This window comes from Hevea brasiliensis, chromosome 3 (assembly GCF_030052815.1).
Source record: "Hevea brasiliensis isolate MT/VB/25A 57/8 chromosome 3, ASM3005281v1, whole genome shotgun sequence".
NCBI lineage: Eukaryota > Viridiplantae > Streptophyta > Magnoliopsida > Malpighiales > Euphorbiaceae > Hevea > Hevea brasiliensis.
The window spans coordinates 4,831,791-4,975,969 of NC_079495.1; the positions used below are offsets into that span (position 1 = coordinate 4,831,791).

The following is a 144,179-nucleotide window of genomic DNA, read 5'->3' on the forward strand; positions in this document are numbered from 1 at the left end:
ACCCCCTATGAGCTATGGAAAGGAAGGAAACCAAATATCTCATATTTCAAAGCATTTGGTTGTAAGTGCTATATTTTAAATAACAAGAAGGATAACTTAAAGAAATTTGATGCTAAATCCGATGAAGGAATCTTTCTTGGGTATTCAACAAAGAGTAAAGCCTATAGAGTGTTCAATAGAAGAACTTTGGTTATTGAGGAAACTATTCATGTTTTGTTTGATGAGACTAACCCTTCTATTAGAAGGAAAAATGCTTGTGATGATAATAATGAGCAGATTTTTGGAAAAGAAAATTTAATATCAAGTCAAGAAATGGAACAAGTTGATGACAAAGATGAGGAAACTCAAGGAGAAACTACAATAGATGTCCATGATGCCAATGAAGATCAAATTAATGAAGAAATGCCAAATTTGGAAGAATTACAAGTAAATGAGCCCCAACATGAAGATTTACCTAAAGAATGGAGATTTCATAGAAATCATCCCCAAGAAGACATTATTGATGATCCATCTCAGAGGATGATGACTAGAGCACAATTAAGAAGATATTTTGATAATGTTGCTTTTGTTTCACAAATTGAACCTAAATGTTTTGAAGATGCTCAAAATAATGAAAGTTGGATTCTTGCCATACAAGAAGAACTAAATCAATTTGAGAGAAATAAAGTTTGGAATTTAGTGCCTAAACTAAAAGATCATTCAATTATTGGAACTAAATGGGTTTTTAGAAACAAAATGGATGAAAAAGGCAATGTTGTTAGAAACAAAGCTAGACTAGTGGCTCAAGGCTACAACCAAGAGGAACGGATTGATTTTGATGAAACCTTTGCTCCGGTTGCTAGAATTGAAGCTATTAGAATGTTGTGTGCCTTTGCATGTTTCAAGGATTTTATGCTTTATCAAATGGATGTCAAGAGTGCATTTTTAAATGGTTATATTGATGAGGAAGTGTATGTTGCACAACCTCCAGGCTTTGAAAATCATGAGCATCCAAATCATGTTTATAAACTTACTAAAGCTTTATATGGTTTAAAGCAAGCTCCTAGAGCATGGTATGAAAGGCTTAGTAAATTCCTTTTACAAAATGATTTTCAAAGAGGCAAAGTGGATACAACACTTTTTGTTAAGAAGCATCATAATGATATGCTCATTGTGAAAATTTATATTGATGATATAATTTTTGGTGCTACTAACGAATCTCTTTGCAAGAAATTTTCTAAGATTATGCAGAATGAATTTGAAATGAGCATGATGGGTGAGCTCACATTCTTCCTTGGACTTCAAATTAAGCAAATGAATGATGGCATTTTCATAAATCAATCAAAGTACATCAAGGATATGCTAAAGAAATTTAAAATGGAAGATTTGAAGAGCATGGGCACTCCTATGAGTTCAACAATCAAAATTGACAATGATGAAAAAGGTAAAGAAGTGGATACAAAGCTTTATAGAGGTATGATTGGCTCTCTTTTGTACCTTACTGCATCTAGACCAGACATACACTTTAGTATTTGCTTGTGTGCAAGATTTCAATCATGTCCAAAAGAATCTCATCTAAGTGCAGTTAAAAGGATTTTTAGATATCTCATTGGCTCACAATCAATTGGTTTATGGTATCCAAAGTGTGAATCATTTAATCTTGTTGGCTATAGTGACTCTGATTTTGCTGGAAGTAGACTGGATAGAAAAAGTACTTCAGGTACTTGTCAATTTCTTGGTCTTGCACTAGTTTCTTGGCACAGTAAGAAATATATAGCTGCTGGTAGTTGTGTTGCTCAAATCTTATGGATGAAACAATAATTGGAAGATTTTGGTCTAAAATATAATCTTGTCCCAATTAGGTGTGACAACACTAGTGCCATAAACTTGGTCAAAAATCCAGTCCAACATTCAAGAACTAAACACATTAAGATCAGACATCATTTTATTAGAGATCATGTTCAAAATGGAAATATCAAAATCGAGTTTGTTGCCTCTGAAAATCAACTTGCTGACATTTTTACAAAACCTCTTAATGAAGAAACATTTTGCAGAATTAGAAGGAAAATTGGTATGTGTGAACTAGTTGTTTGAAATTTAATTCATAATTAAATATGTGAGTGATCTGCTGTGATATAGGTTTGCTAAGAAATCTTTAAAGAATATTAGCTAACTTGTTTGTGTACTCGTGAAATTAGTTTACTAAGTTGTATGCTAATATTGCGTGACTAAAATTAGTTTGCTATATCTTGTACTGTTCAAATTTCAAACTGAAAGGTGATTGCTCTTGAAATTTTTCTGCATGTACAGCAATGCATTTATCTTTTCACATTTGATATCACATTCTCAGTGCTGTGTCAGATATGTAGAAATGTTTATGTGTGCATATAGGGACAGATAAACTTGTTTGAAATATAGAATAAAATAAAATAAAAAGTAAGAAAACTGGTTCAGTTGAAAGTACAATGACACTGAAAAGCGCGGGACTCAAGAGGACTTAAACCCTCTGCCACACGAAACCCCCACGCTTTCTCTCTCTCTCCTCTGTATCGATTGCCGACACCTCCCAAAACACATCCATTCTCTCTTTTTCCAGCAAAACACACCCTAACCCACCAAATATCTCAACTCTCCTTTCCTCGTCCACTCTTCTCTCACCAAAATGCCCATATCAGATTTCATTTTGTTTTAATGGCTCGCACCAAACGAAAGTCCCCTGTTGCTGCGACTGCTTCGTCTTCCTCATCAGCATCCGACGATGTTCCTGTCGCGGCATTGCGAAAGAAAATGAAAGGAAAGCAAAACGTACCTGCATCGAAGTCAGCAAGTGAGTCTTCAAATCCATCCAAGGGTGTCGAATCCCCTATACCGACGCCAGAAAAGAAAAAGAAGGGACAGAAGCAAGGGCTAGATACGCAACGAAAAATGCATACCGTAAAATCTTCGGGTTCAGTGGATAAAGCACTGTTGGATTGAAAATTCATCAAATGGGAGAACTTTAATCAGGTAAACTTTCAATTCAAAGAGCTTTTTGAGTTTCAAGGTTGGTTGGATGTGTGTGAATGTGCAAATGAGTATTACCCTAGCCTTGTTCAAGAGTTTTATAGAACCATGAGAACTGTTAATGATGAGGACAGATTTGAAGTAATTTTGAATAACAGTACGTATGATGTTTCTGTTGAACTGATAGCCACGGCTTTGAAATTGCCCAATGATGGAAATAAAATTTTCGCACATAAGGATGTTGCTAGGGTGGTAGGATTCAATTTGGTTGAGTTTGAAAATGAGGTGTTCCCTGTTAACACTGCCAAAAATGAAAAGTCCACTAGCACAAAAGCACTACAACATATCAAAATCATTCACAGTATGGTGAACTACATTTTCTGTCCTAAATCTGGTAGCTATGGTTATTTGAGTCACTTGGACATGTGTATTATGTGGCACATTGTGCACAAAGTTAGAATGAATTTGGCTTATTTAATCTTCAAGAACATGTGCAAAGCTTATGGGATTGGAAAATTGCCTTATGCACATCTGTTGACTGCTGTGTTTAAAGAGCTACATGTAAATGTTTCTAAGGAAAGCTCTAGAACTGATTTAATAGTGCTTAGGGAAATACATTCAGACACTGATGGGAGAAAGAAAAGATTTGAAAAGGGTGGTTCCTCCTCTGCTAAGGTTGATTCTGAATCTGCTAGTGAATTTTTGAGTGAAATTCAAGGGATAAAAGCTACTGTTAATGAACAATTTAGTTCAACAAATCAGTCCCTTGACATTCTCAGAAAATTTGTAGATGTGGTTGACTATAAAGTGAGTCACCTGCTCAATCAAAATGAGGAGTTAAAAAGGCTGATTATGGATCTTCAGCAGGCCAAGGACACTGGTGTTCCAACTAAAGTTGAGGCTGGTACCCAAGTTTCTGCTGATAAGGGTGAAAGCAATAAGGTTGGTGAGTCTCATGATGCTATGGCACATGAAAGTGATCAAGTTGCTGAACCTGAGCTTGAACCTGTAGTAGAAGCACCTGTTGAGCATGCTACTGAACAGGTGATTGAACCTGAAATTGGCCTCACAGCTGATGTCCCTACTGAGCATGAAATTGAAAAGGTTGTAGAACCTGAAAGGGAGATGCCTATTGAACCTCCACCTGCACCACCAGTTGAGACTGCTGTTGTTCCTACGCAGCACCAGGAAACTTCTTTAAAAGATCACCAAGCTAGTGCTCAAACTCACTATTCGCACTGCTGCCTCGCAAAGAAAGAAAGGTAAGAAAAGGTACAAGTCCACCGTGTCAAATCCATACCAGACCCTCGCTGCTGATCTTAAACCACCTTCTGAAGAAGATGAGCCCGAGAAAGTTGATCAAGTGGCTGACCAAGCACCTCAGCCCCCTGTTATTAAACTCCCTAGGAAGAAAATGGTGCCTTCAAAATCCACTCGCAGGAGTAAAAGACTTAAATAGCATCTCATCTGGATTTTTAGTTTACTATCTGCATATTTAGTTTCCTAGTCTGTTTGCTACTATTGGTTTTTAGTTTGCTACTGTCTACCTTACTGCGTTTACTTTGGGCTAACATGATTCTTTTTGGATTATTTTCTCCTGTTTCCTTTTTGATTGATGACAAAAAGGGGGAGAATGGATATGGATATGTGAATATGTGTTCATGTGAATATGTGTTCATAATTGTGTTGATGAACATGGAAATATGGAAATGTGTTGATATACTTGTGAAGTGTGATGATATGTGAATATGTGTTGATACTTGTGTTGATGGAAATGTGTTTATACTGGTGTTTATACTTGTGAATTGTGAATATGCTTTATAGCATAAATTCAGGGGGAGCTTATAATAGATTTCTTGGAAATTATGAGCATATATTTAGGGGGAGCATTTTCGGTATACTATACTTGAATTTACATACTCACATAAACTTTCACACACCTTTATTTTTTATTGTTGATTCAGTTGAGTTTTGTCATCATCAAAAAGGGGGAGATTGTTGACCCCGTGTAGCTCAAAATGAGCATTGATTTTGATGATAACAAAACTCAAAGGGAATCTATCTAACCCAACTTAAAAGTGATGTGTAGATTCTTTGTCTTATTAATTCTTGAAGTTGCAAGGATACTCAAAGGCATTTCAAGACAAATTCAAAATGAGAAAAGGACAAGACTATGGAAGCCAAGACTCAAAGAAAAGGTATGAAAGGCATAGTATTAAGGAGTGAGTCTTAGGTCTTTTATGAAAAGGATAGATGAGAATTTAGTCATATGGAGCTCAAAGATGAAATTTTATTTTCTGATTACTTTTTCTCATCATGACCTTGGATACTACCATTGAAATATTTTTAAGGTCTAAATCATTTGACATTGCAAGTTGAGATATGCAGCTGTTGACTTAGTTTGCTAACTGGTTTGCTAAATTTTTTAGTTTGCTAATGAGTTTGCTAAAAACGTTAGTTTACTAACCAGTTTACTGACTGCTCCTAAAATTTCATTAGTTTGCTAATTTATCAGAGCTGCTCAACTTCGCACAAAAGGACAAAATAACGGCTATTTGGCAGTGTATATAACGTTCCAAAAGTGTTTCAAACGGTCTAAAATAATTTGGGACTATAAATACACATTCTTTACTTCATTTACACTTGATGAAAGCCTACATTTGAACTCCAACATTGATTTTTCATTTATTGCTTTCATTCAAGAGCTTTAAAGATTTTGAGCTTCCATTGGCAAATCAACTCATCTCTTCTTTATAGTTTGATTTGTATTGAGTAAGAGTGAGTGTTACAATGTTGAATTGCATTTAAGAGAGGTTGTACAAGCACCTATTGAAGCTTGAGAGAGAAAGTGCTTGTGATAGCACTTGTGAAGGTTTCAAACTACCTTGGTAAAAGCTTGGTGTTGAAAAGTTGTAAAGGGCTTTTGGTCTCTTGCCTTCAAAAGAGCAAATAGTGGAGAGAAGACTCAAAGAGGGTTCTTTGAGAGAGTGGATGTAGGCTAGTTAAGCCGAACCACTATAAAAATCGTTGTATTTGATATCTCTAACCTTGACCTCCTTATTTTTATGCAATTTAAATTTTTCTTGCTATACATGATATTGAATGTTGCTTGAATAGATTGAGTTGATAAATTTGTGGACATATTGAGTGATTTGAGAAATTAGTTATTCATTGTATGATGCATGCTTTGTTAGTTATTGTCATATACATTGATTGAGGCTTGAATTGCAACTTAGGAACACATTGTTGAAGCACATATTACTTTCATTTTATATAGATAAGCACCTAGTTGAACAAAGCCGCAATTTTTCATTAGGCTACAAGCAAGGGCCGAAAAATTGTTAAAGTCCAATTCACCCCCCTCTTGAACTATTTTGGGACAACAAATGTTTGACTATTTATTATTTGTGATAATAAGATATATTTTTGAATTTTTTTATAAAATTAATATTTTTATTTTTAATAATTATATATATGATATATTTTGGGCAGAAGCAAAATGAACCATAGCCCAATTACATAAATAGTGAAGTGGAACTCAAAAGATGGGCTTTGCCTTTACTTCAGAAGAGGTCCATAAACCAAAAAAAAAAAAAAAAAATCCTACCCATCATTCTCTCAAGTAGCCTGTAAACTTTATTTTGTTTTTCCTTTCTTTTTAATCTGTGTCCCCTCGTCCTCAATTTCTCTGCTTTATTCTCTGCTTTGCCTTCGTCGCCTCGCCAGTCTTTTCCTAGATTCTCCACCCCTGACCCCTCTCTCTCTCTCTCTTCAATCAGATCTCAACTAACGCCTTCGGGGAAATTGCTGTGAACCACCCATGACGCTTGGCTCAGGAGGATCTAGTGTCGTGGGTGAGTCCCTTGATCGTATACCAACATACCCTTTTTGGGTTTTTCTTATCCTGACTCTGATCTTCTGCTTTTTGTTTGTTATGTCGTATAATCTGCTCATGGGTTTTATTCTTTTTTGTTTTGTCCGTTTGATGTTTATCTGCTGTGGGTGGGTTTTCATTTTTGTGATTTGGGGTTGTGGCTTTTTGTTGGCTTCTGTAATGAGATATACCTGGAGATTTTCCTATTTTGAAGTATTTGATGGTTTCTGTTTTGTGCTTTTTGGGAGATTATTAAGTTTGCGAAAAATCTGATTTTTTTTGCCTAATTTTTAGATCAATTATGTGCAATTTAACTTGTGTTCCTGCTGCTTTCATCTGATGGATTTTATGTAATGGAGCTGTTTTAGATTATCGAGTGATGAAAACTCTATTTGATTCTATTTCTCTGCTTTTTGGTAAATAACTTGATATCATTAACCACTTCAACCAAACTCTGGTCAGGCTTTGTTCTGTGATGGTTATAAACTATAAATTGATAGCTCCCTTGAAATTGTGAATATTTTGGGTCATCAAGTTGTGTTGTGGGTGCTGTTAAATTTCTTTTCATTTCTTTTAACATGTATTATGGAAAATAACTTCAACCTATTTAATGGCAAGGTGAATTCATTGGATATAGGAGTATTACTATTTAGCAGCTGCTTGATCCCTCCTGATATATGATATTCGAATGAAATAACTTGGAATTGGATATTTTTTGTTTTGTTGAGTGGAAAATCTTCTTTATCCATGCACGTGCATGTACTGCTGTGGTGCGCATGATGTGTATGTACCATTCTTGGAGGAAAGTTTGTGGCATCCTAGTTACTGACTTATTATATTAATAGGACATACTTATTTATAATGCACAACGGACATCAGTGTTTTTTATTTATGTATGTTTGTAGTAAATGTTATTGCTTAAATTTAAAAGTTATAGGTTTTTGCTTCTGTTCCATTAGTTTTAAGTCTGAATGATGGATCAGTTTATTTTATTTTATTTATTCATTTATTTATTTTAAGGATAGAATCAGAAATTAATTTGAAGTTACCTGTTGGACTCAATTTTGAAGTTGACAAAAGTTCAAGGCTATCTAATTGAATTGAATTTTTGGTTATATAGTCTTGTAGCTATTTTTCCTAATATAAAATGGTATATGGATAGATGATGAAACAACAGAATTACACATAGAAGATAAACATATTGCAAAATATTTTGCTAGAAATGATCAGAAGCAGCTATTGCTGGTTGTATTCAGACCAGTTAAGTAAATGCATTAAGGTTGATATACTAAGTTCTCTGAGTTTACTGCTATGAACACTTTTTTTTTTAATAAATTGGGGAAATAATGATTGCTAAGGTGAAAATTTATTTGATCGCAAGATTCCTAAAAAGTTGAAAGGGAAATTTTACCGTACAGTCATGTGACCGGCTATGTTATATGGTAGTGAATGTGGGGTACTAAATGAGTCGTATGTGTCTAAAATAAGAGTTGCGGAGATGAGAATGTTAAGGTGGATGAGTGGCCATACTAGACTAGATAAAGTCCGTAATGAGAGTATTAGAGAAAAGGTAGGAGTGGTGCCAATTGAGGATAAGTTGAGAGAAGGGAGATTGAGGTGGTTTTGTCATGTGAAGCGCAGATATATGAAGTCTCCAATTAGACAAGTAGAGTACATTAGATTAGAGGATAGAAAGAAAAGAAGGGGTAGACCTAAACTGACTTAGAGGATAGTAGTATAAAATGACTTAGAAGCATTATACATTTCCGAGGGTTTAATCCAAAATCGTTTAGAGTGGAGAAAGAGAATCCATATAGCCGATCCCAAATTTTTGGGATAAAGGTTTAGTTTAGTTGAGTTGAGTAGAATGATTGCTAAAGTGAATTTTAGCATCCCAAGCAGCTATATGTCAAGGACGGTTGGGATGTGCAGACATTCATTTGTTAAAAGTTCTGTGTGTTAGTTCTGTTCACATATAAATCAGGGGGTGCTTTAATATTGCAGAATGAGTACAGTATAGTTGATTTATTAAATAAGGGAGTTTGTATTGTCTTTCAGAAGAATTTTCATGGTTAAACAACTATGTGGAGAATGAATTGGTTTGGTACTTGCAGTCTATTTGGGATTTTCTGTTGATTAATATTGCAGAATCATGTGTGACACTAACTGATTGAGCTTCTGAGCAGTGCCTCGGAACTTCAGATTGCTGGAGGAACTTGAACGTGGTGAAAAAGGTATTGGGGATGGAACTGTAAGCTATGGAATGGATGATGGAGATGACATCTACATGCGATCCTGGACTGGCACAATCATTGGTCCTCACAATGTGATTACTCTTTCTCTCTCTCTTTCTCTTCTCATGTGTCAGTGTATGTATGTGTGCCTGTGTGTGTAATAGTTATTGCCAAACATTTCCAGCAGGTGAACCATTGTGTTCATGCATGTACATATACACATTCTATCTATTTCAATTTATCATTGGATTTGATTAATTGTGAATTTGCAGTGGCTTATGGCCAAAGAAAGCAAAAAAATGTGCCATCTGGATTGCTGTTATGTATTTAACTTGTACTTACCCCTAAGGTTCTGAATTTTAGATGGTGTCAGAATTACTATGGATAGGGTTTCAACCTGTCTATTCAGTGAAACTTATGTTATTTCAACTTTTCTCACTTCTTTTTTCAATTTTTATTAATAGCAATTGGCCTGTAGGTACAGGCTGTCCTTTATTTTCCCTTTTTTAAAAAAAAAAAAATTCTTAATAAGTTATCCTATTTCTTATGGCTACTGTTGTAAGAAGTTATGAAGTCCCTTGTGATCATTTTGCTTCATTCCTTTGTAAATTTACATACTTAAAAGGTGGATTTGCAACCAATGGTGATCATTAGAGTATACTAGTAAATTACGTAGTTTAAAGTGATTCAGATCACTTTGTGTATTCAAAATTCAGTTCTTTATCTTTTAAATCCAAGGAACATATAAATCTCTTCTTCATTATGTTGGGTTCAAAAACTCTAATTTTGTTGGTGACTTTGTGTAAATCATACTGCAGAATGATTGAATGAAAAGTTTTGCCCTTTGCGTCTTGTGTTTGGGATTCTTACATATTTTAAAGGTTTACAAGTTCAACAGTTTCCCTCTTTTTCATGTCAGACTGTACATGAAGGTCGAATTTATCAGTTGAAGCTGTTCTGTGATAAAGATTATCCTGAGAAGCCACCAAGTGTTCGATTTCATTCACGGATCAACATGACTTGCGTTAACCATGAAACTGGAGTGGTATGGTTATGTTGAAGAACTTCAATTATGTTTTATATCACAATTCTATCCAACTTTATTATATTGAGTTGTGGACAATGATAGATGTACTTTATTGTGTTTCCTTGATTCTTCTTTTCTCTGATGGACAGAAGTGCTGCTTTTGTTAGTTACAGCAACACTCACTGGAGGATCTTGTACTGTTGCCTTTTATGTAGCACTACTGTTCTTCTATCATGGGAGATTTAACCTGTTTGGCTGCTTTATTGATTTGTGATTGAACTGGAGTGGAACTAAATAAGAAATTGTAGTGTCCATTGCTGTTGAGTTTTATATAGACTGCTGTTGTTATGATTATGGGGGGTACATTCTATTTGGCTGTACCTGTATTGAACAGGAGGGTACCTTTATAAAAATTTGAGAATGTCCATAGTTAACTTGTTATCATATGTTTGCTGCAGGTGGAATCAAAAAAGTTTGGACTTCTTGCAAATTGGCAGCGGGAGTACACTATGGAGGATATATTGACACAGCTGAAGAAGGAGATGGCTGCCCCGCATAACCGGAAGCTAGTCCAACCTCCTGAGGGTACCTACTTCTAGCTTTCAAGGTCATATAGGTATATATATCATATTGCTTATGCAATATATAGTTTGTACTCTCGTGTTGAGCTGGTGAAGTTTGGAACATACAGGGGAATGCCCTAAAAAGACTCTCCAGTTATCTCTCCATGGCTTCATTATCATTTTGCTGTCTACTCGTATGAAAACTCTGTTCAGTGGATGCTGTTTGATTAATGGGATTTATCTGTGTCAAATATTAAAAATACCCGTGAGGTAGTATTTTCAGTTCTTGCTTTGTGCACGTCAAATTTGTTCGACTAGTCTCTTATTTGGTTGTTTTCTGTATGCCTCTGGCTATTGAAGAAGCAGCCGCAGAGTGGTACTATTGTTTTATTCTTGCTTGAATCTTTTATCAGTCTCTTTCCTATAATTTAAACAGTTCTGATATCTGGAAAGGGTCCCTCTCCTCCCTCTTCTTGCAGTGTTATTCAGGGAGTTTTTTTTTTTAATAATATTTGTCAACACTCAACATCTAAAAGAGAAGAATTCTAATGGGTTTGTAATTGGTCGAAGGTTAACTAACTTATTGAATGGATCAAGCGCAATTAATTTTAGTCTTCTTTTTTCATGGACTCATGCCTCTATTCTCAAACAATTGCGAAGGCACTTGGATAATGGCGAAGGTGAGGTACATGTGGGATGTGGCAGTTCTTCCGTCGAAAGAAAACAATGAAATTTCACTTTTCAAGGTTTTTAGCCCCACCCGCTCTACTTTTTGCCAAGTGATTTCTAACAAATTCATTCGTTAATGCTATCACACGTCACTCAAGTCTCTATATCTCATCCAACATGACTTTTATCTAATGGAAATGGTAAAATTGAGACCTTAAAGTTGATACCACAACTACTTTTTATTTTGGTTAATCAATGTGAGATCAAAAGGTCAATATCATCCAAACTCATTAACAAACAATTTTGAAATAATTCCACTAACTTCCCACCATGAATTGCAAATTTGCAACCATTTGAAGCACTTTATCTTTTAATAATTAGATTTGTTAGTTGGGAGTGCAATGAATGGTGCTCATATTTTTCACTTGGAAATACAAGAAATTATTCATTTAAATACATCAATCCAAGTGTAATTGGTCAACCAATCATCATCATAACACATATTAATATTTAATAATGATATATAAGTACTAATTTAAAACTATTGTTTTTCGTTGTTTAATTATTTTAGATATTATGTCTGTATCAATATTTAAAACTTATAAATCCTTCATCTTAAGGCTTTCCCTTTCTCTTATTAACTTATTATATTTCTATGGTGAAACATTTAATATTTATGTTAAACGAAGGTAGACGTACACATAGGTTTAGAGAACTTTTTCATTTTATATTTGAGTACTACATGTATTATCTAACAGATGTAGTCATTATTAATTTTATCTATAATCGTGTTATGATACGTTAATCTTAATATTCATATTTATATCATACTCATTTTGTGAGTATATTTGTAATACCCCTATATGCATAGCCTGATACATTTTACTGTTACGGTAACCGGTGTCGGTCTGGATAATTAAGGAGGATAGAACCACATCTAAGACACCTAGATAAGCATTGAATGTAAATAATTAGTTATTGCCAGATAGGTAACTATAAATAAGAAAACAGAACATAAAAACTTAAATGAGCCGGGAGTCACAGCGATGGGTGACCTTCCCAGAAAGTGACTGCGAAGACCATCGTAACTGCGAAGACCATCGTAACCCAAATTTTGAACCGAAAAATATGACACAGCAGTCCTTAGGACTATTGCGAACACAGTGGAAAAGAGAAAATCACAGAAAAGAATTGTTAAGCAGGTCAAATAATTAGATCAGAGATCCGGAAGAAATATCGAATAACTTACAAACCGGATCAAACCAGCGAGGGGTAATTTGGTCAATTCACCCCTATAGCTGACTCATGACCTAACTATCCAATAAAATCGGAGAAACTAAAAATTTTGGAATCGAGAATTAAATTAAAGAACTATTAAAAAATTTAAGAAAAAGAAAAAGAATAAAACTTTGAGTTATGACATCATGTGGATGACATCACACATGATGTTAAAATTCATTTTATTTTTCCCACCAATTTTGACTAAGTCAAAAATCATTATTAAAGACATAAAAATACAAAAATTAAAAAGAAAAAAAAACAATTTCTTCTCCTCCTTCAAGCTTTGGCCGAAACCTCCATCCCTCTCCTCCATTGAAACACCTCCATGAAAGCTTGGCTTCAAGCTTACTTCTTCACTTATTTAACCCTAATTTCTCAAATTTCCCCATAAAAGCTTGCTATCTTCACTTGAGAAGGTGATTTGAAGAAGAAAAGAAAAGGAAAAAGGGAGTGAAGTGAAAAATTGAAGTTCAAAGTGAAGGTAGGCAATTTAATTTGAAATTTTAGTTTGATGCACATGTATTAAGTTGATTTAACTTAGATTTTCACTTAAATTTAAAACAAAACAATTGTTGGGGGAGTAATTAGAAATTCGGCCAGCTTATGTGAGGGTTTCAATTGAATGAATATATTTTAATTTCATTAGATATTAAATTTATGCAATTAGGGTTCTTGAGCATGTGAAAAATGGGAAAAAAATTAGGGAATTGGTCAATTGATGCAATTGACCTTATACGAGTTGAGAAATGGTCAATTGGGACCATTTGTGGTGTATGTGAATTGGTAGAACCAAATTGCAATTCGGATTGGTTAGTATTCATATTCTAGCAGCTTGACCTAGGTTACTTTCAAGGATCAAAACTGAAAATTTACCAATCCAATTGGTGGGAGGCCTATTAGGAATGAAAACAAACACATAATGACACATTTTTTATTTAGGAAACATGCCCAAAAAATGACCATAACATAGTGAACAATTAGGTTAAACTCGGGTATAGTGCAGTGCCACTGTACCAAAATGACCAAATGAGGCCATAACTTGGGTCATACAGGTCCAAATTACTTGATTTTTGTGGCATTTGAAAGGTATGACATAGCACTACAACTTTCATGAAAAACACTAACTCAAATTCTGTCCATAACCCAGTTATTTTGCCACCCAAAATGAATAGTCCAAAACTGCCAGAACCAAATTAGGTGCCTAGAAATCTGGGTTAAACCAATCCGGCCAGCCATGTTCAAATACCCATATCTTAGGCTACAAAACTCCAAATGAAGTGATTCAAAAAGGAAAGTAAATTTAAGACAATAAGGAACAAGTTTTATACAGAATACTTTGCCGAATTCCCACAGCAATATGATCAATAGAACAGTACAAAACAGGATATTAAATCTAGAAATTTTGAAATTGTACCTAAGAGACCTAAAATTTGAAGAAACAATCAAAACCAACAAATTAGGCACCCAAAATGTGGTATGTGAGTGTAATTGAATTTTCCATATAAGTATAAAAAGTCAATATTTTGACTTGAATAGTACCATAAATAGTAACCCCGAAATGAAAATCTCCAAGAACGTTAGTTTAAGCATGTTATGGCTAGAATTGAGCATATATAAATTAATTATTGGATTTATTGTGAGATAAGATACAGAAACACTGTCAATTGTGTATTTCAGCTGAAAAAGACCTAGAAGGGCTAAGAGACTGAGTCAAGGCCTAGAGGCGACTCATATCAGGTCTGTGCACAGTAATTTTTGTTTAAATATATGATTCTTGAAAATTTAATTTTGAGTTAATTATGAATTGTGTTGCTAGTTGTGATTGTGAATATGACTTTGGAAATTGATCAGATTTCTCACAAATTATTTGAATAAATTGTTTTGAATTGATTTTGTGTCACACTCAGCATGACAGTACCACATTATTCGTCCTCCATTTATGGGGTTAAGATCGATTATTTTTCTCCCTCTCTAGCTTACTAGTTGAGATTGAGATCGAATGAGTACTCATTAGCTAGCTAGCCACCTCCCACATTGATTTCGATTAGTGAGGTTGTAGATTGCTTTGTCATGGTGTACAACACGGTATTGATCGAAAATTTTGTGATATGGCTTAAGTTGTGTATGAATTGGCAACACTGTATTTATTAAATTGTTTAACCAAAACTGAGCTATAATGAGCTTTGAAAAATTTGGAAATGTGATTATGAGATTTTTAAATTGTGAATTGTTCATAAATATTTTATATTATGCATTTTATATTTTATTGTGCACCACTGAGTATTTTTATACTCAGCGATAGATACTTTTGCTGTCGTAGACAGAGGCAAGGAAAAAGCAGCAGAGTGAGTTGTTGATTGTGAGGACTACCCAGAGACTTTTGTACGGGTATTTGATTATACCCTTGTAATTTCTTGATATAAATAATTTTGTAGTCATATGTACTTTTGTAACTGAGCAGTTGTACAGTTAATATATAATATTATTGTCTTTTGGATTTTTATGTCTGCAAATCTAACTACAAATGTAAATTTCTTATTTTGAATGCATTGTGCATAGCTTAATTTGAACTATTTGAGATAAAATTTTATTTTGAATTGTCATGACCCAACCTATGGGCCGGACCGGTACTAGAACCTGGGCTAGCCTAAAGCCCCCAAGGCCCATAGTAAGCCTAACTATTTCTCAACCCAACTCTAAGGCCCATTTGGGCTCAATTTCAAGAATTCAACCGGACAAAGTCCGGCCATAAAATGGACCTTTTAAGGGAGATTTTTTGACTCACTCGACCTATAAACACAATATATCATCAATTGGGGAGCTCAGCTCACCCTCCACATACCCATAACAACATAAAGTCAAATGAAAGCTCAGCTCCCTCATCCAGTCCAACATACATGCATATAATAAGTTTACAGGTCCAACATGGCAAATTATATTACAGATCCAAATCAAATAAATATTTCTAACACATGTGAAAAATTCTAGGAGTTTACAGAATTACACAAACATAAATAAACGACCTACGAAGAAGAAAAGTAGGTTAACCACAATAATAATCCTCCTGTAGCCTGAAAAAATAATGAACAAGAATGAGCATTCGACTCAGAGAGTAAATTATCAATTTTAACCATAATCTCTATAGCTATCTAAATCTAATGTACCCTATAGAGTGAAATGCAACATCCTCAATATTTTTGCATCATAACAACAAAAAGATAATTTGGAGTACTCACACACCCCATAAGGTCAAACAGTACATATATGGGAGCTGATCCCCTATACAGCCCTCTTAATTCAACTTGTGCCAGCGAAGAACTCAAGCCGGACTTTCGCTTAATAAACCAAATCGGGGTCCCAGCGAAGAACTCAGGCCGTGTCTACCCCGAAGGACTGGGTCCTAGTGAAGATCTCAAACCGTGCCTACCTGTCCTGTCCATAACCAACACCATACCACACTCACAATGCTCTAAATTACCACAACAATATCCATGGCACTTTAACAGTTGTGAATGCAACATAAAATATGTCTAGAGTTTAACTATATAAATACATATTTATAAGTGATGCATGGGCATACTTGAATATATAATAATATCGAAATTACAATTAAAATTAATATTTTACTCACAGACTCAACCGAAGTCACTGTGGCGGCTGGGTGGAGGAGGAAGGCTGTCTCGACTTACCTGACAATTTTATTACAATCATTTAATAAATTTGACTCAATACAAACTAAGAAAAAGACCAAAGATGTCTTAAGTCGTGCCGAAAATCCGGCAGAATCTCCCCTATACCTAAGACCTACCCAACCTGCAAAAGGGCTTAAAACACACTTCTATATCCACAAACCATACACCCACAACTCAATCATATCACACAGTCCCTCCTGGGCCCATCCAAACAGTCATCAATCATAATATGTAAAATTTCAGTTTAGTCCTTATAATTGTCCCTTTTTGCAAAAACTACCCAAATAAGCTCTAAAAATTCTAAAACTTTGCCCTACGGTCCTTAGCAATATTACTAAGGTAAGGGAAAAAGAATCATAATTTTATGAGCTACCATGAATATTTTATGGATTTTTAATCCCATTCAAGCACTAGAAAATTAAGAAAAAGTGAGGTTCGGGTTTACTTATGCCGATTCTGATCTCGGAAATGCACTCGGGACGTCTGACAATAGTGGAGTAGCTGAAATCTCGATCCAATTCCAAGACTTTTTCGATAGCCGGTTTGTCTGGCCGGAAATTCACAGACCTAGGCAACCGTCGAATTTCCGCGAATTGAAGGTACCTACATGAAACCCACAACACGGGGGTTAGTATATAATTTTTACGAAATTTTCTAAACTCATTTAACGCTCGAAAAAATACTACGAAGTTTCATGGGACCTACTAAAAAACGATGTCGAAAAATTTCGAAATTTATATTGCCCGAAGCTCTCGACGAGTGGAGCGCTCTAGTACTCTCAGTTTTCTCGTGGGGTTCACGGTTTGCCAGAAATCTAGCCCAAAAGTCGAAATGGGCCTTAGAGTTGGGTTGAGAAATAGTTAGGTTTACTACGGGCCTCGGGGGCTTTAGGCTGACCCAGGTCCTAGTGCCGGTCCGGCCTATAGGTTAGGTCGTGGCATGAATTGTGGAGAAGGATGAGAATTCTGTTGATTTGAGTTTTGGTGGTTGAATTGGTGAAGTATATTATTATTGGGAGTGTTTTTCTACAGGTAAAATTTTTTATTTTTTTCAATTATTGCTAGCACTCTGCCGAAATTTTTCCAGAATTTACAGAAAAATAAAATGGACAACAATTTTAACTAGCTTTTAATCTTCAATTAAATATTTTTAGTTCCTACCAAAAATGCTCACTACTTCCAAAAAGTAAGAAAATGGTTTCAAAATCCCTTGTAGTGTACTTAATGAGTTATCGGTAGATGAAGTTCAGTAGTTCATTAGGTATTCTACGGGATCATGTTATGTCTTACAGAGGGGTAAGGTGTGACATGTTTTAGTGGTATCAGAGCCTGATTTTGAAATGAATTTTGATTGTGCATGTGCATATTTCCTTTGATAAGTACAACTGCTCAAGTGTCCTAAATTGATACATATGACATATTTACATCATGAATATGCACTAATGGAGGTCAACCTCTTTGTGTTTGATCTCAGAAAGTAGAAATTTCTGAAAACGGAATGGAAGAGGGAGATCATTTCGTAGAGCAATCTGTTGAGGTTGAGGCCTAAGGGAAAGCCCCAGCACTCTAGAATGTGAGTGGGTCAGCCACTCCAGCTCCTCCTCAAGCACAGCAGATGGCTACATTTTTTTAACAAATGATGAGAAATGTGCCACCATAAGCTTAGATGCAAGCACCTGCAGCACAACCACAGCCCCTGGCTCGCTAATATGAAAAATTAATGAAATTTGGGGCTACTGAGTTCAAGGGCACCGTGGACCCACTGGAAGCAGAACAGTGGCTAGAACGGATGGAAAGGGTATTCAGAAAGCTGCAATGTGCTGAGAAATTAAAATTTGAACACTCAGTATCTCTTCTGCAAGGTGATGCGTATGAATGGTGGAAGACCATCCCCCATAGCCTGGTTGAGCCACCTATTCTTACATGGGCAGATTTCTTGAGGGAGTTCAGACAGAAATAGGTCCCCGATGCCTATGTTGACATGAAAGTGCAAGAATTTTTGAATCTGAAGCAAGGGGACAAGACCATAGCAGAATATGATCGGGACTTCTCAAGGCTAGGCCACTATGCTGGAAGCTTGGTCTCCACCCCAGAGACAGATGCAAGAGGTTTGAGGTCAGGTTAAGGCCTACATTGAGAATACAAGTAGTGGGGTTCCGACACCATAATTTTTCTGAGTTGATATCATAAGCCTTGGAATGTGAAGGGATTGAAATGGAAGGGTCAGTGAAGAAGAATACCCAAGAGAAAGAGAAAACCGAGAAAGCTACTGGCCAATCTACTGAGAGCAGTTTTGGGAAGCAGAAACAATCTAGGAGATTTGGCTCTCACAGTTCTAGTAGAGGCAGATTCTCTGGTCAAAGACCACCTCGGTCTGGTCAGCAGACCCAGCAGGCACCTCAGGGAGCTTTATCAGTCCGGTAGTGTGAGACCTATAGTTGAACACATGGTGGGGTGTGTTTCAAGGCCACTGGTGCATGTTTTAACTATGGAGGGCCCGGACATTTCGCCAAAAATTGTACTAGTCCATGTTGATCTGGACCTTCTGCCACATCTGAGGGATCAGCCCAAGCCTCTACTCCAAGAGGGTCACAGCCATCTAGTAGAGGTAGAGGCAGAGGTAGGCGTAGCACCCCAGGAAGTCAAAGCACTGTTAATCAGCCAGAACCCAGTGGCACACCAGCCAGAGTGTATACAATGCATCAGCAGGAGGAGGCTGAAACATCAGATGTAGTAGCTGGTGTTTTCTCTATCCTTGACCAAAATGTATATGTGCTATTTGATCCTGGCTCCACACATTTATATGTCAGTACTAGTGTGATTTGTTCTACTACTGTTTTGTGTATAAGAATGGACTATGATGTGCTAGTAACTAGTCCATTAGGCCAAGAGATCAGGGTAAATAGAATATATAGGGATTGTCCTTTGGTGATCCAAGGACACACTTTTCTGTCCGACCTGATTGAAATGTCCTTCAGAGATTTTGATATCATCTTGGGCATGGATTGGTTAGCCAGGCATCACGCTATGATTGATTGTAGGCTGAAGATAGTCACTTTTGGTCTTCCTCAGTATGGTGATGTAGTAATACACAGGGAGAGACAATTATTGCCATCAAACATCATTTCAGCTACACTGGCCAAAAAGATGATCAGAAAAGGGTGTGAAGCATACTTGGCACATGTGATGGACACCCGAGTGGGGAGTCCAGTGTTAAGGGACATCCCTACTGTATGTGATTATCCAGACGTGTTTCCTAATGAGTTGCCAGGATTGCCTCCGAAGAGAGAGGTGCAGTTTGAAATTGATGTTATGCCTGGTGTGGACCCAATCTCTATAACTCCATATAGAATGGCACCAGCAGAACTGAAAGAATTGAAAGTGCAGTTGCAAGAGCTGCTTGACAAAGGCTTTATCCACCCTAGTGTGTCAACTTGGGGAGCACCAGTGTTATTTGTTAAGAAGAAAGATGGTACTCTCCGCTTATGTATTGACTACCGGCAGTTGAATAAGGTAACAATAAAGAATAGATATCCATTACCCCGCATTGATGATTTGTTTGATCAGTTGAGGGGTGCAGTTGTGTTCTCCAAAATTAACCTGAGATCGGGTTATTATCAGCTGAAGGTACAAGAGCAGAGTATCCCTAAAACTGCCTTTAGAACCCGCTACGGCTATTATGAGTTCCTGGTCATGCTATTCGGGTTAACAAATGCTCTTGCTACTTTTATGGATCTGATGAACACTATCTTCAGACCATACCTCGACCAGTTTGTAGTGGTGTTTATTGATGACATCTTGGTTTATTCGAGGAGTGCAGAGGAGCATGATAGACATCTGCTCATTGTACTGCAGACTTTGTGGGAGAAACAGCTATATGCAAAATTGTCAAAGTATGAATTTGGGCTGAAGGAAATATCCTTCTTGGGGCATATAGTATCAGCAGAAGGCATCAAGGTAGATTCTAGTAAGATAAAAGCTGTCCTTAATTGGAAACCACCCAGGAATGTCACAGAAATTCGCAGTTTTCTGAGTTTAGCGGGATACTACTGCCGATTTGTGAAGGGTTTCTCTATGTTGGCATCTCCATTGACTAAGCTGCTTCGGAAAGATATAAAATTTTAATGGACGGATAAATGCCAACAGAGTTTTGATGCATTGAAGAAATGTTTGACTAAAGCTCCAGTCCTTACTTTACCTATCTCGGGTAAAGAATACACAGTTTACAGTGATGCTTCTCACAATGGGGTAGGCTGTGTACTGATACAAGATCAAAATGTCATTGCATATGCATCACGCCAGCTGAAACTGCATGAGAGAAATTATCTGACACCTGACTTAGAGCTAGCAGCTATTGTGCTCGCTCTTAAGATCTGGAGACATTATTTGTATGGAGATAAGTGTTATATCTACACAGATCATAAGAGTTTGAAGTATCTGAGCACTCAGAAAGAGTTGAATTTGAGATAGAGGAAATTGTTAGAATTGATTAAGGACTATGATTGTCTGATAGACTATCAGCCAGGAAAGGCAAATGTTGTGGTCGACGCCTTAAGTCGTAAGACTATAGTAAGTCTATAGGTTTCTCCTTTGTCTATGGTACATGAGTTAAGAGCATTGCATGCCAGTTTAGAGATTAATGATGAGGGGCAGACAGCTGTTGCATTGCATGTACAACCAGTGTTGATTGATCAGATCAGAATGGTTGCTCAGAATGACCAAAAATATTAGAAGCTATTAGAAGAAGTCAGACAGGGCAAGAAACTAGAATTCTTAGTGAGAGATGACGGCTTACTGCTACACCAGGGCAGGATGTGCATTCCTATGATGTTGATTTAAGGCAGATCATTATGAAGGAAGCACATGAGTCTCTTTTTGCTATGCACCCTGGTGGTACTAAAATGTATAGAGGGCTGAAAGAACACTACCGGTGGATGGGTATGAAAAGAGATGTAGCAGAATTTGTTTCCAAATGCCTAACTTGTCAACAAGTGAAGGCAGAGCATCAAGTACCAGCAGGTTTGTTACATCCACTACCAATATCAGAATGGAAATAGGAGAGAATAATTATAGATTTTGTGATGGGACTTCCGAGGACACAGAAGAGTCATGATGTGGTATGGGTGATAGTTGACAGACTGACAAAGTCTGCTCACTTTCTGCCTGTCCAGATGGACTACAGTTTAGAAAGATTGGCCAAGTTGTACATTAATGAGATAGTAAGACTGCATGGAGTGCTAGTATCCATTCTATCTGACAAAGATCTTAGGTTCACTTCTAAATTCTGGGGTAGTCTTCAGAGAGCCTTAAGAACTAGACTGAACTTCAGCATGGCATTCCACCCACAGACAAATGGCAAGTCTGAGAGGGTAATTCAGATCTTGGAGGACATGTTACGGGCTTGTGCGATTGAGTTTGAGGGCAGTTGGGACACACACTTGCCTCTGATTGAGTTTACTTATAACAACAGCTACTAATCAAGCATTGGGATGCCTCCATATAAAGCTCTGTATGGCAGAAAATGTAGAACTCCATTGTGTTGGGATGAAGTGGGCGAAAGAAAGATGATTGGGCCAGAAATTATTCAGCAGACTGAAGAGAAAATCAGATTAATTAGAGATCGACTCAAAGCTGCATCATACCGTCAGAAGTCCTATATTGATCTGAAGAGAAGGGATATTGAGTATACAGTGGGCGAGAAAGTATTCCTCATGGTTTCCCCTTGGAAGAAAATCATGAGATTTGGCAGAAAAGGGAAACTAAGTTCTCGTTTCATCGGGCCCTATGAGGTTTTGGAAAAAGTGGGTCCTTTGGCATACCATTTGGCATTACCTCTAGAGTTAGAGAAGATACATAATGTCTTCCATGTATCGATGTTAAGGAGGTACAGATCTGACCCATCTCATGTGTTACCAATGGTAGAAATTGAAGTGAATCCAGATCTCACATATGAGGAAGAACCTATAGAGATTCTGGCTTATAAGGTGAAGCAGCTACGGAACAAGCAGATACCATTGGTTAAGGTGCTGTGGAACCATCATTCAGGCCAGGAGGCTACTTGGGAACGAGAGGAGGACATGAGGAGACAACACCCACAGCTGTTCAGAGACTAATGCCAGGTAAAATTTCGAGACAAAATTTATTTTAAGGAGGGGGGGGGGAGAATTGTAACACCCTTATATGCATAGCCTGGTACATTTTACTGTTACACTGACCGGTGTCAATCCGGACAATTAAGGAGATTAGAACCACATCTAAGACCCCTAGATAAGCCTTTAATGCAAATAATTAATGATTGCCAGATAGGTAAGTATAAATAAGAAAAATAGAACATAAAAAATTAAATGAGCTGGAAGTGACTGCGAAGGCCATCGTAACCCAAATTTTGAACCGAAAAATGTGACGCTGCTGTCCTTATAACTATTGCGAATACAGGGGGAAAGAAAAAATCATAGAAAAGAATTGTTAAGCAGGTCAAATAATTAGGTCAGGGATCTGAAAGAAATATCGAATAACTTGCAAACCGGATCGAACCAGCGAGGGGCAATTTGATAAATTCACCCTTAGAGCTGACTCTTGACCTAATTGTCCAATCAAATCGGAGAAATGAAAATTTCAGAATCAAAAATTAAATTAAAGAACTATTAAAAAATTTAAGAAAAAGAAAAAGAATAAAACTTTGAGTTATGACATTATGTGGATGACATCACACATGATGTTAAAATTCATTTTATTTTTCCCACCAATTTTGACCAAGTCAAAAATCATTTTAAAGACATAAAAATACAAAAATTAAAAAGAGAAAAACCCATTTCTTCTCCTCCTTCAAGCTTTGGCCGAAACCTCCAGCCCTCTCCTTCATTGAAACACCTCCATGAAAGCTTGGCTGCAAGCTTACTTCTTCACTTATTTAACCCTAATTTCCCAAATTTCCCCCATAAAGCTTGCTATCTTCACTTGAGAAGGTGATTTGAAGAAGAAAAGAAAAGGAAAATGTCACACCTTACCCCTCTGTAAGGCATAACATGATCCCGTAAAATACCTAATGAACTATTGAACTTCACATACCGATAATTCATTAAGTACACTACAAGGGATTTTAAAACTATTTTCTTGCATTTTGGAAGTGGTGAGCATTTTGGTAGGAATTAAAATCATTTATTCAAAACTTATAAACTAGTAAAAATTTTGTCCATTTTAAATTTTACCGCAAATTTTATAAAAATTTTGACAGAGTTCTGTCTGTATTTTGAGAAAACAGTTTTTCAAATACCTGTGAAAAACACTTTCAATATTTTTACACAACTCCCAACCACCAAATAATTTAAGAGTCAACTCAATTTAGTCCACTTCAAAAATATTTCTACAATCCAATCAAAGTTTATCATCTCAAAATATTTAATAACTTCATTCACATTGCATAAGGTATGAAATTCACAAACTACAAATGTTAATTTACAAAAAGAAGTTCCAAAAATAATATTATTACAATTTATTATACAACTGCTCACTTTACATTGATACTTATGATATTACAGTATTTACATCAAAATAACTACAAGGGTATAAAACAATAACCGTATAAAAGTGTTCAAGAGTTCTTGTCAATCCCGCAGCTCACTCTGCTGCTCTCTCTTTGCTCTTATCTGCGACAGCAAAATAAGCTATCGCTGAGTATAAAAATGCTCAGTGGTGCACAATAAAAATTTAAAATATAATACATGAATCATTCATTATCAAATCACAATTTAAATATTTCTCAATCACATTTCACAGGTTACTAAAATTCATAATAACACAATTTGGTCAAATAGTTCAATAAACACAGTGTTGCCAAATCATACACAACTTAAGCCATGATACAAAATTTTTTATCAATGCCGTGTTGTAGACCACGACAAAGCAATCTACAACCCCACTAATCGAAATCAATGAGGGAGGTGGCTAGCTAGCTAATGAGTACTCATCCGATCTCGACCTCAACTGGTAAGCCAGAGAGGGAGGAAATGAACGATCTCAACCCCATAAATGGAGGAGGAATAATGTGATACTGTCATACTAAGTGTGAGCACAAAATCAGTTCAAAACAACTTATTCAAATAATTTATGAGAAATCTGGTCAATTTTCAAAGTCATATTCACAATCATAAATGGCAACACAATTCATAATTAACTAAAAAAAAATCAAATTTTCAGGAATCATATATTTAAATAAAAATTACTGTGCACAGACCTGACGTGAGTCGCCTCTAGGCCTTGACTCAATCTCTCAGAGCTTCCAAGTCTTTTTCAGTTGAAACACATAGTTTCACAGTGTTTCAGTACCATAACTTAACATAAATCCAAAAATAAATTTAACTTCACTTTTACCTAGCTCTAACGTGCTAAATTCGACGTTCTCGAAATTTTTGTGTTTCGGGTTACTATTCACTACACTATTCAAGTTAAATTGTTGACTTTCTAAGGCTTAATAGGTATGGGAACTCTAACTTCACCCACATACCATATTTTGGTCACCAAACTTATTAGTTTTGGTCATTTTCTCAACACTTAAGTCTTTTAGGCAAAATTATCAATTTTCAGTTTTTAGTGTATCGGTTGCACTGTTCCATTGGTCATTTTACTGTTGGAATTTGGCAAAACTTCCTTCATAGAAAATGTTCCCTATTATCTTAAGTTTATTCTCTTTATTGAATCACACCAATTGGAGTTTTGTAGCTCAAGTTATATGCAAATTACGTTTATTGTTCATGCTGTAGAATTTTGTTTTCGTAGATTATTGATTCCAAATTCATTCAGCAATTTGATCAAGTTAGGTCCATAATTTGGTCTAATTTTCTTCATATGAAATGTTTTACTATGCTTTAGGTTTCCATCGGTTCAAGAATCACCTAAATCGGAGTTTTCTAGAGAGAGTTATAGCCATTGAAACTTTACTGTTCATATGGTAATCTACAGTTCTGCAGGTTCAGGTTACCAACTTTGCTCAGTAATTTGATTGGATTAATGGTATAATTTGGGTTGGTGTTCTTCATGAAAGTTTTGGATCTATATCTCATCTAACAACTGGTAAAATTTTAGGTCATTTTGACTTGCCTAGCTAGAGTTATGACCAAATGAACAAATACTATTCATTTGGTCAGTTTGTGCAGGGTAGCCTGTAATTTTTCAATTTTAGTCAATTTGTTCACTAGGTTTTAGTCACTTTTTGGGCATGCTTCCTAAATGAAAATTGTGTCATTTAGTGCCTATTTTCATCCCCAATTAGTCCCATATCCATTGGACTTGTAAAATTTCATTTTTGGTCCCTCAAAATTGACTTTTGGTCATGGTGCATACCCAATCCGAATTTGGCTTTGATTCAAACACTTCTAACACACTTAATTAGGTCACAAATGGCCATTTCTTTCCTTAAACTATGTTAAAGACATCATTTAGCACTTCTTCACATTTTTGGTCTCTAAACCCTAATGTCCAAAACCCTAATTTCCATGTTAAGCTCATTTCATGCAATTAAACTATATAAACCTCAACTACACCTTCAATCAAGCTTGCCTACCCTTTTAATTGTATCAAAATCCATCAATTTCAAGTTACCTTTAAGCTGGCTGAATTTCATTATATTCCTAAATATGTTGTTTTTATTTTATTTTCATCAATACTAGTTCATTTCAAGTGCAAATTCATGAATATAAAGAGAATTGAGAGGATTCTTGACTAACCTTTCAGGAAGTATTCCCAAAGCTTCAATTATTCCACTTTCTTCCCTCCTATTCTTCTTTAATCTTCTTTTCTAGGGTAACTTAGAAGCTTTTTAGGGTTTAGGGTTGAAATTTGTGGGGAAGAACTAAGTTTTTCAAGCTTTAAAAGCTTGTTAATGGAGGAACCTTGGGAGATAAAAGTGAGAGAGAGATGAGGGCGTTTTTTGAAGAAAAAGAAATGATTTTATTTCTTTTTTTTATGAATTTTTAAGTCTTATGGAAGACCAAAAGTGTAAATAAATAAATTAATTAATTATATTCTTTATGGCATCATGCATGAGGTCATGCATGATATCATCACCTTTTGACTTTTCCATTTTCCATTTTCTTTTTTTTTTTTATTTTTCTATTAGTTCTTTAATTTAATTCTCGATTCCGAAATTTTCTTTTCTCCGATTTTATTTGACAGTTAGGTCAGGAGTCAGCTCTCGGGGTCAATTGACCAAATTGCCCTCGTCAGTTCATCCCGGTTTGCAAATAATTCAGTATTTCTTCCGACTCCCTGATCTAATTATTTGACTGGCTTAACAGTTCTTTTCGTGATTTTCTCTTTTCCACTGTGTTCATAAGGGTCCTAAGGACCGCGGCGTCACATTTTACGATTCGAAATTTGAGTTTAAAACAACTTCGCAGTCGTTCCCGAGAAGGTCACCCATCGCTGTGACTCTCGGCTCGTTTAACCTCTTATGTTCTGTTTTTCTTGTTTATACTTAACTAATTGGACATTACTAATTATTTGTGTTTATGGTTTATCTAGTTGTCTTAAGTATGGTTCTAATCCCCTTAATTGTCCGGACCGACTCCGGTCACCGGAACAGTGAAATATACTGGGTTATGCAAATAGGGGTGTTACAGAAAAAGGGAGTGAAATGAAAAATTGAAGTTCAAAGTGAAGGTAAGCAATTTAATTTGAAATTTTAGTTTGATGCACATGTATTAAGTTGATTTAACTTAGATTTTCACTTAAATTTAAAATAAAACAATTGTTGGGGGAGTAATTAGAAATTCGGCCAGCTTATATGAGGGTTTGAATTGAATGAATTCGGTGCAATTGAATTGCTAATTTAGGTGAATTAGAGGTGTAAACAATGAATATATATTTTGATTTCATTAGATATTAAATTTAGGTAATTAGGGTTCTTAAGCATGTGAAAAATGGGAAAAAAATTAGGGAATTGGTCAATTGATGCAATTGACCTTATATGACTTGAGAAATGGTCAATTGGGACCATTTGTGGTGTATGTGAATTGGTAGAACCAAATTGCAATTCGGATTGGTTAGTATTCATATTCTGGCAGCTTGACCTAGGTTACTTTCAAGGATCAAAACTGAAAATTTACCAATCCAATTGGTAGGAGGCCAATTGAAAATGAAAACAGACACATAATGACACATTTTTCATTTAAGAATCATGCCCAGAAAATGACCATAACATAGTGAACAATTAAGTTAAACTCGGGTGTAGTGCAGTGCCACTGTACCAAAATAACTAAATGAACAATACATTTGGCCATAACTTGGGCTATACAGGTCCAAATGACCTGAGTTTTGTGGCATTGGAAAGGTATAACATAGCACTACAACTTTTATTGAGAACACTAGCCCAAATTCTGTCCATAACCCAGTTATTTTGCCACCCAAAGTTAATGGTCCAAAACTGCCAGAACCAAATTAGGTGCCCATAAATCTGGGTTAAACCAATCCGGCCAGCCATGTTCAAATGGCCATATCTTGGGCTACAAAACTCTAAATGGAGTGATTCAAAAAGTGAAGTAAAATTAAGACAATAAGGAACAAGTTTTATGAAGAATACTTTGCCAAATTCCCACAGCAACATAATCAATAGAACAATACAAAATAGGACATTAAATTTGAAAATTTTGAAATTGTACCTAAGAGACCTAAAATTTGAAGAAACAATCAAAACCAACAAATTAGACACCCAAAATGTGGTATATGAGTGTAATTGGATTTTTCATACCTATTAAGTATAAGAAAGTCAATATTTTGACTTGAATAGTAACCCCAAAATGAAAATATCCAAGAACGTTAGTTTAAGCGTGTTATGGCCAGAATTGAGCATATATAAATTAATTATTAGATTTATTGTGAGATAAGATACTGAAACACTGTCAATTGTGTATTTCAGTTGAAAAAGACCCGAAAGGGCTAAGAGACTGAGTTAAGGGCTAGAGGTGACTCATATCAAGTCTATGCACAGTAATTTTTGTTTAAATATATGATTTTTGAAAATTTGATTTTGAGTTAATTATGAATTGTGTTGCTATTTATGATTGTGAATATAACTTTAGAAATTGACCAGATTTCTCACAAATTATTTGAATAAATTATTTTGAATTGATTTTGTGTTCACACTTAGCATGACAGTACCACATTATTCCTCCTCCATTTACGGGGTTGAGATCGATTATTTTCCTCCCTCTCTGGCTTACCAATTGAGGTCGAGATCGGATGAGTGCTCATTAGCTAGCTAGCCACCTCCCTCATTGATTTCGATTAGTGAGGTTGTAGATTGTTTTGTCATAGTGTACAACACGACATTGATAGAAAATTTTGTGTCATGACTTAAGTTGTGTATAAATTGACAACACTGTGTTTATTAAATTGTTTGACCAATACTGTGCTATAATGAGCTTTGAAAAATTTGGAAATGTGATTGTGAGATTTTTAAATTGTGAATTATTCATAAATGTTTTATATTACACATTTTACATTTTATTGTGCACCACTGAGTATTTTTATACTCAACGATAGCTTCTTTTGCTGTCGCAAATAGAGACAAGGAAAAAGCAGTAGAGTGAGCTGCTGATTGTGGCGACTACCCAGATATTTTTGTATGGGTATTTAATTATACCCTTGTAATTTATTGATGTAAATAATTTTGTAGTCATATGTACTTTTGTAACTGAGCAGTTGTACAGTTAATATATAATATTATTATCTTTTGGATTTTATGTTTACAAATCTAAATGCAAATGTAAATTTCTTATTTTGAATGCATTGTGCATAGCTTAATTTGAACTATTTAAGATAAAATTTTATTTTGAATTATGGAAAAGAATGAGAATTATATTGATTTGAGTTTTGGTGGTTGAATTGGTGAAGTGTATTATTATTGAGAGTGTTATTCTACAGGTAAAATTTTTGGTTTTTCTCAATTACTGTTGGCACTTTGCCGAAATTTTTTCAGAATTTGCTAAAAAATAAAATGGACAACAATTTGAACTAGCTTTTAATCTTCAATTAAATATTTTTAGTTCCTACAAAAAATGCTCATCACTCCCAAAAAGTAAGAAAATTGTTTCAAAATCTCTTGTAGCATACTTAATGAGTTATTGGTAGGTGAAGTTTGGTAGTTCATTAGGTATTCTACGAAATCATGTTATGCCTTACAGAGGGGTAATGTGTGACAATATTATACTTAAATGGTTAATATTCACTCTTGTATAATATATAGGTAACGTTAAATATAAATTAATCATATGGTTATAAATTTATATATATTTTAAAAAATACTAAGTATAATTATAGTGACATCATTATATAATTTGTTCATTAATATATATTACACATATTTTTATATGATAAGTATTGTATACTAATAATTAATTAATTAATTAATAAGAAGTTAAAGTAAAATGTTTATTTGTAACAAGCTAAATAAGTTAAAGGTAACCCTCCATCAATTAAATTTGAAAACTGAAAAGTTAAATAATAATTTATAATAAATGAAATGAAATGAAATTAAAGCAAATCAATTTAATTTAATAAATAAAATTAAATAAAAAATAAATTAAATCAGTTTAATTTAATTTAAAACTCATATTGAATTAGAATTCATCTTGAGTTAAACAAGCCAGCCATCCATTGGCATTACCGTCATTTCAAATAAAAAATATTAAAAATTTGAATTTTGTTTAAAAAATATTAAAAATATGAAAAAAATAAAATCTTCGCTCAGCTTGGCTGTACGTTGCGCTCTTCAAACTTGTACCCTGCGCTTGCCTTCTTTCGAAGAACCGTCTTTCTTCATTCAAAGAACCTCGCACGTCGCTTCTTCCCTCTCCTTCATCGTGTCTCTATATGATCGTCTTTTCTCTTCAACAAATTATCAATCAAAATCCAAAATCAAAACCCTTGCGATCTCAGCCTCTATAAGCGAATTCGAAAAAACCGATCTGGAACTATGTCTAACGCCGGTAAAGCCCCGCCGTCACCAACACAGTCGACGAGGAGGCCGGTAGAGGTGCGATCGGTTTGGGCTGATAATCTTGAATCCGAATTCAAGTTGATCCGATCCATAATCGACAGATAACCGCTGATCGCAATGGATACGGAGTTTCCTGGCATTGTGGTCCGGCCCGCGGCCGATGATCCGTATAACCGGTACCGTGATCCGAAAGCGCACTATCTGAACTTGAAAGCCAACGTCGATATGTTGAATTTGATCCAAGTTGGCCTCACAATTGCAGACCACGAAGGTAATCTGCCGGATCTTGGCACGAATAGTTGCTATATTTGGGAATTTAATTTCCGCGATTTTGATGTGTTGCGTGACGCTCATGCGCACGATTCGGTTGAAATGTTAAGAAGTCAAGGCATAGATTTCGAGAAGAATCGGCAGTGCGGTATCGAGTTGGTGAAATTCGCTGAATTAATGATGTCGTCGGGACTCGTCTTGAACGATTCAGTGAGTTGGGTATCATTTCACGGCGCTTACGATTTCGGTTACTTAGTCAAGTGCTTAACTCAGCGAGTCCTACCGGTGGAATTAACACAGTTTCTTGACGCAGTGAGGTTGTTTTTCGGAGCTAGGGTTTATGATGTCAAGCATTTGAATCGGTTTTGCAATTTGTATGGCGGGTTGGACCGGGTTGGGAAGGCACTGGGTGCAAAGCGGGTTATAGGGAAGAAGCACCAAGCCGGGTCGGATAGCTTGTTGACGCTGCACGCGTTTCAGAAGATTAGAGAGAATCAATTCAAGGATAAGAAATTAGACAAGTACGCCAATGTTTTGTATGGTTTAGAGGTGTTTACATGAATTTGTTTGGCTGTTGATTGATTGTAAATTTATCTTCTTTCTATCTTAGAAAGTGGGTTCTTCTACATTCGGTGTTTAACAAATATTAATATTAATTGTTGATTAAATTCTTTTGAGTTAAATATATATTTTCTCGTTTTGCTTTGAACTCTTTGAAAAAGTTTAATGATGTGCTTTAATTGAAGAAAGCATGTGCTCCCTTTTCACATTAGGTTCTGCCTTTGCACATAAACATTTGGGTGATTATTGTGGGAATAATTAACTTGGTAGTTCAAAGAATCTGATTCAGTGTTTGTATATGGTAGAACTATTGAAAAAGTTAGGATTAAGGAATAGAGGTGGATTTATCATGTGAAGTGTAAATAGTCTTAGATATGGACTATGCTATATGAATCTTTGTTTCTTGATTTAGTTTTTGAACTCTTTGAAAAGTTTAATGATGTGCTTTAATTGAAGAATGCATGTGCTCCCTTTTCACATTAGGTTCTGCCTTTGCACATAAACATTTGGGTGATTATTGTGGGAATAATTAACTTGGTAGTTCAAAGAATCTGATTCAGTGTTTGTATATGGTAGAACTATTGAAAAAGTTAGGATTAAGGAATAGAGGTGGATTTATCATGTGAAGTGTAAATAGTCTTAGATATGGACCATGCTATGTGAATCTTTGTTTCTTGATTTAGTTTTTCAATAATCTATGTTGGCTCTTAAATCTTGGAAGTCCATATTGTTTAGAATAGGAACTGACATAGTCAGTCTGTCTTTGTATGTAGCAATTGAATTGCCATCAGCAGATTGCTTTGAATTTCTGTAAATCATTCTGTTTGCCTGTTGTCATTTAGGATCCTGATAGAGTTAGGAACAGATTGTAAATGAAAACAAGAACAGAGAGAAATCTGTATTGATTCAGAATAGCCAACCAGCCTCAGTGCATTCAATATTCAAGCAACACAATCTTTACTATCCTATCTCTCTTCCAAATCTTCAATACAGAATTGAAATGAGAAAATAACAAGGAACTAAAGAAGATAAGACAACAAGATAAGAATGGTTGACAAGCAACCCCCAGGAACCCAATTCCCGTGCTAGCAAGGCTAGCCCCAGCTTATAGCTGCAATTCAACAAAATGATTTCTAGATGCTCTCTTCGTTCTTCTCTTCTTTATTTATAGACTCTCCCCTGCTTCTGTTTGCACATATCACATGTGATTCTGTTACAGTAGCTGGCACCTTTGCATTTCTCTCTTCCTGACCATTGTGCCCACAAAACTTTAGCTGATCTTCTAGAGAATTCTGCCTCAATTCCAGAACCTTGGGCTTGGGCCACTTCCTTTCATCTATCCCTATCAGATTCAGATATCTCTGTGTACTCAATGTAATTTGTCCAACGTTTAATCTTGACTTGGTTTGGGTTAGTCATATGAATCCTTTTCCTCCATTCCAATTGGGTTGGGCTACATATGCGGAAATTTCTACAGCTAGTAAATTTCACGGCTTTATCTCATGTCATCCTAAATCTACCCTTTATTTTCTTCACTCCTACAACTGCTAACATTCCTAGCCTTGTGTACATGTGCATTTGGAGGGCTTTCTGTAAACATTTGATAAGGCTACTTCTGATAATAGAGAAAAAAAAAAAACTTTTGCCTACATTGCAAGTAGACAATTGTCAACACTAACACCGAATATGCTGAGGAGTATGTAATAAATCAAACACTATACTCAGTCAATGGGTGTGCTTCTAATTTCTAAAGTATGGTTATGAGAAACTAATGCTGTTTCTTTTGAGAAAAGAAAAGAAACGAAAAAGAAGTTCTTGTTAGGGGTTTGGGAAACCCTAACAGAGAAGAAATACGGTGGAAGAAGAATAGAAGAGAGAAAGATACTAGAATAGAGAGATAGAGAGAGAAAAGAGAAAGAAATTGTATTTCTTGATAGTTCTTTGATGAGAATTACAAGGTAACTTCTAAGATTTTATAGCTCTAGCTCTTGTAACTGCCTAATTCCTTAATTGTGACTATAACAATCTCTAGTAATATTTGTTACAACAGAATTACTAACTACCATTGCTTTTCCCACTCATAATCTCTTCAAGAACATCTAGAAACAGCTATACTCATCTAAATTACTTCCTATCTTTATTCGTATACTTCTTTCTATAGTATGTAACAATACTCCCTTCTAGAGCACTTGCTTGTCCCCAAGAAAGTGAACAATCTGGAAATTGAGCAGTGATGAAACTTTTATCTTCCCAAGTAGCATCCTCAAGTAGAAGATTAACTCATTTAATGAGGCCTTGCTCAACCTATTGATCCCCTCTCAAAACAACTCTGGTTTGCAACGCCTCTTCAGGAGCAACAACCAACTTATCTTCATGGTACTGAGGCAGCTCTCTAACAGGAGTAACACTATCTCCCAATTTCTTTTTGAGCATAGAAACATGGAAGACAGGATAGATAGATGAAGATGCAGGTAAGGCCAACTTTTAAGCTACCTTTCCCACCTTTGCTTTTACTTCAAAAGGACCATAATACCTAGTAGATAGCTTAAGAGATTGTCTCACAGCCACTTAAGCTTGCCTATAAGGCTGAAGCTTCAAATAAACCCAATCCCCTATTGCAAATTATCTCTCTGTTCTATTCTTGCCTGCCTGCTGGCTCATTCTATTATGAGTTATCTGCAAATTCTCCTTAAGAAGATGGTTGAGGTGTTGTCTGTCTTGAAGAAATTGGTCCACAGCTACCGCAGATGATTCTTCAGCAAATCCAGAGGGAAAAAGTGGTGGCACATAACCATAAAATGCCTCAAATGGGGACATCTTAATGGCACTATGAAAGGAGGAATTGTGCCACCATTTTGCTAATGATAACCAACTAGCCCAAGTAGATAGCTATAAATGGACCAGGCACCTCAAATATCCTTCTAAACGTTGATTCACCCTCTCATTTTGACCATCCGACTGAGGGTGATAAACTGAACTAAAAGCAAGATTCACTCCCATTTTCTTGAATAATTCTTGACAAAAATTACTAGTAAAAATTCTGTCCCTACCCGAAACAGTAATTTGAGGAACTCCATGTAACTTGAAAACATTATCCAAGAAAAGTTGAGCTATTGTTGCAACCCATAGGTAAAGACATGCAGATTTGGTAAATCTACACACCACAAGCAAAATGACATCCTTGCCTTTTGACTTGGGAAGTCCCTCAATAAAATCCATAGAAATCTGCTGCCATGCTTAAGAAGGGATGGCTAATGGTTGTAACAACCTTGGATAAACACAATATTCTGCTTTACACCTTGCACAAGTCTCACATTTCCTCACCCATTTCATCACATCTTGCAACATTCCATTCCAGAAAAAATACCTTATGAGCTTCATATTGGTGGCATGAACACCTGAATGACCATAGGAGAGTCATGATATGATTGCATAAAACAACTTTTAAAGTAGTAGAATAGCCCACATAAATTCTGTCTTTGTAATACAGAATTCCACTTTTCAATTGATAACCAGGAATAACATTACCGTCCAAAGAAAGTTGTTGAATCAATCCACTAACCTTCCCATCTCCATGATAACTCTGTCACCACATTTTGCGTCCAAACAGGTAATGCTACTGAATGCGTAACAGTACAATAATGCCTTGAATACTCATCCTCAGGCTTCCTTGATAATGCATCTATCACTTTATTTTCAATGCCCTTCCAATACAAAATTTTATAGTCAAAACCAAACAACTTAGAAATACCCTTTTGCTGCAAATTAGTGTGAAACCTTTGCTTTAGAAGGTACTTAATACTCTCATGGTCAGTTTTAATGAAAAATTGACCTTGCTCAAGGTAATGTATCCACTTCCCGACACCAAAAGTAATGGCCAAAAGTTCCTTGTCATAAACTGATAAGGCTCGACTTCTAGGGCCAAATGCTTTAGAAATATGAGCTATTGAATGCCCTTGCTGTTGTAAAATAGCCCCCATACCCTAATTGCTGTCATCTATCTCAATGATAAATGGTTTAGTAAAGCCCGGTGAGGCAAGGACTGGTGCTTCAGACATGAGATTCCTCACTGTATCAAAAGCCTACTGGGCTGCCTCGCTCCACTGAAAATTATCTTTCCTCAAAAGGCCAGTTAAAGGCGTGCATATTATACCATAGTATTTGACAATCTTCCTCTAGTATCTTGTCAAGCCAAGCAAACTCCTAAGATCTTTAACTGAAACTAGAGCTGGCCAATTAACCATGGCAGCAACATTTTTGGGATCAGTAGCTACACCTTGCCCTGAAATAATATGCCTAAGATACTCTACTTCAGTCTCCCCAAATAAACATTTAGATCTCTTTGCATAAAGTTGCAGCTGTAAAACTTTAAAAACTTTCAAAATACTGTAAATAAGACTGGATATCCTTACCATACACCAAGATGTCATCAAAGAAAACCAAAATAAACTTTCTTAAGAAAGATATGATTCATCAATGCCTGAAATATGGCAGGAGCATTGGTGAGCCTAAATGGCATTACCTTAAACTCAAAGTGCCCATGGTGAGTTCTAAAAGCAGTCTTTGGAATGTCCTGTGGCAACATCCTGATTTGGTGGTAATAAGCCCTCAAATCTATCTTGGAAAAAATTCTGGCCCCATTTAATTCATCCAACAGATCTTAGATAATGGGGAAAAGGAATTTGTCTTTCACAGTTGATAATTAAGCCTCCTGTAATCTATACAAAACCTCCATGTCTCATCTTTCTTTTTGATAAAAAGAACAGGAACAGAGTATGGATTAGTGCTAGGTTGAATTATTGAAGATTGAATCATATCATCTACTAACTTTTCAATCTCAGCCTTTTGGTAATATGGATGCATGTATGGCCTTATATTGACTGGTTGGGCAGTATAAATGGAGTGGCATGATTGTGAGTTTTGAATGGAGGCAATCCTTGAGGTTCCTCAAAAATACTGTTATACTGTTGTAACAGCTGCTGCAACCCTTTGTCATTCTCAGGACCAGAAGATACAGCATTTAAACAAGTTTCGGACAAGTTGGAACTCATAATGCAAAATAGAGGAGTTTGAAAATCCAACCCTTTTCTTTTAAAATATTCTCAGATTGCCATAATCCAGACTATAAGGATCCCTCGCCAATTCCTTTCAACGACATTGTACTTCCATTCCTTGTAATAGGAACTTCAGAAGTCTCAAAATAAAAAAAAAAAAAAACAGGATTATGATTTCTCAACCAATCCACCCCTAGAATCATATCAAATCCCCCATAGCTCCAAAATTCTAAAATCAAATGCAAACTCCACTTCCTGCATTTTCCATTTAAAATTATGGCTCATGTGTTCACAACTCAATTTTCTACCATCAGCCTCTGTAACAGCTGTAGAATGAATCTTCACTAAATTTTAATTTCAAGTCCAAAGCCACTCTTTTATCAAGGAAACTAGTAGTGCTACCACTATCAATTAATACCACCAGCTGCCTATTTTTATGAGTCCCCAGCATCCTTATTGTATCTATACAATGACTCCCTTCCAAAGCATGCACAGACAAGGTTGTGTCTTCCATAATCCCCATTTCTTCCAAATCAGCCTTCACATCATGCCACTTTTCATCCCCGAACTCATCTTCCTTACCTTCTAAGCTTCCACATATATTACATTTAAGGACTTGGGTTTACATTGATGTCCAGGGAAATACTTCTCCCCACACCTAAAACAAGGTGTAGATAAATTTCTAGGAGCTGCAGTACCATTATTTTCAGTTTTGGGTGCTGAAGATGAGGCTGTTGTTTGGTTAGAAGAAATGCTGCTGCCTGCAGGTTGTGTTTTAACAGTCGTGCTTGGATTAAGTTTGGAATTCTGATTAGAATTGGGTGGTCTTGGAGCGCACTGATAAGATTGATTTGGTTTCGAGTGCTAGAATGGAGAATTTGATGGGTTAGGAGTGGTAGAATTACTGCTGAAATTCTTGAAGGGTTTGGAAAAATTGGTACTGCCTTTAGGTTTCTTACTACTTTCCAATAGTTGCTCCTGTGACCTAGTAATATCGACAGCTTGAGATAAAGAAACAGTTTTCATCATCCTTACCATAAAACCCGAGAGAAAATATGATTCTGTTAAATCAGGCAGCAATCTTTCCATCTTCAAACTCATCTTGATATTCATCCACAGTTCCTTCTTGCCTTGTTTTCATGAATTCCTCCGCTATATCCTCCAATTCCGCAATTCTCACCATCTCCTGACCGACAACAGCCGATCTAGTCATATTGCGATCCTCAAGAAGCAATTAGCCCAATGGTTTCTCGGATGCAATGCTCCGATACCAAATGTTTGGGTTTGGGAAACCCTAACGGAGAAGAAATAGGGTAGAAGAAGAATAGAAGAGAGAAAGATAATAGAATGAAGAAATAGAGAGAGAAAAGAGAAAGAAATTGTATTTCTTGATAATTCTTGGATGAGAATTACAAGGTAACTGCTGAGATTTTATAGCTCTAGCTGCTGTAACTGCCTAATTCCTTGGCTGTCACTATAACAATCTCTAGCAATATCAGTTACAACAGAATTACGAACTGCTATGGCTTTTCCCGCTCATAACCTCTTCTAGAACATCTAGAAATAGCTATACTCATCTACATTGCTTCCTATCTTTATTCCTATACTTCTTTCTATAGTATGTAACAGTTTTTGCATCATTTTCAATGCCAATTTTGGTCTTTCAAGACTCTGCACTATAACTATTCTGGAACCACACCTTGGTTAAGTTGGAGTGCTTAATAGAAAGAGGGGGAGACAGTAGAAGTGAAGTCCCCAGTAAATGTCCTAGTATCAGCTTTGTAGAATGATTTCCAGGCTTGTTTCCTTGCCATACTGAGATTTTGAACAGGACGCATTTGGATTGTTGCATGTTGCAGGAAAGAATAACATAACTTAGACGATTTTTTTTGAACTTTGAAAATTGAGTTGCCATTTCTGGCTGGACTGTTGCTTTTAATTAGTAACCATAATTGTTTAATACTTTTGAGTTGAAATCTGATTTGCCAATGTCTATAATCCAATATATCTGTGTCTCCTATGTTAATTGAAGTCTCAACTATTGTTATGGTGGCTGGTTGCTCCCAACATCAAAGTCCTTGGTTTAGTATTATCTTATATGTTTTACCAGCAATTTCATGCGACCTTTGAGCTCCTCAAAAAAATATTCTGGTTTTTGCTGAAGGTTAAAAGAGGTAAAAGTCTTTTTATCCAGTATTTGATTGTTAAAACTAACGATACAATCATAAAAATTTGTGTTCTATTCCTTTTGCTCATTAAAATGGACCACTTTCTTTTGAGCTGGGTCAGAATAATATTTTCACGTTATCATAGCTGTAAAAATTCCTTTTGGAATTTCATTGGCACTTCACATGAACCTGATTGAAATTTCATAGGGCTTGAGGGGTGTGCTTTACTTTGGGATTAAGGCTTGGTTGTTGTTGTTATTGTTGTTTGAGGGTTGTGCTCTAGTGCATCTCAGAAAGACATGGACTCAGTTCTCAAAGGACAGAAGTGTTGATGGTTCACAATTTATTGATGGATGATTCTTCATAGAAGTGCTTTCTTATGGCTGATTCAATGGGAAGGTTTATTGGTTCTTTACTTTCTGAATTTATTATCTGAGATCAAACATCTGCTGTGTGTCTGTTTTTTCTTTCTTTTTTTTTTGGGGTGGGGGGGAGCTGGGTTTGGGGTGAGAGGATTATGAGAATTTTGGGCTAAATTTCACCCACCATCCTTGAACTTTAGTGGTTATTTCGGTAATGTCCTTAAACATCAATTTATATCACAAAAATTCTCGAACTTTCATTTGTCACTACATAAAGGCCCTAAGGCCATTTTCTGATGAAATCTCAGGTGAGATGCTAACGTGTACGTGCGGGATTTTTAACCAAAAAGAATGTTTCTCTCTCTTCCAGCTAGGTACAACCCCCTCTTCGCTCTTCCATATCACCTTACTAGGAACTCTGCAACATGAGGTTCACTTTATCACTTCTAATTTCCATTGCTTTGCAAGCTAATATGAAGGAATGAGAGCAGATTCCTCATCAGCAGAAGGTCTAGAGCTACACTTGGAAAACCCAAAACAAGAACACTCCATGCTTCTCAATTTTAGTAGCAGATTAAGTAAAATCCCACACCCAAAACCAATGCAGCGCTAGACCCAGTTAACGAAACAGCAACACAAATTAACATCACAAAAGATTGCTCTTTTGTGTTCATGTCTTTAGATGCCATAGCCAACTCAATGCCTGCAAACAACAAGAGCACTCCAAGAATTCCTAGTGGGAGTTGATTCAAAATCTTCATAAAAGAGTTTTCAAACCCCAATCCAATCGCTAACTTCCTTATCCCCAGAAAAACCACTGACGCACCACTCCTGGCTCCAAACCTGTATTGCCCTGCTAACCCACCTGCTCCATGGCATACAGGCATGGCCCCAGACCAGCAACCCGCCAAATTCACCACTCCAAAACTAACAGAAACTGTATTGCCCTGCTAACCCACCTGCTCCATGGCATACAGGCATGGCCCCAGACCGGCAACCCGCCAAATTCACCACTCCAAAACTAACAGAAACTTTTGTCGCTGACAATTCGTGATCTGGGAACAAATCAGTGGATAGTTTACACAGTGCAATTGCAGAATTCAATATGGACAATGAAATTTGTAGGATTGCCCCTCTCAAGAAATCAATTTTCCAATCTTCCCATGTAATTTTCAGCAGCTGGATTCTTGATAGACCAAATTTCAGATCATTAATGATGGAATGATCACGAATGAAACATAACACCAACCCAAATAAGAACACTATAAGAACAGAAGGAATTGCTGACAAAACCCATAACCTTTTTACTTACTCGTTGCTAAGAGCAGCTCAACTAATTGTTATCATTGTCGTCGATTGTGTGATTATCACCACTGAAGCCGTTGGTGAGAATTAGAAACAGAAGAGCAGAAATAGCAAGAATGAGACCGTCAAGACCAAGCCAAGACCGAGGAGTGGTACATTTGGAATTGACAAAATCTTGATTGTATCGAACGTACTTGATAGTGGAGAAGGTGAAAAAAATCCCTAGGAGAGCTAAATGCTGCAGACAACAGGGAGAGGGATGAAGCAGTAGAAGAAGGATATGAGACTTATGGCACCGAGTATAAGGAGGGTGGTGGCAGTGGTGGCACCTGCAGTGGCGATCTGGGCGGTGTTGAGATGGGGGAGCTCGGAAGCGGTAGAGAGAGAAACCTTTTTTTTTGTTATATATTCAGCTTAGCACGTATGCGTTAGCATCTCGCTTGAGATTTCATCGTAAAACGGCCTTAGGGACATTATGTTGTGATAAATTAAAGTTTAAGGATTTTTTTTACACAAATTGAAGTTTAAAGATATTACTGAAATAACCATTAAAGTTCAAGGATGATGGGTAAAATTTAGCCGAGAATTTTGTTGTGTTCCTTGCTGTTTGTCCAACTTTATCACGATCTTTGGTTTTAAATGAAGTGTTCATTTTGATTACAGCAGAAAGGTAACTAATTGAATGTCTTTTCTGTTGGTTAAAGGTTTAATTAAGATATTGGTGTTAGAAGCTTCTATGATTTTATTTCATGGCTGTGCAGGTTGAAGTTGCGCTTGCATGCACTTGCATGCACCTGCATGAATTGTGCAAAAGCTCGGATCATTATTATTTAGTTGTATTCTTCTGTTCCTTGGAGCAATTTTTTATTCATTTTTTTAGTGATTTATTCTGTTCACTGATTTTATTCAATGGCACAAATTTCTTTTGTTTTTGTTGTCCTGAAAATAATAATTTCATGCTCACTTTTGTTTTCGTTTTTGTTGTCCTGAAAAATATGATTTGTTTGGATTGAAGAGTTTGTATGTGCACTTTTGATATTGAAGTGCATAAACATTTTGGTTTTTTAAATAAATGAAATAATTGAAGAACTTTATTCTCACTCTCTCTGATGCCTCTCAGTTCCTCACCCTCACGCCGTTTACCTGCCTTAGAGGGCCTCCAATTTTCTGACAAAGCAAGACCAGGCCATGAAATTAAGGGGGACCATGATCCCACCAGGCAGTGAAGGCAACAACTGGTTAACCTCTACTCGCTAATCTCATCGTCACCATTGATTTCACCCCTTGCAACCTTGCTTGTATGTCGCTTACCTCCTCTTGCAGTACTGCAATTGACCTTGCAGTTGCAATTACAGCCTCACCTCCTTTCAGCTCTACTTGTCGTCACCATCTCTCATTCTGGTTGACTTTTCTGGACAGTTTGTTTGTTGGTTGTGTTTATTTTCATTTCCTCAACCTATAATTTCAGCTTTTTTTTTTCAATAATTTGTCTTTTAATTTTAATTTTTTTTAAGAGTTGAATGGATTTGGGTTTTTCAAGATTTTGATTTTACTGATTATGATAAGGATTAAATAAGATAGAATGATCTTCTTAATTTTATTGTTGTTTGCATCTTAATGAAATGATCCAGAAAAAATGTTGGTTGTGTTTGCATGCTGTTGTTGCTTGCCATTTGGTTGTATTTGGATTGCATATTGAGAGAAGCCTCCTGAATTAAAGTATCGGATCCAAACAAATTGAAATAATCTATTTTGTTCTGTTTCTTATCTAAATTGGTTTCGATCAGTTCCTATATTTCTCTAATTCATTTATATAATTTTTTCTGTTCGGCTCAATTACATAATTGAACTGATTGATTCCACAACCCTACTTCAAAGACAGGATAGGGTATTACTGTCAATTTTGCTCATTATCCAGTTCTATCCATAGATACTATATATAAAGGGGTAAATTATAGAACTTCTTTGTCATTATGTAAAATTTACATTTATATCCTTTTTAAAGTGAATTAAATAGTCTTTCAATCTTGCGAAAATAGACAACTTGATCCTTCTATTACATTTTAGTTATTTTAGTTCCTCACCTTTTAGATAAATAACATTTTAGCCTCTCACTTTTTAGATGAAACATCATTTTAGTCCCTCATCTTTTCACTTTTAGGAATTAAAAAGCTGTTTCATTTGAAAATTCAAGGACAGAAATGTTGCTCAAAGTAAAAGTTTTGGTACCAAAATATATTGTATTTTGATGAAGAGATTAAAGTCTGTTGAACTTTAAAAGTTAAGGACCATCTAATTCATTTTTTTAAAAAAGAAAGTATGCAAGTGTAAATTTTGCCAAATATTAGGGAGCTTTTTATGTTTACCCATATAAACTAGGAGAAATAGATTGTCTTGTGCTACATACACTAAACACAGGATGAAACGACTGTTTGTCTTGTCTTGTATTATTTCTTTTCCCAGTTTCCAATCTCTTGCACCAAATGTAGTTTTAGGAATGCTCAGATCTCGGCACGGTGCATACTACACATTCAAGGCTACTCTTGGGACAGAGTACTTGCATATCTAAATTGTGGGTATGAAGATTTCAGTTTTGACATCAAATATGCGTACCTAGTAATGTACGCACACACACAATTTAAGGTAGTACTGTTTGTCTGTTTAGAAGTTTTATCCCTCATCCATGGATGCATAGCAAAAGAGGGACAATTTTGTGGTACTCTACATGTTTGGAATTCCTTATTACAGTCCTGGGACTGCCAAAAATAATACTGTGGTTTAAGCTGCCAGAGGGTTGCTGCCTATTACTGATATCTACCAATAACTTCCATTTATTAGATAAGTATGGTTCTTGCTTCTATGGTCTTCCCAAACAACAGAAAGAAAAGGAAAAGAAAAAGAGAAGTGTATGAGAAGTGAGTAATGAAATTTGAAAGGAAAAGAAAAGAAAAAAAAGAAAGCCAAAATTATGGTTGGCTTACTTCTGAAACCATGATAGGGAAGCTACTTTGTTGAAAGCAATGATAATGCCATAGTTCTTTTCAGAATTAGGAAGCTTATATACAGCAAAGATAAAAAAAAATATGGTTTGATACAGAGACCAATTTTAATGGTATTTTGTAGCAACCTTGAGTGCACCCATATGATGCAAGAATAAAATCACCATAGTGATTAAACCTTTTTCTGCATAGGAGGAAGATTGAATTATAAACAGGATATGCTTTCTGCTGATTATATGATGGGGAAAATTTTCAACTTTAATAAGCCTCCCAGCTGATACAAAACAGTGGTAATTTATTACCCTGAGAATAAATCCAATGTGCAGATGTACTACATATTGAACATGCTCAAGTCTTATAGATTATGTTACAGGTGATTGCTCAGATCATATTCATCAAAGGTTGGGATTTGTGAGCAGGGGAAGGATTGATGAGGACAATCCATCACAACTTGACCAAAATGAAAGTAGAGTATTTCTGCATGTTATTTCTTATGGAAGGAGCAGACACCATGGTCCCCTTAAACATGGAGCAAGTGATAAGGTCCCCCACCTCATCTTAATATATAGAAGACAATAATCTATGTAGACTATAGACCACATTGTTCCCCTTTCAAAAAATAGGAGCTTAATTATTTTTTACTCTGTAGTTTTAGTTTACAACCTTATTTAATAATGTATTCTATTAGAAAAAGTAGCTGCTGATTGGTTTAGAGTTGTTCTCATTTCATGCTAGTTGCTGTTCTTGACCGCATCACATATGGATGTTTTCCTCTTTGTCACCAAGTTTTCTCACTATTTCCCTGTATGTCATTTTAGACATTTGTCTCAGTCTCTATATATCGCCTACGATTTCTATGTGTTTAGCCTTTGTTCTTGTGCATTTGCTGGTATATGATGCACATGCCCAAACTATCTCAATGTCCATTTTCTTACTTTTCTTGTTTTCAGAAACTTAAAATTTTGGGTTCAAATCCTGTAGGAAAATGATGTTTAATTTTGCAGATAAAAAAGGTTAATCTTTGAGTATGTAGCTCAAGCATTACTATCCTTGATGTCAAAAAAAAAAAGAAAGAAGAAGAAAAAGCAGACGATTAGGACTGTAGGAGCCAAAGAAAATCATTTGAAATGAAAACTTGCGCTTGCCTTTATTGGGTTGCCGTGTGCTTGCCTAAAATTTTGAATGTGACCGGCTGTTGCGGCTACCGAGAATATCCGCATGGATTTTTCTTAAAAATAGACCATAAAAGGGACCACCTAGGAGATCATTCAATCCATGTATTCTATTCGCTGGAGATTTAAGTTGGAGGAAAAATAAAGGCCCTATCAGGTGGAGAAGACAATGTCTGTCGTAACTCAGGGACCATTTACGGTTCCTTTAGTTTTGCAAGGTGAGCAGAGATGCGTGTCATTTTGAGTAGAACTTTATACAAGATACTGATTTGCACTCAACCTTATTTTCTTGGATTCTGTTCCCTAATGTTGTTAAACTGTTATCCAGTTTCTTGCTTGCTGTGCAGTTTGAGCTTGTAAAGGTTATTTCCTAGATAGTGCTCTTACGGGCTATGGTGAGTGAAAAGATCCTGACATAGGCTGTGGCTCCCTGGTAACTTCAGCTTGGAGGTTTGGCTTATGCCTGCTACCTGTTTCAGATTTTATAGCTCTTAACACGTTGCATTGGCCGTTGAAATCTTTTTCTATTTATTTTTCCTTTTGGGCCCCTTTTTAAATCTATTTCAATATTTCTCCATTGCTTTTGGTTGGACTACAGAACAACGATCAGATTTTCACCTTCCATAAACCATCTCTAATGATTAGTCTATGTATCAAACTGCTGTGAAATATGAAACTCCTTTTATATAGTTGGTCAGGGATTGAATTCTTGATCCTGTTTGCTCCTGATAAGGTAGGCACCTACCCTCCAAGTTACTAATCTAACAGCAATGCATTGACTGATTCTTTTTCTTTTCTTTTTTAATTGGCAGATTTCATATAACATGCTGAAATTCACATCTCTTGTATCTTTTACTTCAGTTAAATGGGGAGAAAAAAGAAGTGGTCTGTCACTGGTGGGTCAAAATCTAGGCAATTTTGTGCGCTAGCTTAGCAGACATATGGTCCAATTAGCTGCAAAATCTGGTAATTGGTGGGCCTTCACTAAGGAATCCATTTTAATTGCTTGGCCACTGGTTGTGCTATGTAGGTTCATATTTTTTGGCTAGGCTGCACATCAGACAAGAGCTGAGATGAGAGATAATGGAGAAATTAAATATAATGGGAGATTTGGGACCTCTATATGGGGTCCTCCATTAAGTTGTCATATATTTACAGTTGCTTTTGCACTTCACAGATTCCATTGCCTTAATTCAATTGAACAAAAATTGCTTCATCAGTTGCTGAAAGTGACATCAGAATCATCTTGTTCCATTACGAGTTTGCTAGCAATTTTAGTGACCATAATTAGCTAGCTCTTACAAAACCATGCGTGAATTCATGAACTACAGAACAACATTCTGAGAGATAAGAAGTGGGGCAGGCTGCAATTATTCTTCATTATGTAGGGTTGGTTGCCAGTGTGCTTTGAAACCCTAAAGCAAATTTTATGAGATTTTGAACTTCAAAGACTGTACAGACGGTTTATAAATTTTAGATAGCGCATAGGAAAGGACCACTACTACTCAAATACCGTGGTCCCTTGATAAGTAATAATACATAGTTAACTTTGATTTAAACAATAATCAAAATGCCTTTACCATTTGCTAATTAAGTGAATTCCTTGTGTAACATTCTAATAATTAATCACAGTTATGATTAATTATTGAGATCCAAACACATAATGAAAAGAAAAGTGTCTTAATTATTTAGTGATCAAGTACTTGATTATATGTTTTCATTTCAAGTACATAAGCAAACCATTGGGCTTAGTAATTAAAGCTCACACTAATTAATCCATGAACTAGGGAAGAAAACAAAGATTAGGCTGTCTCTCTCAAGTCTCAATCTACCCTCTGGATTGCATATGGAGGCATGTGATGCAGAGTTCATCCTTAAAGTACTTGCACATGTTTTTGATCTTCATATGCCCCATATACTTTTAATGTTTTTGTTTTATTTTGAATTTTACCCTTCCTTTTGGCTCCAAAGTTAAATTAATTAATGTGTACTTCGTTCTAATTGATTCTACTTCATTATTGTTGTCCACATAAATTTTACATATATAATCCAAGTCGGTTTAACGTAAGGGTGAATTCACACTATATCTCATGAATTAGTCATGTTTTCATTTAATAAGTAGAGTCTGAAAAGGACCTTACTTTATATATTCAATTATAAAATAAATGCACAAAAAAAAAATAATCCTATATATATAGCTAGCAATAGTATTTAATGGGACTTACTATTGAAAGTACATTAACTTAGGCAGTATTTTTTTCTTGTTCTTATTGATGGCCATTGAGGGTCACATGCATCATTAAACACAATTTTAATTACAATAAATATTGAATTTAATTAATAGTATTATTTCAACATCATTAGATATTTAATTTTAATTATCTATGAGCTTACCACATGATCTTTATCTAAGGGAAAAAAAAAATCTTCATTTCATGTATAAGTTGAAGTGTGAAAGCCACGGATTAATTATTTAAATAATGTGAATTTAAAAATATTTTATTAAAATAATATAAAATTTAAACTATTTATTAAAATAATATAGTGTCATAAAAATTGTCAATTGAAAAAATGATTTTATGCATATTTATCTAAACAAGAAATCACCAATTAAAATAATATTTTCTTAATTTTTATCGGTACGAACAGAGTAAAATTACTCTCAAAATTGTCAATCAAATTGACAGTTTTATGTGTTATTTCATCACCCTGCATATGTTATCACATCAACTAATTATGTCAATTTTTACACTAAAAACGATATTCTATTTGACGATTTCAAGAGCAAATTGTAATTATCTAACGGTGCATTGGAGAAGAAATATCGTAGGAATGCGAGAATTTATTCCCTCTACTAACACATGAGTTTTTTTGGCCCTTGGTTGTTGCTGGCTTCAAAAGGCAAAAACAAGTCTTCAAAATTGAAGACTTTCCATTTCTCAAGCAATTTCTTTTTATTTTTTTATTTGTATTCAGCAATTTCTTTTTTTGTATTCAACATAATTTTTTATATATATTATATACAATATTTTTAAGTTGTGTTCCCACTTAGATTTTCATATTAGGAAGTAAAAATATTATAATTAAGGTACATGTTCAACTTTAATGTAAAATATTATTGTGATAATTGATATAATATATTTATTTAATATTTTAATTATGATAATTTATTAATATGCGTATCAAATTCTATGGTAAATTTAGTATTATGTATTTAAACTATTGTAATTAGTTAAAATTTAAATTAGTTATGTTTATATGATGTGAAATATTGTGATTTTACTTTTTATGCTATTAAGATTGTGATAATTGGAAAAAATAAAATGAACATGCTCTTGCTAATTCGTTGATGTAGTGTATAAATTTTTATAATATATATGATAACTAATTAATTTTAGTGATAAAAATGTCAATTTTTTAAAAAATTTACAAAAATAAAAATTAGAAAGATGCGAAATTAACATTTTTATTAATATATATTGTGCATGTAAAGCTTTCATATATATATATATATATATATATATATATATATATATATATATAATTTTATTAATATAAAGATTTGAAAATTAGTGTCATGCATGCAAAATTTTGATAAATTTTTTAAAATATATATAAAATTTAATTTAATAAATTTAACATTTCATTTTAATTACTGGAACATAAAAATTATAAATATAAAATTTAATTAAAATTTATGTGCTATGTTTATTAAATTTAAATTTACGTTGAAGGTTTAATGTGCCATTGAGAATAAATTTACTACATATCACGTATTCTAAAATTCTGACAAATTCTAATGCATACTTAAGAAAAACACCAATTGAAATGACATTTTCATAAGTAATTTGACGTATTCTAAAAATATTAATTTAATTAATAATTTTGTGTATACCTGACGATATATTGACACTCTGACACACTGACTTACTAACTTCGTCAAGAAAATTAATTGATTTTATTAGTGAAATTACTTGTTAAATTAGTAATTTTTTAGTTATTAATTAACTATTAAAATTACTTTTTTAATTATCGTTTTTATAAATACATATTATATTCGTAAATAGTTTTATATTTATATTATTTTAGTAAAGGATTTTTAAAAATGCATTATTTAAATAACTAACCCAAAAGCAATTGGGTTTGACTACGGTCAGCAATAGGGCTAGATGTTGTGGTTCCTGCAGTTAATGGCTAATTGAGAATTAGTCATTGCCAAAAAAAAAATTGAGAATTAGTCTTGGAATAATTAGTAGTTTACACATTCACAGTGAATTTGGATTTAAATAAGAAAAATTTTTATTTGTTAATAATTTTTTTTAAGAAATTATATTTTAAATATTATTAAAAAATTAATTTAGAAAACATTTGATTATTTTAAAATTTTTATAATTAAAATTTATTAAATTTAATTTTAAATTAATTTTATTATTTTTTAATTAATATATTTAAAAAATATATTTTCTTAATAATAATTCTAATAACAATGCCATGTAATATTCATCGATGACCTCAACTGAATCTACATTTACTCATCATTTAATGGACACAGCAGAAGCAACAAAGCCCTCAAAACCCCACCACCACTGCCGAATTCTGTCTCTCCCTCTCTCTAAAATCTAACAGCTTTCTCTGACTTGCCCATTAATGCCTACATAAAGAAAATCTAAAATTTCACATTTCTTTACCTTGGAAAATCATTTGAACCATCCTTTCATGTCCTTAGAGAGGGTAGAGACACCAAAAATCAAAGCACATGGGCAAGAAAATGAAGCTTCCTTTTCTCTCCAAGATTAACGCAGACTCATCAAGTTCTTCATCATCATGGCCTTGGCCTGTTTATTGTCAACAACCCAAAACCCTCTCTTTCAGAACCAGCGAAAACATGTTCAAGACCCTTAACTCTGCTTACATAGATGTGGGGGACACACCTGCTCAGTCTTGGTTCACCAACTCTTCTGAGTCTGCAAGTTTCTCCACAGCATCTGATGAGTCAGCTGGAGCTGATGAGCCCTCCTTAGAGACAGTGATTCAAGGTTTAAGGTCAGAGAGGCTGTTCTTTGAGCCTGGGGAGACTAGCTCAATCTTGGAAGAAGCCAAGGCAGGAGGTGGTGAGCTTCCATTTAAAGAGAGTGTGGTTTTGTCGATGGACTCCCAAGACCCTTATGTGGATTTCAAGAAATCGATGGAGGAAATGGTGGAGGCTCATGGTTTAAAAGAAAGGGAAGGTCTTGAAGAGTTGCTTTGCTGCTATTTGAAAGTGAATGCAAATAGCAATCATGGGTATATTATTGGTGCTTTTGTAGATTTGTTGGCAGGTCTTAGTTTTGCTTCTTCTACTAGTAGTGATTCTTGCTCTTTCTACACTTCTTCTTTTTCCGATGATTCTCCTTCAACTCCTTGCTTATCTTCATTAATCAGAAGCCGATGAGGAGGAGATTCATGTAAGTCCCGGCTGTTTATCTTTATTAGAAGCTCATATAATGAGATTATTAAAGAAAATTAAACTAAAGATGATAAGCATCATCTTAGATTGTTAATTTCTTTCTTTCTTATTCTTTTGCTGTCTCATTAATTTACAGATAAAATATAATCAGTAGCTGCAGATATGATATAGAGTAAAATCTTTTTCATGAACCTTGAATGAGATTGATCGATTTTTTTATCCTTTATAATATTGGAAAACTTGAAAGAAATTAATAAGCCTAGTAGCCGATTAATTTAAATTTAATTTTTTTTTATATTATATGAGTAAGATAATAATATAGAGAAATTCTTAATTTCTTATAGGTAAAATTAGTCTACGAATTAAAAATAAATATGTAATCATATTTAATTTTTAGCTTTCATTTTTATGTTTATAAATAAAAAAATAATGTAAAATAAGTTAATTAATATAATTTATAAATAACGTAATATATATCCTCTCTCTTAAAAAATAGAAATCTATCTGGATTTGGTATTCAAGCTATCAAACTGTCATTGTTGCTATATGTAGGAAATTTCCTCTTCACCTTAAAAAGGCAGTCATTATCTTTTAGTGTTTTTCTTTTTTTTTTTTAATTATCTTTTAGTATTTAAATGAGACAAAAGAATCATTTTCATGATTTTATTATTTAAAAAATAAATAAATTTAGAGTGAACAAAAGCTTTCATAGTATAAAAATGAGTTTAATAATTATTAAAATTAAGTATTTATATTTAAATTTATATATTTTTATATATTTTTTAATTAATTTTATATATATTTCGATATAAATATTTATGTTTAAATAAATTATTTTATATTTGTACATTATTAAAAAAAATTCATGGCACCCTAAATTTTTAAAACGTCTTATTACACACCTCTACTTCAATAAAAGGGAATTAAGATATTCTTAAAATTCTCACATTAATTAATATATTAATTGGAGATGGTAATGGGTAGGATATCCACTAAAATTACCCTATACAAATCTGAATTCGATTAATATTATCAAAATTCCAATCTATTTTAAACCTGATTAAAATTTATTTCAATTATCCAAACTCGCTCTAAACTCAATTATTATTACTCGAAAAAACTTAAATCCATTTAATTTTATATTTTTTAATTAATATTTTACATAAAAATTATTTTGATTAATAATTTATATTTTAAAAATTTAATAATTTTATTAAATATTTCAATTTCATTTTACATAAAATAAAATTTATAAATATTATTATAAAAAATATATATTTTATATTTAATTAAATATTTATATAAATGAGTTCAAAAAATAAATACTTAACATGTAAAATACGAATATATTATGTGTATTATTTTTTAAATTCAAATCCCTCCCAAACCCGAATATATAATATCCAAATTAATCCTATTAAAATTCAATCAAATTAAATACACATAAAAATCTGATTCGTTGTCATCCTTAATTTCAATCACACTAAAGTAATAACCTATTGACTAAAGGTATTTTAATTTCAATCTAAGTTAAGTTATATACATTAATTGAAGTGTGTTACGTAATATTTTTAAAGTTCAACACATCACAAATTTTTTTTAATAAAATTTAAAAAATAAATTTATATATTTAATTAATATTTATTTTAATAATTAGTAAATTCATTCCTATTCTGGCAAAAGCTAATATTAGCTAACTTAATAAAAGTGGCAGAGAATACATCTGAACCCATGCAAAACAAATCAGAGAGATGCACGTGTAATCTGTGTGATGGGAGTAAAATCAGACCATTGAAAAGGGCACTGACCAAATGGGACAGATCAGGGCCGTTGAATTTAAAATAGACTGTCATCATCAGTTGATCGGTACAATTCCAGCACAGAATTTTGGAGTGGTCCAAACACACACATATATATATATATATATATATATATATATATATATATATATATATATATATATATTAATATGGCAAAATTTATTTTGAATGATCATATTCATTTTTTTTAAATTGTAGTGTGGGATTAGAGAAAGATAATCATTAATATAAAATTACAAATAATAATAATAATAATAATAATAATAATAGAGAGAAATATAATAATTTACTATTATAATCTTATTTTGAAAAGTTTTAACAAATTAAAAGAAAATATAAATAGGAGAAAACTAAACACAATCGGCTTAAATAATTTTAATAACAATTTTGAGCTCAACAATTAAATAATAATAATAATAATTTTCTACACTATGCATACAAGATAACTTTTGTTCCACTTTATTCAAACATTTAAATTATTATATTTTTCATAATTTACAACATATAATAGATATAAATAAAAGTGTTGTGAAATTAATTATTAGGCATTTATAATTAATTAAATTGTGTGAAATTAAGCATACTTGTTAGGTTTATATATTAATCTACTAACTGAACCATAATCAATAAAATTTAAATCGATTTGCAAAACCGTACTATAAATTAGCAATCTTAATTTTGGATAATGATGCTTGATTATATATAATTAATCACAATATAATGTATAATTATATAAAAACTAAATCTCTATATCTCAACTGTCATTATTCGAGGTTTATAGCTAACTAATAAGCTTTAATCTTGAATCTTTGAGCTAAAGATTCTTGTCACAGAGGCGAAGCTTCTAAACCTTGTGCCGCGGCCTCTTTTTAAACCCTAAGTTTCACAATAATCAACGCAGGGGTAATACTACGTAATTAAATAGTTGATATTAAGTAATTATTTATTAATTAATTAGTATTTTTTTTTTTAAATTTCAATGTTAATTGTAATAACTATAATCAACATGTCGGAAATCACGGATTCGTAATTGTAAATCAAAAAACATATAGTCTCTGCTTTAGAAATTGGGCCAAAATTAGTTAATCTAATCTCCATCATCAAAATAATCTAAGTGATTTTAGTTTGCATCATTTTATAAAACCCTTAATTTTTAAAAATAATTTTAAATAAAACTCATAATATATTTATTATTTTTATGTGGCATGAATTTTAAATATATTTTTAAAAATTTAAATTATAATTTGACATGAAAATTTCATATTATTGAAATAAAAAATAAAGTATACATATAGGGAAAAGTAGTGTTTACTCCGCAGGCTTTTAATTGTCAAAACTTTGGAAGATACGTATTTTTTAGAAGAAAACAACTGATGGATGAGATGATGACCAATTGAAGACATTATCATTTTCCAAGAAAATTAAATTTTCCAGAAAATTTGTGACAAAACATTATAGAAGTTGGTGTCTGTCCATTTCATTTTAATATGTACATTAATTATTTATTTTTTTTTTTGGCATGATACAATGAAGATTTTTTTTGTTTACTAAATGATTTAAAAAATTCAAACTTTTATAAGTTTTTCAATTTTAACAAAATTTTTTAATTTTATTAATTTAATTTTAAATTTTCACATTAATTTTAATTTTAACAATTAACTTAATTAGATAATTTAATTAATAGAAATAGTTTAAATATTGCCAATATTATTAATATTAGTCCATCATTATAATTTTTTTTTTATCATTTTAGTGATTATTTTAAAAAATAAATAAAAATATTTTTTTATTGAAAACATTTAATTTATAATTAGATTTATTTTGGTTATATTATTTATTAATATTTTATATTTAAACATTTGAATTTTTTCATTTGTTAGATCTTAAATGCAAGATAAAATGAGAGAGAAAAAAATTAAAATTAAAATAATAATAATATTATTATTATATATATATTATTCAATTGTTATATTTTTTTTACTAATAGGAAGTTTGGTAAAATTAATGAAAATATTAAAATTATTGAATAAATTAATAAAATTAAATTGATTAGATAAAATTAACAATATATAAATAAATATATTTAAATAATTTGTCAATTGATAAGTTTAATTATTTTTTATTAAATTTATTACTAAAATTAAAAATAGTATGAAAATTTTATGATTAAATTAATAAAATTAAAATATCTAAAATTGGTAATTCACATAAAAATTTTAATTTTTTAATCATTTAATTTTTTTCTTTTAAGGAAAACAACCTAACAGCAGAAAATTGAACAAACGAAGCAGCTGGCAGGGATGAAAGAAATATCAAGAAGGCTAAAAGGCGATTGAGCAGCCTCATTCAACAATCCTTTAAGGAGATTTGGTGGGGTTAACCACTACTGTTGTTGCACACTCTTCTTATTAAAGACTCCATAAATATTATCCATCAGTCCCCTGTCAAACTAATAATTATGATCCTTCATCATAATAAATTTATTCTGATATGATTTAAATTTTGGGTTAGGGATTGCAATAAGATATGGATTGGGTTGAGGATCGCTTCCCTTTTCTTCATCCTGCAGAGAATCAAGATCGAGATGGAAACTTTCCTGCTAAGTGCGAGCGGTGCAGGATGAATTTCTTTGTAATTTTTATTTTATTTTATTTTATTATTTCAGTTTATAACTAAATAATACAAATTTATTCATTTAAAAAATAAAATTGAAATTTGAAATATAATCTTAATAATATATATAATTTAAGTAATTAAGTACATAAAATAAATTAATTTTCTGGTAAACGGATTATTTAATAAAACATTGATGGAGTGGGTGAAGAGAAAGTGACCAGTGATCCGCGAAAGAGACTGTGAAGCACCAACCTTATCCTAAATCCGCTGCATGCTTCTACCAACATGGGAATCGGATTGAATGTCATTGCCAGCGCTTTAATGATGAAGTTACACTATTTTTTTTTTTTTTTTTTGAGAGAATAGATTTCATTTTTTTTTTTTTTAAGATAAAGGGACTTCCATTGATAAGTAGGCTTGAAAGCTAAATACAGGAAAACCATTATATAAAAGGCCCCTAGCTCCAAAAAATAAGTCTAGCTAACCAGAAACCCCTAGCGCACTCAATAAGGCCCAAGCCCATTTATAAAAAAACCTAGCTGAAGCGGGTGACCCACCCCAAAGCCAAAAGCCCGGCATTCTCTCAACCACAGTGCCACATCAGACGAGGAATAGAGGGATACTGCAACTTTCAACTTTCACCGATGGGAGATTTGAGCAAATTGACACATAAGACTAGGCCACACTCGGCGAAATGCTTGATAACAAAGGCCCCAGCAACCCATGAGTTGAGCAGGAACTGGCGCTAAGCAAGGGAAACGAGAAGAACATAAAACTATGAGGGTGGAAGGAGACATCACTCTTTTGCATCTCAATCTCCTATGAGGGCAGGAAACCATTGAGGCAGATCAATGCGCACTCCCGACCCACCCATTAGATCTGCCATCAAATGCCTCATATCAATAACAATATTTTATATTTAAGTAATAATATATTATATTTAAAATACAATATATTGTAAAACAAAAATATAGAGAATTTTATAAAAATATTTTCTATCGTGCATAATATAATATTTGTATCATATTGTAAATATATTTTGTGTTTTTATTTTTAATTATAAATTAATCGTGTATATGATAAGATATATATAAAATTAGGATACTTAAAATAATTTTATTGTAATTTTTCATGATTTAAATCAAAATCTTACTACTGAATATTATATTGATAAAGATTTAAAAAATTTTATAATATGATAATTTTTAATTATATAATTTTATAAGAAAATGATAGAATTACATTAATTTTCTTTTTTTGTTAGAATCGTAGACAATAATTTTAATTATTACTTAAAAAGTAAAATTTAAAACTATATAATAGTAAATTGAGGATTTATAAAAAAAAAATATAAAAGTTATATATATATCAAAAGGTATGCAACAGCCTGCAGAGGTGGAGCCAAATTAATTTTCTTTTTCCAATAGAATAACAAACAAATAAATAAAAATTTATTTCATTTTATTCTATTGATGATTTTGAGACGCCAAAATAAAATTAAAATTAAAAGGTTAATATATATGTATATATATTTACACGTTTATGGAGATATATACCTATAAAACATTAATTATATAACATATTATTTATATTAGGTTATTAAATGTAATTATCTTTACTAAAAAATTAAAATTCAAAATAACTCACAGTATAAAATAATTTAAACTCAGAATAAATTATCTAAATCTGAACCTTCTAAATTAACTTATTTACTGCTTTTACACAATTGTCAATTTATTATATCTTCCTTCCTATCACTTACCAACCAAAAAGAAAAGGCACCTGCCTATCTTGGGTCAAATAGAAGACGATTTGGGGCCATCGGGCCAGCATAACCTGCAATTGTGCACCCCAGCTGCTCTCGGAAGTTGCATGATGATAGCCCACTCTTCACATATTCTTTTTTCGCTTTTTTTACTTCATACCCACATCCAGATTTAGAATCTGAAATTAAACAAAATAAGCATGATTTATATGGATTAACTTTGTTGTTAACATTTTGAAATATTATTGGTTGTGTTTTGCTTCATAATGTAGATATCCCATGATTCTCTTACTCAACAAAAAGAATATCAAGATCCTGCATTGAAAAGAAAAACCCAACACAGAAATATATAGATTTTTCTGTTACTTATTTAGAAAAGAAAAAACAGAGAGATGGAAATTTTATCCAAGGTCAATGGACATATTGCAGACAATGTTGCCTCGATAAGTTAAAAGGAAATGGAATCATTGTAAGATGCATAATTGTATTGAACATAGGTGAATATGTCACATTATTTGTCTTAATATTGTATGTAAATTCTTATATGAAGAAAGAGTATAAGTGAATTCAATGTTAGACATTATGATGTCTAAATTATCATTTATACGTAATTTGATAAATACATATATTCAATGAGAAAAGGATCTGTAACATCTAATTTATATCACATGTACAACAATGAAAATGCAAGTGAACTCTCACTTGATATTATATAAGAACGTAAAAATTATAAGTAATTTTTACCAATACCCCACGACTCCAATTAATCACTCAAAACTTAATTTAATGTTATCTATCTTATGGCTTTGTCAAAGGATCATAAATGATACAATTTGGCAAACATTTCTATTTATTGATATGTCAATTGGTTTATGTTTACGATAAAGATAAAATCGTGAATACACGGTATGATAAATAAGATTAGAAAAATATTAATGTGATAAAATAATCATGAGTATTGCATATTATCCTAACAAATATATAACAAAAATGTTTTTGAAGTCTGTATCGGTCACACAATTTATTTATCAAATACAAGGTTTGCAAAAGGTTAAGGAAGAAAGAGATGATCCTATCATACATGGATGGAAGATGTCAGATATTATGATGGGGTCAACCATTAAAGGTAACCCAGTCCACACCCATATCAATGGATATGAATAAAAATTATACAATAATTAAGAGTATTGTATCTATTGTCGATTGTAATCTAAACACTGCAGATATCCATCTGCAAAACATAACGATAGATATGCTATTTGTATCTCAAGTGATCTCTAATCTAACTGAGTTAGACACTTAAGAAAACAAAATAACGAAAGACGTTTGTATGACTCTTTATAAGTGTGTATCTAGAAAATAATGTGGAACGCAAAGGAAAGATTTTGGAGTAGCAAACAAGCATTTAAGCTATTTAGAAAGATCTTTTCTCTCTAAATAATTCTTGGAGCAACTTTTTATGAGCTTTCTGCAAATAAAGTACATCTAAACTGCGAACTACAATTCTATAATATGATTATATTTGGATTGATGATTCAAACATAAATACATGAGTATTTATATGTCAATGGATTTGATCCATGGTGTCTTATACTTCAACATATCTATTACTCTAATGAGAACAATTAAGAATTCAAATTCTTATTTTATTCGATTCCTCATATATATACGCTCTTTATTTATTTCGATTCTGTTGTGATTTATTTTCAAGCAAATGTTTCTGGGTTTCTTGAATATGAAATCCTCATATTAGTTTTTAGTTTTTGCTTTGTTATTGGTTCTTCTGTTGTTAGCCTGGATTTTGAATTTGTCCTGAGATCTTTAAACGGGTTCCTTTTGTTGCTGTTAGGCTCTTTTGTCATGAGTTAGTATCTCTCCTTTCTATGTATTTCTCCTATTTCCAGATCTTCTAGTTAATTATTAATGAATTTTACTTATTAAAAAAAAAAAAATGGGAAGTCCAGCATCAATTAAAATGAGAAAATATTGCATTAATCCAAAAATGTATAATTAGAACTTAGAAGGAAAAGTTACTAGGATGTAAAAACATGACCTTCAACATGGGCAATTTTAGTGACAAATATGAAATTATGTCCTTCATTGTCACCACCATCTCTCTAGTTAGAGATTTTCGAAGTCCAAAATATTTAAAAATAGCCCTTCTTGATGAGCTTGTAACGAGGCATATTTATGAATTTATATCATATTTAATTAAAAATTTCAAGGCATTGATTTTATAAATTTTTTAATTTATATGTTTTTTACTTATTCTATCTTTTTAATGTTTCTAATATTCGTATGATTAATTAACGAGTGTTGATGGGGCAAAAAAGAGGTCGCTCGCCAATTAATCCCAATCTTCGTTTAATGTACCTTTTTAATGTTCATCACTTATTGAAACGGTACCATTACCAATGTCTGTTTTTATCTAACAACAGTGTACTTCTTGATAGAAATATGACACAAAGGCAACAACAATATCACCTTTTAATGTCTTTAAATTAAGTACATTAGAGGCACGGCCAAGTTGCAGATAAGCTCTCTCGTTCATGGGTATAAGAACAGTTTTCATTGTAGGTCATTTTATTTCTCGTCTAAGAAAAGCAATTAATATAATTGAAAATTAATAAGTTGTACTTTCTGAATTAAGTGTAATGGAATTTATTAATTTATTTATTAATTTATTATATATTAAATTATATTACAGATATTATTATTTTTATATTTAAAAATAAATTATGTCTTAAAAAATTAATTTACAATTAAATATATCTATATCGTACTTCTTAAAAAATAAATTTCCTAAAAATATACTTTACTTCCTAAGAAATAGAGCATTCTGAGCCAAACAACGGTAAAGCTTTGTTTTAATTCAATCAAAGGTAAACCCTGCTTAGCTTTGATAGGATTTTAACAATAATAGCTACATGATAACTATATAAAGTTTATCTAATTTAATTCTACTACCAAGAATCTGTAGTTTTGTTGCTAAAAAAATAGATTAATCAGTAAATAAATTTTAAATTAATAAAAAAACATAAATTTGTAACACTCTTAATTTTTAAATAATTATTTTATATATAAATATTTTAATCTAACTCTGGTGTTGTAGCCTTTGCGTTACATTTACAATTTTTGGCTGAGCAGATAAGTTACCGGAATCACTTCGGAACCGGATCAAAGTTATAAGCTACCCTACTATTTTCAGACGTCCCGGACGCGTTTCAAGTTTCAGAATTGGCATAGGTAAACCCGAAATCCGAGTTTCTTCAATTTTATAGTACTGGGTTTAGAATAAAATTCTATAAAATATTCGTGGGTAGCTAGAAAATTATAATTCCTTTTGCGTTAGCTCTATAATATTACTAAGGACCGCGGGACAAAAATTTTAGAATTTTTAAAACTAGCTAAAATAACTTTTACAAAATATCTGTTTTAAACATTATAATTGAATTGTTAGATTATGTGAGATTTGCTTGAGTTGGAGGGGTCATATGTTATTATTGAGATGATGTGTGGTTTCAGAAGTGTGATTTAAACTACTCTGCAGGTTTAGTAGGTTTTAGGTACAGGGGAGATTCTGCCAGATTTCCGGTATAAATTAAGGTGTCCCTATTTCTTTAAAATTTTGATTTGAGTTAGCATCAATAAATTTATAACATAATTATCTAGGTGATCAAGGTCATCCATCCTTCTCTTCTCAGCCACCGCAGCAATTTCTAGTCAATCAGTGAGTAAATATTTATTTTATTTACAATTTCAATATTATTATATTTCTGGCATGCTCATGCATCCTTATACTTATATTTATGTAGTTAAATATTAGGCATGCCTAGTTTTATATTTATATATGATGATATTACTTTAGTTATTGTGTTTTGATAATCTGGAGCTGTGTGTGTGAGTTAGTATGTATGTGGAGTATATGGATATGGGTAGGACGGGTAGACACAGTTGGAGCTTGACTCGCTAAGACCCGATCCTTATCATGGATAAGTTGGGGTAGGCACGGCTTTGAGTTGATCTCATTGGCCCCCGCATATGGATTATCAAATGAAAGTTTGGCTCGAGTTGATCTCGCTGTCAGGTCTTGGATTAAGAGAGCTGGGTAGGGTGATCAGCTCCCCATATATGTACGCGTGAGTATGGACTTGACACGGATGCGTGAGTATGGACTTGACACGGATGCGTGAGTGTTCCAGATTATTCTTGACGTAACTTAATATGATTTGTTTAATTCGTATGAAAATGATGCATTTCATTTCCAAGGATGCATTAGAATTAGATAGTTATAGAAATTATATGTAAAATAAATATTTACTCTCTGAGTTGAACGCTCACTCCTGTTCACTATTTTTCCAGATTACAGGAGAGCTTTTTCCTTGAGTTTAAACTGCTTTTTTTCCTCGCAGGTCCCCTTACTATTAATTTTATGTTTTGTACTGTTAAGTATAAATTTTAGTCATCCGCATGTGTAGAAACATATCATTAAGTTTGGGACTATAATATTTATCAATTTGGAATTGTAATCTATAAACTTTAGGTATGTGTAATTGTGTGGTTGAATACTTACGATGGATGAGAGAGTTGAGCTTTCATTGATTTTATTTTGAATTATGGATGATTGATGGGTGAACTGAGCTTCAAAATGTATTTTTATCGAGAGTACAAGTCAGGTGAATTAATAATTCTCCGTTAGATAGTCCCTTTCATAGTCAGACTCTGACCAGTTGATTTCTTGAAATTGGGCTCAATATGGGCCTTAGAATTAGGTTAAGGAATAATTAGGTTTACTACAGGTCCCGGGGGTTTTAAGTTGGTCCAGATCCTAGTACCGGTCCAACCCATAGATTGGGTCGTGATAAAATTAATTTCTGAAAAATAAAAGAAAATGGTTTTATGGAGTGATTTTTATTAATACAAATATTTGAGTAAATTACTATTAAATTTTTATATTTTGTCAAAATTAATTATTTAATTCCTATTTTTGAAAATTTAATAAAAATATCTGTAAGTTTTATAAAATCAATCTCATTAGTCTTGTTAGCATAATTACAGCAATTAGCATGATTATAAGAGATTTGTGTAGCATAATTACAGCAATTAGCATAATTATAAGAGATTAATATAGCATAATTACAGTAATTATTATTCTTGTCTAAATTAGCTCATATTCTCATATATAAATAAATGTAATATCTCTGTAAACAAGATACAAATAAATACACAATCTTTTTCTTCATTACTTATATTCTTTCTTCTAACAAGTCTTTTTATTAAATTATTATCAATTAAAATATAAGTTTTGTTTTAACTTTGATCAAACGGATTAAATTGTATAAATAATTAAAATTATAAAAATTAAAAAATATTAATGGACAAAGTTAAAATAAATTAGTTAGTGTTTTATTTTAAAAAAAAATTAAAGAGTTTGATTTTAAAAAATATAACCATATTTTAATTGTCAGATAAAAAAAATTATATTTTAATTTATTTTTTAAAAAATAAAAATTAAATAATTAATTTTACTAAATTACAAAGATCTATAAAAATTAATTAATTAATCAATAATGGAGGAGATGAACCCTTCAAAAAGTTAAAAGCAAGCAATGAGGCAATTAAAGACAGCAACACGATCGAAAATCTAGGGTTTTGTAAACCGCAGGGGAAGCAGGACAGAAAGTGACCTGTGATTGTGAATGGGAGGTGTACCGTAATTAAGAAATAGCCGTGAAGATTGTGACAAACAAATTAAACAAAAAGCACTGACGTACGTACGTGTCACTTTCTTCTGGAAAGTTACTGTTTCATCCTTTACTTTTAAGTAAAATTCAATTTATCTTTTATATTTTTTTTCTCAATTAATCTCTTAAATTTTTTTTTTTAAGGAATTAGACCCTAAAAATTTAAAGTTTCGCCAACTGAGCCAAAAAATGAACGACTTTATAAATGGGACCCTTGTCTATTTTCTCCCGTAATTCAAACTAATCAATGTCTTCTTTTTGAAATTATACTGAAATTTGCTCAAAATTAAGGATAATTTATAATCAAGTTTTTTAAAGTATAAGCAAAACTTGAAAGTCAGTTTTTAATTTGTTTTTTAATAATAAATTAATCATAAATTTAAATTCTATTTATAAAATAGTCCTCAAATTTTTATTTTATTTTAAATTAATATTATTTAGACTCTCAAAGCTCCTCTTTTAAAGATTTTAACGATTAATTATGATAAAATTATGATATAAATAACTATGATAAATTTATTGTACATGCAATAATTTTATTCTAAAATCTCTCCTTATTTTTTATTTTTTCTTTCTTTTATATGACCTCATTTTGAATTTATGAGAATTTTTTACCGTAAATTATTATTAGTCCTTAAAATTTACTTAAACCTATATTTTAGTTTATATAATTTTAAAATAAAATAATCCTGATATTTTAATAAATCTATAAATTAGCCAATACCATTATAATTTTAGTAAAATTACCATTAAAATTTCAATAAAATTACTGCTATTTTTAATAACAATGACTAAAATTTTTTTACTCTATTTTTAATTTAAAAATAATTTAATTTTTAAAATTTTATTTTATTAATAATTTAATCCATGAAATTTTGTTCTATTTTGTTAACAATTTAATTATTATATTTTTAAAATGTGATCCCATTAAATTAAAATATTTTAAATTTAAATTATAATTATTAAAATTATAAATTAATTACTTTAAAGTGCTTAATAATTTTGATTAATCACAAAATTATTTATATATTTTATAAATTAATCATTAAATATTATAACTATTTATAAATAAACCAATATAATTTTATAAAATTCTTTTCGTCGTTGTTTTTTTAATATAAAAATAATTATATATACATATATATTTATCATTTTGTAATATTTTTATATATTATATTATATTATTATATATAAGAAAAAGAAAAAAATATGAACGCAAATTGATAATAAAATAAAATATCATAAATTAAATTATTTTTAAATTAAAAATAACGTTAAAAGCATTCTGATTAATTTTATTAAATTTAATAGAAAATTAATGGTGATTTTAACAGAAATGATTAATTTATAAATTTACTAAAATATTAAGGATTAAATTATTTAGTATTAAAACTATAAGAATTAAGTTATAAATTTAATCAAATCTCAATAATTAGATTATCTATGAAATAAAATCTCAAGAATTAAATTATTTTCAGATTAAAAATAGAGTTAAGAGTAATTTAATAATTTTTGTTAAAATTAATAATAATTTAATTGAAAATTTATTAACAAGAACTAATTTATATATTTATTAAAATATTAATGATTAAATTATTTGATTTTAAATTATGAAAATTAAGGTATGAGATTTAAATAAATTTTAAAGATTAAATTATAATTTATTTTATTATTATTATTATTATTATTATTATTATTATTATTATCCCTCTTGCTTTGCAAATCTATTAACAGTGTTAAATTGTAATTTGAGATGGTTGAATCAATTTAGTAATATAAAAGCTTAATAAGAGATGAATTAAATTTTAACTCCAAATTCAGGACCAAAAATACCATTTTCTTTTCTGCTGGCTTTAATTTTCTATTTAAAAAAAAAAAAAGCATCTTCATTTTACTGTTTGGCACCCGTAGGCAGCTATCAACTTTTGCTGCAATTTTGGGGTTGAAGTACAGCCTGCATATGTAATGATGAGCAATGTTCAGGAATCAGGATTTGTTCTTGGAGAAGGGCCTGAACGAAGAAGGAACTGGATCGTCCACCTTCAGATTCACTACCAGCTAGACCTTGGATTAGACATTTTCTTGAGTAGTTTTTTTTTTTTTTTTTTTTTTTTTTTTTTTATCACTCTTCACTCACAACTATAATTAAGGATTGTTGGTGACAGTCCCTCCCATTCCTCTTCAAATAAACATTCAATTATAGTATTTTTTTTTTCTTTTTATCTGTGAAGTCATTCTTGATAGAAATAAATCATAATAGCTTCTTTTAAAAATAAATTATTTATGAGAAGAGAATTTAAATGAATTATTACATAATTATAAATAATTCATAATCAATTTTATTTTTTATTTAATTAAAGATAATTTATTGTTAGAATATTAAAAAATTTATTTATATGTCAGGTGTAGATATGGTAAATTTTGACTTAATCTGCCAATTTAATTCAAAATCACCTGCAATATATTTCAATTCGTATAAAATTTGAAATAACTTAAATTTGAGTAATTTAAAAAATTAAGAGTTTCTTAACAAAAAATAATAAGTTTTAATTAAAAATTAATTCAATAATTTCATAATTCGACTTAAAATTAATTTTTTAATTGGCTTGATTAATTCAAAAATTTTATTAAAAAAATTAAGTAAATAAATTTAATATTTAAAAAACTAATCTAAAAAATAATTTATAACTTCAAAGTTAACTTAAAATCTTTTTTTTATGTACCAACTTAATAAAAAATTTAAAACAACTCATAATATAAAATCATCGAACATCATCTTACTTAAGATAATCCATGACCCAAAGATAAATTTTACTATTTAATTCGTTCATCACCTTTAACTTTTAAATTTTAATTTAGTATATTTTTTGAATATTTCATAAATTTATTATAAATGATAGAAAATACAATATTTATTTTAGTTCATGTTACGAGGATCGCTCTCTATATTTATCTATATTCTTTATTATCATCATAGATCTCATTTTTTAATCTAATTAAATCGTAATGCCAGACTTTTGGATCAAATTATAGTTGGAGTATTCTTATCATATAAAAATATCAGAGTTCCATGTGCTGTACTCTCATTTTCATGTGCCCTTAAATCTTTCATGCTGCTTTTAAGAACCTTTTTTCAGTCTTGAGATTGGTTTTTTTTCTTTTTTTGGTCAATAAGATTGGATATCTGTCCCTAAAAATTAGATCCTGGTGGTCCTTCCGTGGTAGTAAAAGAAAAAAAAAATGAGAGACAAATCCACCTAATATTCACATGGCGGAAAAAGAATATCTGAATGCCAAGGCCCTTCAATTCTTGGCATTTCTTGTGTTTAGCAAATTGGTAGTACCTTTCAATCTCCCAATATTTTTCAATCTTTCTTCTTTGTCTGATCTTTATCAAACAAGAAATGGCTTCATGATTTTGATAAAAATGCAAGAACTAAACCATATATATGCAATTGTCCTTCAAATGCTATCTTAGTAAAAGTGGATGAAAAAGCCACAAAACTAGCACACATTTAGCTTTTGTTGATAGCCCAAATTAACAAGAATACAGCATTTGATTTGATACAGAAGTGTTGTGTTGCAGACTAATCTAAAAGAAAAGGCCAAAAATAGATTTGATAAACATGGATAATCTTAACCTTGCTAACAAGGAATTAAGATTTCAATAATGGAATCACAATAGCCAAAGGGACAATATGTTTTGCAAAGATATGTTCCTAAAATAGAATACATGCCTATTGAAGCAGGCACAACTCTACTTCTCTTTTTCCTAGCAAGGATGCGAGGAGGATGAGTTGGACACTTGGACTTGCTTCTTTTCTTGGTTGCATGCTTAACAAACCATCTTTAATTGAAAGAAATAGGGTTCCACTAAGCTTAAAGATTCCATTGCTTGTGCACCCACCAACCCAAGAAAGTAGACCACATTTAAATCATCTTTAATTGAATGGATAAGTTCATTTATGAATTAACTCTGAGAAAGTGATGGAAAGTTAGGGTTTTTATTATTTATTTCCAATGGGTAAAAATTACATATCAAATATCTCATATGTTTCTGGCCAGCTTTACCTCCTCCATCTTAACCATTGATTCCATTGTTCAGTCTCTATCTAACTGAACACCAATAATTTCCATTGAGATGGCATTGTCATCAGATATTCATGCTATCTACACTTTCTTATGGCTTTTAGATTGATATTTCTTATCCCTCTTTAGAAAAGCATATTTATTAAAACTCAAAATAAAAAATTATATTATCTTTAATTAATTTATATATTTATATTAATACACTATAAAATCAAATTTCACACACATAATTTATTGTAATAAAAAAATATATCTTTCAAATTTTGTATCATTAACGGGGCATAACTACAGATAGAGCAAAAATTTTAAAAATTTATTTTTTACCCATAATTTTATTGTATTTTTTAAAAAATATCATTTACCTTTATCCGAGCTCGCTAATAAACATCAAACTTAATCAATAAATCTTTATCAGATATGTCTATTTTGATAACTTTTGCTCAGATGATATAATTAAAAAAAATATATATTTCCCTTTAATATTTTTATTTTTGTGTAAATTTTATTCATAATTTTTATATTATTTAATTTAAATTTCTTAATAGTTTTTATTCTTATTTTTATTTTTATATTTTTAATAAAATTCCATTTAATTTTCTTTTAATATTTACTTTTTAACTTACTCAAAAGTAAATTTTTAGTTTCGCGGCTTACATTAAGGTTTCTTGAGTAAGAAATTAAAAAAAAAATTTATAAAAGCTTCATCAATTAAAAAATAAAAATGCATTAAAGGAAATGTTGAAAAGGGCAGTGTAGAAAATCGATGAACAGTGTGGAAGTGAAAGTTGCACCTTTCCCAAACAAGACTTAATTGATTTCAAATCCCAATGCAGCTTTGCATATCTCTTCTCATTATTTCCTTTCAACGCTCTCTTCTCGAGTGCCTACCTACAAGGTTTTAAGCATCTCCGCTCGGGTGTGCAACTTTATTCGTAAACTTCAACTCTTGAGTCCTTGGTTAACTTATGAAACTTGGCACTTAATGCTTATATATTAATATGAGTTTAAAAATATTTAAAATTTTAAATAATTATATATTTAATTAAATTATTAATAAATAATTAACATATTTAATAAAAAAATAATTTATAAATACATTTAAATGAAATTTATAATATAAGGATTGAAATGGAAAATTGAATTTCTTTATTTATTTATTTTTTAATTTATAACTATAAAAATTATTATAATTTTCAAAAAAAATTATAAATTATTATAAATAAATAAATAAATTAAGATAAACATCCTCAAAACAATTGAACCTAACACAATTAAATTTATTTATGATTTTTATTTAATTTTATTTTCTAACTATTAAATTATGTTAAAATCATATTACATTCATATTAAATTAAAATTGAATTAAAGAAATTAATTATATATTTTTTTATAATATATATTTTAATATAATTATATATTTATATATAATTAAGAATATATATATATATATAATAATTATATATAAAGTGTATATAAATTCATATTATCATCTATTTTTATTTTTAATAATTTTAATCATAAAAAGTTAATAAATTATTTAATATTTTTTAATCTTTAATTATATAATTATCAAATATTTAAATATTATATTATATAATATAATATGTATTAGTAATTAATTTTAAATTTTAAATAATAATTCATATAAGACTCTTCATAATGATTATTATTTTTAAATTATTTTAACAAAATCTAAATTGAAATCACACTAAACTAAACCAAAATAGAAATATTAAAAATTAAATCAAATAAAAGTAGCAAAAAGTAATTAAATTAAAATTATAAATTCAACTCAATTATAATTTTTAAGCAAACTCCTTTATCACATATCCTAGTCTTTACATTTTTTATTTATTTATTGGTCTACTTTAATTCATCATGCATCTAAAAATGATAAAATTCACTTATAAAATAAGAAAAAATTTAGGTAAGTTTTTCTTACTTTACTCTCTCACTATACTCTATGTGCACAGTTGATATTGTGATTGTGAGACTCATTATTTTTCATAAAAAAATGATTTTAAATATTTATTAAAAAATAATTTAAAAAAATTATTTTATTATTTTAATATTTTTATTATTAAAATTTATTTAATTTAATTTTAAATCACGAGTGCCTTACGTGGCTAGATATTGTCCGCTTTGGGCCTCAGCCCTCACGATTTTATTCCTGGGCCGATCCTCTGCCCAACCCAAAACGCATCTGACCAAACAAGGCCACCCCCTTCATATAAGTCCAGGAACTCCCCCATACTTGGTCGATGTGGGATTGAGTCACCTCTGTGACATCTCCCCCACCCGATCACACCTCTGTGTGTGCGTGAGTCGACCAAGATGGGTCGGCTCTGATACCAAATGTTTCCAACGGTATACCTATGTAATATAATTATCCTCGCACCAATCATACTGCCACTTTGAATACATACTTTCCTTTTATCATATAATTATGGATTAAATATATAATTAATATTTATCCTCCCTTCCCTTTTATTTATTATTTCTTGAGTTTGAGTATATCATCTTTTTGAATTATAAAACTATATTTATGATAAACAAAAAACAAAATTACATCTAATTATATAAACTATTAATTATTATTTATTTATTTAATTAAAAGTTTCACCGAATAGAAAATATTTACTCAATTATATTAGAGTTGAAAGGGAAATAAAAAGAAAAGGCAATTTTCTAAATTCTAAAATTAATTAACAGTTGGATCCTACAAATACAGCAACCAAAATTATCTTCATACATTGAGATTCTCATTTTTACAGTTCATGAAAATAGCCATAAGACTTTCACGTGCAGCACAAGAACACATTAGAGTCACTTGACTTTAACGCTTAACAGTTAGCAGCCATGACCGTAGTACTAATAATTATAATGCAGCATCTGTTGGGACTGAGAGGAGCCGCCGCCGCCAACACCACCAGCAGCTGACGACCTCGCAGAGTAGACACCATCCCAGATATCAGTGAAAGCTCTAACGATAATCCCATGGTGATAAGGAGAGTTTAGCTGCAAGAAACAGTTAAGAAGCTCTCGAAGATCGTCTTTCGAGTATATTTCCTTCTCCAATATCATTTGAAGCATTGATTGTCGAAAATCCAGATATGGGTCATCGGAATCTTTCTCCACAGCCAAACTCTCGCCGCCGATCCGCCCCAGTCCACGTACGGTTCTTGAGCATTTCTTGCTGCTTCTTATGTCACAGGAAGGCTGGGGTGGGGTGTCGGCAGTGGAAGAGAATGAGATGGTAGTGTCATAGCCTGGGGTAGATGGGTTGGTTTTAGAGGAGGTGGAAGATGAGTAGTAAAGGTCATGGCTATAGTGTTTATGGTAGGAAGTGGAGATGGAGGGGGTGGTGGTGGTGGTGGTGGTGGTGGTGGTGGATTTTCGGGGTCTTGGCTTGAGTTTGAAAATATTGGAGAGGATTGGTTTCTTGCAGCTGCTACAGCCTAAGCTGACTGAAACTGTTCTGAGGATTGGCCTTTTCTTGTTAGTAGACATGGCAGACGAAACTAGCAGCTGTAACTATGAGAGAGAGAGAGAGAGAGAGAGAGAGAGTTGAGATTTGCTTCTTGTGGAGTCTGTAGTGGGTATAAGAATGAGCTGGGGACCTTGGGATGAGCCAGTTCGCTCTAAATTCTTCATGTCTTATAAAGGACGGTCCACGTATGGTATTCTCACTCCTGTTATGTTTACATATGAGAAGATCATATTGACCGTTAATCTTTCTAATAATTCTGTTAGAAATTAGGGAAGCTTAAAGTGCCTGGAGTATCCACTTTTAAGAGCTTAGTTAGTGCTATCACGTATATTAAGAACTCCATTTTATTTATCTGCTCTTCTCTAAAAGGAATGCTTTCCAACTCCAATGGACTTATTGAGAAAATACATACTCTTCCAATCACATGTCAAAACATTATAAAAATTATTCATCACCATTTTCATATTTATTTCTGTTAACTTTGATACCATTTATTAGAGATTCATGAAAACCCAAATCATCTAAGATAAATCTTTTCTTAATGAGTATTATAATATTATATCTAATTCAAAATCTTTCTACTTATATATGCCATTCATCCTAATGTAGAAATTTTATATTTGAATATTTCTAACAATTTTTTTTCAATAATTTTCATAAATTGAAATTAATTTGCAGATTTAGAAGGATAAAATAAAATTATAAATTTTTTCCCCTTGTTTTTTGTTTTATTGACGTGCGAACAAACAATGTTGTCTTTATTGACGAAGATAAATTATAGGCCGCGGCGCTGCCAAGTCGCTAGTCTTTGGATTGTTCTACGTACGTGTTGCCCTTGTGAGTATACACGTGTAAAACGCTTGACCCAGTAATTTTTTTAATAGAGAATTGTAAAGGAAAATATACAAATTTTCATTTATTAAAAAAATAATTTTCTTTTCAATGTATAAAAATCATTTTAATATAAGTTGAAGAATCATTAGTTTATCTGTCTGTTTGCATTAGGCCAAGCTCCTAACACACAAAAGCCCACTAACCCAATGTACCGCAACAGCCAACAGATGACGCAGACTTCAACAAATTTGCATCATTTCCCTTAAAATATAACCGTCCTAGTTAAATGACAAAAAAGAATCCATATAATTGATTGCATCTAGTTTGTGATAACTGATTCCATCTAGTTTGTGATCGTTGTATTCGGGAGAATGAATTTACTTCATGCAGCAACATTAATGGTAGTAGCAATATAATTCACTAGCTGAAATAATCTATCTTTTCCATTACCCTACAACTAAACTCAATTAAATTAAGCCTTTATCCAAAAATTTGAAATCGGCTATGTGAATTCTCTTTCTCCACTCTAAATGATTTTAAGTTAAGTCATTGGAAATATGTAATGCTTCTAAGTCATGTTATACTACTCTTATCCAAGTCAGTTTAGGTCTACCATTACTTTTTTTTTTCTATTCTCTAACCTAATGTGCTCTACTTGTCTAACTGGAGTCTCCATATATCTACACTTCACATGATCAAACCACCTAAATCTCCATTCTCTCAACTTATCCTTAATTGACACCACTCTTACCTTTTCTCTAATACTCTCACTACGAACTTTATCTAGTCTAGTATGGTCACTCATCCACCTTAACATTCTCATCTCCGCAACTCTTATCTTAAACACATTCGACTCCTTCAATGCCCAACACTCACTACCATATAACATGGCCGGTCGTATGGCTGTATGGTAAAATTATATCAAAACTATATCATCCGCAAACATCAAGCATCAAGGGATACTCTCTTGTATATGTTTCATCAATTCATCTAAAACTAGTGTAAAAAGGTAAAGGTTTACAGCTAAATTTTGGTGTAATCCAACTGAGATAGGAAAATCTCTTGTGTCCCCTCCCACTGTGCTCACAATAATAGTTGCTCCTTCATACATATTTTTCAACACTTGTATGTACCTAATAGATACCCTCTTTTATTCTAACACTCTCCATAAGATATCTCTTGGAATACTATCATAAGCCTTCTCCAAATCGATGAAAACCATGTGTAGATCTTTCTTCACATCTCTATATTTCTCCATCAAGTTTCTAATGAGAAAGATCGCTTCCATAGTTGAACGACTAGGCATGAAGCCAAATTGATTGAGAGAGATGGAAGTATCCTGACGTAGTCTATGTTCCACAACTTTCTCCTATAACTTCATAGTATGGCTCATGAGTTTAATTCCCCAATAGTTTGAGCAACTCCGTATATCTCCCTTATTTTTAAAAATAGGTACTAAAATACTCATCTTCCATTTATCAGGCATTTTCTTTGAGTTTAGAATCTTATTAAACAATTTAGTTAACCATGCCACTCCTACATCTCCCAAATACTTCCACACTTCAATTGGTATTCCATCAGGTTCACAGGCTTTACCTACTTTCATTCTCTTAAGTGCTTCCTTTATTTCTAAAGATCTAATCCTTCTAGTAATTCACATTCTTTTTTATTGCTATGTAGTCTATATTCCCTCTATTACCACTTTGACTATCATTAAAGAGATCATCAAAATAATTTCTCCATCTTTCTTTAATGTCCTCATCTTTCATAAACACTTTTCTTTCTTTATCCTTAATGCACCTAACTTGAATGAGATATTGACATTTCTTTTCTCTCCTCCTTGCGAATCTATAAATATCTTTCTCCTCTTTTTTAGTTCTAAGTTTCTCATATAACTTTTCAAAGGCCTGCGCTCTTGCTTAACTAACTGCCTTTTTTGCCTCTTTCTTTGCTATCTTATACTGTTCATATGCCTCATTATTATCACACTTAGGTAATTTCTTATACCATTCTCTCTCTTCACTGCCTTTTGTACTTTCTCATTCCACTACCATCTCTCTTTTGAGGGTGGTCCATGTCCTCTAGACTCTCTAAGTACTTTTCTGGCTGTTTCTCTAATCTTTGATGCCATATGTATCCACATACTATTGGCATTCACATCCAGCTTCCATAATTCGAACTCGAGAAGCTCTTTTTTGAACTTCACTTGCTTTACTCCTTTGAACTCCCACCACTTTATTCGAGCTACACTATTTCTTCTAATCTTACTTGAATTGTTCTTAAACTTGACATCCAAGACCACCAACTGATGCTAACTTGTTAAAGCCTCTCCCAGAATGACCTTACAATCCTTGTATAGAGCTCTATTTGTCTTCCTGGTTAAGAGAAAATCAATTTGGCTTCTATGTTGCCTACTTCTGAAAGTCACTAAATGTGACTCTCTTTTTATAAAATAGGTATTTGCTAGTATTAAGTCGTATTCCATAGCAAAATCCAGGATGTTTTTTCCCTCTTTATTTCGGCTACCAAAACTAAAACCTCCATAAACATTCTCATAACCTTGCCTATCACTTGTTATATGTTCATTCAAATCTCCACCAATGAAAATATTCTCTTTATTTGGTATGCTTCGCATTAGATCATCCATATCTTCTCAAAATTTTTGTTTACTCTCACTATCTAGTCCTATTTGTGAGGCAAAAGCACTAACTACATTTGTTGTTTCTCCTTCTAGTACTAGTTTTACTAGTATAATTCTATCTCCTACTCTTTTCACAGCTATTACAACATCTTTCAATATCCTGTTTATGATTATGCCCACTCCGTTCTTGTTTCCCTCCTTTCCAGTAAACCACAGTTTGTACCCTGAGTTACCCACTTCCTTGTTTTTCTCTTCTACCCATTTAGTATCCTGAATGCAAGTAATATTCACCATTCTCCTTTCCAAGGTATCCACAAGCTCTATTAATTTTTCTGTAAGTTACCAACCCTGATTCTCTTCCTATCATGTTCCTTCCTAATTGATCTCCTTCTATGATATTTTTTATTGCTTTCTATGCTTACTTGTGTTCTGTTCTACTATTTATTCTACTTTTTGTCCTATGGACTAACTTCTTTGCCCACACCCGTACTTAATGTGGAAATCCTTGCTCATTTAACACCACACCTGGGCGCTGGCATGGCTTGTCGCTTTTGGTGAATGCCCTACACCCTTGCATACTTCTCACTACCCTCGGGCTTCGATGTAGCGCGTCGTAAGTAGAGGACACCCCAACATTTATATCATTTGAATCCATATTATTAGATGTGACGAAATTTTTATACTGGTTGTCACCTACCACAACTCTCTTCCTTTATACAGACTTGGGATCGGCTAAGTACAAACTACTTAAGCGGAGTTTCCATTACCTTATATTAGAAATTTTTATTTAGTGCAACCGTTAAATATATAATGGTTTAATTATAACCATTAATCATGGTAAGACTGATGTGGGACCCACCACAATCAACAGTTACGATAAAACTGTTGTACATACATTAATTTCATTGTATAATTTTTCCCATATTAGACTGATATATTTAGCTTCTGACAACTACTTCACAAAAAATTCTATAACTCAACTGTGACACAAAAGCTATGATGCAATTAGGATAATAAAAGATAACCATGTAATATCTGCATGTGTTTTCTGTTTGACTGTTCATAATAACTCAACCAAGATGGTTCCACAAAAACATTATCAGTATGTGTCAATAACAATGAAAGGTTCCACCGACAATGATGAGAATATAACTACAGTACTTGAGGTTACTTGTTATACGAGAACTTGCAACAGCATGACAATATTGGGTAAGCAAGTAACAACAGCCGGTCTTCTATTTATTTGAACCTCAGCTACATGCTGAGATGAGATATTAGGTGGTTTTGGCCATGATGAATAGAATACTTACACTATGTTTGGATGAGAGGAAAGAAAATAATGGAAGGAAAATAAAATAAGATAATGATTAGGGATAAAAATAACCTTTTCATTTCATGTTTGGATTAGGAGGAAGAATATTGAGAGAAAAGTTACTGTTTTGAATAATAAAATTACAATTTCACTCCTAAATATTCAAAAAGAACCTAAAAAATATAAGGATATTTTTGTGATTTTAAACATTTTCCTCCTACTTTTTTCCCAATTTGGAGAGAAAATAGGATTGGAATCTAACACTTATTTTCCTTTCAAAATTTTCTTTCTCCCTATTTTCCCTTTTAACCAAACATGAGTCAAGTGGAAAATAAGGTTATTATTATTATTTTCCTCTCAGCTTTTCTTTTCTCTCTTATTTTCCTTCAATCCAAACAGTGTTAACATTGCTATTTAATTGCTGTGTACTATGCAGTAAAAAGCAAAAATGTCTACTGTCTGAAAGTTGAGTCATTGTACAAGACTTTAATTGTAGTTAACATGGACACATCAAGCTAGCTGATCAACTACAGTCGTTCATGAAAGGCTCTATTTGTTGATTTCATCACAGTTACAAAGTATTCACACACAAATTTCCCGAAGACTAACCTGGAATAACTTGATGCTGATCGAAGTTAAAACTCTAGAAAGTAAAGAGCACTGTGCAACTCTACATTGATTTGTTGCATCTAGATGAGGACACATATCCTGCAGTGTAATGCGAATGAAAATAGACTCAGTTGGCTCTAAATTTGATAAATAAGATGCATAGTACTTCAAAAATTATCCTTAAAATAGTATGATTATGAGTTGATATCATTGATTTTCCGATTACCCAATACTGAGAGAATCAGTTCCCTTCATTCAAAAACACAGAGTGAGAAGATCTTATTGCCCTGGACTTGGTATTTGCTTCTTTATCAAGCTTGCTACATGTCGCGCAACCCATACCGAGCCAGCCTTAGTGCATGAGAAATTATGAGTATGACCTTCTCTTTCAATTGATAGAGCAATATCAGGAACCTGCTTTGAAATCTGTAAGGAAAAAATAGAATACAGTCACCACAAGCACTAACATCGACATTCAGTCTTTCCCAAGTAATCAGAAACGGACAGTGGAAGACATTCCATTTCCTATCTTAGGGTTCACATCATAAAGTAACTGTTTGGCACACCACCTAATATTAGCATAGCACATAATACAACAGAACTAACTCATTTTCCCCTGCCTTTTGTTTAAACAAGAGTTCCAATGATCTGAAATAAAGAAACAAAATATCTATAGAATGTCTAAGTCACTGCTGAAATGTAAGAGAGTTAAGACGCTTATGCCCAAGGAGTACTCAGGTATTGTGAATCTGAATGCAAGAGATATGACCTAGTAACTAAAACATAAAATGTGAACAGATGGGAATGAGGATATAAAGCACTCATAACCAAACACATGCTCCACTATTATAACTTAATGATGAGTCATGAGTCTCTACTTTCATATGCCAGCCCACAAACAGGTTTCCTCTAGCATGCCCACAAACAACTGAAACACATGAAACTCTTCACAGAAAAAGGAAAACGAACAGCCAATGATCCCACAAAAGCTAAATAAAGAACACTAGTTACCTCCTCAAGCATTTGAAGTGGACCCCAGTGGTCATCATCGCCAAACAAAAATGTGAAAATGGCAGCCCACTACACATAGTATATATAGGCTTAGGCATTTAATGCTCGCAGAACTCGAAGCGATTCATCGGTAAGTGGAGAATTTAATGCTTCCCCGTTATTCGATGATCACCGACATAGATCATATACAAGGGACGAATAGAAAAGAGATCGGGGAAGCGAGAATAGATCGGTCATGGAAAAGGTTGGTATAAGAGGTCGGATGAGAAGTTCTTAAAGTTGCCAACCATAATGAGATCGAGAAAGAAAATAAGATACAGAGATCGGTTAGATCGATAGATGGCCAATAAAGATCGAAAGGTTTGAAAATCAGGAGTTCAAGAGCTACTTTCAGTCATAACTCTTGATTTGTAAAATCAACTCCCCCACCGTCGAATCTAAGTTACTTAAAGCATTCGGATTACGATTCAATCTCCACCAGTCATCCCATTTGTAAGGACAAACCCGAATCATTAGATCTGAGGCGGTTAAAGCATTCTTGTACGTCTCAATCCACACCATTGACCTCACTTGTAAGGATAGATTTTGGGCCATTGGATTAAAGTAAATAACGGATTCAGCACCTTTCATTCCCAGCCTTTGGATCCATTCTGTAATGCAAAGCCCCTAGCTATCGGATCAGACAGAAAGGGACAAGAGAATCCCGAGCTAAATCTCAGCCTTTAATCTTCGGTCTCTTTAATTTCTAACCTTCGGATTCGATACTTTTAAATTCACACCCTTCAACTTGGCCATCTAAAATCCTGGTCGTTCATTTGAAGACCTCCGTTCCTATAAATACTTAAATGCTCTGTAACAACCCTATTTGCATAGCCTGGTATATTTCACTCTTCAGTGACCCGTGTCAGTTCGGATAATTAACAGAATTAGAACCACATCTAAGACACCTAGATAAGCCCTGAATACAAATAATTAGTAATTGTCAGATAGTTAAGTATAAAGAAGAAAAACAAAGCATAAAAAGTTAAATGAGCCGGGAGTCACAGCGATGGGTGACCTTCCCGGGAAGTGACTGCGAAGGCCATCATAACTCGAATTTCGAACCGAAAAATGTGACGCCGCGGTACTTAGGACTATTGCGAACACAATGGAAAAGAGAAAATCACGAAAAAGAATTGTTAAGCAGGTCAAATAATTAGGTCAGGGATCCTGAAGAAATATTGAATAACTTCCAAACCGGATTGAACCAGCGAGGGGCAATTTGGTCAATTCACCCCTAGAGCTGACTCTTGACCTAACTGTCCAATAAAATCGGAGAAACAAAAATTTCGGAATCAAGAATTAAATTAAAGAATTAAGGGAAAAATAATGCAAAAGAAAAAGAAATTGAAAAAGTTTTATTACATCATTTGGATGACATCATGGGTGATGTCAAAATTGGTTTTATTTTTCCCATCAATTTTGACCAAGTCAATTAAGTAAAAATACACAAAATACCTAAAAAAGAAAAGAAAAATTATTTCTTGTCTTCTCCCCAAGTGTGGCCGGCTTGCTTCTCTCTCACTACCATTGAAGAACTCCATGAAAGCTTGAGTTCAAGCTTTAAAACTCCCACTAAACCTTACCTAGCCCATAATTTCTCCATTAGAACTTGATAACCTCACTTGAGAAGGTGATTAAGCAAGAAAGAAAGAAGAAACAAGGAGTGAAATTGAAGAATTGAAGTTCAAAGTTTGAGGTAAGCAAATTAATTTGAAAATTTTGTTTACTACTTATGCTTTTAGTTCAATCCACTTAGAAATCAACTTAAAAATCAAAGAAAACAATTGTTGGGGGACTTTTAAGGAATTCGGCCAACCATCAAGGGAGTGTGAATTGAATGATTTTGATGTATTTGAATGGTTGTTTAGGTTGAGTTATGTATGTAGAGTATGGATATATGTTTTGAATGCATTAGATTTGAACTTTATGCAATTAGGGTTCTTGAGTATTTTGATAATTGGGAAAAATTTGGGGAATTGGTCAATTGATGCCATGGACCTTACTTGAGTTGAGAAATGGTCAATTATGACCATTTGTGGTGTGTGTGAATTGCTAGAACCAAGTTACAATTTGGATTGGTTAGTGATCAGATTCTAGTAGCTTGACCTAGGTACCTTTCAGGGACCAAAACTGGAAATTTACCAACCCAATTGGTGTGAGGCCAATTGGGAATGAAAATAGACACACAATGGACCATTTTTCATTTAGGAATCTTGCCCAGAAAATGACCATAACTTAGTGAATAATTAGGTCAAACTCGGGTGTAGTGCACTGCCACTGTACCAAAATAACCAAATGATTGGCCATAACTTGAGCTATACAGGTCCAAATGACCTGATTTTTGTGGCATTGGAAAGATATGACGTAGCACTACAACTTTCATGAAGAACATTAACCCAAATTCTATCCATAAACCAGTCGTTTTGCCACCCAAAGTTAGTGACCCAAAACTACCAGAACCAAATTAGGTGCCCAAAAATTCTGAGTAGACCAATTCGGACAAACCTGTTTAAATGGCCATAACTTGGGCTACAAAACTCCAAATGGATTGATTCAAAAAGAGAATTAAAGTTAAGACAATAAAGAACAAGTTTTATGAAGAACACTTTGTCAAATTCTAACAGCAACATGACCAATAGAACAGTACAAAACAGGACCTTAAAACTGAAATTTTGAAATTTTACCTAAGAGACCTAGAATTTGAAGAAACAATCAAAACCAACAAATTAGATAACCAAAATATGGTATGTGGGTGAAATTGAAATCTCTATACCTATTAAGCATAAGAAAGTCAACAAATTGACTTGAATAATGTCATGAATAGTAACCCCAAAATGCAAAATTCAAAGAACGTTAAATTAAACATATTAAGACTCGAAATAAGTAATTTTGAAATTCTTTAATGGAGTTATAATAAATTGTGATACTGAAACACTGTAAAATTGTGTGTTTTAGTTGAAAGGAATATCGAGAAAGAACCCGATATGTCGAGTCAAGGCCTAGAGGCGACTCACACGAGGTTTGTGCACAACATAAAATGTTCTTTAAATTTCTTTTGCAAAGTGCATGAAATGAATTGTGATTTATTTATATTGCAAAATGATGATTGAAATGTATATTATGCTATTGACCTAAAATGTTGAAAAATTAATTGCATATGTTTTAATTGTCAGTAAATGTTTGGTAAATTATTGAGATAGTTTTGAAACCATAGTGTCATGACCATATATTTGAATGCCTCACTAGCATGACTAGTGGGAGGAATTAGTTTTGAATTTTGATTCCCTCTCTGGCTGAAGTGTTGAGGTGTGTGCCAGTAAAGAAAGAAATTAAATGGGTACCCATAGATTGAGCTAGCTAGCATTGTGATTCCTCATAAGCCTCCGGCTATTGAGATGAACATTGTTCTGATGGCATGATATAATTATGTGTTTTTATGAAATCTGTTTTGAGACTTCTTAAATGAAATTGTTTGGACTAAAAATTTATAAATTATGTTTTGTATCTGTTTTTCATTTTTAGTACCATATTTGAATAAATGTGATTGAATTATGCATAAAATGTTATTTTAGTATGTTGTGCACCACTGAGTCATAGTACTCAACGATGGCTATTCATTGCTGTCGCAGGTAGAGAGACTAGTAGAGCAGCTGAGTGAGCTGCTAAGGAGTAGATTGGAGTCGAATTGACGTATCTCACAAATATCACTTTTAACCAGTTACAGTAACACATACGTCATTCCAAAAGTGCGTTTCTCTTTACTTTTAATAGTACGAGTAAGAGTTCGGGTGATATAAATGTTGCTTGAGGTTCGGAAGAGCAGTAAAGAGTTCGGATAGGAAGAGTAAATACGTGAGTGTTGACATAGAGAGTCCAAATTTGATTAGGGAGATCGAAAATAAAGGAAGTGAGGGGGTTCAATACAATGAGTTTGGCTCAATATAAAGAGTTCGGACCAAATTAAAGAGGTCAGAAAAAATAAGGGCGAGAAGGTTAGATATAATTTCAGGTAAAATGAAGAGTTCGGGTAACTAATAAGAGATCAGAAACAAAGAGAGTGAAAAGAGTCCAGATAGTAATAGAGATCGAAAAATAACACACAAATTAGACGCTTCGTATTTACATGTATTCTTTACATCATTTTTTGAATATTCCTGTCTTTTAGCGGGAGTTCAGGAGAGAGAGTCCTTTCCTCGAATCCCTGCAATTTTATGTTTCTATTATAAAACTCATCATTTACAAATATGGGAGTTTGGGAGAGAGAGTCATTTCCTTGAATTCCCGTAGTTTTACGTTTTATAAAATTTATTCGGTGCAAAATAGAGGAGATCGGGGGAGAGTCATTTCCTTGAAACCCCCAGTGCTTATTTTTACAAAATTCTACAAACTCTTCAACAAATTTATCGAACACATTTCGATGTTCGGTTCACTGGAGATGTCCTTCCAAAGATTCTGAACTTTATATTTGGGCCCAATAGAGAGTCCTTCTTGGAGTCCTCACACTTGTATTATTAAGGAAGTTCTTCCTTCAGTTCGGCTTAGTCAAACAAAATACCATTGTTGTAAAATATTAAATAGCTTAACATAAAACGATATGGGAAAGATTTTATGGATAATAATGCCGACGATGAGACCTTTATTCATTAGCTGAGAGTCCTCATTAATGAAGGGAACTCTCTAGGTTTTAATTAACACGTTCCTCTTGAATTAGAGTCCTAATTAAAAGGAACGAAGATCTATACCCATATTGGTTCATGCATATTCACTACACATATCGCACCCTCGATTATTTGGATGCTAATGATGAGGTACATGATACTTGAGCCGAGAGTCCTCCTCACTTATTATGAATCTCTAAAGACCAAATAATACCTCTTCAGAATTAGAGTCCTAATTCGGGGAGGGAGGAATTTAATAAATACATAACAAATTAAACGAACTCAACATCAACTCACTTTAAAGTCATCCCATATACTTGTATTCTTGGGAAGTCCGAAATAGTGAAATATCAAATGTTACTTTAATAAATAATGGAAATCAACATCGTAATTTTAGCCCCAAAATTTTCAGTCTTAAATTATAAAAAGCACATCGTTAAATCCACTTGCCCTTATTGAGGGATGATGTGGAATACCTAACGCCTTCCCCACGTGTATACGGATCCCGAACTTAGAATCTCTATTTTAGAAATGGCTTTATGAATTTTTACGAATGATTTTCTTTAATTCCCTCAAAATTAAAGTGGTGACTCCTCACTTTCCCATTTCGGTGAGAATCGTCCGCAACTGCAAAATCCTTGCGATAGCTGGCGTTATTCATTAAAGGAACATTTGATATTTTACCATTCCGGGCTTCCCAAGAACATGAGTTTATGGGATGACCCTAAAGTGAGTTGACATTGTGTTCGTTTAATTTGTTATGTATTTATTAAATTCCTCCCTCCCCGAATTAGGACTCTAATTTCGAAGAGGTATTATTTGGTCCCTAGAGATTCATAATGAGTGAGGAGGACTCTCAGCTCACACATCATGTACCTCATCATTGGGATTCAAATAATCGAGGATGCGGTATGTGTAGTGAATATACATGAACTGATATGAGTATAAATTTTCATTCCTTTTAATTAAGACTCTAATTCAAAAGGGATGTGTTAATTAAAACTTGGAGAGTTCCCTTCATTGATAAGGACTCTCAATTAATGTAGAATGTCTCATCATTGACATAATTACCCATAAATCCTTTATCCACATCATTTCATTTTAAACTACTTAATATTTTTGCGACTATGGTATTTTATTTGATTAAACCGAACTGAAGGAAGAACTCTCCTTTATAATATTAGCATGAGAACTCCAAGAAAGACTCTCCATTAGGCCCCAACATAAAATTCGGGGTTCTTGTAAGGACTCCCCCATGAACCGAACATTGAAATGTGTTTGATAAATTTTGTTAAAAATAAGAGTTCATAGGGTTTCTGTGAAAATAAATCAATATCAAGGATTTTAAGGAAATGACTCTCTCCCGATCCTCCGTATCTTGTAAAGAATGAGCTCCTTAATAAAAACGTAAAACTGAGGTGGTTCAAGGAAAGGACTCTCTCCCAAACTCCCATATTTGTAAAGGATGAGCTTTATAATAAAACGTGAAACTACGGGGATTCAAGGAAATGACTCTCTCTCGAACTCGCATTTTTCAGAATTTATTGTAAAAAAAGCTTTACAAAATTTTATAAAGGTGTGGTTCAAAGAAAGGACTCTCTCCCGAATTCATATTTTTTAGAATTTATTGTTGAAAAGATTTTGCAAAATTTTATAAAGGTGGGGTTCAAGGAAAGGACTCTCTCCCTAACCCATATTTTTTAGAATTTATTGTAAAAAAAAAAAAGATTTTGCAAAATTTTAGGAATGAGGGGTTCAAGGAAAGGACTCTCTCCCGAACCCATATTTTTGAGAATTTATTGTCGAAAAAGATTTTTCAAAATTTTATATAGGTGGGGTTCAAGGAAAGTACTCTCTCCTAAACCCATATTTTTAAAATTTATTATACAAAAAGATTTTGCAAAATTTTAGGGAGGAGGGGTTCAACCATAGAGTTTAACCTGCTCTTGGCTATCCCTTAGAGATCGGCCTACTTCCTAGTTCTCCCATAGAGATCGGCCATAAAGTTAGACCATAGAGTTTAGCCTGCTCCTGGCTCTCCCGAAGAGATCGGCCTACTTCTTAGTTCGCCCATAGAGATCGGCCATAGAATTCGGCCATAAAATTTAGCCTGCTCCTGACTTTTCCATAGAGATCGGCCTACTTCCTAGCTTGCTCATAGAGCTCGGTCATAGAGTTTAGCCTGCTCCTGGCTCTCTCCGAACTCATATTTTTTAAGAAATTATTATAAAAAGAAGATTTTACAAAATTTTAGAAAAAATGGGGATTCAAGAAAAAGACTCTCTCCCGAACCTCATATCTTAAAATGAAATTATTGTAAGGTTAAAGACGTAAAAAATAAATAAATAAATAAAAATAAAAAAATAAAAATAAAAAAAGGATTGGCCGATTTTCAAAAATAATTATTTAGAAAAAACAAAAAAAAAAATTGGAGAAAGATTTGAACTCGTAGGGCAGCATTTTTATCAAATAATATAAAATAACAAGAATGCACTCTGGTTATGCACACACTATTTCCAATCTCTCACCATCATAATCGAACTCATCCCGTCACCCGCATCTCGCTTTTATTATTTTCGATCTCTCATCATCATAACCAAACTCTCTTCTCTCTTTTTATCATGCCCAGATTCTAAGTGTAACCCATTATTATCCTATTCCTAATATTAATCCTATACTATTTCAAAATAAGAGAAGACGTGTTTTCCATTAAAAAACAAAAAAGACAAAATGATATTTATGTAGTACCGCAATAAAATGACAACAGTAATATTTACAAAAAGGGAAAAGATGATCTTAACCCTATTCCCTTAGGAGTTCGGCATAACTTAAATAATTAAAGAACTTGGATTCTAGCTTATGTGAGATGCAACTCAACTACGCATTTTAAAAAAGACAGGACGAGAGTATTACCTGCAAAGGGGCTCTAAGCAATGATGGGGTAAGTGTACTCTGACTTGTGAAGATTGGAGGTGGAGCCAAAGCACTTTTTAAGTGATGGGTTATGGAGAGTAAGCCTTTTTCTTAAATTCTGAGCTCTACTTTTTGGAAAAGGGACCCCTTCTACAGTGGAGACTTTGAGTATTTATAGGGAATGGGAGTCCTAAGATGGAAGGTCAGGATCATAGATGAAGAAAATAAATGGTCTGGATTTAGGAGGACAAAATCTGAGGGTTAAGAATTAAAGAGATCAAAAATTAAGGGTAAGGATTTAACCTAGGTTCGGAATTATGCCTTACAAAACAAATCAAAGGATTATGGATAAAAGGCGTCAAATCTGTCTTTATTACTTTAATTCAATGGCCCGGGATTTATCCTTACAAATATGATTAATGGTAAAGATCAAATCGTACCCCAAATGCTTTAACTAACTATAATATGATGGTGGAGATTTAATCTCTAAAAATTAAGGGCCAGGATTGATTCTCTTCCTAAAAATCTAACATTAGCGGAGCTAGATATTTTAATACCCTAATGCTCGAATCCCTCCAGAGCTCTCCTTACTTCCTAACTTACTCTTAACTCTTCCCTAGAGATCGGCCTGCTACCTAATTTGCCCATAGAGATCGGCCATGGAGCTCTTCAGAGGGATGTGACGATGTTCAGGTAGATGTGGATGATGTATACTTTCCCCTTCAAATAATAAAGTTGATTTAAAAAGAAAAAAGAAATATTCTAAGAAATAATTTTATTTACTTTTTTTTTCTAAAATTAAATTTTAAATCTAAAAAAATATTAAAATCAGATTACACATGAAAGTAAAATTTAATAACTTTAATTAAACCGGGGCAATAGAATTAACATGTAAAATTGAAAATAAAATCAACATGTAAGAAACAATTGAAAATAAAATTATAAGGAAAGTAAATGAAAATAACAACGCAATTACACATATTTCTTATCGATCCGGACAAAATATGGTGTCTACAAATACATCTACAACACACAAAGCCAGCACTTTTATCTAGGAACCAGAAATAAAATAATACTACACCTGCAGCAACCGACTACAAGCAGCCTCAACAGCAGTTGCAGACCATGATCTCCCAATGGACTTTAACACAATCAATGTTAAAGCCCATTTAGGTAGCAGCCCCAACAATGCTATAATGAAACTAACTAAAGTAGAGATGATTGAGGACCTGAAACAAATAAAATTTCCATGATTATCCCTATGCATTAATTGCAAAACAAAAAACAAAATGAATAATACAGGCCTGAAGATAATGAATAAATGAAATTCATTCCACAATTATGAGTCAAGTGGATTAGTTAATTTATGGCACAACTCTCAATTAACTTATTAGTTAATTTTTTGCCAACCTAAGTTAATCTGAACCAGACAGGAAATTATTTTTGAGGACATGAAGCTCATAAGCACATAAGAGAGTGGGAGTAAATAATAATAATAATAATAATTTTAAAAGAAAAGACTACACTGAATATATTTTCATTGTCACAAGAGAGCAGTGCATGCAAACTAAGATAAGAGAACAGAGAATCAGTGATGTTATTTGTAATAAAGAGCGAGCTAGAGCTTTACGCTGAAATCCTCCCAACAATAGGCTGCCATGTTGACTTTGGGTTTAATCTTAAAAATGGATATAGTGCTATACAATATATTACCTATAAAGCCAGAAATAAATGTCAGAGAGCAGGTTGTTTCAAGTCAAAAGCACATAAAAGATACATGATGTATGCAATTTGCATAAAGCAATACCTTCTTCTGAGACCTCCTCAGCACTTCAATGGATATATATGAACCAATAGAGTGCCCAACCTTCAGAGAGTAATTAATTATAGAGTAATTAATGATATGTCATACAAAATACACCAAATATAGTTCAAAAACCAGAAATCAACTAGCACAATTTATCGGAATGATGGTTAAAAAAAATTATAAGCAAAAATAGGCAAGAGACTTGTGACTGGTTCCTAAAAATGATAAAGGAACAGGAAACAGAACAAAATGTTCTGTTAATAAATCATAATTCGATATTGGAGGTCATTTTCTCAACCAAATCACTCTTGCATCTTGAAGACATTGGTTTATGGGTATATATGATAATGGACAATCATATTGATGGATAGTTGCACTATATCCAAGGTACATAATGTGATACAATTAAACTGTAGAATTAACGGTCTTTTTTACCAAATGATAGACACTATGAGGTTTACAGCATTGATAATATGAAAACAAATAATCCAAAGACAATAGCTATACCAGTATTATAGGAACCTCAGTAATTTGCAATTCATGTCTGATGAAGTCTACCTGTGAAAATATAAAGAATGAGTAACAATTATGATTCTGTGTAACATACTGGAAATAAACCAGTATTGACCAGCAAAAACAAAAACGAACAGCACCCTCAGAAAAAGGTTCTGACTTCTGATATTTGTATAATTGTCACAGAATTATTAACAGGAGACAAAGACCAATTTTAAATATAGGAATTAAAACTACCAGTACAAAAGATGAAAAGTTTGATGAAATTTGGGCCATCAATTTTTTTTATCATGCATGCAAACTCAAGTAGATAATAATCCTCCTGATCATTAATTGGCCCAAACATGGGCCGCTAGAAAATCGGTTCATACTTAATAGACTACCCCTTATTACTATCATGAGAGGCCAGCCAACTTACCTTATGATCAATCTGTTCTTGGATTGAGAACAACCTTCCATGCTCCCAGTCCTAAGAACAAGAAACATTATGGTCAATTTTTTTTTTCTCAAAACATTATGGTCAATGAGACACAACTAGAGGAACAAAGTCATACTATTGCTGCTGGTTATAAGTAGTGCATAAGAAGAAATCTTACAATGGCAAGAAAATTTTAGAAAATAATAACATAATAAAAAAACACCTTTTTTGTGTGAGAAATGTGTCCAATAGCTGTGAATGAACACAAAAGGCAAAACCAAATTAGGTAAAGTGAGAAAGAAAGTAACATCGTAAGCAAGCTAAAATGAGATGGGAAAAAAAATGCCTGTTATGGATGCAACTCCTCCAAGCCGCTCATATAGAGATTCCAAAAAGTCCTTGTAGAATGCAATAACGCCTGTGATTATTCAACTCCAAGTTCTTAAACATCATCATTCAATTATTTTGTAATTACTAAAATAAACCCAAAAACAAAACCCAACCAGGATTTCCAGGGATGAACAAAACATGCAACTTCAGATCATCAGCACGAATCTCCAGCAATTCAGATGTGTGACTGATCATAATATAAATACAAAATAAACATATATTACAACAAAAAGAAGAAAAATTAGAAATGAAATTGAAAAATACCCGGACACATTGCACAAACGGGAAATCACAGGTCTTCTAATATTGGGAACTAATTTCTGGCAACTCATATCGCTCCTCACACACCTAGCTCTATACTCCTTCCCAGAACAAACACACGCAGAGAGAGATGTGATTGCAAAGTAGAATGATGAAAATAGTAGAGAAATCAGCGAATGTAAGGATGAAATAAGGAATTTACCTTGACTGGAAAGAGATGAATTAAGCTGGAGCAGCAGAAGAGACCAAAGGACCTAAGCATCAGCTCCTGTTCTGCTAATGGCTAATGCCTCTGAGTTCTGACTTCCATATCTCCTTGAAATTCAACACATTGTATTATTATTTTAATATCGGTACGATTTTTTAATTAGTTATATTAAATTTTTATTATCTTTTATGATTTTTATAAAATTTTTTGAAATAAAATTTTTTATAATTTTTAAATATTCATAATTTTTTAATATTTAATAAATTAAAAAATAAAAATTTTTAAAAACTATACTTTAAAAAGTCTTCTATCCCCCTAAACATAAATAAGGATTTTTAAATCTTGATAAAACATTCCATTACTTAAAAAAAAACTCCTTCACAGACAAGGGTAAGTCTCCCCACTGAAGTTTCAGTATCCCTTGTGGATGGAGATTAGTGTGGGTTTTTTTGGTGCCTACTACATGTTGGTTTAGAGAACATAAGTACGGTGGTGATGCTTCCCCTCGTGATGGTAGGGTGATTCTCTTGCTCTGAAGTAACGGAGTGTTCCTTGTCGGCTGGCTATTTGGGCATCACCAGGTGGAGCTAGAGGAGATTGAGAAGCTCGTATTTTTGCCATGCCATTTCCCGGTTTATCCGGTATTGGTCCTCGCCGGGAGATTCCTCAGGCAGTGTGCGACTCAACTCTCTTGTTGCTGATGGGGTGAATCCTTTTATTGGGTGACCTTGATGGTCATCATTGAGGAGCTTATTGGTCTCCCCTTTGTGCTTCAGGTTCCACATGTTTAGCCTCTCCTTCGGCTGCCTCAGTCTCCCTCTAATGATTGGTCTGTAGTTGGAGTCATCCTTGGTGAAGTCAGCTGGGATGGCTACTGTTAAGAGAAGATACGGGCAACCCGTTTTAGGCCTAGGATTTCTCGAACTTTGAACTCTTAGTTTTTTATAAATTTAAGGGAGAGTTTTATAATATTTTATCTTTTTTTTAATAAATATTACACACAATTACTTAATTTTATAAGTATTTTCATAAGAATCACTAATTTTAACTTTTTTTTATAAAATTAACTAAATTTTAATTTAATTTTATAAAAATCATTGTGACTAAAAATTAAATTTTTCTATATTAACCTGCTGACTTATTAGCTATTTTAAAAATAAAATTATTTTACTTTATTAGTTTCTTAAAAAAAAACACATAAAACACATATAGTTACTTCTCTCATCGTTAAACTCCTTCCCTTTCTTTATTTTTTCCTCCATTAATAACTAATAACTAGGTAATTTTATTTATAAAATAATTGATAAGATAAGAGGCTAATATGAAAATTTTTAATTTCAGGTTATAATAACTTTTATGAAATTAAATTAAAATTTAATAAATTTTATAAAAAAATTAAAATGTATTGACTTTTATGAAAATACACATAAAATTAAATGCTTGCATGTGATAATCACCCATCTTTTTGGGACTTGTGGCTTTGTAATGTTTTATCATAAACTATAATTTTCTGTTTTTATATATATATATATCACACTTATCATATTTATTTCTTATTATTTATATTTATATAAAATTTTTATTTAATTTATTATGAAATCGTTTCACAATTATGCGTCATTTTCATAACATTAATGAGTATTAATTTTTTTTTTTCTAAATTTATTTGATCTCTATTAAATATAATAACTATTTATACAATTTTTTAAAACACGCCTTAATACCCCATCTCTCTTTTAATTAGATAAGATAAAAATTAATTAAATCAAATTAAAAAATATTTTATTATAATTTAACTGAATTAATTATTTTCTTAATCATAATACAAAATCTTACAAAAATTGACTAGTGATTTTTGACATGCCTTAGAAACTAAAATTTACCTTATACATAGTTGATTTATCTCTTGCATAATTATTTTAATTTTACATATTATAATTACAACATCATAAATAGAAAAGAAAATTAGTAAAAGGAATTAAAAGATTTATAATATATATCAAAGGAAGTGATATAAATGAGTTTTTTCTCTTTTATTCGGCACTCTATTATTGGTTGTCTATCATTTCTAAATTTAATAGAACAGTGAATGTTATAATTATTCTCTTCTAGGAAGAAGCAATGCCAATAATAAGAATACACAGGTTTCACAGGCCATTCATCATCAGTAATCAAACTCAAGATATGATGGAAGAAATGAATAGTTGATGAATATTTTTTACATAACTTGGTCATTATCAAAAACAAAGACTAAGCTTTATCAGACCAATGTTCACACCCACAAATCACTAGTCATCAAAATAAACAAATGGAGTCATTTTTCAGAAAATACACTAAATAAATTGGCACTTGTCACTATAAAGAATGAGATGAATAATTATCATCATCTGTCCAATTGTTTAAAAATATACAAGGTGTCTCACTTTATTGGATTGAGCTTAACACTTGATTCTTTATCAAGCTCGACACATGCTGAGCAACCCATACTGAACCAGCCTCAGTGCAACAGAAACTATGAGTATGGCCTTCCCTTTCTACTGATAAAGCAATACCAGGAACCTGCTTTCCAATCTACTACCACAAAAGGTTAGTTAGACATAAGCCAAGTCAGTCACGAAAAATGGTGAAGAATATTACAGGACAATCTCTGTTTAATATAAATTTATATATATAAAAAGCAGTACAAGCTCAACATCATGAAGCAGAAACAGAATGAACATGAAATCACTGTAGTTGTCAGCATTATCACCAGACGCATTGCTTTGAAGGTATTTGTTATTGCCATCGTCAATGCTATCACCATAATAGTCAGCATTATCATCCGATGCATTGCTTTGGAGCTATTTCGTATTGCCATCGTCAATGCTTCACAAGTGTTTATGATCACTCATAACATACAATCTCCATTTCCCACGTGACAAATAAATTACCATATGATGCTATTTGAGGAAACATGCATATACACTAGCAACCCTTTTCAACTGTTTACAAAGTACTGAACACTATTCTTATGTGAAACTAACTCCTATTAAGATCTCATCGCCATTAACCTTATATCATAAACATTTACATACCCAAGGAAATAAACCCAAAGTGTAATGGCAAGATAGAAAATAAAGCATTTATACGTCATAAATATAGATCTGCACCCCCAAACAAACTATGATTAATAGCATTGTTTTGAAAACTGGATTAGACCGGCCAGTCGGACCGGTTTAACTGGAAACCAGAGCTTGGTCCAGTTCGGTTCACTCACAAATTCTGACTGCAATCGAACCGGTTGACCCGACTAGGTTTGATCCAGTTTTCCAGCACCTCAGTTTAAAAAAAAACTAATGTGGTCTCTGGGAATCAAATCTAGAACCTAGGAACAGCTTTTTTTAACTAAAGACCATCTCTTCTACACTTATGTGCATTGTTTTAGCATATATTTTATAAAATAATCAACTTAATTGTCATATAATTATTTCTTTTATTAATTTACATTATATTTTATTAATTTAAAATAATTAATAACTATTATAAACTTAATTAAAATCTAAATTATTTTAAAAAAATATTTACATATTAAAATTTAACTAAGTTTATCTTAATAATTATTTAAAAAATATATAAAACACCTAACTATAATAAAAATATTATTATCAATAATTTTATAATATTTATTTAATAGTATACCAGTTCAACCTTAAACCCTTAACCCTTTGCATTCACTGGTTCAATAACCAGGCTGGATTTGAAAACATTGATTAATAGAGTCCACATTGGCTAAAGAGGCACTTCCACTGTACAGATACACGCAACATTCCATTGAAAGCTTTTCAAAAGATGCAACAGTTCAATAGACAAGAAATTAGAATCCATCACTCACCTCATCAAACATTTCCAGTGGACCCCAGTGATCATCAACACCAAATAAGAATGCCATTTTACTCCGATTCTCTCTCATGAATGCCCAATCTGGTGTTTCCGAAAGCTAACATAAAAGAACCATAGTTAACACAAAGTTGTGGACATAGTTTAGAACTCTCATGTGAACATTGCTGTACACTTAAATATTTTGCTGGAGTAGAAGAGGCAGCATATGCTTTATTGTACCTATAAGTGGACATACAAAATTAAATGAAATAAATAGAGAAATTGAAATTCTTTCAAGTTTTTCTTTCTTGTGAATCTTTCAAATTATTAAATTTTTATTAAAATTAAATATTCAGGCACATTACACTTCAAGCAGGTAGAGGACAAGTAGGAATGTTCATCAGCCCGCTTTAGCCAGCAAATTCAATATTATTGGCTATTGTTTAAAATTTATAAAACCTGATTTATTGGGTTGGTCATTGCCTTATTGGAAATAAAATTGGAATAGACTGACAGATCCAACATTTATGTTACTAAGTAATATTATTTTGATACTTAAAATACTATAGGCAATATAATTCTTTTATCTTCCCTAGGTTATGAAGCCCATGACAGAACGAGAATCTATCTTCTTCACACATCTCTTGCTCCTATCCTATCCCTCTCATCTCAGTTCCTTGCCTTGCTCGTTTCCTCTAATCTGAATAGCAATAAATGATCTCTACCACCGTTAAAAATAATCTGAATCTCCATCCCCATTTCCTTTTCAAATCATATACAATCATATCAATTCTTCACCAATAAAAGTTCTCATTCAGTCATATCAATATGAGACAAGTCATTTTATTAATGGGTTCTGAACAGCAAGTAACCATGTGTAACTTTAGGTACAATTTGTCCCCGTCTTTCCTTAGCAACGAAAGATATTGTTGATTGTATTGCTTTTTGTTAGGTTTCATCAAAATTGGTTGTTGGTTTCATTCTCTTTCTTCTGGGTTCAATCAAAATTGATAGCATGCTTTGTCAACGCATGAAACAGATGAACACAACTAGTGAAGCCAAGTTGCTGGTTGTTGTAATATTTTAATTCCCCAGAAAGCCTATATGAATTAATATAGAGAAAGAAAGTGAGAAAAAAGCAATGGGCCAAAAAGATACATAAAGGTATTGATTTAATTAAATGATAAAGAGGCATTTAACTCTAATTAGATTTATGGTTAGTGGTGCATGGAATTTTTAATTTCAAATGAATTTTTTTATTTTCCAAACACAAAATATATTGTTCACATGAACTCTCATCACATTTGGTGGATTAAATTTCATGCAAACACCACATCAAGAGCTATTTTAGGATATGTACATATCAAATAGACTACCATTAATCATACAATTTACTACTTTGCAATGTAAATTTCATAAGCAAGCAAGATTACCTTTCTAAATTCTGTCAATGCCATAAATATCATGTTCCGGAAGGTATGATACTGTCAATAAAAGAAATATTAAATCAATTCACAAATCAAAAAGATGTAGACATGAGATACCCAGCTGGTTACAACATTATTTAAAGAGAAAATCAATGTCAGCATATGGTTTAGAAGAGTGTAGTGTATGTCATGCAACAAGAAAGTTGAATGATCTAAAGATTGTTAGAACCACATTTGCAGGCTATGAACGCAATTATGCCTAGAAGAAAAAATATTACCAAACCTGTAGCAAGTGGCTGCAAGCAGCATTAACAGCAGTAGCAGACCATGACTTCCCAATAGAGTTTGACACAATTGTTCTTGAAGCACACCTAGGTAGCACTCCCACTGATGCTATACTGAAACTAAGCAAAGCAGACAGAATGGAGGACCTGAAATCCACAAATTCTGCCATAAGGTCCTCATGCATAACTGGTATATTGACAAAAGTCAAAACTGACACTCAGTCATATATGTCCAAACCGCACAGATTGGCAAAGTAATCATATGACCAAGAGAAGGGAAAAAATTATAACCATTGCTAAAACTATCAATTAAACTAGATTGGCAAATTTATATTAATTCCCATACCATGTATCAAATAAAAAATTGTCCTCATCCAATAAAAAAATTATGAATATTTTCATGTATATATTTATTTTACTAGCTTTTTTTGTTATTTTTATTCTATTGAGGAATCCAAGTCCTTAAAGCATTAGGATTGTTGCGAGCCTATCAACATATATGGCAGGCATGATTTATCTTTCAAAAAGAAATGAGAATTAATTTCCCAAAACCTTTAGCAGGTTTCAAGCACCGTTAGGGATTTGTACAGCATCTCTGGCCCAAGGTAAGATGCCAACAGAACTATGGGTCAGATTTAATATTCACTCGATTAAATCCTATGAATCTTCCCCTGAAGACCCTAACCAAAATTTTATAAGACTTAAATTATTTTTTCCTCAAAATATTGTTCATGAATAGTGCAGAATTGCAGCAATAAATCTACCCTAACCCCTAAAACATACCAAACTTCTACAGCAGTTAAATCTTTGAAACACTTCAAAAAACTTGTCTCTGGATGTCTACATCATTTTGGGAGTTTATTAAATCTCTATTTTCTATCCTATGTCCCATCAAGATAAACCCTAGAAAACATTGTTAAAGTCCAAAGAGAGAGATTTTGAGCATGAAGTGAGCAACCAGAAAAGAGAGCGCAAATGTTAAAGCAAAAAAGAAAAGGTTCTATCATGTTTTAATAAAATAAAGATGCTTGGGATTGGGAAAAGGAAGGGGAAAAATGTTACTCCAAATAAAGAAAGAGGTTTACTCTGCAATTTTCTTGATACTAATCTGCTTCTCTGATAGAGGGTTCAACATTAAAAATGGATAAAGTCCTATGTAATATTTAACCTAAAAAGCCAGAGGTAAATGTCAATAATAAGAAATGCTATGTAAATTCACATGAGAGATAGCATGACAAGAACTGAAACTGTAAAACTGCAAAGCATTCATCACCTTCTCAGAAGACCTCCTTAGTGTTTCAATAGATATGTAGGAACCAATAGAATGCCCAACCTTCAGAGAAAAATTGCATATTAGTCTCCAAAATTTTCAACTTGGAAACTGAATCAATAATCAACACTAAGGCTATTCCTGCAGTTCTAAAAACAACTTAAAAAAGCAAATCAATCAAGAGCCAATAATCATATCAAGAAATTAGAAATCAATTTCCCACCAATCAATCATTCAATGAAGGCCATTATATTAGTGAGGTCAGAAATGCTTTTATTAACATCCATTACTTCTTCTGCAAGAGTAAAAACTATACATTTATTTATGCTTATGTTATCAGCAAATCATATTGCACTTGATCCAATGTGCAGCGTTAAACAGCCTCAAACTGACATATACAGCCATTTTCAAACAATACAGACAGCCATTACTTCTAAATCAAGGCTATCAGCATGGGCTTTTCCAACAATTCCTCCCTTTCTTCTGCGACCTAATACTCTCCAAAACACAAACCTCGTTCTTTTCTTAGTTCTTTAACCTTAAGCCAAAAACTCACACTAAAATTCAAGAGATGTTGACCTCATTGTTCCTTTTTTTTTATAATTTCGAGGGTTCATAAGAAAAATTTAAGGTAATCTTCTATCCTCTATAAGATATTTTTTTTAACGTTAATTTGTTGTACAAAATTTTTAGAACTACACAATGAATATGATTTTAGATGTTTACTGAATTAATATATCGCATATTTAATTAAATTCTTTTTTGGTGTACTGTTGATTTCTGTAATTTTACTAATAGTGTGAAAAACTTCGCCTAAGTAGTTTGCGCTTAGCCGGTCCCAAGCCCGGATAAAAGAGGAGGGTTGCGGTAGGTAACAGCTAGCGTAAAAATTTCGTCACACCTTATGATATGGATTCAAATGATATAAACGTTGGGGCGTCCTCTACTTACGACGCACTACATTGAAGCCCGGGTGTTGTGAGAAATATGCAAGAGTGTAGAGCGTTCGCCGACAGCAACGCGCCATGCCGGTGCCCAGGTGTGGTGCTAAGTAAGCAAGGGTTCCCACATCATGGACGAGTGTGAGTAAAAAAGTTAGTCCATAGGACAAATAGTAGAACAGATAGTGGAACAGAACACAAGATAGATATAGAAAACAATAGAAGATATTATAAAAGGAGACCAATTAGGAAGGAACAGGATAGGAGGAGGATCAGGGTTGGTACTTCGAATGTTGGATCACTTACAGGAAAATTAATGGAGCTTGTGGATACCTTGGAAAGGAGAATGGTGAATATTGCTTGCATTCAGGAGACTAAATGGGTAAAAGAGAAAAGCAAGGAAGTGAGTAATTCAAAGTATAAACTGTGGTTTACCGGAAAGGAGAGAAATAAGAATGAAGTGGGCATAATCATAGACAGGAAATTGAAAGACGCTGTAATAGCTGTGAAAAGAGTAGAAGATAGAATTATACTAGTAAAGTTAGTACTAGAAGGAAAAACAATAAATATAGTTAGTGCTTATGCCCCACAAATAAGACTAGATAGTGAGAGTAAACAAAGGTTTTGGGAAGATATGGATGATTTAACGCAAAGCATACCGAATGAAGAGAATGTTTTCATTGGTGGAGATTTGAATGGACATGTAGGAAGTGATAGGCAAGGTTATGAGAATGTTCATGGAGGTTTTGGTTTTGGCAGTCGAAATGTGATAATAACGAGGCATATGAACAGTACAAGATAGCAAAAAAAAAGAGGCAAAAAAGGCAGTTAGTCAAGTCAGAGCACAAGCCTTTGAAAAGTTATATGAGAAACTTGGAACTAAAGAAAGGGAAAAAGATATTTATAGATTAGCAAGGAGGAGAGAAAGGAAATGTCAAGATCTCAATCAAGTTAGATGCATTAAGGATTAAGAAGGAAAAGTGTTAGTGAAAGATGAGGACATTAAAGAAAGATGGAGAAATTACTTTAATGATCTCTTTAATAATAGTCAAAATGGTAATAGCGTGAATATAGGCTATAGAACAATAGAAAAGAATGTGAATTATACTAGAAAGATTAGATCTTTAGAAGTAAAGGAAGCACTTAAGAGAATGAAAATGGATAAAGCCTATGGACCAGATGGAATACCAATTAAAGCATGGAAGTGTTTGGGAGATATAAGAGTGGCATGGTTAACTAAATTATTCAATAAAATTCTAAACTCAAAGAAAATGCCTGATGAATGGAGGAGGGATATTTTAGTACCTATTTTTAAAAATAAGGAAGACATACAGAGTTGCTCGAACTATAGGAGAATTAAACTCATGAGCCATACTATGAAGTTATGGGAGAGAGTTGTGGAGCATCGACTATGTCATGATACTTCTATCTCTCTCAATCAATTTGGCTTCATACCCGGTCGTTCAACTATAAAAGCGATCTTTCTCATTAGAAGCTTGATGGAGAAATATAGAGATGTGAAGAAAGATCTACACATGGTTTTTATTGATTTAGAGAAAGCTTATAATAGTGTTCCAAGAGATGTCTTATGGACTGTGTTAGAACAAAAGAGGGTATCTATTAGGTACATACAAGTGTTGACAGATATGTATGAAGGAGCAACTACTATTGTGCGGACAGTGGGAGGGGACACAAGAGATTTTCTGATCTCAATTGGATTACACCAAGGATCAGCTATAAGCCCTTACCTTTTTACACTAGTTTTAGATGAATTGACGAAACACATACAAGAGAGTATTCCTTGGTGCATGATGTTTGCGGATAATATTATTATGATAGATGAGACGCGGAAGGAGTCAATAAAAAGCTAGAGCTTTGGATAAGTACTCTAGAGTCAAAAGGCTTTAAGTTAAATAGAACAAAGACAAAAAAAACATGCATTGCAAATTCAGTGAAGGCCAAACTGGTGATAGGGAAGGATTTAGTTTAGATGGAGTGGTACTATCCCAAAGTAATCACTTTAAATATCTCGGCTCAGTCCTTCAAGTAGATGGAGGATGTGAGGAGGATGTTAGTCATAGGATTAAAGCCAGATGGTTGAAGTAGAGACGTACCACGGGAGTTTTATGTGATCGCAAGATTCCCAATAAGTTGAAAGGAAAATTTTACCGAATAGCCATACGACCGGCTATGTTATATGGTAGTAAATGTTGGGCACTGAAGGAGTCGTATTCGTCTAAGATAAGAGTTGCAGAGATGAGAATGTTAAGATGGATGAATGACCACACTAGACTAGATAAAGTCCGTAATGAGAGTATTAGAAAAAAGGTAGGAGTGGTGCCAATTGAGAATAAGTTAAGAGAAGGGAGATTGAGGTGGTTTGGTCATGTGAAGCGTAGACATACGGAGGCTCCAGTTAGACAAGTAGAACACATTAGGTTAGAGGATAGAAAGAAAAAAAGGGGTAGACCTAAATTGACTTTGAGGAGAGTAGTACAACATGACCTATAAGCATTACACATTTCTGAGGATTTAAACCAAAATCGTTTAGAGTGGAGAAAGCAAATCCATATAGCCGACCTCAAATTTTTGGGATAAAGGCTTAGTTGAGTTGAGTTTATTAATAGTGTGAAAACATAATCACAGTAGCAACAGCGTATTTAGTCCAATAATCCAATTACATAATTCCATTTCCAACTTGCTGTTATTTTAAACATTGGGTTGACCTCATGTTAAAAATTGAAATTATAAAATAAAAAAAATTAAAAAAAAAAGCCTGACCAGTACTATTGGAACCCCAATATTTTTCAGCTCCTGTTCAATGAAATCCACCTGCAAAAAGTTGTACAATTGAATGGAGGTTACAACATAAAGAATATAGTAGAAAAGTATATTGGTTTCTTCCCAAAATAAAAAAAAAAAAAAAGAATACTTTCAGAAATGGGTAGGGCACTAAAAAAGTCGAGAGTTCTTAACAAGGTGATGAAATGTTGAACTGATAGTTAAAGTTGGCACGCCCAAGAAAAATAAGTTTGTTGAAATACGCGAGCTACTTGAATTATCTATCTATGTTTCAAGGGAAATTTCTCATTAAGTCGAATTCCATTTTCAAGCCCTCAAATCTATTACCAGAATTACAAGCACAGTGACCAAAGCTCAAGCAAATTGATTGAAAAGATCCACTAAGATTTTGTAACGACTAAGGAGCCAACCTATCTCATCCAGAGTGTTTATCCTCACAGGGAAAAGGTTTTCTAACCTAACAAAGTCCCATGCTAAAATACTTAAGGTCCCTACTTAATAAAATGAGGCCATTAATTAGCTGAAGGCCAGTAAAGCAAACAGAATGATACCTTGTGATCAATTTGTTGTTGTAATGAGAATAACCTGCCATGCTCCCAGTTCTAAGAAGAAAAAACTTTCATGTGAGAAATACCTCCCACTAGTCAACCAAAGAGAAAATATATGCAAACTAATTGCATTGCGCATACTGTTAAACAAATCCATAGAAGTTATCCGGTTTACCAAGACAAATGTTTTCTTCAAAATTTTATCTTCATTTTGTTCCTTTCAATACATTCTGTGAAACAAATGATAGGTTCGTAAAAAAATAAAAAATAATATTTATTCCCACTTTTATACTCCTGAGAGAAATTGTACATACAAAGACATGAAATTTAACTAATAATCCTAAGAATCAAATGCTGGCACCATTTTAACCTAATATTAGAAAAAGGAAAGTACCTTTTTTGTGTGAGATATATGCCCAATAGCTGTTGAGGAATGCCAAGAAGCAATAAATGAGAGAAACAATCAAACCTCAAAATTGGATATCCAACAAAAGAATAGAAAAAGAATTGCCTGTAACAGATGCACTCCCTCCAAGCAACTCGTATAGTGATTCTAAAAAATCCTTATAAAATGATACAACACCTGTATCAAAACCCATAATTCTTAAGTCCTAATCTACAATTCTCATTATTGAACTAAAAAAAGAACACATACACCCACTTAAACATAAAAATAACCAACCTGGATTCCCAGGAATAAAGAGAACATGAAGTTTGGGATCATCAGAGGAAATTTCTAGCAACTCAGTTTTGTAACTGAGCACAAAATCATCACAAATAAATAAAACCCCTTATTTCCATAGCCAAGAAAACAATCAAAATACCAAAAAAAATACCTGGACACATTGCACAATCGAAAAGTAACAGTCCTTTTGACATTAAAATGCGAATTTCTAAGACTCATGTCTCTCCTTGCACAAATTGAACTATACTGTACAAGCAAACAAACTCAGCAATATTGACATTAAGTAAAAACAAAAAAGGAAAAAATTATAAAGGAAAAGCAATTACCTGAAATTGGGAAGGAGGGGAAGAAGGCGTGTGTAGCGAGAAAGAAGATTAAGCAGCATTAATGAGGAGACTAATGAGTAAGCCTAATATATTAGTCAGTATTACGAGGGGCCGTTTTGGTTGGTGTATTTTAATTGTTTTCGTGTGGGAAATGATTGATGAGGGGCCTCTTCCTCCGGGGATGATTCCACTGGCATAATGGAACCTTTCTCAGGTATCTTCATCTTTCAACTATGGATTATTTTTTCTCAAAGATGCAGGCCAGAAGACTCCCATCAACGATCTTCTGGTGTTGGGTTTTAGGCCCAAATGGCCAGTGATAGGCCCAGTTCCACATCAAGCATATATAAGGAGAGAATTACCATTTAGCCCTACTGCTTTAAGAAAATTAATTATTTGATCATTTTATTTTTAAAAATATATTATTATTATTATTATTATTATTATTATTATTATTATTATTATTTATTCTTGTTCTCTCCAGTTATTTTTAGGTATTAGTATAAATTTTATTAAGTTTCTATAATTTAAAAAATATAACTATATAATCTTTTTATTTTCTAAATATTGTATCTATCTTTTAAATATATTAACTAATATAAATTTTAATTTAAATAGATGGAAGGGCTGAAAGGTAAATAAAATAAAAATATAGAAACTAATTAACATATTTTTAAAAATAAAATAATTAAATAATTAATTTCGTTAAAATACAATAACTAAATAATAAATTTTCCTATAAACAGACCCATAGCTTGTTGCCATTAGCTTGCAAAAACTAAAATAAGGATAAGTTATTTTTTAATCCTTCTACTATTTAATAATTAATATTTAAATTTTTATATTTTATAAATAAATAAAGAGCATTTTTAATTTTATTATATATTTTCATCCCTTTATCTAAAATTTAGAGATGAATTCATTATTTTTTAAAATATAGAGACTTAAGTATAAATTATAGCATATATATACACCCTGAAAACAAAGATTTTTCAGTGACATATTTGAAGAATACTTATATTTGTGTCCTAATCCATCAAATATTATTAAATTAGGGATGGAAATTCTATATATTCTATATTTTATGGATTTTTTTGGCATTTCATTCAAAACATCATTTCTAAACGCAAGGAGTATTAGGTGAGAAGGGGGTACAATGCAACGGCTCTTCTCATCCTAATTTTGTATTTTTTTTTTACACTTAAACTTAATTTATTTCACAAAAAATATTTTTTTTAAATATTTTTTAGCCTTTGAAGAACTTAAAAAATTAAATTAACAAAAAATATTTTCCCAGTAAAAGAAAAATTATATCATTTTAAAAAAAATGAAATGAGAAAGTCATTTTTCTGAACTTTAACAGCCTTGTTAAACTATGAAAATATTTATACATAAATCACATAAACACATATCATTAATTTAATATTATAACTAAATAATAAAAAATATTTTTCATATGCAAATTATTTTTTGTGAAACATAAATCAATGTTGTTGATAGGAGTTGAACTACATTCATCATTTCTTCTTAGTTTGATTCATTAAGTACTCAATTCATATTTTTTTTTTTGTATTTATATTAGTTGAATTTGAATTTATAATGACCATATAGACATGATTTTTTATATTTAAATTGTACATAATCTTACCAATTAAAAGAAAAAAGAGTTTAGTTTAATAAAAATGATTAATAAATATGTAGATTGTGGATTATGCTAAGGAATCAAGTAGATGCTTGCTAGGCATTGAGCTAAACTAACCCAACTAAAACAGCATACTCTATGAACTCCATACAAAAATATGTAATTAAAAATCAGGAAAAATTATTGTATGAAGTGGGAATATTAAAAAATAATATTTTTTTAAAAAATAAAATTTAATTTTTATTAATTTTAAAAAAATAAAACTTTTATATTTAAATAAAAAATACATATGCACGGAGAGCACTTAATAATTTCTCAAAAATCAGTTTCTCTTTCTTCCCTCATAACATGTTATATTGTCAAAATGTTGACTGCCTCGTGATTTTATTTCACAACATCTATGCATTATTTTGATCATCATTGCAAGCCACTGGTTGGTTAATGGGTTGACCTAATATAACAACTTTGCTCTCGAAATTTTGAGAAATTAATTATTTAATATTTTTAATTTTAATAAATAAAATAATTTAATTTTTATAATTTTAATATTTATAATAATTTTATTTATTGATAAAAAAATTAAATTATTTTATTTATTAAAATTTAGATATTAAATTATAATATAATATAAAATTTAGAGATTAAATAATTAATTTTTTAAAATTAAAAAATTAAAATATAATATAATATAAAATTTAAAGATTAAATAATTAATTTTTTTAAATTTAAAATTTAAAATATAATATAAAATAAAATCCCTTTCATAAAATTCAAGGCTCTTTTACTCAGTGAACTATTAGTAATTATTTGAGATTAAGATTTAAATTATTTAAATAATATTATTTTTAAATATTATTAAAATAATAATTTGAAGAAATTTTATTTTAATTATTGTAATTAAAATTTGCATTGTTCTAATAAATATTTTTAAAATAATATTTTATTTTATTTTTCTACAAACCCTCGTACTAGTTTGGCACTAACGAATTGTTAAATGTCGAAAATACCCTTCTTCAATCGGAAGAATCAAGGTAAATTAATTACCCGCGGAAAAGAAGAGAATCTGACCTTTTCCTACCTGTCGCTTTTATTTTATTATTATTTATTTTTTTAAGTCTGCCATTGACGACCTGAGTCCTCTTCCACAATTTTGGTATTTTGACTAACTCCCAACAAGTGGTTCCCATTAACACTGCAAATTATTGTATGAACTATATATATATATATTTAAAATATTTGATACGCTATTTTTTATAATTATTCACAATAACACTTAATAAAAGAATTCCAATCATATAAACATTTAAAATAATAATTTTATAAAAAATTAATTAAAGTTATAAAATAATTTTACTTTAAATTCAATGTAAAAAAAAATAATTTTAGATTTGCTTTGACTTTCATATAATAGAGATCAATGCATTATATTTATGAATCAAATATCTTTTTTATATTATAAAATTAAAAAATATTTTTTTTTCTTCTAATAAATAATAATAATATCAAATAAACCTTAATGATGTGATTTAAATTTTCAAAATTCTAAATAATGATAAATAAATATTAATATTAATTTTTAAACTTAAAAATCTCAATTAGCATATTAGTGCCATTATTTTGTTAGAGCAAGTATATAAACTTAACATCATTTTTTAGATGCAAATGTTTCATATGTTATAGCTTTTTCATTACAACAGTAAATTTAATTAGGATAGAATATAAATATTATAAATGTAATTATAATAATTAAAAAAATTCTAATAATTTTTTTATGAAAAGTAAAACTAACTCTGCTCACATTTATTTAATAGTTTGTTTGGTATTATTATTGAGAAAAAAAATATTGAAAATATCATATTAAATATGTTAGATATGTAACACCCCTGATTTTTTATATATTATTATTGGGCTTCGTGTAGGTATCCTCAATTCATGGAATTCGATATTGTCCTGGATTCGTGAATTTCCGCATGCACTACCACGGAAAAGTCTCCGAATTGGATCGATGTTTTGGCTACCCCACCATCGTCAGCATCCCGAGCGCCTCAAGTCGGAATCGGCAAAGGTAAACCCGAACCTTGCTTTTTCGTAATTTTCTAGTGCTTAAATAGGATTAAAAATTCATAAAATATTCGTGGTAGCTTAGAAAATTACGATTCTTTTTGCAATAGCTTAGTAATATTGCTAAGGACCGCGGGGCAAAGTTTTATAATTTTTAGAGCTTGTTTGGGCAATTTTTGCAAAAATGATCAATTATAAGGACTAAATTGAAATTTTTCCATATTGTGATGAATGATTGATTTGATGGGCCTGTGATGGGCTGTGTGATGTGATTGAGTTGTGGATATATGGATTGTGGATATAGAAGTGCTTTTAGCCCTTTTGCAAAGTTGGGTAGGTCCTAGGTATAGGGAGACTCACGATTTTCTACGACTTAGGACGTACTTGATCTTTTTCTTTGTTGTATTGAGTCAAATTTATTAAATATATGTAATGTAATTGTCAGGTGAGCCGGGACAGCCTTCTTCCTCCGCCCAGCCGCCACAGTAATTTGTCGTCAAGTTTGTGAGTAAAATATTAATTTTAACTGTAATTTCGATATTATTATATGTTCAGCATGCCCATGCATCACTTATATGCATATAATTATGTAGTTAAACTCTAGGCACGAATTATGTTGCATTGATAATCATAATGTGCCATGAGTGTTGTTGTGGTAATTTGGAGCAAGCAGCGTGCGTGCGCGGCGTGTGATGTGGTGTGGACTATGGATAGACTGTAGACACGGCTTGAGTTCTTCACGGGACCCGGCCCTGGGTAGACACGGCTTGAGTTCTTCACTGGGACCCCGATTTGGTATTTAAGTGGAAGTCCGAAATGAGTTCTTCACGCACCAGATTGATTTAAGAGAGTCAGATAGGGATCACCCATATACTATGAATGATGTTACAGGGTGTGTGAGTGCTCCAAATTACCTTTTTGATGCTATGATGTGAATATGATGTAAATGTTGCATTTCACTCTACAGGATTGCATTAGTTTCAGATAGTTATAGAGATTATAGTTAAGATTGATATATTTTACTCTCTGAGTCGAACGCTCACTCCTGTTCAAAAATTTTTACAGGCCACAGGAGGATATTTTGTTCTGGGTTAACCTGCTTTTCTACCTCGCAGGTTGTTTATCAATATTTGTGTAATTTTAATTACTCCTAGAATTTCCGCATGTGTTAGCAGAAATTATTTGATTATGATCTGTAATATTGTTATCATGTTGGACCTGTAAACTAAATATGCTATGCATGTTTGATGGATTGGATGAGGGAGCTGAGCTCCCATTTATTTTATGTTAATGAGTATGTGGAGGGTGAGCTGAGCTCCCCAAATGACTATATATTGTGTTTACAGGTCGGGTGAGTCAAAAACTCCCCGTTGGAAAGTCCATTTTATGGCCGGACTCTGTCCGTTTGTTTTCTTGATATTGGGCCCAAATGGGCCTTAGAGTTGGGTTAATGAACAGTTAGGCTTACTACGGGCCTCGGGGCTTTAAGTCGCCTGTGTCCTAGTGCCGTCCGCCCATAGGTTGGGTCGTGACAAATGTGGTATCGAGCTTAGGCTCCGATTCATAGGGAAAAATTATCTAAGTGTTGGGAAGAGTCTACTAGAGTCACATGCGAGTATAGGATTCTGCTTCGTCTTTTCCTGTAATTCTTTGTTTCTAGATTCTACGTTATACCTAGGGAAATATAAGATTACCTTAGTTAGTGTCTTGAATTTCGTGTAGTACAAATAAATGTGAAATAGAGTTAGTAGACATGTGAGGTCCATCATGAGGATACGTACTCCAAGAAATGCTATGTTTCTGTCTGTATGGGTTTAAATGGTGTGCCCATTTCGTGCAAGGCACGAGTACATAAACGTGAGTCTTGAAAGTACAGTTGCCATACCACTGCAGGCAGTCATCAGTGGATGACCCCGTCAGAATAAGTTTATGATAATAGAAGATTCAAGAGAGATAAGAGATTAAGAGACCTAGTCTTCCAGGACGTATCGTAGTAACTATACAATGTTCTCGATGTCTGCTCTGTAAGCTGCAGATTACAGTACCGACATGAGATTATTGTGTAGAGCTGCGTACTTCCCTGTAGTGCTTATGATGAGGATTTTAGAGTCTACTGCTTTGGTACAAGAATACCGCAACGAGTTTTATATCCGCAGAGGAGTTGTGAACTCCGGTTAAGAGCCTAGAGCTAGAATATCGAAGGTCACGCTTGGGTGGTAACTAGAGTCAGTGACTCAGTTACCCTAGCATGAGCTAGAGTTACAGTAAGAGTTGCCATCAGACCAGAGGTTTCGGACTAGTTGCAAAGTAAAGGTGACACCTATAGAGTGAGACCATCTAGTCTTTGGTATGGAATTTTGGATGATTTTTGTAGTATGACAAACATTTTGCTTAGAGCTTAGTGAGAATAGTATATCTTGTGTGTATTAGTATGGAATAAAGTACAACCCTACTACCTAGGGAAGGTCGAAACTATGAATTGATGATTTACGGAGCTATGATATAATAAATGAGACATTAATTTGACATGGTTTTGGGCAAGGTGGTAAATGTAGTACCTTTGTTGCAGCAAGTTATGGTATAGTCCTATCTTTTCAGAAGGGATCGAAAGTTATTACTAATAATGGTGACCAATAAAATAGTGCCCCAAATAGGACTGTAGAGTGTGGTAGAGAGTAGTTGGCTCGGGTATCCTGGAGAGGATACAAGTTCCATTATAGGAATCATATATAATCAGATCACGATGGATGTAAATCCTTTGAATTGGATGACGGGTTTGGGTGCCCGAAATCTTAAGTTTTGGAATTGAGTAAACATGGAAAATAATAATAATAATAATAGTGTTAAGAATAATAAATTAGCGAAGATAAATCACAGAAGGCCAATGGATAAAGAAAGTGCAGAATGAAAGTTTGGGCAATTGATTGCAGATGCAATATAATCTAAATGCTAGTGGAAGTACTAGCTAGAGTGGTCAAAGGACCAAATCTGAGTAGCACAGACATATGATAACGCGATAGAGACTCTAAAAGATATAGTTAGCAAGTACAGCTATTATGTTAGGAAGAAGAATGGAACCAGGGATAGAATAGTCAAGTTCTATTTTGGGTAAGACAAAGGAAATAAATGAAAGGACAACCTAAAGAGCGCATAATAAAAGGAACAAAGTTAAGATATAGGATAGGCTAAGTGTTATTCTTGGCAAGGAGAATGACAAGGATGGAAAACCCAAAATGGGACCACATTAGTGAGAAAAGTGATGGAGGTATGGAATACAATAATAATGAGTAAATGTTAGAAGGTGTGCGATGGTATTGCGGACTACCTAAATAGGTAGAGAAAGAGAAGTTAGTAAGCGATAAGTTGAATAAAAGTCACTAAGGGATCAAATAGGTATGATGAGAGGAAAAGAATGATAGATAATGACACATAGGTTTTAGGTTAGACTTTTGAGATAGTGAGAAGGTAGTTAGAGGTTCGTTATGAATGTCGTGCAAACATTTTTAGTGTGATCAATGTAATCACTTTGTAGTGAAGCAATAACGATGGACAATAGTAGGGGTAGAACGAAAAGTGACAAGTCCGGATGGTTATAAATCAGAGAAAGTTCAAGGATCAAATTAATGAACCTAGATAAGGGTGGAATTAGTGTTGGAATAATTTATTAGTGAGAGAAATCTTTCATGAATCAACAAAAGTTAATGGCACAATAAAAACGATGATAGATATGAATCATAGGTCGAGTATAAGTAAAGTTAATAAATTATAAATTATTATGTCAAGAAGGAAAATGGTACTGTAAAGGGTTCATGCATGATACCGTATAGGTAGAGCATAATTGTGCTAGGAGATGATGAAATTTGGAGAGAAAGACCAAGAAACTTAGGTGAAACGTTATAATATGACAATCGGGTGTAGTTGAATATAAGAGGATATTTTCTTTCTTTTCAAGTTTAGCTTGTGCTTTTGGTTCTAGAAGGTTATATAAGGAACAGAACGAGTCAAGGAGACCTAGTTATTGAGAGTTTAGTAGGCACAAATTCATACATAATTTCGATATGAGAATGACAGTAAGTGCATACCTAGTATTAAGTATGAAAGGACGAACAGAGTAATGACAGGAGTTAAATTGAGTTAGCTACTAAGGCTTGCAACTGTTTTAAACTATGAGCTGGAGGAAGTACTATTTATGGTTGAGATTCAATAGATGAAATTGTCTTGATGGGTAATTTGAGGTTGAAGTTTAGAAAGCTATGGGCGATATATGATTATATTAAGGAGAATGAACACGTGAAGTATCTTGTTTGGAATTAAGGCATGACACATATTTCCTACAGCCGTGTTAGTTCAGATGGAACTTATAGTTTATGGGGCTCATATTCATCCAGGATAAGCAATTTCCTACTAAGGCTGATAGGGAATGATAATGTTCTGATAGTTAAGTTGGAAAAAAAAAAAGGGGATACAAAAAAAAAAAAATTCTATGGGTAATTATAAGTGTTACATAAGGTGAAGAATGTCTGGTAGGAGTAAATCATAGGGTTAGAATTCTTGAAGTAATGAAACTAGTATTCAAGATAAGACTAAGAAATAAAAAGAAAGTTAAAGTTGATGATGGGATAGACATCTTTGAAGGAAAAGGTGTAAGGATGAGATAGGACTAAAATTAAGGAATAAGTACAGCAGGTTAAAATGATACCAACAATACCAAAAATAGGAAAAGGGAAGAGGATAAGATGAAAAGGACAGAAGAGAGCTCGATAGAGTCGGTTATAATGATGAGGATAAGGAGTGTCTAACCATTGCCTGTGTTAACACTACCTATGAGCGGTGAAGGATACACCGTAATCGTGGACGCCTCGAGTTGGCCTAGGTGTGTTTTGATGCGGAATGGAAAAGTAGTGGCTTATGCTTCAAGGCACCAAGAGGCATGAGCGTAACTATTCCACCCATGATTTGGAAATGGCTGTATTCTTTGCACTAAAAACTGGAGACACTACCGTATGGTGAAGTGTGCGAGATATACAACGACCAAAAGACTTTGAAGTACATCTTCCAACAGAGGAATTTAAACTAGAGAAAGAGGAGATGGATGAAGCAACTGGAAGACTATGATTGCCCCATCCAGTACCACCCAGGAAGGCCAATGTTGTAGCAGATGCTTTAAGCGTAAAATCTTCCGCGCTGGCGCACATTTCAGCAGAGAAGAGACTGTTGATTCAGGAGGTACATGAGTTGATGGATCAAGGTTTAATCCTAGATCTTTCAGATGATGGGGTATTGTTGGCTCACTTTTCAGTGAGGCCAGACTTGAGGGACAGAGTTAGAGTTTCCCAGCACAGAGACCAACAATTGATGAAGATCATAGAAAGAGTACAGCAAGGTGAAGGTGGTGAGTTTGGGTTTGCCAATGATGGCGCCCTAGTGCAAGGTTCTAGGATATGTGTGCCCGATGTGGACAACCTTAGGAATGAAATCATGCGAGAGGCACACTATACACTGTACAGTATCCACCCAGGTTCCACCAAGATGTACCATGATGTGAAAGATAGCTATTGGTGGAATGGCATGAAGAGAGACATAGCCGACTTTGTGTCCAAGTGCTTGACTTGTCGAAGGTGAAGTTTGAACACTGGAGACCGTCAAGGAAGCTGCAAGAGCTCCCTATCCCGTAATGGAAGTGGGAAATGAGTACTATGGATTTTGTGGATAGGTTGCCTCGTACCACGCGAGGATATGATTCGATATGGGTAATTGTAGACCGCTTGACCAAATCACTCACTTCTTACCAGAAGACTACATACTGTGGCACAAGATGCCCGCTCTACATTCGAGAAATAGTCGATTGCATGGAGTTCCGCCCATAATATCCGATGAGGGTCCCAGCCACTTCTGTTTTGGAGAAAGTTGCAGAGGCACTTGGCACACAGCTGAACTTCAAGACGGCTTTCCACCCTCGTATGCACGGACAAATTGAAGGACGATCCAAACATCGAAGACATGCTTCGCATGAGTGTTTTGGATTTTGGAGGTCAATGGGATGAGCTAGCTTTAGTGGAGTTTGCCTACAACAGCTTATCACTCCAAAGATAGGGTTGGCACCCTATGAGGCACTATATGGAAGAAAGTGTAGGTCTCTCCGTGTTGGACAGAAATGGGGAAGCAAGGGTGCATGATGTAGACCTAGTGCAAGACACTTGAGGTAGTTCCTTTAATCGTGGAACGATCGAGGACACTTTCAAGAGACGTAAAAGTTATGCACTGCAGACGGAGGGATGTGGAGTTTGCAGTGGGCGACTATGTATTCCTGAAGGTATCTCCAATGAAGGGAGTCATGAGATTCGGAAAGAAGGGCAAGTTGGCACCTCAGTATATCGGACATTTTGAGGTTACGGATAGAGTTGGAGCAGTTGCCTACCGGTTGGAGCTACCACCCAACCTCTCTCACGTTCATCCCGTGTTTCACATCTCCATGCTCAGGAAATACATTCCCGATCCTTCTCATGTACTGCAGCCTGATGTGATAGAGCTAAAAGAAAATTTGACATTTGAGGAGCAGCCTGTAGCCATAGTGGACTACCAAGTGAGACAGCTGAGATCAAAACAGATCCCTATGGTTAAGGTTTTGTGGAGGAGTCAGTCGGTGGAAGAGTGCACCTGGAAGTCAGAACGGGACATGCGTAGCAAGTACCCTTATTTGTTCAATGTATAATCATGTGCTTTATTCTGCCTTGTGTAAAATTCGAGGACGAATTTTCTGTAAGGGGGGAAGAATGTAACACCCCTGATTTTTTATATATTATTATTGGGCTTCGTGTAGGTATCCTCAAATCGCGAATTCGACGCTTGTCCTGGATGCGTGAATTTCCGCCGATGCACTAGCCTACCGGAAAAGTCACCGAATTAGATCGAGGTTATGGCTACCCCACCATCGTCGAGCATCCCGAGCGTTCTCAAGTCGAATCGCAAAGGTAAACCCTAACCTTGCTTTTTCGTAATTTTCTAGTGCTTAAATAGGATTAAAAATTCATAAAATATTCGTGGTAGCTTAGAAAATTACGATTCTTTTTGCAATAGCTTAGTAATATTGCTAAGGACCGCGGGGCAAAGTTTTATAATTTTTAGAGCTTGTTTGGGCAATTTTTGCAAAAATGATCAATTATAAGGACTAAATTGAAATTTTTCCATATTGTGATGAATGATTGATTTGATGGGCCCAGGATGGGCTGTGTGATGTGATTGAGTTGTGGATATATGGATTGTGGATATAGAAGTGCGTTTTTAGCCCTTTTGCAGGTTGGGTAGGTCCTAGGTATAGGGGAGACTCTGCCGGATTTTCGGCACGACTTAGGACGTACTTGATCTTTTTCTTTGTTGTATTGAGTCAAATTTATTAAATATATGTAATGTAATTGTCAGGTGAGCCGGGACAGCCTTCTTCCTCCGCCCAGCCGCCACAGTAATTTGTCGTCAAGTTTGTGAGTAAAATATTAATTTTAACTGTAATTTCGATATTATTATATGTTCAGCATGCCCATGCATCACTTATATGCATATAATTATGTAGTTAAACTCTAGGCACGAATTATGTTGCATTGATAACTGTTAATGTGCCATGAGTGTTGTTGTGGTAATTTGGAGCAGTGTGCGTGCGTTGGCGTGCGTGTGATGTGGTGTGGACTATGGATAGGACTGTAGACACGCTTGAGTTCTTCGGGACCCTGGTCCTTCTGGTAGACACGGCTTGAGTTCTTCACTGGGACCCCGATTTGGTATTTAAGTGGAAGTCCGAAATGAGTTCTTCACGGCACCGCATTGATTTAAGAGAGTCAGATAGGGATCACCCCATATACTATGAATGATGTTACAGGTGTGTGAGTGCTCCAAATTACCTTTTTGATGCTATGATGTGAATATGATGTAAATGTTGCATTTCACTCTACAGGATTGCATTAGTTTCAGATAGTTATAGAGATTATAGTTAAGATTGATATATTTTACTCTCTGAGTCGAACGCTCACTCCTGTTCAAAAATTTTTACAGGCCACAGGAGGATATTTTGTTCTGGGTTAACCTGCTTTTCTACCTCGCAGGTTGTTTATCAATATTTGTGTAATTTTAATTACTCCTAGAATTTCCGCATGTGTTAGCAGAAATTATTTGATTATGATCTGTAATATTGTTATCATGTTGGACCTGTAAACTAAATATGCTATGCATGTTTGATGGATTGGATGAGGGAGCTGAGCTCCCATTTATTTTATGTTAATGAGTATGTGGAGGGTGAGCTGAGCTCCCCAAATGACTATATATTGTGTTTACAGGTCGGGTGAGTCAAAAACTCCCCGTTGGAAAGTCCATTTATGGCCGACTGTCCGTTTGTTTTCTTGATATTGGGCCCAAATGGGCCTTAGAGTTGGGTTAATGAACAGTTAGGCTTACTACGGGCCTCGGGGGCTTTAAGCTGGCCCAGGTCCTAGTGCCGGTCCGGCCCATAGGTTGGGTCGTGACAAGATATTAAAATTATTTTAAAGTTAAATTTAAATAGTAAAAATTTTTAAATAATTTTTATTTTTTTAACAATATTTAAAATATATTTTTTAAAAAAATATATATATTTCTAACTTTTTAATTGTAGATAAAATAAATCAGATATAATTCATCACTAAAGTTAGGATATTTGCTCAAGTCCATACACCTTATCTCAAATTAATGTGAGCTAGCATACTCTTCTCACACCAAAACATGAATATTTAAAGTATGAAATTTATAAATAAATATATTTGCGAGTGATTCAATATTAAAATAATATAGGTTTTGATACCATATAAATAAAATGAACTAAACCTAACTTCACCTAAAGGAGGTTTGCCTAAATTTTATATATAATTTAAAAATTTTTTCTTCTTTAACTAGTTTTGGAGATGGATTTAGACTAATTTTTTCATGATCTCATATTGTTCTAACTCTTCTCTTTCTCACTTTCCTTTACTTTCTCATTGTCTAAACACTACCTCAAGCTTTCCTCCTCCTCCTTCTCCTTCAAGCCTAACTATCTCACTCCTTGCCTAACAGATATAGGTGGGCATAAGTTTTTATGGCCACGGCAAGATCATTTCTTACGAGACTCATTTCCAAAAATCCCAATTTGGCTGTTATTTATCTCTTCCTACTTTTGTACCTCTTCCCATAAGTATACAAAAGCAAAAGCACTGCAGCAGATTAACTTCACCCTGTGAGAACTTTTCTTTTTATTTTTTTTTATTTTAATTTATTATTATATAATATAAATTTATTTATTAAAAATAAATCATAAACACAATTTTAATAATATATTTATATTTTTAAAAAAATTATAATATTTAAATATATGAATATATAAAAATAAATTATTTTTCAATAAAAAAAACAATACATCGTTATGTTAGGTGAGTTATAGAAATTCAAGATGGGTCGAATAAGATCAAAAATAATTGCCATTCATTGACATATTATTTTAAATTAGATCAACTGAAATTTTAATTAATTTAACATTTATAAATTAATTAAATATATATATATTTGGATATAGATATGAATACTTTCCTTTTTGAAAATTTCTTATTTATGTTAAATTTATCATATGAGTAAGCTACAAATAAGTGAGACCGGACCCATTTAACGGAACTTGTTTTAAAGAAATAAAATGACAAAAATACCCAAACAGAAGCAGGAACTACCCAGGCGTTGAAACCGTGAGAAGAATCCCAAGAAATCCCTCTTGCGGACTTGCGTGTAAAATGTTAACAGAGGCGTCCGTGCCAAGAAATCCCTCCCTCCATTTTTTTCCCCTCTTTATCCACTATTCTCTCCTCCTTTAAACTAACCACCTTTCTTATATATGTATTTAAAGGAGAGATTTGAGTTAGTTTATTCTATGCACATTCATTGTTAGAGATAGAGACCTCGTCCCTTTCCCCGCTCTCACGTTTCTGCGAAATTTTTGTATCTCTTTCTCTATCTCCATCCGCATTTCGCAGAAAACAAAGAAGGTTTAAAACCCATTTCCCTTCTCAAGAATCTCATGCTTTTTTATTTTTAATATTCTGAACTGGGGTCACTGTTTTTACGGTTGTTTCTTTTTTTTTTTTTATTTAATTTGATGTCAGTATTTTGATATCTTCAAACGAAAGTTTCTTCTTCATCATTTTGATCTATATTAATAAACAGGTCCAACTTCTTCCCTTTTTCTTGGATGAATGTCTTCTTCTTGTTCCTGTTCTTCTTATTTGTCCACTCTTACTTGGTTTGTGGATTGGATGAGGAAAAATTTTAATGGATGTTGTACAGGAATTTTTGGCGGGTCCTTGCTATAGAGATTAAGGATGTTAGGAGATTTCATCACCAGATGTCTTGTGTATGTCATTGATGAACCAATTTCATTTCCTCTTGTTTTGGTTTGATTCTTTGTTTTCTTTGTGCAACTTTATCTACCCTTTTCTCTCTTTTGAATGATGTTAATGGGATTTAAATGCTCTTCTTTTGGTGCTTAATTATCATTTTTTTTATGCCAGGTTGCTTTTTGGGTATGCATACCCTGCTTTTGAATGTTTCAAATCTATAGAGAAGAACAGAGTTGAAATTGAAGAACTTAGATTCTGGTGTCAATATTGGTAAGGCCGTATGTCCTTTCAGACCAGGAATTTTAGATTGAAATTGGTTTTGTTTAAGGTTCTCTTCAGAAATATAATTCAAAATTTACCAGCAAAATATCTTTCTCAAATTTTCCAATAATAGGCGAGGGAATTGCAGACATTCTAAGTTTAGCAGCAATATTTTTCTCCAAGTTGCCAATAATAGGCCAAGATTGCAATGAAATTGGTCAAATCTTATAAGTAAGGGCATGTAGCCTATTAAGATTCCACCATTTACATGTTATGTTTATTCTTGAAGATTGGTTAATGGATTAGTAATGGATGAGATTGACTTCCTATAAATTGGTCATTGCAATTATGTGAGCAGTTGATTCATTTTTAACTTCTGAAGTTATCTGCTTGTGAAAATGTTCAATCTATCATTGTCACACTCAACAAATAAATGGGCAAATATGCCTCACCCGCCATAGTGTCCCATAATTAACATGCTTTTTGCCTTTTTAGGCTTTATTTGCATTATTCTTTAAATTTCCTTCAGTTACAAGTGTGATTCTCATTGATTTTGCAGGATAATCATTGCACTTCTTACTGTTTGTGAGAGGATAGGGGATATATTTATTTCATGGTAAGCAAAGCTCTGTGAATTTGTGTTAGTGGTAAATTAATTTGCTCTTTGTGCTTGATATTGTGCTCATCTTATGATGAAGGTTACCAATGTATGGTGAGATGAAGTTGGCATTCTTTATCTACTTGTGGCATCCAAAAACAAAGGTAAGCAAAAGCAGATGAATGGTGGGAATTTTATTCACTGAATTTTAAGCAAAATTGAAATGGTAAAACTTTGCTCAATGTAGGGAACTGGCTACATCTATGAAACTTTGCTGAGGCCTTTTGTAGCAAAGCACGAAACAGATATCGACAGGAAGCTACTGGAGTTGAAGGCTAAAGCCTGGGACTTTGCCATTTACTATTGTCAAAACTGCACAAAACTTGGGCAGAATACATTCTTTCAAGTTCTTGAGTACTTGGTTGCTCAATCTGGAAAATTTTCAGGCACAACTGCTAAGGTAAAAAATTTTTGTGCAAACTAGACACAAAACCACAGAAGATTATCACACAAGAGAAAGATAAATACACAAAAAACTGGCTGCAAGCCAACAACTTTGATCTCTGCAAGCAGCAACTTCCTATATTCAATGAGGAATCCTTCGGTTGGTTCCTCGAGTAAATATTTGCTTCAACCCAATCTGGTCTTTCAAGCTTTTAAGCTTCATTATTCCTCTCCTATTTCCCTTGCATCCTCAGCCTGTCAATTATCATAGGCAACCTTATACAACAATTGATTTTGTCATTTCATTCCCCCATCTCCAAATTGAAGATTGCGAATTGTGATTTAGTAAATTTTAGCATCCATTATCATGCAAATGCCACCCTTACAGAAACTGAGCTTGGGTAGTTTAATATGTAATCATTCACAATTACAAAATGCACAAACATAATCAAATCAATCAATTAGTACTAAACTAAACAACCTTGCAGAAGGAAAGCAACCATGAACCAAGCGTACCCTCAGCACGGAGTATAAGTGAATCACCCTCAATGAGCAAACATAAGAACAGCAAGTGGCCACCAAGACCCCCACCACCGCCCAGCAGCAGCATCAACCGTGCAGTTTCGGAGTCACCAAAATCCAATCAAGTCCAAGTCCACCACCACGAACAAACAGAACAAGTACACTCGGTGGACCCAAGCACCGTCCCTGAACCTGATGCCATCAATGACAAGCTCCAACAGGCCCGAAATAGGCTCCGCCGTTCTAAGCCAATCCAAAACTGAAGATTGTAACCAATTGTACAAAAAAAAAAAAAAAGCGAAACCCTTGAAAAGAGAAGAAATTTGTTTTCTTCAATTCTGAATTCAATTTGATTCATTCTTTTTCTTTTTCTTCCAATACAGATTTGTTTGTCTTTGTAATCTTTGGTTTTACAATTTTAAGAGCACACACTGAACTTATACACATTTGAATTAGTTCTAAAAATGGTCAGCCAGTGCTATCTCTCCATTCGGAACCCAATGGCACGAAGAATCCGATCAAAGGCTCCTGTAATACTAGGAATCACATGACTACTAATGAACCGAATATAAGTAGCGATGGGGTTGCGCACAGAGAATTGCAGCCAGAGGCGGCGAAGGAAGTGTTGGCTTGATGAATCCGGCGTCGAAGACATAGGCTGGAGGTAGGCCCACGCCGCCTGCTTGACGAGGCGATTGCGGATGGAGATATTTCGCGAGGCGGAACCACAGGCGGAGGCAGCGGCGGTAGGAGAGTTGACAGCTGTGGAAGGGAGGATGTCCTTAAGAGAAGTGTAAGATAAGGAAGATTTGAAAGATGCCAACTCGAAGGCAAGTGGTGGAGAGGAGACGAAGCCGTTGCCGCGTGTGTGGTGAGAAGGGAGGCTGGAGGTGTAGAGAGGTTTGGAAGGGAGAGTGAGTTTAGTGGGGATGACTACAAATGTTGTATTGAAGTTCTGGGGGCAGAGAGCCGGTAGCGGCGGCGGCGGGGGAGCATCTGCTTCACCCATGAGAGAGGGAGAGCGAGAGAAGAGGCGTTTTTGAATTAATGGTGAAGGATTTATAATGAAGAGAAAGGACGCTCCTGTTTTTGTCGCAACGGCAGCTCGTTCAGCCTTTAGGTAGCGGTGAGGTGCTATGCTGATGCTAATTGGTCTCAATAGTCTGCAATTATTGGCGTTTATTGCTTTCGTCTTAATCTCCTGTGGGCCTTTTTCCCAGTTTTTCAATATTTCCACTTCGCCTTAGTGCCATTTAAATTTTCCTTCTGCGACCCAACAGCCAACCATCGCCGCCATCATAATCATCATAAATATTGAGTAATTTTAAGCACTGATAGATTAATATTAACTGTTCTTCGCCTTTTTTTTTTTTATAATGATGGTTAAATATTAATTAATAATAATTAATTATTTATATAATAATTTAAAATATATTTTTTTAATAAAAATAATTATTATATTAATTATTAATTATAAAAATAATAATATTATTTTATTAACTTTAATTAAAATATTTCTTAAATTTTAAGAATTAAAAGGATAATTTTTTATAAATTATTTTTTAATTTTTAAATATTTAAATATTATATCATTAAATAATATAAATAAAAAATAATAATTTAATTAAAATCAAAACGTTGCTATAAAATAGGACCATATGATCATAAATATAAAAAATATAATCGTCGTCTGTCGTGATTATCAAGAAGAAAAATCGAAGACAAAATTCTTTAATATTTTTTATTAAAATTTTTAAATATAAAGTTAATAAACTATTTTGTTAAGTTTTCCCATTTTCACCGCATCCCATTTTTAGAGTGAATAAAAGTACAAAATTCATTCATATATCCATTCCAAATTGTGGTGGTAATTTTTAATGTGATTTGTTAATTTAATTCAAATTTCGTTGGATTCAAAATGAAATACAATTTATTTCTATTCATATAAAATTAAAAATAATTAAAATTTAAATTAATTTATAAAATTATAAATTAATTTATAAAATTATAAATTAATTATAAATTAATTAAGAGTTAATTTTGAGAACTCATATAATCCGATTCAAAATATTTTTTTTTAATAGGGCATTATTAGAGTTGAAACTTGAATATAAGTCTGTCAAGTGAATAATATATCTGATAGGAGCGTACTATTTTAATTTGATTTGGTACGATTTCGATTATTGAAATAATTTTATATAATTATTTTCTCAAAAATTTATATTTAAATTAATATTTAAATTTTAAATTAAATTATTAATATATAATATATCATATAATATATTTCTTAACTATTTTTAATTATATAATCTTTAATTATAAGGTATATAAATAATTTAAAATTAAATATATTATATAATATAATATAATAAATATATCATATAATATACATTTTAAGTATTTATTAATTTTATAAAATTTAACTATGAATTCATATATATATATATAATTAAGAATTATAAAATAATTTAATATATTTATAATTAAAATTATTAAAAAAAATACATAAGTGAAATAAAATGTTAGATTGTATTTAGTTTATAATTATATATACACATATAAATATATATAGTTATATTGAAAATATAAAATGCATTTAAAAAAATATAAAAATATATGTATAAATTCGACTCTCAATTTAGTATAACTTTAGTTTGATTTCAATACGATTTCGGTTTGATTCTTAGTGAAGAATCAGAACTGAACCCAAGTGTCAAAATAACTTCGATTCGATTCGATTCTTTAGTTCAGCTTGGGACCTCTGAGAACTATGACAATCCTAATATCTGCAATCATTGAACTAAACTAGGCTAGATAATTAATTCATTTAAATTAGCTAAATTAATTTAAGTTTAAATATTTTGCAAAAGTAAGAATTAATTTGAGAGTTAATCTAATAATAATATATTATACTCAATTTAACTCAATTAGGCCTTTATTCCAAAAATTTATTAGAGTCGGCTATATGAATTATCTTTCTCCACTCTAAACGATTTTGGGTTAAATCCTTGAAAATGTGTAATGCTTATAAGTCATATTATACTACTCTCCTCCAAGTCAGTTTAGGTCTACTACTTCTTTTCTTTCTATTCTCTAACCAAATATGACCTACTTGTCTAACTAGAGCCTCCGTATATCTACGCTTCACATGACCAAACAACCTCAATCTCCCTTCTCTCAACTTATCCTCAATGGCACCTCTCCTACCTTTTCTCTAATACTCTCATTATGGACTTTATCTAGTCTAGTATGGCCACTCATCCATCTTAATATTCTCATCTCTGCAACTCTTATCTTAGACACATACGACTCCTTAATTGCCCAATACTCACTACCATATAATATGGCCTGTCGTAAGACTGTACGGGAAAATTTTCCTTTTAACTTATTGGGAATCTTGTGATTACATAAAACTCCTATGGCACATCTCCACTTCAACCATCTGGCTTTAATCCTATGACTAACATCGTATGGCTCATGAGTTTAATTTCCTTATAGTTTGAGCAATTTTTCATGTCTCCCTTATTTTTAAAAATAGATACTAAAATACTCCTCCTCCATTCATCAGGCATTTTCTTTGAGTTTAGAATCTTATTAAATAATTTAGTTAACCATGCCACTCCCATATCTCCCAAATACTTCCACACTTCAATTGGTATTCCATCGGGTCTACACACTTTACCCACTTTCATTCTCTTAAGTACTTCCTTTATTTATGAAGATCTGATCCTTTTAGTATAATTCACATTATTTTCTATTGCTTTGTAGTATATATTTACGCTATTACTACTTTGACTATTATTAAAGAGATTATCAAAATAATTTCTCCATTTTTCTTTATTATCCTCATCTTTCACTAACATTTTTTCTTCTTTATCCTTAATGCATCTAACTTGATTGAGATCTTAATATTTCTTCTCTCATCCTTGCTAATCTATAAATATCTTTCTCCCATTCTTTAGTTCCAAGATTCTCATGTAACTTTTTAATGGCTTGCGGTTTTACTTGACTAACTGCCTTATTTGCCTTTTTCTTTGCTATCTTATACTGTTCATACTCCTCATTATTATCACACTTAGATAATTTCTTATACCATTCCCTCATTCTCTTCACTACCTTTTGTACTTCCTTATTTCACAACCATATCTCTTTTGAAGGTGGTCCATGTCCTCTAGACTCTCTAAGTACTTTTCTAGCTATTTCTCTAATCTTTGATGCCATCTGTATCCACATACCATTGGCCTCCACTTCCAGCTTTCATGCTTTGGACTCGAGAAGCTCATTTTTAAACTTCACTTGCTTTTCTCCTTTGAACTCTTACCACTTTGTTCGAGCTAAAATATTTATTCTAGCCTTACTTGAATTGTTCCTAAACTTGACATCCAAGACCACTAACTGATGCTGACTTATTAAAGCCTCTCCCGGAATGACCTTGCAATCCTTGCATATAGCTCTATTTGTCTTCTTGGTTAAGAGGAAGTCAATTTGGCTTTTATGTTGCCTACTTTTGAAAGTCACTAAATATGACTCCATTTTTACAAAGTAGGTATTTGCTAGTATTAGGTCGTACGCCATAGCAAAATTCAGGATGCTTTTCCCCTCCTTATTTCGGCTGTCAAAATCAAAACCTCCGTGAACATTTTCATAACCTTGCCTATTACTTCCTACATGTTCATTCAAATCTCCACCGATGAAAATATTCTCTTCATTTGGTATGCTTTGTATTAGGTCATTTATATCTTCCCAAAATCTTTATTTACTCTTACTAACTTGTCCTATTTGTGGGGCATAAGTACTAACTATATTTAATATTTCTCCTTCTGGTGCTAGCTTTACTAGTATAATTCTATCTCCTACTCTTTTCACAGCTATTACGGTATCTTTCAATGTCCTGTCTATGATTATGCCCACTCCGTTCTTGTTCCTCTCCTTTCCAATAAATCATAGTTTGTATCATAAATTACCCACTTTCTTGTTTTTCTCTCCTACCCATTTAGTTTCCTGGATGCAAGGAATATTCACCCTTCTCCTTTCTAAGATATCCACAAGCTCCGTTAATTTCTTGTAAGTGATACAACATTCCAAGTACCAACCCTGATTCTCCTCCTATCCTATTCCTTCCTAATTGATCTCCTTCTATGATATCTTTTATTGTTCTCTATGCCTATCTTGGGTTCTGTTCCGCTATCTATTCTACTATCTATCCTATAGACTAGCTTTTTTATCCACACCCGTCCATGATGTGAGAACCCTTGCTTATTTAACACCACACCCAAGCGCCGGCATGGTGCGTCACTTTCGATGAATGCCCTACACCCTTGCATATTTCTCACTGCACTCGTTCTCTAATGTAGTGCATCGTAAGTAGAGGACATATTTTATAAAATTTAAATCACAATTCTTTGAGTTTCCAAGTGCGAAACAAAATAAAATTTTTTTAATACTCTTTCTCAAAATTAAATTATAAATTATTCATATATCATTGCTCAATTGTATATTTATGAATTATCAATTATTCAATTGTCTATTAGCAATGAGAATTCCTTCTAATATTTTGTTTAGAAGTTCCTATTAGCAACATCAATGCTAAAACTTGCTCGTAGAAAATAAGAACAAAAAGCGATTTTAGCTTTGAGACCAAATGCTAGGGCTGAGCATTTGGTTCAAACCAAATAAAACCGAATCGAATTATCAAAACTGAATTGAATGAATTGTCATATTTTAGAAATAGAATCAAACCGAAATAAATAAAAAATTGAATCAAACCAAATCGCTCTATTTAGGTTCTGTAACGGTCGGGCTTTAACCACTAGAGGAATTATTCGCTTTGGCCATAAGCCTCACAGTTTTATCCCATAGGTAGAATGGAGAACTTCCCAGGTGGTCACCCATCCTAGAATTTCTCTCAAGTGAGCACGCTTAATCCTGGAGTTCTTTCAACTCTCCAGGCCATTCCACCAAAAGGCGCCTCTAGTGATTAGTTCCTCCATTTTATATATCATTACTTTTTGAACCTAAGACCATCTCCATGCTTTTCCGATGTGAGATTTGCCTAAGGGACCTTTCTCCCTCCCTTTCGGGACTCAGAGTCCTCGCTGAGGTTTGCCTCAATATCACCCAAGAGGACACGCGAGCAGCTCTAATGTTAATTGTAACGGTCGGGCTCCAACCACTAGAGGAATTGTCTACTTTAGCCATAGGCCTCATGGTTTTGTCCCATAAGTGGAATGGAGAACTTCCCAAGAGGTCACCCATTCTAGGATTTCTCTCAAACTAGCACACTTAACCCTGGAGTTTTTCTAACTCTCCAGGCCATTCCACTAAAAGGCACCTCTAGTGATTAGTTCTTTCATTTTATATATCATTACTTTTTGAACCCAAGACCATCTCCATACTTTGCCGATGTGGAATATGCCTAAGGGACCTTCCTCCCCCCCTTTCGGGACTCAGCGTCCTCGATGAGGTTTGCCCCACCATCGCCCAAGAGGACACGCGAGCGATTCTGATACCAATTGTAATGGTCGGGCTCTAACCACTAGAGGAATTGTTCACTTTGGCTATAAGCCTCATGGTTTTATCCCATAGGTGGAATGGAATGCTATAATGAAGTTTAATCTAGCCCCTAGGGCTTTTTGGAGACTACCTCAGAATCTAGAAGTGAACCTAGGATCTCTATCAGACAAAATAGACACTGGCACTCCATGCAACCTCAACACTTCATCAATGTACAATTTAGCCAGTCTTTCCAGGTTATAATCCATCCTCACTGGCAGAAAGTGTGCAGACTTGGTCAATCTATCAATAATAACCCAAACTGTATCATGATTCTTCTGTGTATGTGGAAGTCCTGTCATAAAATCCATAGTGATTCTCTCCCATTTTCACTCAGGAATTGGCAATGGCTGTAGCAACCCTGCTGGCACTTAGTGTTCTGCCTTTACTTGCTGACAAGTTAGGCATTTGGCAACATATTCTGCAATGTCCTTCTTCATTTGGTATAACGGTTTAACCACTAGAGAAATTGTCCGCTTTGGCCATAGGTCTCACGATTTTGACCCATAGGTGGAATGGAGAACTTCCCAGGAGGTCACCCATCCTAGGATTTCTCTCAAGCGAGCACGCTTAACCCTAAAGTTCTTCTAACACTCCAGGCTATTCCATCAAAAGGTGCTTCTAGTGATTAGTTCCCCCATTTTATATATCATTACTTTTTGAACTCAAGACCATCTCCGTGCTTTGACAATGTGGGATTTGTCTAAGGGACCTTTCTCTTCCCCTTTCGGGACTCAGCGTACTTACTGAGATTTGCCCCACCATCACCCGAGAGGACACGCAAACGACTCTGATACCAATTGTAATAATTAGGCTCTAACCACTATAGGAATTGTCTGCTTTGGCCATAAACCTGGCGGTTTTATTCCATAGGTGGAATGGAGAACTTCCCAGGAGGTCACTCATCCTAGGATTTCTCTTAAGCGAGCACGCTTAACCCTAGAGTTCTTCCAACTCTCCAGGCCATTTCACCAAAAGGCACCTCTAGTGATTAGTTCCCCCATTTTATATATCATTATTTTTTAAACCCAAGACCATCTCCATGCTTTGCCAATGTGGGATTTGCCTAAGGGACCTTTTCTAAAACATGTCACACCTTATCCCTTGTAAGGCATGACATGTTCCCATTGCATATCTAATGAATTACCGAACTATACCTACCGATAACCTATTTGTCGACACCATATTTTGGCCGATCCCCGAAATCAATAAACTTTGAAACCGATCCCCAGCATTGAGTTTTCCTTTGCCAGCCAATCACATTTTCGATCTCTCCTCAAAAGGAATCGAATCAATACTAAGTCCCCATATCATTTAAAGCTTTACCGATCTCTCAAACCAATTGTCAAGTCCCCTGACCAGTCAATTACATTTCTGATCTCTCTTGTCAAACGAGATTGAACCAACACTAGACCTTCATATCACCAGTTTTATTGCCGATCTCCCTTTTAAAAGGTTGGGGATAATCGTCTAATAAAGTTAAGGTTCCAATCGGTTTAATGATGATTCCGATCTTAAGTGTTCAAATCAAATTTCCAATTTCTAATTTTAATCAAGTCTCGTTTAGTGTTTGTTCTCAGCCGATCTCATGCTTATAGTGTTTTTCGACCTCTTGCACTTAGATTAATAATCACTTTTAGTTATTGTTCTAATATGTTCAGACAATCAAGTGCTTATGCAACTCAGATACTTTCCGATCGCATCCAATCATTGAACAAAAAGGGGAACTTCATTTCATTTCAAATTAAAATTTATACAAGTCATTCGGCTGGAGGATCACCCCCAGCCTGTTCTACATTTTGGTCACCCCCTCTATCACCTTCGGCCTCCTCCTCGCTATCCTCCTCGTCCTGGGGAGCCAGATCCACCATCCAGGAGAAGTCCTCCTCGGGATAACGCTTCCTGAGCTCGGCCAAGAGATCCCCATGAGCATTCACATAAGCACCGGCCTCCCTTGTCACTGCCTCTTCTTCTTTTGCTTTAAGCTCCTCAGTGAAGCGAGTGACTTCAGCAGCTCGGAGCGCCCGAACCTCTTCAAGAACATGAGCCTGCTCGGCCAGCTTATCCTCATAGAATTTCATCCGCCCCTCAATTTCAGATATGTAGTTTTGGGCGGACGAAACTTGAGATCGGAGGGAAGCAGCTTCCTGACCCACCTTCTCGACATCCTGCCTCAAGCGGTGAGCCTTCTCCCGAATAATATATTGGTTCACCAGACTCTCCACGCTCAGGCTCATAGTTTGTGTCAGGATATCGTCGAGGCTGTTCGGGGTTAGCCTATCCCGATCCTCCCGAAGGCAGATGGAGGACCCCAAGACCTTAGCAAAACCCGGGTTCTCTTGAATCGTGCGGTTCTTCTCCAGCGAGTGGATCAGGATTTGGGCGCCACTGGAAAGGGTCCTCATAGGTGGTTGGGGAGGACCCCCTTTCGCACTCGAAGCAACTGGAGGGAGCGGTGGCGGCTTTTCTTGACGAGGAGGAGACCGGACCACTTCTATGTCGGGGATCGGCTGTCCCGAGGGTTGAGACAAGCCTCCGTGCATCTCTCCGGGATCATGCTTGGGCGTCCGAAGCAGCTCGGAATGCTTCATCTCCCGCACCTTTCAGGAGACCTCTCTCTTCCGTTTCCGGCTCTCCTTAGAAGCCTCGCCGCTCGCTATACCTGCACAAAGGAAAGGTCAGTGAGATCGTTAAAGCCCAAAGATCAGAGATATAGAAAGTATTGAAGCCGAGGTCAGAGAGCTGAAGCCCGCGTTCTTGGCCAGTGACCAGCTGCATAGTCCAGTGATGCAGTTCGACTGTCACTGCATCTAAACAAGAGAATTTCTATCTGGCCGCCTGATCTTTCAGTTCCATCACCATTAGGCCCTCTTCCCTATTCAGGGTGATGAGCTTCGGAAGTAAGGGACCCTGGTGTAGCCAGCTACGTGGGAAACCCTCAAAGCCGTTCAGAATTTTGCTCCTCAGAATAAAGAAGCGATTCTTCCAATTCTTCAGGGAGAAGGGCAGATCGGTAAAGAGCCCACAATGTGGCTTCGCCTGAAAGAACCAGTACTCATCGTCCTTTCGGCGAGTTAGCCTATGTAGCTCAGCGAATACCTTCGTCGTTGGACTGAGTCCTTTGGCTCGGCAAAGGCCTCTGAAGGCCACTAGGATCCGCCATGAGTTCGGGTGAACTTGGGTGTAACACCCCTGATTTTTTTATATATTATTATTGGGCTTCGTGTAGGTATCCTCAATTCGCGGAAATTCGGCGGTTAATGGGATCCGAATTCCGTCGAACAGACCGCATCGGAAAAGTCTCCAAATTGGATCGAGGTTTTGGCTACCCCACCATTGTCAGACGTCCCGAGCGCATTCCCGAAGTCGGGATCGGCAAAGGTAAACCCGAACCTTGCTTTTTCGTAATTTTCTAGTGCTTAAATAGGATTAAAAATCCATAAAATATTCATGGTAGCTTAGAAAATTACGATTCTTTTTGCAATAGTTTAGTAATATTTCTAAGGACCGCGGGGCAGAGTTTTATAAATTTTAGAGCTTATTTGAGCAGTTTTTGCAAAAATGATCAATTATAAGGACTAAATTGAAATTTTACATATTGTGATGGATGATTGATTTGATGGGCCCAAGAGGGGCTATGTGATGTGATTGAGTTGTGGATATATGGATTGTGGATATAGAAGTGTGTTTTGAGCCCTTTTACAGGTTGGGTAGGTCCTAGGTATAGGGGAGACTCTGTCGGATTTTCGGCACAACTTAGGACGTATTTGGTCTTTTCTTGATTTGTATTGGGTCATTTGTATTAAATAAATGTAATGTAATTGTCAGGTGAGTCGGGACAGCCCTTTTCCTCCGCCCAGCCGCCTCAGTGACCACCGTCAAGTCTGTGAGTAAAATATTAATTTTAATTGTAATTTCACTATTATTATATGTTCAAGTATGCCCATGCATCACTTATATGCATATATTTATGTAGTTAAACTCTAGGCACGATTTATGTTGCATTGATAACTGTTAAAGTGCCATGGATGTTGTTGTGGTAATTTGGAGCAGTGTGCGTGCATTGGCGTGCGTGTGATGTGGTGTGGACTATGGATAGGACGGGTAGTCACGGCTTGAGTTCTTCGCTGGGACCCGATCCTTCGAGGGGTAGTCACGGCTTGAGTTCTTCGCTGGGACCCTCGATTTGGTTTATTAAGCGAAAGTCCGGCTTGAGTTCTTCGCTGGCACTAGGTTGGATTTAAGAGAGCTGTATAGGGGATCAGCTCCCATATGTTATGATTGATGCTACAGGGTGCGTGAGTGCTCCAAATTACCTTTTTGATGTTATGATGTGAAAATGTTGTTGATGTTGCATTTCACTTTACAGGGTGCATTAGTTTTAGATAGTTATAGAGATTATGGTTAAAATTGATATTTTACTCTCTGAGTCGAACGCTCACTCCTGTTCAATATTTTTTTTCAGGCTACAGGAGGATTTTATTTTGGTTAACCTGCTTTTCTCCTTCGCAGGTTGTTTATCGATATTTGTGTAATCTTATTTACTCCTAGAATTTCCGCATGTGTTAGAAGTATTTATTTGATTATGGTCTGTAATATTATTATCTTGTTGGACCTGTAAACGTATAATGATATGCATGTTTGATGGATTGGATGAGGGAGCTGAGCTCCCATTTATTTTTATGAGGATATGAGTATGTGGAGGGTGAGCTGAGCTCCCCAATTGAGTATTTATTATGTTTACAGGTCGGGTGAGTCGAAAACTCCCCGTTGGAAAGTCCATTTTATGGTCGGACTCTGTCCGTTTGTTTTCTTGATATTGGGCCCAAATGGGCCTTAGAGTTGGGTAAATGAATAGTTAAGGCTTACTACGGGCCTCGAGGGCTTTAACGCCTAGGTCCTAGTGCCGGTCTGGCCCATAGGTTGGGTCGTGACAAATGTGGTATCAGAGCTTAGGCTCCAGATTCATAGGGAAAAATTATCTAAGTGTTGGGAAGAGTCTACTAGGAGTCACATGCGGAGTATAGGATTACATTTTGCGTCTTTTCCTGTAATTCTTTGTTTCTAGATTCTACGTTATACCTCGGGAAATATAAGATTACCTCAGTTAGTGTCTTGATTTTCGTGGAGTACACAGAAATGTGAAATAAAGTTAGTAGACATGTGAGGTCTATCATGAGGATACGTACTCCAAGAAATGTTATATTTTTGTCAGTATGGGTTTAAATGGTGTGCCCATTTCGTGTAAGGCACGAGTACATAAGAGTGAGTCTTAAAAGTACAATTGCCCTAGATAAGGATGAGGATACCACTACTGGCAGTCATCAGTAGATGACCCAGTCAGAATAAGTTTGTGATAATAGAAGATTCAGGAGAGATAAGAAATTAGGAGACCTAGTATGTCAGGACGTATCATAGTAACTATACAATGTTCTCGATGTCTGCTCTGTAAGCTGCAGATTACAGTACCGACATGAGATTATTGTGTAGAGCTGCGTGCATCCCCGTGGTGCTCCATAATGAGGGTATTTGAGATGGCTTCTGTTTTGGTACAGTTATGCCAGAACAGAGTTCTATATTTGCAGAGGAGTTGGGAACTCCTGGCTAAGAGTCTAGAGTTAGAATATTGAAAGGTCACAGTTGGGTGATAACTAGAGTCAGTGACTCGATTACTGACATGAGCTAGAGTTACATCAAGAGTTGCCATCAGACCAGAGGTTTCGGACTAGTTGCAAAGTAAAGGTGACACTTATAGAGTGAGAATAGTAGACCTTGTGTGTATCAGTATGGAATAAAGTACAACCCTATTACTTAGAGAAGGTCGAAACTATGAATTGATGATTTACAGAGCTATGATATGATAAAGGAGACATTAATTTGACATGGTTTTGGGCAAGGTGGTAAATGTAGTACCTTTATTGCAGCAAGTTAGGGTATAGTCCTATCTTTTCAGAAGGGATCGAAAGTTATTACTAATAATGGTGACCAACAAAATAGTGCCCCAGATAGGACTGTAGAGTGTGGTAGAGAATAGTTGGCTCGGGTATCTTGCAGAGGATACAAGTTTCATTATAGGAATCATATATAATCAGATCACAATGGATGTAAATCCTTTGAATTGGATGACGGGTTTGGGTGCCCGGAATCTTAAGTTTTGGCTAATTGAGTAAACATAGAAAATAATAATAATGATAATAATAATAATAATGATAATAATAACAACAAATAAATAAAATTACTGCAGAATCAGTTCTCGAGGTAGAAAGGGTATTATGTAAGCTAAAGGATAAGAATAGAAATCATACGATAAAGGTATGACTGCAATTTCCTGAGTTCCTTTCTAACTTCATATTGTTCAAAACAATAGTATAATCTAATTATAACAGTATTAAGAGTAATAAATTAGCAAAGATAAATCATGGAAGGCCAATGGATAAAGAAAGTGCAGAATGAAAGTTTGGACAATTGATTCCAGATGAAATATAATCTAAATGCCAGTGGAAGTACTAGCTAGAGTGGTCAAAGGACCAAATCTGAGTAGCACAGATATGTGATAACGTGGTAGAGACTCTGAAAGATATAGTTAGCAAGTACAGCTGCCATGTTAGGAAGAAGAATGGAATCAGGGATAGAATAGTCAAGTTCTATTTTGGGTAAGACAAAGGAAATAAATGAAAGGACAACCTGAATGGCGCATAATAAAAAGGAACAAAGTTAAGATATAGGGTAGGCTAAGTGTTATTCTTGGCAAGGAGAATGACAAGGATGGAAAACTCAAAATGGGACCACATTAGCAAGAATAGTGATGGAGGTATGGAATACAATAATAATGAGTAAAAAGTAGAAGGTGTGCGATGATATTGCGGACTATCTAATTAGGCAGAGAAAGAGAAGTTAGTAAGCAGTAAGTTGAATAAAAGTCAATCTAAGGGATCAAATAGGTATGATGAGAGGAAAAGAATGATAGATAATGACACAGAGGCTTTAGGTTAGACTTTTGAGATAGTGAGAAGGTAGTTAGAGGTTCGTTATGAATGTCAGGCAAACGTCTTTAGTGTGATCAACAGAATCACTTTGTAGTGAAGCAATAACGACAGGACAATAGTAGGGGTAGAACGAAAAGTGACAAGTCTGGGTGGTTATAAATCACTAGAAAGTTCAAGGATCAAATTAATGACCCTAGATAAGGGTGGAATTAGTGTTGGAAGAATCTATTAGCGAGAGAAATCCTTCAGGAATCAACAAAAGTTAAGGGCACAATATAAACTATAATAGATATGAATCATAGGTCGAGTATAAGTAAAATTAATAAATTATAAAATATTATGTCAGGAAGGACAATGGTACGATAAAGGGTTCATACAGATGATATCTTATAGGTAAAGGACAATTATGCTAGGAGATGATGAAATTTGAAGAGAAAAACTAAGAAACATAGGTTAAACATTATTATATGGACAATCGGGCGTAGTTGAATATAGAGGATATTTTTCTTTCTTTTCAAGTTTAGCTCGTGTTTTTGATTCCAGAGCATTATATAAGGAGAGCGAGGCGAGGCAAGGAGACCTAGTTATTTGAGATTTTGATAGGCACCAATTTATATACAATTTCCTGATATGAGAATGACAGTAAGTGCATACATAGTGTTAAGTATGAAAGGACGATCAGAGTAATGATAGGAGTTAAATTGAGTTAGCTACTAAGGCTTGCTACTGTTTTAAACTATGAGCTAGATGAAGTACTATTTATGGATGAGTTTCAATAGATGAAATTGTTGCTGATGGGTAATTTGAGGCTAAAGTTTAGAAAGCTATGGGCAGTATATATGATTATATTAAGGAGAATGAACACGTGAAGTATCTTGTTTGGAATTAAGGCATGACACATATTTCCTACAGCCGTGTTAGTTCAGATGGAACTTATAGTTTATGGGGCTCATATTCATCCAGGATAAGCAATTTCCTACTAAGGCTGGTAGGGAATGATAATGTTATGATAGTTAAGTTGGAAAAAAGGGGGTACAAAAAAAAAATTCTCTATGGGTAATTATAAGTGTTACATAAGGTGAAGAATGTGCTGATAGGAGTAAATCATAGGGTTAGAATTCTCAAAGTAATGAAACTAGTAATCAAGATAAGACTAAGAAATAAAAAGAAAGTTAAAGTTGATGATGGGATAGACATCTTTGAAGGAAAAGGTGTAAGAATGAGATAGGACTAAAATTAAGGAATAAGTACAGCAGGTTGAAAAGATACCAACAATACCAAAAATAGGAAAATGGAAGTGGATAAGATGCAAAGGACAGGAAGAGAGCTAGATAGAGTCAGTTATAATGATGAGGATAAGGAGTGTCTAACCACTGCCCCTATGTTAACACTACCTATGAGCGGTGAAGGATACACCATGTACTGTGACGCCTTCAGAGTTGGCCTAGGGTGTGTTTTGATGCAGAATGGAAAAGTAGTGGCTTATGCTTCAAGGCAGCTGAAGAGGCATGAGCAGAACTATCCCACCCATGATTTGGAAATGGCGGCTGTAGTCTTTGTACTAAAAATCTGGAGACACTACTTGTATGGTGAAGTGTGCGAGATATACACCGACCATAAGAGTTTGAAGTACATCTTCCAACAGAGGGATTTAAACTTGAGACAGAGGAGATGGATGGAGCTTCTGGAAAACTATGATTGCACCATCCAGTACCACCCTGGGAAGGCCAATGTAGTAGCAGATGCTTTAGCGAGAAAATCTTACAGCGATTTGGCACACATTTCAGCAGAGAAGAGACCGTTGATTCAGGAAGTACATGAGTTAATGGATCAAGGTTTAATCCTAGATCTTTCAGATGAGGGGGTCTTGTTGGCTCATTTTTCAGTGAGACCAGACTTGCGAGATAGAGTTAGAGTTTCCCAATACAGAGACCAACAATTAATGAAGATCATAGAAAGAGTACAGCAAGGTGAAGGTGGTGAGTTTGGATTTACCAATGATGGTGCCCTAGTGCAAGGTTCTAGGATGTATGTGCCCGATGTGGACAATCTCAGAGATGAAATCATGCGAGAGGCATACTATACACTGTACAATGTCCACCCAGGTTCCACCAAGATGTACCATGATGTGAAAGATAGCTATTGGTGGAATGGCATGAAGAGAGACATAGCAGACTTTGTGTCCAAGTGCTTGACTTGTCAGAAGGTAAAGTTTGAACACCAGAGACCGTCAGGGAAGTTGCAAGAGCTCCCTATCCCAGAATGAAAGTGGGAAATGATTTCTATGGATTTTGTGACTGGGTTACCTCGTACCACGCGAGGATATGATTCGATATGGGTAATTGTAGACCGCCTAACCAAATCAGCTCACTTCTTGTCTGTGAAGACTACATATTCTGTGGCACAGTACGCCCGGCTCTACATTTGAGAAATAGTCAGATTGCATGGAGTTTCGGCTTCCATAATATCGGCCGAGAGGGCCTGATTCACTTCTCGGTTTTGGAGAAAGTTGCGGGAGGCACTTGGCACAGTTGAACTTGATGCGGCTTTCCACCCTCGAGACAGACGGACAAATCGAAAGGACAATCCAAACACTGGAAGACATGCTTCGCATGAGTGTTTTGGATTTTGGAGGTCAATGGGATGAGCAGCTAGCTTTGGTGGAGTTTGCCTACAACAACAGTTATCACTCCAGCATAGGGATGCCACCTATGAGGCACTATATGGAAGAAAGTGTAGGTCTCCTCTGTGTTGGATGAAAATGGGGGAAGCGAAGGTGCATGATGTAGACCTAGTGTAGTACACTTCAGAGATAGTTCCTTTAATCAGAGAACGCTTGACTTTCGATGGCGGAAGAGTTATGCAGACCCCAGACGGAGAGATGTGGAGTTTGCAGTGGGCGACTATGTATTCCTGAAGGTTTCTCCAATGAAGGGAGTCATGAGATTTGGAAAGAAGGGCAAGTTGGCACCTCGGTATATTGGACCTTTTGAGGTTATTGATAGAGTTGGAGCAGTTGCCTACCGGTTGGAGCTACCACCCAACCTTTCTCATGTTCATCCCGTGTTTCACATCTCCATGCTCAGGAAATACATTCTCGATCCTTCTCATGTACTACAGTCGGATGTAATAGAACTAAAGGAGAACTTGACATTTGAGGAGCAACCTGTAGCCATAGTGGACTACCAAGTGAGACAGCTAAGATCAAAACAGATCCCTATAGTTAAGGTTTTGTGGAGGAGCCGATCGGTGGAAGAGTGCACTGGAGTCGAGCGGGACATGCGTAGCAAGTACCCTTATCTGTTCAATGTGTAATCATGTACTTTATTCTGCCTTGTGTAAAATTCGAGGACGAATTTTCTGTAAGGGGAGAAGAATGTAACACCCCTGATTTTTTTATATATTATTATTGGGCTTCGTGTAGGTATCCTCAATTCGTGGAAATTCGACAGTTGTCCGGATCTGTGAATTTCCGTCCAGACAGACCAGCTACTGGAAAAGTCTCCAAATTGGATCGAGGTTTTGGCTACCCCACCATTGTCAGACGTCCCGAGCGCGTTCCCGAAGTCGGAATCGGCAAAGGTAAACCCGAACCTTGCTTTTTCGTAATTTTCTAGTGCTTAAATAGGATTAAAAATCCATAAAATATTCATGGTAGCTTAGAAAATTACGATTCTTTTTGCAATAGTTTAGTAATATTTCTAAGGACCGCGGGGCAGAGTTTTATAAATTTTAGAGCTTATTTGAGCAGTTTTTGCAAAAATGATCAATTATAAGGACTAAATTGAAATTTTACATATTGTGATGGATGATTGATTTGATGGGCCCAAGAGAGGCTGTGTGATGTGATTGAGTTGTGGATATATGGATTGTGGATATAGAAGTGTGTTTTGAGCCCTTTTACAGGTTGGGTAGGTCCTAGGTATAGGGGAGACTTTGTCGGATTTTCGGCACAACTTAGGACGTATTTGGTCTTTTCTTGATTTGTATTGGGTCATTTGTATCAAATAAATGTAATGTAATTGTCAGGTGAGCCGGGACAGCCCTTTTCCTCCGCCCAGCCGCCTCAGTGACCGCCGTCAAGTCTGTGAGTAAAATATTAATTTTAATTGTAATTTCACTATTATTATATGTTCAAGTATGCCCATGCATCACTTATATGCATATATTTATGTAGTTAAACTCTAGGCACGATTTATGTTGCATTGATAACTGTTAAAGTGCCATGGATGTTGTTGTGGTAATTTGGAGCAGTGTGCGTGCGTTGGCGTGCGTGTGATGTGGTGTGGACTATGGATAGGATGGGTAGTCACGGCTTGAGTTCTTCGCTGGGACCCGATCCTTCGAGGGGTAGTCACGGCTTGAGTTCTTCGCTGGGACCCTCGATTTGGTTTATTAAGCGAAAGTCCGGCTTGAGTTCTTCACGCACCGAGTTGGATTTAAGAGAGTGTATAGGATCAGCTCCCATATGTTATGATTGATGCTACAGGGTGCGTGAGTGCTCCAAATTACCTTTTTGATGTTATGATGTGAAAATGTTGTTGATGTTGCATTTCACTCTACAGGGTGCATTAGTTTTAGATAGTTATAGAGATTATGGTTAAAATTGATATTTTACTCTCTGAGTCGAACGCTCACTCCTGTTCAATATTTTTTTTCAGGCTACAGGAGGATTTTATTTTGGTTAACCTGCTTTTCTCCTTCGCAGGTTGTTTATCGATATTTGTGTAATCTTATTTACTCCTAGAATTTCTGCATGTGTTAGAAGTATTTATTTGATTATGGTCTGTAATATTATTATCTTGTTGGACCTGTAAACGTATAATGATATGCATGTTTGATGGATTGATGAGGGAGCTGAGCTCCCATTTATTTTTATGAGGATATGAGTATGTGGAGGGTGAGCTGAGCTCCCCAATTGAGTATTTATTATGTTTACAGGTCGGGTGAGTCGAAAACCCCCCGTTGGAAAGTCCATTTTATGGTCGGACTCTGTCCGTTTGTTTTCTTGATATTGGGCCCAAATGGGCCTTAGAGTTGGGTAAATGAATAGTTAAGGCTTACTACGGGCCTCGGGACTTTATGCTGGCCCAGGTCCTAGTGCCGGTCCGGCCCATAGGTTGGGTCGTGACATTGGGCTATGCACGCTTGGTGAAATTTTAGAACTTCCTTGAAGAAGTCGTCAAGGGGGAATCGCAGCTCGGCTTTTAGTTGCTCTTCGTATACCATGATCATATCATTCTCTTCGAAGAAGTGATCGGCTCGAAGATCGCCGTGACACTTAATGAGTTCGTATGAATCGGGCTGAATGTTATACTCTTGGCTAAACGACTGTAGGTCGGTTTCTTGAAGGATTGATGGCAGCTCGTCCATGGGAAGATTTTCTCTCCCTGAAGAATGTGTTTGCCTCGAGGATGCAGCTTGACGGTGGGCTGGAATGGAGGTCCTAGGGGGTTCAGATCGCCTGCTTGTTCCGATTACCTCTACCTCATCTGACGACCACGAGACCTGAACGGAAGGGGGGCTTGCTGCTCTCTGACCCTCGGCGCCGCTCATTTTCAAAGAAAAGAGGAAATTTAAAATAAAAGAAAGATCAAAACCCTTACCGAAGTGTGATCGGTGTCGGAAGAACTTAAAAAATGAGAGAATTTGGGAATCGCTCGCGAAAAGGCTGAAAATGACATAAGGGGACGACTGGCAGACTCATCCCCTATTTATACTAGTCTGAGCATTTAATGCTCACGGTGTCCCAAGCGGCGCATCGGTTTGCGGGATTCGCCAGCTTTTTCTGACACGTCTCACGAATGTTCCAGAAATTTCATAATAAGGAGAGATCGGCTAGTTAGAGATCGGTGAATTAAGGCGGGTGTTTGGAAGTGTGGATTGGTCAAGGGCTGTTCAGTTAGGAACTGGATCGAATAAACACATCAGAGATCGGAAAATAATCAATGCAATAATAATAAAAATGATAGTTGTCAAAATAAAACTTTATTTCCGAAAGGTCAGATTACATCATTTGGGCGATCTCTAGAGATCGGATTACATTAAAAGTCAGATTACATCATTTGGGCGATATCTAGAGATCGGATTACATTAAAGGTATGATTACATCATAGGGGCAATCTTTAAAGATCGGTGGAACATCCTATCTAATAAAGGCCTATGTCAAAGCCTAGTCTCGTGGCTGAATTAAAAGATTTTTTCGGCCATAGACAGTGGATAGACGTACAGCTTAGATGGGGTGATTATGACTCTCATGAGGATGGAGAGTCATCTCCACTATCATCGACCAAAACCGAGCTGTAGTCGGGACGCCCAATGTGGTGAGGAGCCAAATGAACTTCAAGGGGCAGTCACCGAAGTTAAGAGGAATATTAGTAGTCTTCTCGCCCGAAATCAGTTCACCGACTATATCGGTCGAACGATTCGAGATTGACACGATCGAGGTCCTCGATCCAGGTCGGCGAATTAGTCCGGTTCTCTCACTGTCATCAAATGAGGTTATCATAATTCTTCGATCACCGGGATCGTAATTTTTCAGTCGAGGAATAAAGAGGACAATCGAAAAAAGATCAAAAGCAACTATCATGGCCGGAACTATTGCCGGAGCAGTTAGAACAGGAAATGTGAGAAGGAAAGAGGGGAAAATCAAATGCGGAGGGGTTTCCCATTGAAGGTATATATATAGGGAAAGTCTGAGCATTTATTGCCAGTAGAAAACGAAGCGGATGCCTAGGAAATCGAAGGAATAAATGTTTTGACTGAATCAGACCGGATAAAGGAGAAGACCGGAGTAGGAGAGGTCGGAAGAGGGGAGCCGGGCATGAGAGATCGGAAAAGGATCGTGTTAGAAAGATCGGAAGGGAGGGGAGGTCGGAAAACAAAGAGAATAAGACAACTTTCGCTAACTGTCATCATAATCAGAGCCGAGGTAGTTAAAGTGTCGCAGACGAAATCTCCACCGCACGCCTCAGAATCACCCACATTACTGACAGGTGCCAGAGTATGTCCTGACAGTGTTGTACATCCTAATCTTTACCGTTGATCTTACTTGTAAGGACAAGTCCAGAGCCCTTGGATCAAAGAACAAGACGATAAAACCGGTGCCCTTTATTCTCAGCCTTCGGATCGCCCTTGATAAGAAAATTCTGAGCCGTCAGATTAGAAAGGAGAAAGGACAAATATGCACAAAAGGATCTCGGTCATTCGTTTTGATTTTCTTTAATTCCCAACCATCAGATCGTGTCCTTTAAAATCCAAACCTTCCATTTCCCTCAAAGGGAATCCTAACCCTTCATTAGGGACATCCGTTCCCTATAAATACCTGCATGAAAACTATTTAAAAAAAAAAAAACACGAAGAAAAAGGTGGTAATTATAGTGAAAAAGCTCTGAAAATTAATTTAGTTTCGCTACTCTGCTATTTTTAGGCTAGAAAGACTTTAGAAACCAGTTTTCTCAAGTATTTTCTTTGAAGAAGTGTTCGACACTGGAACTCCTGATTTTCAATTTGTTCATTGCTCTGTGATACCCTTTCTTAAGTTTCAGTACTGTTTTCACCACCTTTATATCCACTTTTATTTTCTGGGTTCAATCTCATTCATTATCATTCCGGTTCGATTATATGCTAACTAGGCATTCGTCATTTCAAGGCAAGCATTAGTTCCCAGACTATTAGCCCGAAACTCTGCAACATTCGTGACTCCATAGTTAGTTCGATAGGTTCAACTTCCTGCAGGTGAGTGTTTGAACCGTTGCCTTATCCAGTGTTCGTCTTTATTTTTCTTTTTATTTATGCTCGTAATTTTCGTTAAAGTTTGTCTTATGTCAGAAGGTCCCACATAGGTGGTTATTCTCAAGAGTTTATCTTTTGATGCAACAGTTCATGTCATTTATTTAATCTTGGTCTTTATTTATCTACCAATGCGAGTGTTCAGGTTACGGGTAATGTATAAGTAGTTTGATAAAATGTTGGTAGCAGTACTTTAACATAAGAGTTTTTAATAAACTTTCGGATAATAAATCAAAGAGCTATGAAGTCAAACCACTAGACTAGCTCGAGAAGATGACTGGGTAAGGTGGAGTGTCGGAATAAAATTGAGTTTTAGATTAGCAAATGAAATAAAGCAAATATTGCCTGCCGAAAGGTATTAGTAAGGCGAACACATAGGAGGTCGGTCAAATTCAGTTTGATATCCCTTATCTAGTCATGAGGTACTAATGAGTTAAAAGAAGCCTCATTCGGGTCCCCGGCATTGTCGGATGCCAGAACCCTTAGTCTTAGGCTCTTATGATGTGTAGCTGTAATCAAATTTTAAGAGGTCGGAAAAATCCTTATCCGACTCCCATTCAAGTAAAAGAGGTCGGAGGAGAGTTCTTATCCGATTCTCAACCAAAATTTTAATGAATATTTAAAAGAGATCGGAGGAGAGTTCTTATCCGATTCTCAACCAAAAATTTTAATAAATATTTAAAAGAGATCGGAGGAGAGTTCTTATACGATTCTCAACCAAAAATTTTAATAAATATTTAAAAGAGATTGGAGGAGAGTTCTTATCCGATTCTCAACCAAAATTCTAATAAATATTTAAAAGAGATCGAAGGAGAGTTCTTATCCGATTCTCAATCCAAAATTTTAATAAATACCTAAAAGAGATCGGAGGAGAGTTCTTATCCGATTCTCAATCCAAAATTTTAATAAATACCTAAAAGAGATCGGAGGAGAGTTCTTATCCGATTTTCAATCCAAAATTTTAAAAGAGATCGGAGGAGAGTTCTTATCCGATTCTCAATTCAAAAATTTTAATAAATATCTAAAACAGATTGGAGGAGAGTTCTTATCCGATCTCCAATCGAAATTTTCATCTAAAAGGGATCGGAGGAGAGTTCTTATCCGATTCTCAAATCGAATTTTGACAAATATGCAAAATAACCCCTTAAACAAAACTGATACGCAACAGTAACTCACTAAGGGTCGTCTCATTTATTTATGTATCTGGATAACCCGAATTGGTAAAAAATAAAATATTCCCTTTTACCAAAAGGATTAACATCTCCGTTCGAACCTCCTAACTACTGATTTTAATTTATAAAGAGTTTAAAGTTAAATCTGCTCACCCTCATTGAGGGACGAGGTGGGGTGCCTAACACCTTCCCCACCCGTTTATGGACCCCGAACCTAGAATCTCTGTTTTTGAAGTGGTTTCATTTTAATTTATTTTCATGAATGGTTTTCTTTAATTTCCCTAAAAATTAAAGTGGCGACTCCTCACTCTTTCCCACTTCAGTGAGGGTTCATCCAGGCGACCGCAAAACACCTTGCGACAGCTTGGCGACTCCACTAGGGAGATATGATTTTCCTTCAACCCCGGCCCAGAGGTCCAAAAGCATATTTAATTTTATGTTCCTATAAACTTGAATTATCGGTTCAATTTACGAAATTCGAAAACCTTAGTCTATTGATGTTTGTTCTTTCCGCTAACCGCTTTGTTTATTTTTGTTTTATATCCTACAGCATTCTTCTTCTAAAAAGGAAAAATAAAAAATTCCCCCTATATTGGGAAGAGGTAAAGGTGTCCCTTCACACACTGAACACTCACATAATGTCCTCACACACTTCAGCCCTATACCCGGGCTTTCTTACCCTTTTAGGAAAGTAGGAGGGAGTCATATAGCGGTACCCGTGGGTTTTACCCCGTTAGTATCCATGAAGGCTTCTGCTCAGATTGAAACTCATTCTATTTACTGTAATACCCGTGGAACTTTCCCGACAGTATCATGGGGGATAGAATGGGGCTCTACTGCTTACAGTAGGGGCAATTTGGAAACCTGTGGCTTTTAAAAAATTAGACCTTGAGCTTAAACTATCACGATAGCTGGAAGCCGTAGCAAGCTACCTTATAAGATAGCACTATCCAATTAGGTAGCACCTAGCCGGTACTAGGACTCTCCTTATTTTAGGACAAAAGAGGCATACTTACTCTTACCCTATTCTGCTTGTGTTTTATTTTGTTCTTATTTTTGAGGGTAATCTTGAATCATACTGTTAAGAAAACCTACACACTTTCCTACTTTGATAAATGTGTAGGTGTCACTCTGCCAACAGTATAATTCAAAACTACCTGAATTTATCCTGCTAACAAGTCTTTCCTGCAGACATCACCAAAATAAGGTCTATAAAAGGATAAGCATCAGTTTTAACATGGCATCCTTGAGTCAGTCGGCAGGAGAAGTTCTTAAATCAGAACAGAATGCTAAACCATGGCCCGAACCGCCTCATAGTTCAGTGCCCCCACAAAGTGATACTAGCTTATTACCTCCATTGGACCTGAGCAAAATTGAGGTCAGAATGAACAGTCTCGAGGGTCTGGCTAATGGTTGGAAGTCATTTCCCAATCAGGTCAAAGCACAATTTGAGAAGAAATATGGGAGGATTGCAACCTTGATACGAGTCAAAGTCCAAGTCCCGGCATTAAAGGCCATGCTGTCAGTTTGGAATCCTAAGTATGGGGTGTTCTCTTTCAATGATATCGATACTGCTCCCACTATGGAAGAATATCAGGCATTGCTAGAAATTCCTTATGCGGCGCAGAATCGGATTTACCTACACCTCGAGCATAGGCAGACCTGGAAACGGTTCGCACATATGATGGGGATTCCACCGGAAGAAGCAAAGGCGACAAAAACTGTCAAAGGGAACACGCATGGATGGTATTGGACTTATCTCAAGAAGTGGTTGGATTAATACATTCAAGATGAGCAGTGGGATCAAGCTTCATTGACACTCGCTTTAGGGATCTACGGCCTGATCTTGTTCCCTAGACCTTCGGGAATTATAACCTGCAACGTTGCGGAGATGTTCTGGGCAGTAGAAAAACAGAAGGTCAATCCAGTACCGGCAATTCTTGCCGAGACTTTCTTAACCCTTACTTACTGCAGACAACAAGGCAAGGGATCCATTAAATGCTGTTCTCAATTGTTGCACCTCTGGATCATCAGTCATATGTGTCCTGTGGAGACGAAGGGGTTAACATGGTATCTTGACCAGCCTCTCATCGAGAAGATGACCAGATTAGTAATCAGCCCAAAGGATGAGCCGCAGTGGCAAGAACGGATTTTGAGCTTCAATAGCCATGATTACTACTAGAGGAAATTGTGGACGTCGGGTTAATCCATTTTGGTCAGCACGAGGGGTAATCAATCAATATCCCTAATCGGAGTGACTGGATGCACAAGTTACACTCCAGCATTAGTAATGAGACAGTTTGGCTCAACACAGTTCAGAATCAACATTGAAGAATACCACCGAGGTCATTTCTACCATGAGCTCAATGATGAGGAAGGATTGAAAATAGCTCGCAGATCCTGGGAAAACATCACTATGATAGAAAGGTTGCCTAAAGGTTCGAGTGCCACGAGCGATTATCTTAAATGGAGGGCTAACAGGGATCAAGAACACTTAACTGTAGATCCAACCAAATTTGAAGGTAGCAACTCTCGTCAAAACGTCCTTTCAGAAGAAGTTGGTGATCGTTTGGTCGACTCCCTACAAAAGGCAAACATCAAAAACTCGCAACTGTAAGAACAAATAAAACAGTTAGAGGACCAACAACAGATCCTCAAAAGAAAAGTAAGAAGGCTCAGGGAAGAGGCAATGACCGAAAAGATGGGGTTCGAAGAGCAAGAGACACGATGGGAAAAGGAAAAAAGCTCTCTCCAAGCTGTAATAAAAGAAGCAGAAATACAGAATGGCAAGCTTCAAGAAAAAATGAAATACCAGGGGATACTCGTAGAAGAGTATAAACAAGAAAGCAAAAAGAAGAAGCTTAAACTGAAGGAACAGGCACTGCTTATCAATGATATTCTGAAGGAATGTGCTAAAGAAAGAAAGGAAAAAGAAAGACAAGCCGCTCTCTATCAGGAGCTGAAAGAGAATGTTGACCAGCTGGAGAGAATGATAGCACAGGGGAAACAAGAACTCCTACCTGAATCCGAGTATGTCCTGAAAGTGTTCAATCCTGTCAGACAAGAAGAAAGGCTATATGAGTATCTCAGGAAATGTCATTACATTATAAAGAACCTCCCAGAGCCTAGGCCGATGTAAACAATGCTGTGTATGAATTATTCAGTTAATGGAATAACTTTTGGGCCATTGTTTAGCAAAATTGTGAATGAATAGTATAACTCCCGTTGGAACCCCCTCGCTAGGGTTATGCGAAAAATTGGGTGCGCCATATGGACAGGTATCATAGATGCGCATTCAATCCAGTCATTCACAGTCGGACTATCGAACGATGCCATGATAAAATTGATGCAATCATTCTTCTGCAGATTTCATTTTGGCTCCCAAATGCCATTGTATCCTTTGTCCGAACCAGAACCTTTAATTTTTTTTACGAAATTCAAAATTCATTAAAAACTTTTTTCAACTTCCTGCAGAAAATCAACATTGCTTCAAACAAAGCAAGCCTGACCAGACACGCAATTCAACCCAGACGATTGTACTTAACAAGATCACGAACAAGAAGGCTAATGGAAGACCAGGAACAAGTCCAGAACCTACAAGGATAGGTTTTCGAATTGAAAGACCAAGTCTCGGAGCTCACGAGACTAATGAGGGAAATGTCCCATAATAAGCCTGCTTCAGAGCCTAACTTACCACTACCTCCCCCACCTCGTACAATGGTTGATTCTCACCATGCTTCAACCTCTTTCACCTTCCAGCCATCGATCCCGGATCCAACAATCACCGTCAATCCAGCCCCACTAAATAATGACCCACCTTTCTCCTATTATCCGGCTATCTCGAATGTCGAACCGTACCCTTCAGTCTCGATCCCTCCAATTCATTCCACCCCTCATTTTCCAACTAGGGGAGTATCTCTTGCAGTGGGAAGAGAAAATAAGACGAGAGAAAATGAGAAGCTCTCCGCTCTAGAAGAGAGACTAAGAGCAATAGAGGGACTGAACATGTATGGTTCAGTTGATGTGGCATCGCTGAGATTGGTGCCTGATGTGGTGGTGCCGCCTAAGTTTAAGATCCCGGACTTCGACAAATACACTAGGAATTCAGACCCTCGCATTCACTTGGCCACTTATATTGCCAAAATGTCCGCCCTGATAGATGACGATCGACTCCTGGTTCACTTCTTTCACGAGAGTCTCTTCGGGGCCGCCCTGAGATGGTGTATTCAGTTGGACAGGAGCAAATTGCGCTCCTGGAAAGATTTGGCAGATGCTTTCCTGAAGCAATACAAGTTCAACTGCGACGTGGCCCCACAAGGAGAGATCTCCAAAACTTGGTGCAGAGGGACAGGAAAAGCTTCAAAGAATATGCCCAGAGATGGAGAGAGAAAGTAGCAGAAGTATATCCTCCGGTTACTGATAACGAGCTTTGCTCCCTGTTCATTGAGACATTGAGGGCTCCATACTTCAATCTGATGATTGGAAACACTTCCAAAAGTTTCTTGGACATCATTCAAGCTGGTGAGAGAATAGAAGCTAACTTAAGAATGGGACGACTGCAGGAGTTGACTAAGAACCCTGCCAAGAAAAATGCCAGCTTTGGCAAAAAGAAGGAGGGTGATGTGCATTCCATCACCCGGCAGAACAATCACTCCCCACTTCCTCAGAATAACTACCGGCCATATCCTCCTCATGGCCAAACCATTGCAAACATTCCACCCCCTTTCCCAAATTATCCTCACCCACGCCCACAGTATCCACCACCGACAAATTACCAACCCAGACCACCTCCTCCACCTACTCAACCCAGACCACCTCAAAATAACCCGAGACCACCAAGAAATCCTGATCCACCTCTTCCCCTGCCACTTAGCGAAATATACCGATACCTTGTCGGTATAAACCAAATAGTCCCAATTCCCCTTGACCCAATTCAGCCGCCATACCCCAGGTGGTATGATGCCAGTGCCCGGTGTGAGTATCATGGAGGGGCACAAGGGCATTCAACCGATAACTGCGGGGCACTCAGGGGAAGGGTGCACGCCCTAATCAGGAATGGGTGGTTGAAGATTGAAGGGAATGGTTCTCTCCCCAATGTTACCTCAAACCCATTGCCCAATCATGGTACGGGCAATAGTGCAAATATGATAGAGTTGGAAGGAGAAGGGTCAACCTTGGAGGTGGATCAACTAATTCCTCACTTTGAGGAAATTTTGACAATGGCAGTAAGGGAAGGTTACCTCCACTCCTAAATAACAGAACCTGAAGATAAGGCGAGATGCCCCTATCATGGAAGGGCAGCCAACCACGAGCTGCAGAATTGTGAAGAGTTCAAACAAGAGGTCCAAAACTTACTGTCCCTCAAAGTCCTAAGATGCCAGGCAAAGTCAAAAATGGAGGGCGAAGTAAATGCAGCCCGACTTGGCCAAAACGCCTCTACCCCTAATCACAGAATCACTTTCTCACCCCCAGTATCATCACCACCAGTGACAATCATACGAACCCCACCTCAGCTCCCTGTCACAAACACCCACGCCATACCTTGGAATTATAACTTCCAAGTTTTCACCCAAGGAGCGTCAAGCAGTACACCGGCTCCTAGTCTTGCTTCACCTTTGGCACCTCCAAAATCGTGCTTCACTCCTCATGAGCATTTCAAGATGACTTATGCCAGACCTACCAGCAGTACTACTCCTCAAGCTAATCCTCAGCCCGTCGCTATCACAAAATCTTCCCTGCTTGAGCCAGAAGTTGAGTTTATAACCAGAAGTGGGAGGTGTTACGGGAATGAGGAAAAGGAAAAGAAGAGAGGGAAAGTAAAAATGGGAGAGCCACGAGAAAATACAGAAGAGGAGGCTGAAAAAGCAGAGAGAGAAGAACCTGCCGGACCTAAAGAAGAGGAGGAGCTGTTGCTTCAAATAATGAAGCAAAGTGAGTACAATGTGGTGGAACAGTTAAGAAAGACACCTGCTCGAATTTCACTATTGTCGCTAATTCTAAGCTCTGAGGTGCACCGTCAAGCCCTGCAGAAAATTCTGGATTAGGCCTTTGTGAACCCCGACATCACACCGGGACAGTTCGAGAAGATAGTAGGACAAATTCAGGCATCTAGTTTTGTCACTTTCTCAGAAGAAGAGATAGACCCTGCAGGCTTAGCGCACACTAAGGCCCTACATGTAACAGTTAAGTGTAAAGGTTGCATAGTGGCCAAGGTCTTTATTGATAATGGATCCGCGCTCAATGTACTGCCTAGTGCCACCTTGGCTAGGCTGCCGGTTGACCGTTCAAATACACGTCAGAGGGCTATGGTGGTAAGAGCCTTTGACGGTACAAGAAGAGAAGTGCTGGGAGACATTGACTTGCCCCTCCAAATTGGCGCATGCACCTTCAACGTCACATTCCAAGTGATGAACATCGAACCTGCGTACACTATGCTGCTGGGGAGGCCTTGGATCCATTCAGCGAATGCCGTTCCTTCAACTTTGCACCAGAAGATTAAGTACATTATGGACGGCAAAATCATCACTGTGAGAGGGAAAGAAGCCATATTGGTCACCAAGCCACAATCACTTCCTTATGTGGAAACTGCTGAGGAGTCGTTGGAAAGCTCTTTCCAGGCTCTCGAATTACAATAAACCATCTCAAGAAATGAAGGGGCTATGGCTATGGTAGCCAAGGTGATGTTAAGGAATGGGTATGAAGAGGGCAAGGCGTTAGGCGTTGCATTGCAAGGGATTGTTGAACCTATACCGGCTATCCAGAAGGTTGGCCGTTGCGGTTTGGGTTATGAGGAAGACGCCCTAATGGATGGGCGATTCTAGATGAGGAATATGCT

The 144,179-nt window shown here is 34.4% G+C and overlaps 8 protein-coding genes, 1 long non-coding RNA gene and 1 pseudogene across 12 annotated transcripts; 4 read left to right on the forward strand and 6 right to left on the reverse strand.

Annotated features, from left to right (window-relative positions):
• The first annotated feature begins 6,589 nt into the window (after positions 1 to 6,589).
• LOC110632663 (ubiquitin-conjugating enzyme E2 variant 1C) lies at positions 6,590 to 10,962 on the forward strand. Its single transcript, XM_021780971.2, has 4 exons — positions 6,590 to 6,836; positions 9,043 to 9,182; positions 10,010 to 10,135; positions 10,576 to 10,962. Exons 1-4 carry the CDS (start codon positions 6,803 to 6,805, stop codon positions 10,714 to 10,716), a joined length of 441 nt encoding a protein of 146 aa, XP_021636663.1. The 5' UTR covers positions 6,590 to 6,802; the 3' UTR covers positions 10,717 to 10,962.
• Positions 10,963 to 30,050: 19,088 nt separating this feature from the next.
• On the forward strand, positions 30,051 to 31,267 carry LOC110632664 (probable CCR4-associated factor 1 homolog 11). The gene is given in 1 exon segment (XM_021780972.2): positions 30,051 to 31,267. A coding segment is annotated over 1 exon segment (855 nt). The 5' UTR covers positions 30,051 to 30,290; the 3' UTR covers positions 31,146 to 31,267.
• A 1,011-nt stretch (positions 31,268 to 32,278) lies between these two features.
• LOC131178812 (uncharacterized) lies at positions 32,279 to 35,125 on the reverse strand. The gene is made up of 6 exons (XM_058144755.1): positions 34,708 to 35,125; positions 34,414 to 34,543; positions 34,054 to 34,299; positions 33,888 to 33,972; positions 33,474 to 33,566; positions 32,279 to 32,506 (listed from the first exon to the last, which is right to left on the reverse strand). The coding sequence occupies exons 1-6, from the start codon at positions 35,123 to 35,125 to the stop codon at positions 32,279 to 32,281; spliced, it is 1,200 nt and encodes a 399-aa protein (XP_058000738.1).
• Positions 35,126 to 39,183: 4,058 nt separating this feature from the next.
• On the reverse strand, positions 39,184 to 40,448 carry LOC110632661 (molybdate transporter 2-like; annotated as a pseudogene).
• An 8,332-nt stretch (positions 40,449 to 48,780) lies between these two features.
• Positions 48,781 to 49,745, forward strand: LOC110632670 (transcription repressor OFP13-like). Its single transcript, XM_021780981.2, has one exon. It carries the CDS (start codon positions 48,962 to 48,964, stop codon positions 49,634 to 49,636), a length of 675 nt encoding a protein of 224 aa, XP_021636673.1. The 5' UTR covers positions 48,781 to 48,961; the 3' UTR covers positions 49,637 to 49,745.
• Positions 49,746 to 68,312: 18,567 nt separating this feature from the next.
• On the reverse strand, positions 68,313 to 69,564 carry LOC110632674 (transcription repressor OFP6-like). Its single transcript, XM_021780985.2, has one exon. It carries the CDS (start codon positions 69,193 to 69,195, stop codon positions 68,557 to 68,559), a length of 639 nt encoding a protein of 212 aa, XP_021636677.2. The 5' UTR covers positions 69,196 to 69,564; the 3' UTR covers positions 68,313 to 68,556.
• A 4,834-nt stretch (positions 69,565 to 74,398) lies between these two features.
• Positions 74,399 to 75,636, reverse strand: LOC131178601 (uncharacterized). The gene is made up of 3 exons (XR_009147537.1): positions 75,583 to 75,636; positions 74,798 to 74,997; positions 74,399 to 74,670 (listed from the first exon to the last, which is right to left on the reverse strand). It is a non-coding gene; the product is annotated as an uncharacterized LOC131178601 (long non-coding RNA).
• An 8,538-nt stretch (positions 75,637 to 84,174) lies between these two features.
• On the reverse strand, positions 84,175 to 87,670 carry LOC110653649 (uncharacterized). 3 transcript variants are annotated; one of them, XM_058143671.1, is made up of 11 exons: positions 87,253 to 87,665; positions 86,787 to 86,899; positions 86,588 to 86,685; positions 86,437 to 86,510; positions 86,280 to 86,351; positions 86,157 to 86,185; positions 85,934 to 85,984; positions 85,510 to 85,560; positions 85,003 to 85,062; positions 84,826 to 84,908; positions 84,175 to 84,424 (listed from the first exon to the last, which is right to left on the reverse strand). In XM_058143671.1, the coding sequence occupies exons 2-11, from the start codon at positions 86,844 to 86,846 to the stop codon at positions 84,271 to 84,273; spliced, it is 732 nt and encodes a 243-aa protein (XP_057999654.1). In that variant the 5' UTR covers positions 86,847 to 86,899; positions 87,253 to 87,665; the 3' UTR covers positions 84,175 to 84,270. The 3 variants fall into 3 exon arrangements, with proteins under 3 accessions (XP_057999654.1, XP_021665079.2, XP_057999655.1); XM_021809387.2 differs by lacking the exon at positions 87,253 to 87,665 and having other exon boundaries at positions 86,588 to 86,677; positions 86,787 to 86,892; XM_058143672.1 differs by lacking the exon at positions 84,826 to 84,908 and having other exon boundaries at positions 84,253 to 84,424; positions 87,253 to 87,670.
• A 1,417-nt stretch (positions 87,671 to 89,087) lies between these two features.
• Positions 89,088 to 99,149, reverse strand: LOC110646156 (uncharacterized). The gene is made up of 13 exons (XM_058143673.1): positions 98,934 to 99,149; positions 98,759 to 98,841; positions 98,605 to 98,678; positions 98,434 to 98,505; positions 98,317 to 98,345; positions 97,926 to 97,976; positions 97,354 to 97,404; positions 93,635 to 93,694; positions 93,447 to 93,529; positions 92,361 to 92,508; positions 92,084 to 92,134; positions 90,664 to 90,768; positions 89,088 to 89,363 (listed from the first exon to the last, which is right to left on the reverse strand). The coding sequence occupies exons 2-13, from the start codon at positions 98,824 to 98,826 to the stop codon at positions 89,217 to 89,219; spliced, it is 939 nt and encodes a 312-aa protein (XP_057999656.1). The 5' UTR covers positions 98,827 to 98,841; positions 98,934 to 99,149; the 3' UTR covers positions 89,088 to 89,216.
• A 13,298-nt stretch (positions 99,150 to 112,447) lies between these two features.
• LOC110646029 (putative HVA22-like protein g) lies at positions 112,448 to 115,244 on the forward strand. Of its 2 annotated transcripts, XM_021799363.2 has the most exons (8): positions 112,448 to 112,667; positions 112,785 to 112,845; positions 112,966 to 113,032; positions 113,190 to 113,288; positions 113,839 to 113,895; positions 113,978 to 114,041; positions 114,125 to 114,337; positions 114,810 to 115,244. In XM_021799363.2, the coding sequence occupies exons 3-8, from the start codon at positions 113,001 to 113,003 to the stop codon at positions 115,104 to 115,106; spliced, it is 762 nt and encodes a 253-aa protein (XP_021655055.2). In that variant the 5' UTR covers positions 112,448 to 112,667; positions 112,785 to 112,845; positions 112,966 to 113,000; the 3' UTR covers positions 115,107 to 115,244. The 2 variants fall into 2 exon arrangements, with proteins under 2 accessions (XP_021655055.2, XP_021655126.2); XM_021799434.2 differs by lacking the exon at positions 112,785 to 112,845.
• Positions 115,245 to 144,179: the final 28,935 nt, after the last annotated feature.

Bases quoted from the DNA above. Each gene is read 5' to 3' on its own strand.
- LOC110632663 (XM_021780971.2), top strand. From the start codon at position 6,803: ATGACGCTTGGCTCAGGAGGATCTAGTGTCGTGG. The intron at 9,183-10,009 runs GTGATTACTCTT...TTTTCATGTCAG, and splicing joins CAATCATTGGTCCTCACAAT to ACTGTACATGAAGGTCGAAT. The intron at 10,136-10,575 runs GTATGGTTATGT...TGTTTGCTGCAG, and splicing joins TTAACCATGAAACTGGAGTG to GTGGAATCAAAAAAGTTTGG.
- LOC131178812 (XM_058144755.1), bottom strand. From the start codon at position 35,125: ATGGGGGCTATTTTACAACAGCAAGGGCATTCAATAGCTCATATTTCT. The intron at 34,544-34,707 runs GTTAGTGGATTG...ATGGTCATTCAG, and splicing joins GTTATCATGGAGATGGGAAG to GTGTTCATGCCACCAATATG. The intron at 33,973-34,053 runs GTGCCTGGTCCA...CTCCTTTCATAG, and splicing joins CGTTTAGAAGGATATTTGAG to TGCCATTAAGATGTCCCCAT.
- LOC110632670 (XM_021780981.2), top strand. From the start codon at position 48,962: ATGGGCAAGAAAATGAAGCTTCCTTTTCTCTCCAAGATTAACGCAGAC.
- LOC110632674 (XM_021780985.2), bottom strand. From the start codon at position 69,195: ATGTCTACTAACAAGAAAAGGCCAATCCTCAGAACAGTTTCAGTCAGC.
- LOC110653649 (XM_058143671.1), bottom strand. From the start codon at position 86,846: ATGCTTAGGTCCTTTGGTCTCTTCTGCTGCTCCAGCTTAATTCATCTC. The intron at 85,063-85,509 runs GTATAGCTATTG...TACTCTCTGAAG, and splicing joins CTGAGGTTCCTATAATACTG to GTTGGGCACTCTATTGGTTC. The intron at 84,425-84,825 runs GTAAAGCTCTAG...TATTTGTTTCAG, and splicing joins ATTGTTGGGAGGATTTCAGC to GTCCTCAATCATCTCTACTT.
- LOC110646156 (XM_058143673.1), bottom strand. From the start codon at position 98,826: ATGAGTCTTAGAAATTCGCATTTTAATGTCAAAAGGACTGTTACTTTT. The intron at 98,506-98,604 runs GTTGGTTATTTT...GTTTTGATACAG, and splicing joins CTTTATTCCTGGGAATCCAG to GTGTTGTATCATTTTATAAG. The intron at 93,530-93,634 runs GTGATGAATGCT...CTGGCTTTTTAG, and splicing joins TAAGGAGGTCTTCTGAGAAG to GTTAAATATTACATAGGACT.
- LOC110646029 (XM_021799363.2), top strand. From the start codon at position 113,001: ATGTTAGGAGATTTCATCACCAGATGTCTTGT. The intron at 113,289-113,838 runs GTAAGGCCGTAT...TTGATTTTGCAG, and splicing joins AGATTCTGGTGTCAATATTG to GATAATCATTGCACTTCTTA. The intron at 114,042-114,124 runs GTAAGCAAAAGC...TGCTCAATGTAG, and splicing joins TGTGGCATCCAAAAACAAAG to GGAACTGGCTACATCTATGA.